This window comes from Amblyomma maculatum, unplaced genomic scaffold, assembly GCF_055883805.1.
Source record: "Amblyomma maculatum isolate TAMU_Amacu unplaced genomic scaffold, ASM5588380v1 scaffold_28, whole genome shotgun sequence".
NCBI lineage: Eukaryota > Metazoa > Arthropoda > Arachnida > Ixodida > Ixodidae > Amblyomma > Amblyomma maculatum.
The window spans coordinates 89,868-234,046 of NW_028146753.1; the positions used below are offsets into that span (position 1 = coordinate 89,868).

At 44.4% G+C, this 144,179-nt stretch overlaps 1 protein-coding gene across 1 annotated transcript; it reads right to left on the reverse strand.

Annotated features, from left to right (window-relative positions):
• Positions 1-46,250: 46,250 nt before the first annotated feature.
• LOC146170897 (uncharacterized) lies at positions 46,251-81,966 on the reverse strand. The gene is made up of 7 exons (XM_084586718.1): positions 81,833-81,966; positions 79,055-79,190; positions 69,255-69,400; positions 65,362-65,388; positions 55,919-56,004; positions 51,931-52,029; positions 46,251-46,492 (listed from the first exon to the last, which is right to left on the reverse strand). The coding sequence occupies exons 2-7, from the start codon at positions 79,181-79,183 to the stop codon at positions 46,251-46,253; spliced, it is 729 nt and encodes a 242-aa protein (XP_084442844.1). The 5' UTR covers positions 79,184-79,190; positions 81,833-81,966.
• Between the last annotated feature and the right edge of the window lie 62,213 nt (positions 81,967-144,179).

The following is a 144,179-nucleotide window of genomic DNA, read 5'->3' on the forward strand; positions in this document are numbered from 1 at the left end:
ACCTCGAAAATGCGAAGCCGTCGAAGTGTGCGCTAGCAAGCATATACGCGCGTCGCGTCGCTTTTGCGCGTACAACTGTCGCTGGAGCTCGTACGATCTTGCGGTACGTCTTCATATCTGCGACTGAAGATCTGCCGCCTACAACACGAAAGTAGAAGCACGAACGTATCGTTTCGCTAGCCATTACAAAAAACTGTTCGCGAAAAAATAAACATCGCTGACCATCGAAAGATGCGCAGATAGCCGCACACCGGGCGACGCGTTCTCGAATGTTTACATATTGAAACCGATCAGTCGGAAGTGTATTCTTTGGCATCGATGCTCCATTGGTAGCACGTGAAGCTAAAACGCCCAGTATTACAAGTATTAGTGCAGCGGATATCTCTATGTAGGAAAACTTACAAGCGTTCGTAGACGATGAAAAACCCATCAGGGGCCGTATTACGGACCGCTCTATAATTGAGAGCGCTCTAAAACGCCCGCTCCTATTGGTCGCCGTCGCCATCTTGAAAAGTTGCGTCACGGGATGCTGCGATTGCGTCGCGGAGACGAAAAAACAGATGACGTCGCGCACCTAATTATGCCCGAGGTTTTAGACTATTTTTGTAGAGCGCGATGAGACGGTCTAAAACGTTTTAGTGCAAAGTTATAGAGCGAAAATGGCGGCGGTGGCAGTGATGTATTGGTGGTTGAGGCGGAGCCAGCGTCGGCGCCAGCAACGACGAAGGACAGTGTACGAGGGTGCGTTCAACTTGCCGGACGAGCTTTTCCGGCAGCTATTTCGACTTGAGAAGGACACAGTAGAGTGGTTGTGTGGTGAACTAGCGGACGAACTGCGAGGCGAGCGGGCGCACGCATTGTCAGTGCAGCGGCAAGTGTTGTGCACGCTCCGTTTTTTTGCTTCCGGGGGTTTTCAAGTGTGCGTAGGGAACGAGCAGACCGGCGGCCTCGCACAGCCTACAGTAAGAAAATGCGTGCGCCGAGTTTCCGAAGCCATCTGCAAAGTCGGCGCGCAGAAAGGGTGGGTGCAGTTCCCAGCGCACCCGGAGGAAAAGGCGGTGGCCAAATCCACCTTTCAACGAGGCAGCATCCCCGGCGTCGTCGGCTGCGTGGACGGTACGCTGATTGCGATTAAGGCGCCGAAGGGTGACGCTGGAAATCGGGCAGCATTTTGGAGCCGCAAGGGTTTCTACGCCATGAACACTATGATCGTGAGTAGCCTACATCTTTGACTTCATATGATCGTTCGTAACCGGTGGCCCCTACGCAGCAAGTTCTCGATTGAAAAGGTGTTTTTTTTTAGATCTGCGATGGCAACATGAGGATCCTTGCGGTTGACCCACGCTGCCCGGGATCCTGTCACGACGCCTTTGCCTGGCGCTTCTCGTGGCTGCGCCTCGAGGTGGAGCAAGGCTTGCTGGAAGACGGGGAGTTTCTTTTGGGTAAGGAGCCATAAAACGCCTTTATTCGTAAGGCTGCCTCAGTGACATATATTAAGCCACAGTGCTGCGCACTGACTCGTACCTAGCTTCAAGATTAAGCCGGGCTAGATGTTACAATATACTAAATAACTGAAAGATATGTGACAACAAACAACATCCTTAACTGCACGTCATATTTTGTCTGTGCAGGAGACAGTGGATACCCCTTAGAGCCTTGGCTCCTGACACCGGTGCCGGGACATCCTGCATCTCACTCAGCAGAGGGGCAGTACAACGCAGCACATGCTTCAATGCGAAATGTCGTCGAACGCTGCATTGGCGTTCTCAAAAGCCGCTTCCGGTGCCTTCATAGGTACCGGGCTCTCCACTACGAACCGGAGAGAGCGGTTTTTATCATTGGAGCATGTGCTGCGTTGCACAACATCTGCCTGAGGGAGTCCGCAGCTGCCGACGACGTAGACGATGCTGAAGATGACAGCAACGGGCCACCTCTGCCTGCCGAGTACCTGACAGGGACAGGGTTTCGAATGACTTACCTGCGTGGTAGAGCCGTACGGGACAACATCATTGGCCTCTTTGGCACAACGCGTCCACAGAGGAAGGCACACCTACGGATGGTGCGACGGCAGTTTCAGCGGCAACAGCGACGTCAACGGCAGTAAGCTGCATACCACCTGAGGGTTCTTCGACAAGCACTGACATCGCACAGTACCTGGCCTTGGTTTTCATCTCCATGAAAAAGCAGCCGTCATAGCCAGGATTCATTCGCGCATCTTTCGTACAGCAGTGGAGCGCCCTAACCACTGTGTCACAGCAGTGGAGGACATCGCCTAGTGTTGGTGTGTGAAGACCTGTGTGATGTGCGCTTGGCACAGAGCAGCTGCATCCTAGTATTCAAATTATGACTTTCCTATGTGTGCTTGAAAGCCAGCGGTAGCAAGGAATGTAATGCACTTAGCAGTTGCCTCTTCATGGAAAATGGTGTTCGCCAGCATGCCTCTCAGTTCGTCACCAAGTTTCCCGCTCCGTCATTGCACTTTGTCCTTCTCAAGTCGAAATAGGTGCTGCAACAGCTCATCCAGCAAGTTGAATGCATTCCCGTACACTGTCCTTCGCCATTTCTGGTGTCGACTAGCCTGTTCATGTTTACAATTGTGTGTGGTAACTGTGTGTGTATGTGTGTGATCGCAAGAAATATGAAAACATTTTTTTGCACCTACTTTATTTGTGCAAAAATAAACTGATTTGGCCGTAGCATTTTATATCACTGTTCGTAATGCAAAACACACCAAGGAAATAAAACAGTAGCATATGCCCTGGGACGTTCTGCAACAAACTCTGACTTAAAATTTTTAGCAGGAACAGCTTAACCCTGAGTGCCATAAATACCAACAGAATAGAAAGCCTGCTATGCAGAGATTACACAAAAACACTCGCATTTTCGACAGAAACCTTGAATGCTAGTAAATTAAGATGTTCAGAATGGTATGCACATACAGAAGCCTCAGTTTTGCACGTAACTGCACTGAAATTAGTTACATAGGCAGTGAATGTATAAAGTATTTCATTGAACATTGCTGTGCATGGATATTACAAAACTAGAAAACCATGTCACTAGTACAAGACATGAATATCACAGATGACGACGCCAACAAGGCTATGTCTGAAGGAATGAACAGTATCAGGTGGTATAGCAGTTCTAAGCTCAATATTGCAGCCTGATTGCGTGCTGCATTCATCACATGTAGAAAGGAGCTGTCAACTCGAGCAGCCCCTTTTGAGATTGGAATGAAACCTTCCGAGGCTCTTGGTTAGTCAAACATGGTACTGCTCGGCCACACAAGTACGTTCATACAACTTGGTTAAAACAAGCTTAAATCAAGCTGTCTTTCACATAAGGCGGTACATTGCAACTGCAGTGCGCGTAAAAATTGGAAGTATTAGAAAAATGACACTGTTTCTCAAACTTCTGCAGTCCCTGAAGACCAATAATGTAAAAAAAGTTTGGAAAAAGATATTCTCCAAAAATCTTGGCCCCTGACACAGCTGAATTGACAAGGAAAACAAAAACCAAAAAGTGTGTGTCTGCACCTGGCAAAGCTAACAATAAATAATTGTATAAAACTATATGCTGCATTTGCACACAGCAGAGCTAACAATAAATAAATGCGAGTGACTATATGCTGCGTCTGCACATTGCAGAGCTATAAATATAACTGTGAGAAAACTGCATGTTGCGTCTGCGCCTGGCAGAGCTAACAATAAGTCATTGCAAAAAACTATATGCTGTGCCTGCACATAGCAAAGCTAAATAAAATTTCACTCAAAAACAAAAAAAACTGTATGCTGTGTCTGCAGCAGAAGAAAACAAAGATAAAAACAAACCTAAAATTTACATTGGTGGTTGAATCTGATTCCTTAAAATTAAAGTTAACAGGCCAACAGTTTGCACAAGCAGTTCCTGTTGCGCCCCGGATGCTTGAACTGCAGCCGTCAGGTTCCGCATGGCCTGCACATAAAAAAAGCTCCAATTAGAAGTTTATACCATTGAATAACTACCCATAGTTTGTTGTGTGAAATGTTAGGTATTCAGGCATCTTGGACAGGATATGGTTGTAGAATACTCATGGCAGTGCTATAAGCCGAGTTGTCACAACCAATTTCAAAGAAGTAGAGGAATTGAAAAATAAGTCCACGTACATTATGCTCAAAGTAATGGTTTCTACTTCCCAAAATGTGGTCGGTACTGTGAGTACACACCTCTAACACGTTGTGCTGGAATGCAGCATCTTGTGCATTCCGGGCCTCCACCAAATCATCCAGGCGCCGAGTTTCTAGCAGCGCCTCCCGCATCAGATCCTCGCCGCTGTCAAGCCTGTTGCGCCTCCTCTTGGGCTGCGGTGCCCTAGGCGTGGGCTGCGGCAAGTCCTGCGGCAAGGACTGCGGGGAAGGCTGTGGGGAAGGCTGCAGGGAAGGCTGCGGCGAGGGCTCTGCTGCAGGAGAAGGCTGCGGCGAGGGCTGTGGTGATGGGTGAGGCGAGTACTGAGGTGACGGGTACGGCGAGTACTGCGGTGTGGCTGTTGGAGAAAGAAATGTCCTCATGATGCAATGCTCTATGCAGTGGAATGTGGAGCAATTTCTTACATTACTGCTGATGCGAATCCACTGAACACCAGCAACAGAAGGCACAATTGGTGGCCAATAGACAATGCTGCTGCAGCATATTTCATATCAACATACGACGGATTGTTATGGCCCATCACAACCTCATTGTATAGTGTGACAATGTCAGAGACAGACAGCTATAATGATGCATTATCACTTCACTTTTACTGCTAGTGCTACAAATACTATTACTCCTCATGCATTTACAACAAAGTGTAGTGTGGAGTATGAATAATTGCAGGCCAACTCACAAGCTGTGGGGCCAGGCAGATCCTCTTCCTCTGCACAGGCTTCCACAGACTGCGCCGCACCCATCGAAGTACTCGCACTGGGGTGCAATAAAGACGTAATTTGTACCAGCAAAAGACGTACTGTCAAAGTTAGGGTGAGATAAGCAGAGTGCACAAGTCGTAACGTATACAAATCACATTATATATTTTATTCACTGCGTATGTATGTAAAAAATAGTATACGGCCCCTTGACGTGCACATAAATTTCTTGCCGTGAAAATAAGCGGCCCGGGGCGGCACCCTGGCGATCATTGGTTGATTCCGATTTTCGTCACGCGTTGACGTCTCGCCGAGACGTCACGGCGTCGTCATTTTGACGTCACGCTCTATAACTTTAGAGCGAGAACGGTAATTCGGCCCCAGCACTAGTAAATTATGATATCTCGAGGTTTGCCTTCAATAAAGCGACGCATTATAAAGATACGCCACATTTGTGAACCCTCGTGATAGCCTGCAAAGATATTCAGCGTGTTCAAAGGGCGATCGGTGAATTACGGCCGCAAATGCTACTGAAATATACAAGTACGAAAGAGCAAAAGTAGCTACATATACTCAATATTAACCTCTGTAACCATAAGCCGCCGTAGAGTAGTGGTTAAGGTCGACATGTTGGCGCCTTTCCACTGTCGATTTTTGCCAGAGCTACTGTATGCAATCTTTTTTTTATCAGCAAACTTTGGTTCGCAATGCAAGTTTTGAGTTGTTCGCGCGTAAACGTACAGAAGTTACACAGGATTTTCGCCGTTTTTGTTTGGGCAGGTAAATGGGAACGCTGCAGCAGGACGAATTTGTTCCGTCGGGTAAAATACGGCGGTTTGGGACTCGGCCATCTGTTTTTACGGCAGGTGGTCAACCGGTTTTTGTTTTTCGGGATGCTTCGCACCCTTTCTTACGCACCGTCTGCCAAGTTAGGCTACGGCGCCTACTGCCGGAGTTTGTTGTCTCCACCGAAGAAGCTACGGGTGGGATTTTTGGTTATTACAGGGAGGTCGTCGCTAGTGTAAGATTTCTTTCAGTGCGTTTTTCTAATGAATATTTGTCCACTGTAAAACGAAAAAAGCTGTATCGCGATTTATGTGACATTGTTTTGCCACAACCCTTGTACAGAACCTTATACAGTGGAGGTCCGGGCAGAGATGTCTTGAAGAGAGTAAAGAAAATGCAGGTGTCGCCAGGAGCTAAGACATTTTTCTTTAAATTACACACCGGAACATTATCAGTGAAGAAGTTTTTGGAGGAAAGGGATTTTTTTTTTACCGTGGGGGGCGCACTGTTTAATCTGCAAGCAGCCGGAAACAATAGACCATGTTTTTTTGCATTGTTGGGAAGGGGTTTATTTCTGGGATGTTTTGCAACGTACGATAAAGAAAGAATTTCCACTAGACTCCCACGGCATCCGGTATTTAAGCATTGATAATGAAGATGGCGTTCCGTATGATTTAATCATGCTCATGGGCCTCCACTCTATATGGCGCTCCAGAATGGCGGGCTATCACTGCGACAGGGATGCTCGACCCGCTAGAATATACTTTCGAGAAAGTGTGAATTGGTTTATCGCCATACAGAAAGTGGCTGCTGAACATCCCGAATGGCTCTCAAGGGTAGAGCCTTTGCTGTCGTTGCGGGAGTTTTAATGTACTGAGACGAAGCCAGCCTGACATTGGCTGATGATGACCTTCCAATATGTACTTTGTTTTGTGTTATTCGTGTTGTGTTCTTGTGAAATGGTATGAACCAAAGCCAGGAAATAAAGAAAAAAAAGTAGAGTAGTGGTTAAGGTGCCCGTCTGAAGACCCTAAGGACAAAGGTTCGATTCCACATTCGCTGCATATTTTTATTTTATATATTATTTTAAATGTCGTTTTATTTTATATTGTTGCATGCTTTTTCCACCCTGGCGACGCGTTTCTTTCCGGAAACGAGGGCCATCAACCATACAGGCCATTCCCGTATCAGAGCTCCGCGCGGTTTCATTCCGGACTTTCCAGGGCAGTACAGGAATTTGCTGAAATAGCCCCCAATCCTGTATCCCAGATCCTGTACAGTACACCTGTATACGATTTCCTGTACGAATTTTATACCGGATTTTTCTGAAGGGTGTGTATATATATATAGATATATATATATATATTGTTTTCTTTGCCTAATTTGGGCAATGAACACAGCCGTTCGCCAAAATGCGCCCGCAACATGATTTCCTGGTGCCTACATGATAACAGCGAATTTATCCTGTTAACGCCACCGAAGTAAGGACAGCACGGGTAAAGGCAATTTTCGATTAAATGACATCGCAAATGGGGAAGCGCATTTGAGTGGATCGCGCAATCTGCTTTAACACTTTGGGGATTTCTCATTAAAACTCCGGCATCAAAAACTACAAAATAATGATGAATTGAAGGAGGGTAATTTATTATTTGCTCTTTAAGACTGCTATACAAGGTATTGGTTTATTAAATGCAGTGCATATGCAAGTCAAATAGCCCTTTAGTTTTGCAGCTCTCTCTTCGTTCTTGATTGCGTGGCTTATAAATGTGCGTGTTGTTGTTGTGGTCCATATAAGTTATGGCACATACCCACCGAGGGGGATCGGCCAAGAATTGGGTAGCAAAGTGGGTTGTTTCAATTTGTTTCAGTTTTCTTCTTCTGTGACAAGTGTGTACTTAATCACACTTTGTCATTGTTATGAGCACTTTGAGATATTAATAATAAAATTATAAATATGCTGATAGCGCGAATCCTGTAGAATAATCCGGATAAGAGGAAAATGACGTTTCTCCTAGCCCGCGAGAGCTGGCTTTGGACGGCTGCTCTTTCTCTCATGACGTCCTCCGGTCACTGCATTTACCGTCGCCTCGCAGTGAATTCGCGTGTGAAGCATGAACTCTACAGATCCCTTAAATTTGCTTGAAGTGCTGCCAGATCCCCTACCTAGAAATTCGGACTAGAACCGTGCCACCGGCGTAGATTGTGTAATTAACCGAGTCCGACTACTTCACTGGCGGCTGTAGTCTTCTGATCTGGTGCTACTCTGCAACGCGATCCCCCTATCTTCGGCAGAAACGCCGTGCAAGACGTTGAGGACTGGATTTCGTTGTACAACCGCGCCAGTCGGTAGAACAACCAGGACGTTACCGTGGAACTTTCGGCCGTCGTCATATAGCTCGAAGATGTTGCCCTGTATTGGCATCGGAACTATGAAGCTGTCCTTGCACTTGGTCGGCATTCCGAGCCGGCTTCGCAGAAGCATCTGACCGGCCAGCAATATAGAAGCCTTGCGCCGAACGACTCCGCTGTCTCACTCAGAAGAACGGTGAGACGTTCACCTGCTATATTGGGGACGTGCTATACCTTTGTCGTAGTGTGAGCTCGTCCATGTCTTAAGCAGAGAAAATAAATCGCATGATAAAGAGTATCGAGGACGATGCCTTCCAGATGCTCCTTGCGATGATTTCCCACACAGTTGCGGAGCTCATCGTTCTATGCCTCAGCTATGACGCGCTGTGTAGCCAATGCACTTTCACACACCGTCTGAAACACTATGGAGCCGCTTTCGGGGTTTTTTGTTAGTATCTTCGACCTGTGTTCATTGGTTTCCAAGCTTAAGGACTGAATTCAGAAACAAGTTGCCAGCCAGTTATCCCTCTTGCCGTCAGCCCATTGGACTTCATTTCCGGTTACTCCACCGATCCGCCGTGCCATCCAGGAGCAGTTCACCGAGGTTATTCCTTGTTCTTTCTGCTGTCATGTAAGTGACCGCCCTTTTCACGTAAGCTGCTGTTCTGCAACAGCCGCGTCAACCTTCAATATGTCCAGCATACAGCTCAGTCGACCTCTTTACTCTCCTTGTCCTACGTTTACTCCATACCCGGCAGCACCTCCGCGACCAGTGCATCGTGCACGCCCACTTTCAGCACGTTGCCGTGCCTCTAATAATTGTCTCATATGCTGCGCCTGTGGGTCACCGGGACATATCGCCCGACTCTGTCGCCAAACGATGTCAACGTCATACTTGCGTTCTCTTGTGCAGCCTTATGGCAACTCTATGCCTCCGCCGCCTTCGCACCCTCCTTTAGCGTTTGATTCCTCGTATCATGGCTCTCATGCACCTCGCCGGACACCTTCGCCTCGCCGCTGATCTGTTTATCTCATCGTCGGTCGCCCCACTCAACATCATGAGGGAAACTAAATGCCGCAGTCTCTGTGGCAAGTACTGCACCTTTGTTGAACTTTCGAAGCCCTACACCTTCTCCTGTCCACGTTTTTCCTGTATATGTGGATGTAATTGCAGTTACCGCGGTCGTCAACTTAAGAGCGGTCAAGTCTGTTATCAGCAAAACACTCTCGGGAATAAAGGTCCCTGCTCTCTCTTCCACGTTTCGTCCGCACCACTAGGTTGCAGTTAATCGACCTCCTCGCCGCGTGCATTGTTCGCGTGACTATACCGGATGTTGTCTATGTCACTGAGTTTCTTCTCCCGCGCTGTTATGATGACGTAATTTTAGGATGGGATTTTCTTTCGACCTACGAAGCTGTAAATTACTCTGCTCATGCCGCTTTTGCAGCTGTCTCAGCTTTCTGACCAACCTTCGTGCGACATTCCTCTTCTCCTCCCCAAGCTGCTCGTCGCGGAAGACGCCGTAATTTCAGCGTTTTCTACGCCTTCTTTTCTTTGCCCTGTCCTAATTCTGAGGGCATCTTTTTTGTCACTCCGATGAAGCCTGACATGCGTCGCAAAATCGTTCTGCTTCCGCTCGGTGCTCTACCAATCTTCAGTGGCCGCGCAGTGATTTACTCTTCGATCCCATCTGTTTGCCTTTGTGCTTTACTCCGGCTCCTGTGCGCTTTACTCCCGTGTGCTTCATAAACGACTCGGCTGCGTTGATCCATTCATCCTCGCCTCTCGTGATAAGAATCAAGGGAAGAGAAAGATGTTTTTGTTCTTATTGCGCGAGACCTGGCTTTTAAACCGCTGCTCTCTCTTTCTCGATTTCATCCGGTCGCTACATTTAGCGTCGCCTCGACGGTGCATTCTCTCGTGAAGTACAAATTCCACAGATCCCTTAAAAGAATATTATCAACTTTATTCACCTTAGCAATACAAGCACAATGATAATCAGCAAAACCACTGTTTTTGAAAATCTCCCAATGGCGCTTATAACAACAAAAAAAGTATCTTAAAACCTGCTTGAGCGTAGGTCGATTGGAGCATTTCAGTTTCATTCTATAAACCTCTTATATCTTCCCTACACTACAATGTACTGCACCGAAGATGGAAATTAACACAATCTAATGAAAATGCGTTTGCAGGTAAATGAAAATTTCTTGACGCGAAACATATGGTGTTACTGCTGCTATAGTCTAATGCAGCGCGCACACGCAAAACAAAAGCAGGAAGATGTTTATAGAGGTGACATTGCCAATTAAAAAACACGCCTTCCTTTTTATTTTCTTTTGCGAGCCAAACATTACAGACGTTCTTTTTTTTCATAAGCCAATAAATGTACGCAACATTCAAACAATAACAAATTCAAGGACTAAAGTATGTCAGTTTCTTCTTCAAAACCACATTTGAAGCCAAGTTAACATAGTTACGCCCCATCATATAAATGACAAAACGCTTGTGCCTCGCTACGCATCGCGCAATAAAACTCTTCCTTTACATACGGATTTTCGCACTGTAACACAGGTGCACAACCATTGGAAATGCCACCGGAGCACTCCGCCTAAAACAGAAAAAAGAGACATGCAATCAGCAATTTGCAAGAATTCGTTCCAGAGTGTCATTAAGTGCCCTCAGTCATTACCCTGAACGCCTCGCCCTCAGAAATCCGAATCGAAAGTCCTGATTTCGCCCGGCTAGTGACAAATACAGGCTCTTTTATAAAGACCGGTTTATTCTGGATTAACGCAAAGGCTTTCAATAAAAGAAATATCAGTCGCTACTTCGCTGAGAACATGCCGTTCATGCGCTCCACAATAGAACACCAAAGAAAAGCGGGAATAATGTCAGGGTTTACCGCTGCGAGACAAACACTGGGGAGCGAATAGGGCGAGCAATAGAGCCCAACGCGCTAACGACGGCACAAGAAACATTGCTCCTCGCGTGGCAGCAACACGCGCAAATACGCCTAGGCCGTTACTGCAGGCATTGCTTCCATCTTCGTGTTGCCGGTCTTTGCGTCGTCCATGCACACTCGGCTGGCCCATGACGCTCGCTGGCTGCCCCGCACTGGCCTCCCCACCGGGGCACAAGGCTCCGCGCCGTGCTTCCAACGCGCTTATCTACCCTCCTCTTCGCGCCGCTAAATCCCGCCTCGAATATTGACTGCTCGCGCATGCGCAATCGTGCTCTCAGCGCTAACACAATAGAAGTAGTAAAACTAACCAGTGGTTTAAAACACTTGAAGGGGCTGCGGAGCCCCACACTCCCCCCTCTCAGGACGGGACACCTCCCGAGATGTGAATGAACGAAAGAAAGAAGGAGACTGGGAGAAGGACGACAAAACATTTATTTTCGCAAGGGTATTCGGGGCCCATTGGCCCCCTGGGTCCCCGCACTACCCACCGCACTCAAACGTTCATGTTCAATCTGTCCAGACGAAGTGCGACCTTTAGCTTCGCCGGGTCCTTGGAGCTTAGTGTGGTCTCCCAGTCTTCCCAAGTCCGGAGTGTCCCCGATCCGCCCGGAGGGAGGAGACGCCGGGCAAGTTAGTAGGATATGGGTCAGTGTCGCTTTAGGGGCTTGGTAGAGGAGGCAGGTTGGCGGGATTGATTAATAGTAATAGGGAGGGAGTGGGGAGGGTTGTCCAAAACCGGATGCCTTCAAGCTGCCCGCTTGAAGTCATCCGCTGGGTTTCAGACATTCATCCGACGATGGGCCAAGTGGCTCACACCTGGTAGGCCGAGTGCCTCTACGTACTTTCTGCCCGCTCGTAGTACTTTCTTAGGTAGGCGACGTTGACTGGCCCGGTCTTCCGGTCACCGAGAGCATGACGAAGCATGTAAGCCAGCCGCGAAAGACGCTTTATTAATACAAAAGGAGCAATCCACCGTGGAGCAAAAGAAGCGGCAAACTCTTTTGCGGCATCACATAGTGGGTGCGAGCGGCGGTGTACTTTATCACCAAACTCGAACTGCAATATACACCTGCCGTTGTACTACTGGCCGCAGTGCTCAAGGCTGGCGAGGTCCAAATTCTCCCTGACCACCTTTAGGGTTCTAGCGAGACGACTGAATAGATCCTGGGTAAACCTGGAATACCTTGGAGCCTGTAATTTAGAGCAATGGCTAAGGGCATGTTCAATAGGAAATCGAAGCTCACTACCAAGAAGTATAGCCGCCGGCGTAAAACCAGTCGATCGGTTTACCGTTGTCCAGGCCATCTCCTGCACACGCGAATCGCAGCCTTTGTGACACTCCGTGAAAGCCACGAGCATAGTTTATTGTGATAACAATACTGCGCCAGGTTTCGAGCCGTCGCGAATCCCCGGCGGACGATACGCTTGACCCTGAACAGCCGAGCCATGCTACCGCTTCAGCCGAGCTCCGCCAGATGGCGGCACCGTCGGCGCGCCGTGCTAAAGCCCCGAGCGCGGCAACGGTGCTATGGCGGAAGTAGAGTCTGGGTCCAAAACGGTTCAGCGGTACCGCAGCATAGCCACAGATCGGGGGCCAGTCACTCAGATTAAGAAATTATACTACTACAAATTAAAAAGTATTATTGAACAAAAAAGTAGACGTTTTGATCACTTCGCTTGTGATTGCGGTAAGATGTTTTACTAAGACATTCTTAAATATTTTTAAATCGTGCAGCACTCTCTTCGCACCCCCGTGATGTTGCATCGATCTTTACAACACTTTTCAGGTCTTGTTAGGCTCTTGCGAAGTGGGCAACAAAAGGTAGCCAAGACGATAACGAAGCTGACGATGCACGAAACTATTTCTTATCGCTGTCTCCTGCTCGTCTGCTGTGGTGCGGACCTCAGTGCGCCCGGGAAAGCGTATAAATTAGTTCGCAGGTCTGAAAATGCCCCTTTTGCAAAGATTATCAGTTATGCTGGTCGCTGCTTTGTCGCCATTTGTTGTGATTTGGTATCCCCCTGCAGCCGTGTTTTTTTAGTTTCGTCCCCTTCGTTGTTCGGGCAGTGCGAAGTCTTTTTCCAGCATTGTAATGCGCTTCGCGTTTTATTGCAAGATTAGCCCACACAAAGTGTAGAAGCGATGCTCTGTGGCACGTTGCGACAGCGTGGTCTCAACCGTCTGTGTCTTATTACACCGTTTTCTGGCTGACTTTCACAGATTAGCAGATCTGGAGCTCGCACAAAGACTCAAAGCATGCTCTAATGCTGCGGTTTTAAGCATATTTGTTGATGCTAAAGCTGTGTGGACTGGTGAAACCTTTAAACTGCCTTGAAAACTGCTGTATACTTTCTGCCGAAGAATTTAAATGTGAAGAGTAATCCAGTGCTCTATGCTTCACGTGTGTTTTGACGCACCTACTTTCACGACATTTTTATTTCAATTGAAACTGTCATAGCTTTGTTTTCTGTACATGCATATTTCTTATCTGGTGATGTGATGTTAGGAAGATAGTGAGAGACCGGAAAGCGTGGCGTGATATGGTCCATAGGGTCACGAAGAGTCGGACACGACTGAACGACTGAACTGAAGTAATGTTTTATGGCAGGCAGTTCAAGCCTTTTCCATGCCTCGGATGCGATCATTGAGATGATTAGCCCACTTAATGACCTGTACTGTTTGTGCTGTCTGCGACATACATTTTTATTGTGCTTTATTGCTGTATTTGCTTGGTTGATGCAATAAACAGTGAATATGAAAATCATAATTGTTTACTTGTTACACTCTATTGCGGACTGGGCACACTGCCCGATTGCACCAGTGTTTCTGAACCACACCTTACTGTTCTGAAGGAGAAAATACATGGCCGATTGCAGCAGTATTTGCATTATGAATTTGCATGCTTGGTCTATGTTTGGAAGTGCTGCTGCCTTTCTACGCCATCACCTTTGACAATCAGTTTTATTTTGCTAGAGCAACTGCTTATAAACAAGGGCGTAAACAACACAAACTACTGTTTGTTTAGATGGCAAAGGTTAGTGCGCGCTGAAAGGCAACAACCTTCAAAAAATGCACGCTAGTCAATGCAACGCGGCGGTTATTTTTTAAAGTTGTTTATAAATCGCGCCAAAGTGAACATTTGCATGACGTCATTTGACGTCATGGCCCCCCAATTTTTATTGGTCGCTGGAGCCCATCAGCTGCCAAGAGACAGTGGATAAACGGGAAGGACGTCGTGCACAAGATGAAGCTCGGCGACTACGTTCTAGCTCTCCTAGTGCTTCCACGTCGTCGGCTACTGATAAACACATGACTGCGGAGGAACGCCGCAATGCCACCAAGCGAAGACAGCGCTGAAGAATCGCCGGAAGAGCAGTCGTTACCATTGTGTGTCGTGTGTTACTCTATAGCCAAACTATCGAACCACACAAGCTACGTCACCAGCGAACAACCAAGATAGCCATGCAGCCATTGCTAACCCAGAGCTAAGCCACTGCCAATGTCTCAGCTTTTAGAGTGCAGCTCTTTGGCGTCCGTTCCTGGGTTTCGCGTCGGCGTCGGCGTCGTCGTCGGCCTCGTAACCAGCTCCGCCCCCCTTTCATCCCCCCAGCGCTAGCAGCGACCGACTGATACCGCTGGATGCCGCTGACGCCGCTAGAGTCAAGATAACGTGACATCATAGAACACCGTCGCCGTCATGCAGAAAAAGGAGGGGAGGGTCCCCCCCCCTGTTCCTGTGTGGCGAATAGGGTGCTCTTCAGTTGCCGACGCGCCGGTTATTTCACGTAGGCCCCGGCACGTCGACGAATACGTGACCACCTTCCCACTGCTAGACCTGGTTCTTGACACTGCGGAAGCGAGGGTATCATATTGTTTGCGTCGGCATCGGCGGCATTGTCCCTGAAACCAACTCCGCAGCTGGGATTGACTCACTATCGGCGTCTGCAGCATCAGTCCGTCGCTGCTATCTCTTCCCTCCTCCCTTTATCGCGTTGTCCGCTTGCTGCGCGCGCTTCTGCCCCCATCGTTTGCCGCTGGGTGTACACGCCGCCCCCCTCCCCCCTCTTCCTGCGAGTCTCCGGTTGTCAAAGCGCCGGCTCGAGCTTAATTCCTTTCTGCGCTCCTTCTCCAATGCAACCCCTGTGCGGTGGCAGCGGCGGATCTGTATATGTGCACCGCCCGAGCCGAAATTGCCGCTGCCGTTCGCCACTGCGAAATTATCTGCCAGTTCTTTCTGAGCCATGAGCGAGACGACCGCCGCTGCTGCTGCTGCTGCTGCTGCCGCCGCCGCCGCCGCCGCCGCCGCCGCCGCCAGAGCAGAGGCCCAGCGCCGTCGCCGCAGAGGCTGAAGCAGAAGCTCATCTCCGCCGTCGAGAAGACCCTGCCGTTCGCACCGCCGAAGCGGAGTCTCATCGCCACCGTCGAGGGCAACCAGCTGTAAGCGAGGCTGAAGCAGAAGCTCATCGCCGCCGCCGAGAAGGGACCCAAGCAGCACGCCGTCAATGGGCCGCCAATGGTCCAATATTGGGATATATTGGTCCCAATATTGGTCAATATTGGCGTCTGATTGGGGCACACAAAGAGCCAAGATATATGCCAACCAATTTGATCGGCTCTCCTATCAAAACCAGTATTGGCATACTACCTTGTTTACTGGCATTCAACGGCACTCATTGGCTACTGAATATCTTCCACCCAAGCTCACTCACTGGTTGTTATATCACGGCCATCCCGCAAAGCTCACTGGCCATCCAATATCTTGTATCCATGCTTATTCGTTGGATATTCACAACTGGCATCCAGCCAGATTTATCGGCTACCCAATATTTCCAATCCAATCTTGCCCAGTGGTTTTGCATTATTGGCATCCAGCCAGAGCAATTGGCAATCCGGCTAGTTGCTTTTTCATGCTATGACTAATATGCACCTGCAAAGCCATCCCCTACTTATGCAGCGCAGATATTTTTCATGCAGCTTTTTATTTAAATAAAGCATGCTGAGGATATCCATGCACAGAAAATAATACAGCTGAAAGGTTCACTGCATGGTGATTTATTAGGTGTGCACATGTTACAGGGCATGGAAACATTTAGGCAGAACTCTTAGACTTCAGTGCTCCTCCTGTCTTTGCGTCCCTTGGCAAGTTGTTCTCAGGTCCCAGGTTGGAGGAAGGCGCTGCGTCCATCGCAGCTTCTTTTGCGGTCGGTTGTAGGGGCAGCAGCTCTATGCAGCCTTTAAAGATATGGACTTGAGCAGCGTGCATAACAATGCATTTCCTTTCGCAGATAGCACCTGGAAATAAAAGCAACATTCATAAATCCCACTAAGACAGAAAACATTTGGAAAGTGGAAGTGCAGCTAGACCGTGGAGTAAAAATGCAAAATAAAGCACTACCTGCTGGCCCTCAGGCAAATTTCTTGTCTGATTTACTCAGGTTGAAATAAGCTGCATGCTCAGTGAGGCCGGCCATATTAACTTGGTTACATTGGTTGCGACATCTGGCAGCGCACGGCTTCCCATGTGGATGTGTTGTTGACGCTGGAAACATAAAACAAAATGATATTGGCCGTTATCTATTCGTTAAACGGTAGTCAATGCTTGCCCCCTTATACTTGTAGTGCCTTTGTGATCGAACACCTGTAGAAGAAAGATGTCGTCATAACTGGAAGCTTCAAATCAATAGCTTTCCTTTGAATAGATTGCCGCAAGAACTAAAAAGAAACTACAAAGGAAAAAACAGACAAAAAATGGCAGTCGCACTCCGACCGCGGCTGCTAAATTTAGTGTGCACCGCATCATTACTGCAAACAGAACGTTTTAAAAGTTGTCAAAGCTGCAGCCAAAACAACGTACGACACAGATGCTTTGGGGTTTGTATGATACACTCGAACTGAAAAAATAAAGAAATCCGTAACTTAGCATCACGTTTGTTGTGGGAACAAGTTTGTACGTGTGGTAAAGTATAAGAACTATGGTAGCAACTGTAAATAACCTATTTTAAGCGGCTATTTTATGACACTTCTACTACTCGGAATTAGCGCAAGAGAAAGATCGAACACGTGAATAAGCTACGCGTCGTTTAGACCATTCCAATAGCGCATTCATAACGGCAAATTACGATATTAAATATTCGCTCGCAACTAATAATCATGTCCCAGAAAGCTAGACTTAACTCTGAGTGTTGAATATAGTTTGTAAAAGAAACTGACCACTTCAGACACACAACACACGCTCGATGAAGTTGTAACCTGAAAATCACACAAAACACGCGTCATGTTTTACAGGACCACGTTTTTCTTTTGCAATACAAATTGGCCACCTCTGCGCCGTAAATTTTGTCATTATAACCAGAGTTTATGCATACAAAATAGTGCGCTGAACATACAGTTCAGAACTGACTGCGGTCGAAATAAATGACTTTCCGTTCTCGCAAGCATATCGGTTATTGACATGATGATCAAGGCTGACAACATACTGCACCAAATAATGCAAAAAAAAAGTATCTTACCATACGGCTAGGGCAGATTTGCAGACCTCAGTTGCAACAATCCAAAGTGAATGCTGCCACGCAAAGTACATCCCAGGGATCTGATGCTTTGTACACCTGGTAAAAAAAAGTAGCGATCTTACAAGGAGACAAAGCAAGAAATAATCTCAGAGAGCTCAGTTATGAACAAACAACTTAAAATGCTGGTGGTACTCACAAATATCCTTTTTTTTAGGCATGGCCATTAAAACGAATCGGAACTTTCACAAGGCTTGGTTTTTCGGTTCTGCTGTCCAAAGCTGCGGGAGCTCGAACAGCTCGAGCGGGTGGGGATTGTGTGGCCGACCAGACGCCTCTGAATCAGCGGCTTGTGTCGAGTTTTGAGGCACGGTTGGAAGGGGGCAGAAGGATGGTTGTGTTTTCTCTCCCTCTTTTTTTTTTTTTCTTGAGATCTGTCGAAAGAGTAGGCATAAAGCTCGAAAGGGGGTGAGAGAAATGAAAGAGGTCCCGCTGGACCACGTGAGCCCAGAAGGCTGCCGGCCAGGAAAGTTGGCGGGAAGGAAGGGAAGAGTGAGGGGGAGTAGAGTGGGGGGCATTGTGAGCAACGCCTGCCTAGCCGGGAGGAAAGAGAGGGCAGTGAAGGTCGCTGCCCTTCCGCGATGACTGCTTTAAGGGGAGAAAGGGCTACAAGACGGGAAGTTGAAAGCGGTTTTGAGAATTGCTTTAGTCAAGGCCCTCGGGCGGAGAGGCGACAAAAGGACGAGAGAATGGAAACCATATGTTCTTTGCGCCAAGCGTGTGAGGAGGAATGCGCAGAGTTTTGCCCTTGGCTTCGCTAAAACAACGAGGAGTGCGTTCGGAGCTCTTTGGTCGCCTCGACTGTTGGCTCGGTAACATTTTCTGTGGAATGATAATTTCGCTATATTTTTTTTTGTTAATGCAAAATACGTTTTACCTCATGGTTTCAAATAATAATCACATACGTAAAACAATCTTCAGTTTTCACGGAATCGTCCTCGGTTCGAACAAATGGACATATTTTTTTTATTAAAGATGGCACACAGGTCGCTGTTCATGACGGAGTGCTCTTGAAACGTCATCACGCGCAACTGAGCGATGCAACAGCCCGTATACTTGCTGTATTCCTATTAAGGAAAAGAAAAGCGAAAACGACCATAACTACGAGTACTTCAAGGTTAAAAATTCCCATGTTATTCATTTTTATTTTTTTTTTTCAAATCAGGTGGACATCTAAGCGAGAAAAAATCCGCGTAGAACTAAGCGTGGGCATATCAAGAAATACAAAATACTCGACGAGCTAAGATCTGAAGAACTAAATTTGCAGTAAAGAAAAAATAGAAAGAAAGCAAGGGTCAACATAGAAACTATATCTACGAACTTGGGACAGGGTTGTCCTCAAAAAGAAGCGCGGTATAATCATCTTTCAGCCCGCGGAAGCAGTGCTTGTGAAAGCGGCAGAATATTTCACAAAGGAACCCTAATTCTCAATCATGTGTTAAATTCTTCGAGAATGGTGTTCTCTAAAAATGCCTCAAAACTGCTAAAGTAACGCACTCGCATTACTTTTAATATATATGAATTGCAATTAGCTACCTGGTTAACATAATGGGATAGAATTATTTAGTTCTCTGAAGGGAAACGCCTTCGGTGTGGTGATTATATGGTTGGATAATAAGGCAATGAATTTTTGAAGAATAGTTTCTGAACAATGCTTAGGAGAGCGCTGTCAAACGCTGTGGTCAAATGCATCATTATGAGCCATATATTACAGCTTTCGAACAAATATATCTTCCGTAAAGAACATCGTTATTATGCAATTTCAATTTTGTTGCCATATATGCTGGCGACACATGTGCGCGCATTCATTACACTGTAGGTAATTGTTTTAAATTTTTATTTTTTTTTCGTTTGCCTTGCCCCATGCAGTGCTGTGGATTTTTTTTATTATCTTTTACATGTACGCTACTTTTTGGCAGTGTGCGATTTACATCGCATTAGAATACGAACCAATCCAGGATAGTTCAGATTTGTTTTCTTGTCAAGTGAATTAGCTAGACATAACGTAGAATATATGTTGCTTGTATTTTTTCTTTGAGCTGAAATATTTTACGCGCTGCTGCACCGATGGCCAAAGTCGTTCAGTCTTTGTCTGTTGCTGAAGCCCACAGCAGAGCGCAAAAGAGTACAGTACAGATTTGTGTTTAGTAGATATTAGAACTCGAAGGCCCTGAAAGCAGCCCAACATATCTGTCTATAAGAATAGCTAGTACTGAGGCGTGGTATAGTCGGTGCTTATGCTGAATGCCGGAAACAGCTAGGGTAATGGCGAATCATGCAGTGCGTGTTTGATTGGCTAGCTCGATCGATCTCTCCCACCTCTGCTTAGCTTGAACATGTTGGGTTTCTTTCCATCACGTAAAAAAAAAGGCGGAAATAATGATGCTACGCGTGCGTGTTTCCAATCATGGACAAACGTTTACATGATGTGGATTCACCGGATATATTCGATCGTTTCTGCGTTTACTATCCAAATGTAACCCCTGGTGTTTCTTCAAGCGACACACACGTTCTGTTGCGTTCTTTGCATTTGAGTACCTTGCGTTTCTTGACTGCGCAGGATTTTTTTCGCGGACACGCATCTATGAAACATTTGCTTGTCAGATCAGATGTGTGCTCGAGCGTGCGCGTATGCTTGTACTCGTATGCGTATAAATAGGCCCATGGAACGAAATCCCGTGCGCGAGAGTTGTGCGCGAGATGTGTTCAAGATCTGTGCATGGATATATCTGTGCATCGGATCTGTACATTGATGTGTCAATCACTTTCAATCATCCTGATTTGACGAGATCAGACAAACAAATCGTCTCCACCGGGAATCGAATTCCTAGCCTAGTTAACGCTTTAACCAACTGCGCTAAACCCTGGATCGCGAAACTAGCACCATACGTAATTCTCATTGTCTACCGTGAGGATAGCGACGAGAATGACGCTGCAATTAGTGATAATGACAATGATGACAGAATCAATGGTAATGACGCTGCGTTTAGTTGATAACGATAATGATACGTAATGCACCGTATGCAGTAGCATTAATCTCTCCTTCGCTAATTTCTGCAGTCGAGATTCCACGTGCTGTGAGAATTTTTTCAACACTTGGCTAAAGTTTGGAACACTATCTGTGTTAGCTACGTCCACGCGTGATCGACATCCGGGCCTCTAGTCTGCAGGAATTGTCTCGAAGATATTATATGCAGAATTTTGCATAACAATTAATCGTGCCTAAAGTCGTAAATAAAAGAGTTCTCTACCAAAATTGTCAAGTATAATCGCAGGTCATCCACAACAATTAGCGAATCACGAAAAATGTATTCCGAAAAATATATTCTACATTTTCCGTGATGGTCACTTCTGTTCATTTTTTCTGGTCAGCTCAGTCAAACAATTTTAGGACAATCTATACATTAATCTCAATAAACATTATATATATATATATATATATATATATATATATATATATATATATGCTGGCCCAAATTACGTATGGCGTATGAATATCTTCTACAGTTGAACGTAAACTGACGTCCGGGCCAGCGAAAAATTTAGTTGCGACAAAATTAGCCCCAACACACTGTCATATTGAGATGCAAGCATTAGAAATGTCTCTGTCAGTCAGAGCTGCTTCTGCTGTTTTTTTAGCGCCGCCGCAGCCTGAAATGTGCAAAGGTGGCCAGCCATCAAAGCTCGTTAGACAATATCGACCACTAGAAACCATGATATATACAATGTTGGGATGCCATCAAAGCTGATGGGACAATATTGACCAATCCATGTCAAGATATATGCAATGTTGACAAGCCATCCATATTGGCAGAACAATATTGCCCAATCTATGCCATTAGGGTGCAATGCTGGCTAGCCATCACAGTCCATCGAACAATATTGAACAATATAATGCATATGTATACATTGTTGGCAGGCCGCCATGACAGGCGGGTCACTATTGACCAATATATGCCATGATTTATTTATTGCTGACAAGACAACCATAATGGCCGGACAATATTAACCTATTTATGCCATTATATGTGCAATGCTGGCCAACCATCAGACCTCATTAGGCAACATTGACCGCTATAATCCAAGATATATACAATGTTAGGATGCCACCAAAGCTGGTGGGGCAATATTGACCAATGTATACCAAGATATATTCAATGTTGACGAGGCAACCATAACGGCCGGACAATATTAGCCAAGCTATGACATGATATGTGCAATGCTGGTCAGCCATCAAGGCTCATTAGACAATATCGACCACTAGAAACCAAGATATTACAATGTTAGGAAGCCGCCAAAGATGGTTGTTATTGACCGGACAATATTTACCAGGTTATACCATGGTGTGGAAGGTATTGGCAAACAATTGCAGCTGGTTGGCCAATAATGACCAGGCTGCCTCATTGTGTATACAATAATGGCAAACTGTTCAATATGAATTGGCATTATTGACCGCTCTTAGCCGGTTGAATGCCAATAACGGATATGGGTGAAGTTCACTGGGCCAATAATGATTATGGTATAGCGTGGCAGCACATTATTGGTAGCTCAATGGCACCATTGGGCCACTTGTGGGCCAGTAATCCCCAATCAATCCCCATTATTGGGCCGATGAAATGTGCTGCCTGGGGAGTCTTTGTTAAAGGAATACGTCTGAAAAATAAAAAATTCTGTGATAGCGCATACATGTGTTGCTCGATTTCTTTGCCTCAATCTATCGAAAAGGTGAAACAGCTTATTTGCTGCGCTCAAATTTCGCATTAGGAAGTAACGTAATGGTCGGTAATTTTTTGTTGACCCGCTCTGTATGTTGGCCTGAGAATGGTAGGGCGTAGCCTTTTTGTGCTGTACTCCAAGAGCTTTGCAGGTGTCAGCAAATATTCTTTTTTTATTTATTTATTTATAGAAATACCTCACAGGTTCCAAACCTCAGACATTGTGTGAGGGGGAGGGGTTACAGTGTATCAAAAGGAACAATGATACATAGTTTAAAATACAAAAGTTAACAGTAATACAGGACTGGAACTGCAAATAAGTATTAGAGTATGCATGGGAAGTAATAAACAGAGGATTATGACATTATACAATAGTTCGCGGCATTGGACGAAATCAACCTGCACACAGTGAACGCAATATAAAAGTTATTCTGACTGCAAAAAGGTACTCAATTCGTTTTTGAATTTTAGTGGGTCAGATATGTTAGCGATGCGTTCGGGAAGACCATTCCAACCCTTTATAGCCCGTGGCAAGGCACAGAAGTTAAATGCATGTGTTCGGCCGAATAGACGTTGAAAACTTATTTTATTATTCAGGCGGTGGGAGGTGCGAGTCGGTCTAGTAAGTGGCACTGTTGATGCATGGTGACTGTAGATTAGTTTATGTAGCAAGCAGATAAGCGCGATATCCCGACGTGATTGTAAACTTGTGAGCGATAAGGACAACTTGATGTTAGTCACGCTGGTATGGCGGCTGTAATCATGGGAAATAAAACGTGCAGCACGGTTTTGAATAGCTTCTAGGGATTTGATTAGGTACTCTTGATGTGGTGACCAGATGGCTGATGCATATTCTAGTTGAATAGCTTCTAGGGATTTGATTAGGTACTCTTGATGTGGTGACCAGATGGCTGATGCATATTCTAGTTGAGGACGAACGAAAGTTAGAAATGAGAGCTTACGAGTAGAAATAGGTGCGCTATGTAGATTTCGCTTTAGATAGCCGAGCGTGCGCGATGCTTTGGCGGTTATATTTTCAATATGCGTCGCCCATGAAAGATTTTTGGTAAGATGAACGCCGAGATATTTATAAGAAGATGTGCGGGTTAGTGAAATCCTGTTGAGTGAATAATCGTAGGTTGAGAGGGAATGCTTCCTACTGACTGTCATTATTTTGCATTTTCTTTTTCCGTGTTAAGTGTCATTTGCCAAGATCTGCACCAGTTAGTTACGTACTTCAAGTCCTGCTGAAGGATGACATGGTCAGTGAGAGAACGGATTTTACGATAAATTATGCAGTCATCGGCGAACAGTCAAACTGATGATCTTATGTGAAATGGGAGGTCATTATAGTATATTAAAAATAATAAAGGACCGAGGACGCTACCTTGAGGAACGCCAGATGTGACGTCGCTAAGGGGAGATGAAAAGTTATTGAAAACAGTGAACTGCTTGCGAAATGATATAAAGTTTCTAATCCAAGAGAGTGTTAGGTTGTCTAAATTAAGCAGTGACAATTTAGCTATGAGGCGACAGTGGGCGACGCGGTCGAATGCACGAGAGAAATCAATGAATATGCAGTCAGTCTGGTAATTTTCGTCCATGTTCTTAAAGAGGTCAGTAGTAAATTCTAATAATTGTGTATCACAGGAAAACCCTTTTCTGAAACCGTGTTGGTGTGCGAAGAAACCGTTTCGCTCCAGGTGGAAGGCAACGTTAGATGCAATGATGTGTTCTAGTAATTTGCATGGAACACTTGTTAGCGATATGGGGCGGTAGTTACTGACAGAGTGTTTGTTACCAGATTTATACACGGGGATTATTTGACCAATCTTCCAGTCATGCGGAATTTCGCCAGTTTCTAATGACTGTTTGAAAATATTACAGAGAATGAGGCTAGAGGCATCTACAGTGTGTTTTAGAATTTTGGTATTTATTCCGTCTAATCCTGAAGAAGTAGATATTTTGAGACTTTTGATTAGAGATGCAATGCCTTCTATAGTGATGTCTATTGCACTCATGAAAGGGAAATCGGTTTCTTGTGGGCTAGGTAGGTTGGAATGGTCTTCGTTAGTGAAAACAGATGTGAAAAAATCATTAAAAACTGTTGCACAGCTGTCCTGAGGAACTCTGTGCGTAAAATACTTCGCATTATCAGTGATCAGCTGCGTCGGGAATCCGAAGCTGGTGAATACGTCAGGAGTTTATCCCAGATTATCTTCATGTCCAGATTATGCAGCGGGAGTAATTCTACCCATTTAGAGAAATGCTCTGTTACACTATAAAGTAGCGGGTCCCTTTCAAAGATTTAGGAAAAAGGCCCATTACGTCACAAGCAACAATTTGCCATGGGTAACGGCTTTCCACAGGTTGCAAGAAGCCCGGAGGTTTACCTCCCCTTGCCATCGCTGTCTGGCATGTAAGACAAGTACGACCGTGCTTCACGATACGAAGGATTGGCCGCTAACGGTATTTGTCTCACTTTCCACCATTTTCTCAAATATGCCTTTGATTCAAGCAGCTGGGACAGTAGGCCAAGTATTCCGCTATCGAAATCCGACGGTTCGCTTTTCCGGTCTCCTAACTGCTCATGCACAGAACCCGTACGGGTGGAAGACGGAAATTCAGTTGTCGACTGGGCACTTGCGCCAGATAAGTTGCGATCATCCATCACAGCTACGCAAGAAAGCATGGAATGTTGTCAGTAAATTTTGCGACACTCGCCGGCAAATCAATGCTCGAGCAAAATTCACGTTGGGTGCCAAGTAAAGAAATCGCCATCAAAAAACGGGTCCGCGAGTCAAGGCCACCCGAAGAGGGGCATATCGAGTCTCATGAAAACACCGGTTTATCACCGATAAACGGAAACGCATTAAATAAAAAGAAACAACATCAGGCGCTACTGCGCTGAGAACATGCTGTTCATGCGCACGACAATAGAACACCAAAGAAAAGCGGAAATAGTGTCAGGGCTTTACCGCTGAGAGACAAACACATTGCGGAGCGAATAGGGCGAGCAATAGGGCTAACGCGCTAACGGCGGCACAAGAAACGTTGCTCCTTGCGTGGCAGCAACACATGCAACAACGCCTAGGCCATTTCTGCAGGCACTCCTTCCATCTTCGTGTCGCCGGTCTTCTTTCCGTCGTTCGTGCGCACCCCGCTGGCCCATGATGCTTGATGGCGGCTCCGCGCTGGCCTCCCAGCCGGGGCAAAAGGCCCCGCGCCGTGCTTCCTACGCGCTTATCTATCCCAGTCTGTTCGCCGCTAACATCCCGCCCCCAGGATTGGCTGCTCGCTCATGCGCACTCCTGCTGCCCGCGAAAACACAACTAGGAAAACGCGCGTGCGGTTTAAAACACTTATAGGGGCTGAGAAGCTGCACAACCTATGTGCATATACGCCTATATTATGTATGTAGCGCGAGCGGTCGTTCCGTTCCATGGCACCATATGCTCACCATCTTCTACCCAGCAGTATTACGGAGGGTCTGATCCGAGACAAAACCTTTTTTGCATGTCCCTTACATAAGACAGCAAAGTGAATCAGTTACCATGTATGCGCCTCAGTTCAGTCATACATGATTTTAGAAAGTTATATATACAACTGTTCAAAAAGCAGAAAAGTCCTTGCTTTCGCGCAGAATAGCATGTTGTAGACATTGTATAGTTTTCAATGTATCTTCATATTCAAACATGAGATACTGTCCTATAAGAATATTTGCAGATAGTGTCGTAGTATTTTTGTACCTGCTACACTAAATTGTCAGCAAGTAACGCGTAGAGACCTTGCAGTCGTACGAAGTAGGCGAGGGGATATTTTTAATGCGACACGTGTTGAATGGTTCAAGCGGTCATGTGTAAATGTTAAGATATTTTCTTGTGGTGGTTAATGAAGATTTCCAGATGTCCTGTGAAACTGCTGCAAAGCGCCGATACAAATTTCACAGAGCCGCTAGGTTCGGTTATTTGTTTTTCACCATTGGCTAATTTCATGACATACATATCTCATGTTGCACTTAACTATCTCCTATAAAATATTATGCAAGTTTATCCTATGTGCCAATTGAACCTTACGTATTTTGCAGAATAAATATTGTGCCCCAAATTACGAGAAACAAGGTAAGTGAACTTGAAATTATAAGAATAAATTTAAATTTTTTATTACAGCTGTAATTACAGTTGATTAAAACCAGCCGAAACCTAGCGGCACTTCCATCCCGTCTATTTTGCCGCACCTTATTGCACACGAGGGAGAAAACGATAGGTCAAACCATGGGAGCACTTCTCTCTGGCGCTTAAATTTTCCGCTCGGACGTACAGCTCCGCTGACTCCGCTGTGTGGCTGCCACCTCGCGCTAACCGGTGAAACCGTTTAGATTTCGCTCGTTTTGAATGCGAATCGACGTCTGCATCAGTCGCCTGTGTAGTCTAGCGTTGAGATTTCTCAGCGTGCTGTCTTGCCGGCCAAAGTTGCGATTGTTGTCTGTGATTTTTGTACGCTGTGTATCTCTCTCTCCGTCCCTTCGTGAGACGACAGACTTGTATGCGTACAGCTACATTTCCATAGAGCCGTCTCTTCTGCTGATTGCTCTTCACATTGCAGTAGACGACAGCCTCTGTGGTCGGTGTTGTTTAACTTGTCACATGTGCTGTGGAGAGGCGTGAGTGCATTTAGAAGACGAAAGTGCTTCAAGGAAGGGTATAATAAATATTTACACATGTATTTTGGCTGTGTATAGCATGGTCACATGCGATTACTTGCATCAAATACCAACCACTAGGTGTTTAGAACGCGTGTATTTACTCTATATTTCTGCAGGCTTTGTTGTTATGGAATGCGTGGAATGAATATGGGTATAATTTATTTAATTTCATATCAACTGGGTCCATGCTGAAACAAGCGGTGTGGCAAACTGGATTATTTTGTATTGATAAAGCAAGCATGTAAGATTGCAATGTTAGCGAAGCAAGCTACTGTAATATTTTGGCCATGTATAGCGTCTGGGTGTGTGAGCGATACTCCGTCGCATCTTTCTATTCTATATTTCTCATGCACTTTATACAAAAAAGAAAACAATATCTGTTCTCTGTGTCATTTCTTCTGGCGGTTGGGCGCGCCTGCTCGCAGGTGCCTGCGCCCTCGGCAGCGCTATGCGTATGGTTTTTCTTTCCTCCATACAGTTCCTGCCGCGAACCGGTCGCGCCACAGCAGGAACGTTAAGGTGCGTTAGAACATGCGCCGGCACAGCGCCCTCCCGGGCGCGAGCCCACGCGATTGCGCGGCCCGCGCCATTTGAAACAACCTTCCGAACCCCCTTTAACACACCGCTGTTTCGAACCGCTCCGTAATATGGCCTCCCCCGTCAAGTCCATCTTTGATGCTCTCCCTCCCGGTTCGGAGAGGAATTTGGAGCTAGCATCTGTAATTCGTGGCTGCTTGGAGATAGAGGAAGTTTCAACCCCCTAATTAAAATGGCAGTAAAAGCGAGTTTTAAGACCTGTCATTTCACCATGAGGTGGTCTAAGTAAGCAACAGTGGATAACAAGGTCAGGGTATTGTTTTCCATTTCTGAAATTTTCTTCGTCATACTCTTTTTAAAGCGAGAAAATGACATCTGAAGCTGAGTGGTCGCAACATTTTTCTTCCTTAACGATTCTTCACCGCATGTCAGGGCACATGGGCATTATTACTGGACGATATTCTGAATAGGGGATTACGCCTCATTCAAGTACGCAAAAGTGGAGTTTTTCAACAGGTATTCATGAGAAGAGACCACTCATGTCGAAAACTTCATGTCAGCTACTCACTCCGCCCGAGTGGGCAGCGCTTGTCGCTAGAGCGGTTCACGTTAGTCGCCGAGGCGGTGCGAGCTTCGCTCCGTCAAGGCCGCTGAATCGCCCTTTACAAACGTTCTGCGGCAGTGGCTTCATCAACTGTTCTGTCAGGAGCGCACTTCTCTTTTCTTTTTTTTATGGCTCAACGTTTCAAAGCGACTGAGACTATTAGAGACGTCGTAGTGAAGAGATCCGGATATTTCGTTCAAATGGACACCTTAACCCATCATAAGCGTGCCTTGCGTTTCACCTCCATGGACAAGCGACTACAGTGGCCGATATTCAATCCCACATTTCTTCGCACAATAGTCTAGTGCCATAATCACTCCACCTCCACGGCGGGGAACGCACGCTTCTCTCCGCAAGATTATTCGGTCAAATTTTCTGTCAAACGTTTAAACTAGCTTAACCTAAGTACCCAAAACCAAAGCTGCCCGTTTCGCTTAGCCAGCCTCCCTTGGCCTATGTGCGGCAGCTTCGGCAAGGTAGGTTTACAGGTTGACAACAGTACTGTTAACAGGGCCACAAAGTTGAGAGTTGTTGCAATGGGGCGGTAGAGGTAGAGAGGAGGCGGCTGCGGCGTCGGTTATGCTGAGTCGAGTCATGACAATCTCATCACTATGCAAAGGCGAGTGTGTGCCTAAGACGGCGACGGAGCGGCCTCGTCTATTGTGCTGCTGAGTGACTTCATGGCTCTCACGTCCCTATGCACAGGCGAATGTCTGCTTAAGACTGAGACAGCGCCGCCTTCTTACAGCTGCGGCTCAGTAATGTCATGGTTATTACGTCATTAGGCCGGGGAGAATATCCGCTTACTACGGCGACGGTGAGGCTACGGTGCAGATGCGGCTGTGTGACGTTATGGCTATCACGTCACTATTCAGAGGCGAGTATCTGCTTATTATGCCGACGGTGCTTTGCCTCGGTGCAGCTGTGACTGACTGACGTCAGCGCTATCACGTCATTATGCAGAAGCGAATGTCCGCTTTCGAAGGCGACGGCGCGGCGTTGGCGCAGCTGCGGCTGAGTAACTTCGTGGTTATCTATCACATCATTATGCAGAGGCGAATGTCCGCTTATGACGGAGACGGCGCGGCCTCGGATAAGCTGCTGGTGAGGACGTCATGATTGTTGTACGGTTTCTCCCTGGTTCCGGGTCAACATTACCTGGTCCGGAAAAATCAACGAATGTTCGCAGCAAAGCTTATGCTTGAAAAACATTTGTGTTGCGCCCGCCATTCCGTTCTGGCCCATGGCGACTTCGCAAGCGAAAACAATCTAGCTTATAGCGGATTTCCACATTCTCGGTAGCATGGAATGCCAAGCAGCTTTGCATGTAGCTTTTGTTAGGGAGTCACCCAAGATGGAACGGCAGGAACAGGCAGACGCGCAAGTGCAAGCGTCGCTTCGTCGTAGTTCTACATTCAGTCATGCGTCACTTGCTAATGTTAGATGGTCGTATGACGCCATTCAAAATAGCCAATGAGTGGGAGGATGTCTGGATTAGTTATCAGCTGTTCCGTGAGCTCGGATGCATTTAGGGTACCTAGAAAGTTGCTGCCGTACCCAGCTGCAGTCGGCACCCTCATGTTTGCGACCTTACTTATAAATAATAGTTATGGCAAACTACTGAAAGCGTGGACTTCAGCCTGCGAGACGTTCATATGGGTCATGCCAACCTGCAAGAACAATAATGGTTCCTGACGAATTTCAATGATCTACCGTAAAGTTAGGGCCAATCCTTCATGGTGGCACACACGAGCGCTGGTCATTCCATTTCCGATATGGAGTAATTTATTTGACACAAGGCTGAGGCTAGTATATGCTGTCACTCTTTCAATATCATTTTGATATTAGACGAGCACCATGCCATGACCTATACTATTAGGTGTCGGTGTCAACTACTTCGTCCAAGTGCGTCAGAACCTGTGAGGTTTGAACGCGCTGGCGAAGCAAAGAAAAAGCTCTCTGCTGCTCTAATGACTGCACATTGGAGGTGCCCTTCTTTGTAAGGCGCGTGACAGGTTTCAGGATCGGAAAATTCATAAATGAACCTCCAGTAGTACGCACAGGGATCCAGAAAGCGGTGAAAAATGACCTCAATATTTAGAACAGGAAACCTTCCGACTCCGACAATGGCAGTCTTATCGCGGTTCAGGCATTCTCCTTCACCACTCACAAAATGGCCAAGAAGCTAGAGCTCAGTATAGCTGAAGTGGCATTTTTAAAGTTTAAGTGTGAGTTGAGTCGAACGCAGGGTTCAAGGATTGCTCAAAGGCGTTAAAGATATTGTTTGAAATTTTCTGAAAACGAACTACAATGTCAGACGGGCACACATGAATACTTTGCAACTTGTGGCCCATAAAAACAACGTTCATCATCTGTTGGAATGCAGAGGGGGGCAAAGAGCAAGTCAAATGAGAGGAACCTAAATTCATATAGATAACGTGGAGTAACAAAGGCGGTATTTTTGAGGTCCTTTTCAGCCACGTCAATTTGCCAATATCCACTTAAGTCAAAAGATGAAAAGTACTTAGCACGCTGCAATCTGTTCAATACGTCACCGATGCGCGGCAACGGGTATACGTCTTTTTTATTATTCAGTTACCAATAGCCGACACAGAAACGAAAGATGTCGTCCTCCTTCTTTTGGACAAGGACGACTGGCCAAGACCGCGGACTTTTAGAAGGCTGCACAACACCGTCATCAAGCATCTCATGAACTTGCGTTTGGATCAATTCCCACACTTTGTCGGACACATGACAAGGCTGCTATCTTATAGTGCAATCGCCTTCATAAGTAATTATGCGGTGTTGCCTGATGGGCGTTTGACAAATCGTCGAAGAAGATTCAAAGCATTGCTTAAAATTAAGAAACAATTGCTCCAAGTCTCACTGCTTCTCCTTGGAATAGTGACAGTTAGTGTCAACGCTACTAAAGCAGTTTTTTATGCCCATGTGTGAGAAAGAGAGCGATTCGCTAATTTCAGAGCATATAACGAAACTAGCCACTAATTCATTTCAGTGGACGTTAGACAGCACTTATCAGTGAACAATGCCTTTCAGCCTGCGGTGGCCATTGCAATAAGGATGGAAGCGCGCGCACATCCAAAATTTTATGCTAGGGATGTTTGCAAGTCATGACGGTGTGCAGAGTCATAAAGTTAGTATCTACGTACGAAACGTGTTATATTGATGCAGTATTATAAGCAGTGCTTACCTAGATAAGAAAACGTTTCCATAGAATGGTTCGAATAATACGTTTCTTGGGCTAGTTGGTTCATACTAGTACTGTGAAAAAACTGCGCCGAACTAAACACACCACAAGAAAGAAGTTGTGAGTAGCGCCTTTGTCTCGTCTTCTTTCTTGTGGTGTGTTTAGTTTGGCGCAGTTTTTTCACAGTACAAGAATGATTCGACTTTCACGAATACAACTACTTTCACAGTAACCACCTCAAAGTCACATGAACGGGCCTTAAAAAAATCTAAGGAGGCCAAGACACAGATTTACACCGTAAATTACATCAAAATCTTTGTCCTTCAAGGATCTGCATGCTGCCATTGGAGTGGTGCACGACCAACGACGTCTTAATCGTGCCCCAGGGCCTAGGCTGGCAGTCCGGAGAAGGGCCGTGTAATGTTATCTCCCGTTGTTAACAGGTACACATACTGATGTCCCTCAGAGGAGGATCGGAGAGTGGTATATGCCATGTCAGATTCTTTGCATGTTGGGGTTTTGGCACTGTTCTCTCCGATTCATAATAGAAAGGGAGTATAGTGGTTGGGTAAGAATTAGGACTGGAGTCGCCACTAGGTGATATGGTGCTCTTTAAATATATTTGTATCTAGATTTGAGTATACGATTCTTTTTTTCCTTGGAACGAAGTATGAGGTCGTGAAAAATTGTTATGCATGCGCAAACCGAATCGGATTGAAGTTAGCCATTCCAGTATCTTTGATCTTCGGCCGTGCTTGCAGGTTGACGTATTCTCTGCATTCACCGGGATGCTAGAACTCAAATAAGATAAATATGTCTATCCGAGGTAAGTCATGAAGATTGGGGGATGGCAAAAAGTAACTTAGTGATTTCTTCATTGGAAGAATTTTCCATGAAAGTTTTTGAATCGTAGTAAATGTGCAGCACGGCATTGTGAGTAATGGCAAATACTGCAGCGGCTCCTCTGCAGCATGAGAGGTGAAAATGGACACAGGCGGTGTCATCGAGTTTAGATGGATTTCATACTGGCAGTGTGAGTGCTAAGTCGACAAGCAATAGAGACCAAACACATTAAACGCTTTGACTTCTCATCTGATCGATAGCTTATTGAGATGAGGATGAGGGGTAGGTTTTTGTTATCTGGGCGAGGTAAGAATATGAGCATTGCGTAATATTTGCAAAATGAGGTTAATAATGCTTTCTGCATCCTCGTGCACTGTGATAGCCGCACGTTTTTGAGTCATTTAAATTTTGCCTTCATCGATATTTTTATTTAAGTGCAATGTCGTCGGCATAGATACCATGGCATATTTTAGCCGAAAGGAAGGTTGAAACCTCGGCCAAAGTATCGACAAGGGCATTGTCTTGATCTCGGACGCGCGGTGATCGTTCGCAGGTTTGTTATATATCTTAGCTTCTGAAGAAGAAAAATGAAAAGTACACGACAGATGTAGATGGATGTAAGGTAGGAATGGATGGAAGTTCTCTTAGGTGTGATATATAATTATAGTATTAGGGCTCCCTTTTCTGAAAAACATATATTTTTCTAGGCTTTCAGCTTCGGAAGAAAAATCGTACATTACCGCTGGCAGTGGGTATTGCGCTGAAAGGCCGAAGAGGGGACCCTGCCTAAACGCTTCTTGAACTGCGAATTGGTGCTGACCATGAACTTTTTGTTTTTCCTTTATACTGTTTATTCATTTTATTCCTCTCGGTCCACTAAATTTTATTTTATGAGGTAGGCAGAGTAATGATAGAAAGGTAGATTAACAACAAAGCTTAGATGGAGTGCCTTTTCTTCTTTTCTGAAAAAGGGTTAGATTGTTTTGGTACTATGAATAACTGGGTTATTCTGTCGAAGGAAAATATAGTGAAGTACTGCACTGCATGAGGGGGAGTCCTACTCACAGTTTGGATAGGAATTGTGTTTTGAATCTTAATAGTTTTCAATGTCAAACGCGCATTCGCTAGGTCCAGTGTCAGGTATGGTATTTGATAGCAGAATTATGTTTTCACCTACAATTGAAGGAATTACGTTTTATGTGGACAATTCAGGCCAAAAACGAATTATGGCGTGGAGGTATAGGCTAAGCTCGTCTATTTAGTTCTGAAGGCCGCTCAGGACGATGTGTTTCATCCCCGTTACAGAATGCTTTAGATATCGGTCTGATGTGCGAAAATGAAACAGCTTTATTATGAACGGTTATGAAGATGACTTCAGAATCTCACAGCTGATGAATAATGCCACCTCATTACAAGTATCTGTGCATGCATTATGTAAGATTGCTGACAGCATGCTGTTTTAACTTCGCCTATTGCGGGCACGAATGGGGTTTGTAACTTTTTCTCAGTGCTTTGAATGCGTAACTATGGTCGTTATAATTTTCTTAAATTTACTACCTATAGAGGAGTGTTCTGCTTTCACTTTATTTAGCTTTCCCACAGCCCTTAAAGCAACTATTGTCCTTTCAAAATTTGTCATATTTTCAGCTGTATGCGTTCGCCAACGAAATTTGTATCAGAGAAGAAAATGACATACAGCCAAGCGGCAAATATCCTGCATTAGATCAAACTGCATGGAACATGTTTATCAGTATATCACTCCTGTGCTTTAAAACATCATCATCATCAGCCGGAATATACCCACTGTAGGGCGAAGGCGTCAATTAACTCGGTTTGGTACTCTGTGCATATACTGACACATGCGAACTTCTTCACCTCACCACTCACCTAATGTTTGCCGCCCCTGTATGCGTTTCTTCCCTTGGAATCCAACTGGTTAGTCTTAGCGACGATCGCTTGTCCTGCCTTCGCTCTACATGTCCTGCCTATGCCCTCTCTTGGTTCCGACAAAATGTCAGAACATCAGCACATTAAAAACGTATTGAAATATACCAGTGACAACCTGCTGCAACTCAGAGCCATCACAGTGCGGTTATGGTACGGCTCGTACCTTCAGAAAAAGTTTGAATTTAAGTCATTTTCGTCTTCTGAGGTGTGCCGTACAATAGCGTACCAGATACATGTCGCCGTCGAAGGGCGGTTACAGCACAGCTATAACCTTAAGATTTTTCCGCACAGTGTGAAATAGCTAACAAGTAAGGGGTAATGTAAAGGGTGAATTTCGCAAAGAGGTGGCTGAAAGTTGTGCATAAAGGATATATGTATTAATATTTAACCCTTGAGAACAATGACTAAGCAGCATCAGTTGTACAGTGGGAGTCTATGTGCGGTGATATATTCAAGGACGGTGGTTTTACTGAATATTTGGCGGGCGATTTCTCTCCGAGAATAAACTTGGTAACAACCAGAAAATTCAGAACATTTCTGACAAGAAATTACAATAGAAATTACAAAGTGTGGAAGTGAACCGTAAGACCAGGCTAAAATTGTAAATATGTATTTGAGTGAAAGACAAAATATGCGCGATGCAGTGTATTATTATGGAGGATTTCAAGTTGGCATTCAATAGCATCGGAATGGTGCAGCAGCTGTAGCGCTGGACGTAGTAGGTGAATATTCCTAGTTAGGGACTGTAATAACCGCAGTTACCTACCATGACAAAGAAATAACTGAGAGGCAGATATTGTAATTTACCGCTTTTGGCAAGCAACCGCAAATCAACATCAGCAGCTTGTCGGTATCGTACAAAAGGAAAGTGTATAACTGTTACGTCTTACCTGTCCTACCTGTAGAGTTCAAATGACGCGGTTAACTTAAAGGGTTTTCGTCAAGTTGATGCCAACGCAGTAGAGTATGGAACAGAAGCTGGTAAGTGTAGGGTTAAAGAAAGGAAGCGTGCAGAGTGTGCGAGAGAAATTAATCGAAAATAGAACCCCCCCCACCCTCCCATTCTAGTCTAAATCAGAACTAAATCGGCATGGGCATGGCATGTAGTACGAAGAGAGGATGACAAATAGTGGCCAAGGGTAACAAATTGAATTTCAAGTAAAGGAAAGGACAGCAGGTGGCGGCAGAAGGTTAGTTGGACAGATGAGGTTACGCAGGGATCATGAAAATGATTGGACGGATGAAGTACGTATAGATCAAGAAAATGCAGCTGGTGTAGGACTGTGTTAGCAGGGCCGCGTTAGTTAATATGAGAGATGGTTGCGCCCAGCAGTGGGTATAGTCCTACTGATTATGCTGACGGGGGAAAAGTTCTGTAACTACGCTGAAAAACCCACGTGGAATGAAAAACAAAATACTCTGTGATGCAACACATCTAGAGCCTTGTATTTCTACCCCCGGTTTTCTCAGCGGACTCGGCATGTAGCTGTGGCAGAGTACTGACAACATTCTGGAAAATTCTGCGACAAATGGGCAAACTTTGGAGTACTACGCTCAATGAATATGGACGTCTCCAAGTGGCATGCATTATCTTATTGAGATGAGAAGTGCCTTTTCACAGCCGGATTGTTTATTTGGAACTTCAATATTCCTATGTTATTGTCATTGAACATTGGTAGTCGAGTGTTTTGAATCTGAATTATCCTTGCCATTTGTATAACATTTTCCGATCTCGTATGTACAAATAAAGCATAAATTTTAGAGATATTTATCTCCTGAGAAACCTTCTGCTATATTTCAACCTCAGATTACATATCTAGTACTGTTTTTCAAACAGAACACCATGTTTTCTCTTTTTCATGTTCAGTTCAGTTCAGTCATTCAGTCGTGTCCAACTCTTCGTGACCCTATTGACCATATCACGCCACGCTTTCCGGTCTCTCACTATCTTCCTAACGTCACATAACGTCATCTGCAGCGCCCCGAAAATGCCATCTAACCATCGCTTTCGCTGCCTACCCCTTCTCCAGTGACCCTCAACCTTTCCCAACATCAAATCTTTCTCCAGCGACTCATCTATTCTCATCAGATGACCAAAGTAGGTGAGCTTTAACTTTAGAATTTGACTTTTGTATTTAAAATAGCTTATTTCTAATATTACAGTACCGGGTAAGGCGCCCAACTGTCAGCCTAAAACAAACCTCTAAAAAGTACAAGTTGGTGAAATCTCCGCCAAGTTATGCTGCTTTTTCTGATAATCTACAGTGACTGTGCAGGTAATCGGCCTAGCCATTGGCCGGAGTGCCTAATGCTGACCCAATTGTTTGATTATCTTACTGAAGTTTGAGTTTATTTCATTTCAAAAAGAAATGAGGGACCCGAGACAAAAAGTGGGCGCTAATTCGCTTGATGTCGCTCGGGCCCCATTACATAATAGCGAGGTGTTAGTGAAAAAATGCCGAAGATGATCTCACATAAGAGTTACTAGAACGGCATTTCTTAACGGTCATGCAATCAGTGGAAAAATTCAATATAATTACTGAACGCGGAAAATCAACAGAATGAGCGAGTAACATTAAAATATGAGCAACATTAAATTCAGAGGTTACAAAAGAACATTCGTAGGCGGTTATGAAATAGCACACAGCAGCAGCACACTTGCAGAGCCCTGAATCCCTGCCTTTGAGGTGCACTTGGCACGGTAAACAGCAAGCTAATGGTTTTCAGGGTATGGCCATGCGAGCTGCAAAGAAATATGTCACATTACAGAGACGGGCCGGTTGGCTAATTTCGAACCAATGACGTAAGGAGAAAAACTAACAAAAGAGAACAAAGATGTTGCCTGGCAACACATGGTCAGAAGCAGATGCATTATTATAATTAGAAAGCAGACACTACCTTCGAGGAAGACTATATAAAATGTCATGGGTAAATAAGGATGCAAGTGAGTGATCATGTTCGTTGAGTTTTGTAGTGTTTAAGTACTCCTCAACGCGACATGGTTATGGATGACGCTGTTGAGGAGGCCTGTTAAAATTCAACCCCCTCTCTCCGCCCCCTCCCGTAGATATTTATCGGGCAGTTATATTTTTATTTTTAGTACATGATCGCTTTGCAGTTCACATCCATCAAAATGCGGCAGCGGAGGCCGAAATAAAACCCGCGTCGTCATGACCAGTAATCTAGATGTCTAAGTTCTGAGCCACCATGGCAGGGCGACTCAACAAATAAAACATTTATATACCAATATATGTCCTATAGGAACAATCAAATATTAACTACTGAGCGAAAATTTATTTTTCTTCATATTGTCCAGAACTTTCTCTTTTACTTTGTGGGATTGAATTACTCGGTAAATTTCGTATTTTTCTCCAGTCTATTTTAAATAAGATAGGCCCAACAAATACACGAGTTACTGTCCTTGATGCGGTGCAAGCCACACACACTATCACATCTCTTGGGAATGCCAGGACAAACCTGACCCAACGTTACTAGTGCCATGCCCGACACACGAGCAGTGGGAGGCGGCCCTGACCAGCGACAACCTCGACCAGCAAGCCTGGATTATCCAGCTAGTCCGCAAGTCAGCTGCTGCCAGCGGAGCCTTAGACTAGGGGCACAGACCACCTAGCTCCTGCGAATTTTTACTGATTATTATGCTCATTTAAAGTTTTGTCTCTCTCTCTCTCTCGATAAATTTTGGAACGAGTATTAGAAGCTGGATGCAATTCACGAATATTAAAACGCGAAAGAAAGGTGGAGCTTTCTTGGTATACATGTGAATGCACATTGTATTGCGGTGGACGCTACGTGTAAATTGTTCTGAGTATGCAATTGCCCAACAGCATAGTCATCAAAATTGACATTTCGGCATATATGGAAAGGCGGGCCTACGACTCAAAGGAACCCCTCATTTTTATTTTAAGTTCACAATCAAACAGCGCATCGAATGGTTTCATGCGCCTTACAAATCTGGGCCTTAGTCAAATGGGTAGAGTAACAATGAAACACTTGGCTCAAATCTCACGTCGTCCATGATGTGGTCGTTGACCTCTGATTAACTTCTCACCCTCTTTTGTACTTGGAGTGCAAAAATGGCCACTGCTGTCGCCTATTTTCTAATAACGCATCGACATTTGTACACTGCTGCGCACTTCAAGCACCACTTCGTCCAAGCGCTAGTTCAAGATCAGGAATGTGCGCGAGCGCAAGGCAGTTTTTTTGTTCAGGACGGACATCGAAGAGCAAGCGCCAAAAGCGCGCGTTAAGCGAGTAGTTTTCAATAAAGCGAGCGTGAAAGAACGCGAGCGCTCTTAAAGCGAGCTGCTTCCTCGTCCAGACGGTGCTAATACACGAAAGTCTACAGGCGAGCCATTCGGTCGGCCCGGCCAAATATATGGCGTTGCCCGGGGAAGGCGCTGTTGGATGGATGGATGGATGGATGGATGGATGGATGGATGGATGGATGGATGGATGGATGGGTGGGTGGATGGATGGATGGATGGATGGATGGAGGGACGGACGGACGGACGGGTGGGTAAGTGGGTAGATGGGTAGGTGGCTGGGTGGGTAGGTGGATGGATGGATGGATGGATCATCCCCTTCGGAACGGAGTGGTAGCAGTAACTATCCTTTTCATGTTTCTCCCCATATCTTAATTATTGTTTTTTTAACTATACCATCATTCTATTTGCTGAATTTTTGTTTCTACATTATTAACATTATGACACTTTTCTGGTTTTAAGCCACGAATCTTCCAGTCTTTTTTTGCTAGCTTCCACCGCCGGTTTTTTCACCCGGCCACTGGTATCTCTACACACCACAACTTAAGGAAGAGTCACTGCGCCTGTATCGATTTCCGGATGGATGCCGTACATTCGAGTATAGCATGGTCAATTGTTTCACTTGAGTTACCACATACAGGATATGCGTCATCTTCATTGTTGAATTTCTTTTGGTAGCTGCGTGTTCTCTGGCACCCTAATCTAGCTTCAAAAAGTAGGGCACTGCCTCTTGAGTTATCAAAGAAAGCTTCCTAACTGATCTGCCTTTTCCACTTTCGGTATAATTCCACACTCTCTTTCTTTTCCATCGAATTTATCCAATTTTTACCTTCTGTGTTTTTCACCTGTTGCTTAACGCTCCTTATTTCTTCGTCCTTGTGACCGGCATACTAAATGGCTAATTTCCTAGTTCTTTTCCTTCATTGTGAGTTACCGCTGGTTAGGTATAGATATGTAAATACTTTAGCTGTTCATTGGCGCCCGCACCGCCACGCTACAATACTTGGGTCCCCTATAGAGCTTGCGTAGTTAGGCGTGGCGTCGGTGCAGTTTAATTGATGCGTCATCTTAAAGTGAAAGCCGTTAATGGCTCATTCTCCCATCATTCCTATGTTACATCAGCGCCTGGGTGACTCATCGGGGATCGCAACTGCCAAAAGGTGAGTCACCTTTGTCAACAGGTAGAGCTGTCGATGCGGCGGTGTCGAGCACTACTCCGTCAGGCTCCGTCGTCAGTCCTAGTGCGGCAGCTAATGGAGGAGGGTGGCTCCCAACTAGTGCAGCCGTTCCGTGTCACGTGGTTCGGCTCAGCAGACGAAGAGCGACTCTCTGAACACGAAACGGTGAAATATTAATGTACGTATGGGCCAGCGGCGGCTGAAAGCGCCACCGGTTAGGAAAGCATGAGAGGCTGAACGAAGGCGTAAATGGCGTCAAGCCCCTTCGCCTAGTGCTAAAGCTCAGTCCAATAAATAAAACATTCACAAAGAAACACAATGGTGTGGTCTGAGTAGTAACAAACATATGCAGTCATTAGAAGTCGAAGCAGCGCGACAAAGGCTTTCGCCTAGCGTACTTTAGGCTGCCAATGTTCCCCCTTAGGTTTTTAACATGCTAAAAATTTGCTTAGGATCTGCATGCGACTATACTAGAAGCATTATTTCATCTTCAGGTGGTCTTACATTCTCTCCATTCTTAAATGTTGGAGAAAAATTACGGGCTTATATTTTGCAGGCGTTGCTTGGGAGGTGCCACAGCGACATAGAGGCGGGTTGTGCGACGTCATGAAACCACATGGCATTGCCGCTATAGTAGAAGCTGTTGGCCGCGTTATACTATTTGATATCAGAACATAGGATGAGCATTGAATTCGTCGGAGTCCTTTGATGGCCAGTCAGACAGACATGCAAGTCCTGCGCAGTGTAGGACACGTTAGAAACATTTATTTATTTATTTATTTGTACCCTCAGGGCTTACAAGAAGCGTTATAGAGGGGAGGGGCTTTTGCACATCATTATATAAATTAAATACAAACAAGATGAAGAACATAATTGCATCGGCAAAATAGAGACAAATGAGTAATATGGCAACTGAACAAAATAGATAAACAAAAACAGATAGCTTACAGTATGCGAAAGAAAAGGAATTAAGGAACAAAACCTAAAAAAAAACGTTTTCATATAGGAATAAAATCACTTTCTGAAATATTTGTTAGTGCTTTGCGAAAATGATCGCTGCCGGTGATAGCAACTAAAGACGCAGGCAGGTGGTTCCAGTCGTGACAGGTCCTTGGCAGGAATGAATATGAGTAGGTGACTGTGCTCTGCGAAGGTACATGAATTTTGAAACCGCGATCCACACGTGGGGAGATATAGGACGCTGGTGTAATGAAACGTGACTTAAGTATCTGGTTATGATAGTAGATTTTGTGAAAAAGGGAAAGACGTGATAGTTTTCTACGGGAAGAAAGAAGGGGAAGGTTAAGCGCAATCTTCATATCAGTAACGCTAGCAGTACGATTATAATTGTTAAGTATAAAACGGACAGAACGATTTTGTACGCTTTCAAGGACTTTTATTAGAGTGGCATATCCTGGGTCCCATATTGAACATGCATATTCGAGGATAGGCCTGACATTTGTGATGTAGAGTTGTTTTTTTAGAGGTGCTGGGGCTAGAGAAAAGTTACGTTTGAGATAGCCAAGAACGCGGTTAGCTTTCGATGTAATATATTCAATGTGTTGATTCCATGCGAGATTGTTAGTAATAGGCACGCCAAAATATTTGAATGAATTAACCTGGTCAAGTGGAGTATTATTAAGTACGTAAGTGGAGCAAGTTGACTGATTTCGAGAGATTCTCATTGTTTTACATTTTGAAGTGTTTAATTCCATTAGCGAGATCGCGCACCAGTTTACAATGTTATTCAGATCATGCTGGAGTGTTATGGTATCGTCACTGCTTTCGATCTTGTGGTATATGACACAATCGTCAGCAAATAAACAGATGGAACTTGAGATTTGATTAGGAAGGTCATTGATGTAAATTAAGAAAAGCAACGGTGCTAAAACGGATCCTTGAGGTACCCCTGAACCGACTGGTACCTCAGAAGAGTCACTGTCATTAGTGGTAACATACTGCGTGCGGTTAGAAAGAAACTCACGAATCCAGTTTAAAACCAAAGGATCAATGTTTAGTCTGCCGAGTTTTAATAAGAGTAGGTGGTGGTTAATTCTGTCAAATGCTTTCGAAAAATCCAGAAATATACAGTCGGTAATAAAGCCAGTGTCCAGAAATGTATTAAGATCATTGCAGAATGTTAATAATTGAGTTTCGCAAGAAAAGGACTTTCGGAACCCATGCTGACTGCTATGAAAAAAATTATTTGATTCCAAGAAGTTAGCGAGATGTGAGAAAATGACGTGTTCAAAGATTTTACATGGAACTGATGTCAATGAAATAGGTCTATAGTTGGAGGGGTTATGTTTGTCACCGGACTTGTGAAGAGGAACCACCTTGCCTGTTTTCCAGTCCTTCGGTAAATAGCTATTGTTAAGGGAGTTCGTGAAAATTATGCTTAGGATAATGGAACTATATTCTGCAGTGCCCTGCAAGAGTTTGGACGTAATGCCATCAATGCCGCACGAAGAAGATCTTTTTAGATTGTTAATAATCGAGTGTATACCAGATGAATCAAATATGAACGGGTCCATTGTAAATAAATTAGTTGAATTGAATGGGGGAAAGCTGCTAGAGGATGCGGAGCTAAATGAATGGGTGAAAGCAAGGTTAAGTACAGAAGCACAATGACTGCTTGGTATTACATCACCTGATTCGTTAGTGAGGGTTATAGTTTGATTATCGTGGCTTTTCACGACATTCCAAAAGCGCTTTGGGTTTGTTTTAAGTAACGATGGGAGGGTGGTGTTAAAGAAATTAAATTTTGCTTCCTTCAAAGCTCTGGTGTATTCTTTTGCTGCAATGGCGTAAGCGGACCATTTGTCAGCAGTCGGCGATTTTTTCGCTGCTCGGAAACGCCTACCTTTGGTGTTTGATAAACGGTTAAGGTGTCTTGTGTACCATGGCGCGTTAGATGATTGATAGACTTCCTTAGGGGAATGTATGCTTTTATTAGGTGTAACGCTTTACTTTTAAAAGATGCCCATAGGTCATGGACTGATGCATTAGGATTTAATAAGATGCTGTCGAGAAAAGAAGAAAGATCGGCATTGATAGCGGCAAAGTCAGCTCTATTATAATCTCTGATAAGTTTCAGGCGCTTGTTCCTTTTAGAGGCTGGTACGAAAACAGAAAAATGCAACACGTCATGATCACTGAGTCCGGGCAAGTGGATCACTGGGGATGTAATATCAGGTGATGACGTTAGTATCAAATCAAGTAAAGAAGATGTGGTAGAAGAAACACGTGTAGGATGATGAACCAGTCGAGATAGATTGAAATCTAAGCAAGTGTTAAGAAAGCTAGTAGTTTCAGCGGAAGCCGGCTTTGCAAGCGGACAAAAATGAGTCCATTGAATTGAAGGGAAGTTGAAATCGCCCAGAAGGAAAACTGGTGTACCGAGTAATCGTACCAGTACTTGGTTTAAGATGTCATGAAGATCTTCGCAAAAAGAGCTGTTTGAGTCAGGCGGGCGGTAACAAATTCCAAAAACGATCTTTCTAAAACTAATGGTTAAGCAGCACCACAACATTTCTAAATTGGTTGATATATTCAGTAACTGATTACTTTTACCCAGAGTCTATCTGACAGAACTGATTACAGCTGTCAATCGTAGCTCTAAGAGCGCGACTGAGAAAGTATTAAACCATTCTTCAGATATTATCACGTTTTATCGAGCTTTCTACATAACATAAACTCATTCAAATTACTTTACCAAGCGCAGCTTGCGTGAAAACATTTTACTACCTAATTTAAACACAGCGGTTTTCCGAACTTGTCGTCGCTGATTTCTCATCGTACTCGAGGAAGCATCAGCGATTACAGGCAACCTTTTTTCAATGTAAACAGTGAAATATTGGTCATTCGTACACCATAGAAAACCCTCGGGCGTACGATTTCAGTTGCGACATGATATATATGATGCGAGCTCTTACATTCTCCAAGACACGCCCCGCTTTGTTCTTGGCGCTGTCAAAGTTCGCAAAAATCTTAAAATGTATTTTAGACGTTTGGAACCTTCATACGCAGTTTGTGGCGTGTAATGGAACTGACGCCGCTCTACTTCTGCAGAATACTAGCGGAGCGCATGACGTCCGTTGAAGATGCACATATTGAAACCGCCATGAATATTCTCGTGCTGCTGAACATTTCTACACAGTCGCAGTCAGTGAAGATTTTCTTTGAGCTCTTTGGAAAATAGTAATTTCTTACCGCTAATGAACTAAATAATAACCAGACTAATTACCTGAAATATTACTGTAAGGAAAAACCGTTCATAAAAACAAACGTATGCAATTATTGAATAATTATTCACCAGCAATAGCGCACATATTTACTATTAAACCACTCGGGCGCTTTCTCGTGGCTGGGCAGGGGTACTAATATGTATTGTTGTCGCTACTCGGAGGTGTGTAGAATGTAGTCACTTGATAATCTTAAATGAAGCATCAAGCCAAGACTTTTTGCCAGTTCTTTCCATAGCGCTTTTTACGTGATAGAGTTGAGGTAAAATTAGAACATCGAGTAAGGTTATGTTTCGATGTATACCTGATCATGAACCCTGTATCTTGACAACACAGAACAAGACAATTAGAGTGAAGTAGGTAGGTAGGATATCAAAGGAAGCTTCTGTGCTAAGATGGGCGTGATAAAGGACAAACGAGGCAGGGACCTCACTGAAGCCTCAAAGATAAAGAAGAGGTGGCAGGAATACACAGAAGAACTGTACAAGGACCCGGATGTGCAAACCCAACTTAACAAGGTTTTGACTACTGATCTAGAGCCGTGCATCCTGAAGAGTGATGTTGAATGGGCCCTAGCCAGCCTTGCTAAGAACAAAGCTAGCGGAATTGATGGCATTCCAGCTGAGTTGCTTCAAAACCTCAACCATGACGACGCTGTTAACGCTCTGTATACATTTTGTCAGAAAATTTGGAATACCCTGCTGTGGCCACAGGATTGGAGGAGGTCAGTTTACATCCCCATTCCAAAGAAAGGCAGCGCTAAATATTGTTCCAACTACCGCACGCCGCGCTTATTTCGTATGCTGGCAAGGTAATGTTGAAAATCCTCCAAGGTAGGCTGCAGCAGTATATGGATCGGGAGCTTCCGAACGAGCAAGCTGGGTTTCGCAAGGGCAGAGGAACTAGAGACCAGATTGCCAACCTTCGCTGGATCATGGAAAAAGGAAGAGAGTTCCAGAAACCCATCGACTTCTGCTTTATTGATTATGCGAAAGCGTTTGACTGCGTAGGTCACAGCAGACTGTGGCAAGCTCTCCAAGAGATGGGAGTTCCAATTCACCTCATCTGTCTCGTCAGGAACCTGTATGAAGGACAAGGGGCCACAGTCAATACTAGGCATGGTCTTACTGATTGGTTTCCGATTGAGAAAGGAGTGAGACAAGGCTGCATACTGTCGCCCTGCCAATTTAACCTATATGCTGAGTACATCATGAGGAAGGCCGGTCTGGACGAGTCTTCAGCTGGAGTGAAGATTGCTGGGAAACGTGTCAACAACCTTAGATATGCGGATGATACCACTTAGTGGCAGAAAGTGAAGTGCAACTCAAGAGACTTCTGATGCGCGTACAAGAAGAGAGTGAGAAGTTTGGGCTTAAACTGAACAATAAAAAGACAATGATTATGGCGTCTTGCCCTATCAAGTCCTGGAGCATCAATGGACAAGAAGTGGAAACTGTGGCAGATTTTCTCTTCTGGGGCTCCAAGATTACCCCGGAAGGAGACTGCAGCCATGCAATTAGGAGACGCCTGCTTCTGGGAAAGAGAGCAATGGTTAGCCTTGACCGCCTAGTAAAGAGCAGCGACATTAGTCTGCCAACCAAGATCCGTATAACTCGTGCTATGGTCTTTCCAGTTGTGATGTTTGAATTAGAGAGTTGGACTGTGAAAAAGGCTGACCGCCGAAGAATTGACGCATGTGAATTGTGGTACTGGCGGAGACTCTTGAGAGTTCCTTGGACTGCCAGAAGATCATATCAGTCGATATTGTCGACCATAAACCCTGACTGCTCATTGGAGGGTCAAATTCTAAAGTTAAAGCTCAGCTACTTTGGTCATGTGATGAGAAGATAGGAGTAGCTGGAGAAATTTGATGTTGGGAAAGGTTGAGGGTCACCGCAGAAGGGGTAGGCAGTGAACGCGATGGTTAGATGGCATCCTCGAGGCGCTGCAGATGAAGTTATGTGATGTTAGGAAGAAAGTGAGAGACCGGAAAGCGTGGCGTGACGTGTACCATAGGGTCACGAAGAGTCGGCGACGACTAAACGACTGAACTGAACTAGGTAATTTTGGCAATTGGAAACAACCATAAGAGAGGGTGTGCTGACATAAGCTACAGGTTCGTGTAGCATTGAAGATAATATACAAAAATGTATTCCTCTGTATGCTCAGGCTTTGGTTACTGTGATAAGCTTTTCAGTATTTTGAAACGCTCAAGTTCTTCCTGTATACTTATGTGGTGAAGTGCATATCATGTGTATAGCTGATATAACACGCTCCGCTCTGCTACCGGTTTCTTGTCGTGAAAAGGTAGAAAAGACACAATTATTTATTTCCCTATTTATTTATCTCACTAACTTGCTACAGCAACGGCCAAAAATGAGGCCGTTCGATGATGTTTAAATACGATAAACTTTCTCTTAATTAAGTAAACTGACCCTTGGAAGTCAACGCGGCGGCACAGTCGCAATAGGACCGGCGCCACCCCTGAACGGATAATAATGTCTGCGTTCCCTCCTTACTGGTGTTGGGAAGCGTGGTTGAGTGCGTAGAATATTGCATAGCTTCTCCTCGGTCTGAAATGCGTTGTATATGGGGCCTGTACACAATGCAAGCATTATAAACTCGCAGCACTTTGGCGGTTTTTGCACGTCTTCCTTCTTTATCCAGAGTAAGCAAAATGTCCTCCCTGTAAACGAAATACTTCTTTTAATATTTATTTATGATTATTGGTCGAACCTAGTCGCGTCGAAGCAGCAAACAACACTGTAATTGTCTACTGGAAACTACATGGCTTGGTTTACTGAGCTTTATTTTGTTCCAACTTACTAAGCTACGGGGTACTCAATGTATAGCTTCAAACAATCTGGTAATGTGTGGCTATTTAACATTTTGTCATAACTAACAGTAAACCGAAATGTTTTTTCAATTAAGAACAATATCTAAACCCTTAAAAAGGCAGAAAGTAACAACTAAAAAAATATTAGGAAATATATTTAGGCGCATATATTTTGACTATTGCTGCTGCTACTGTTCTAAACTATCTGAGTAGTAATGAAGGACGAACTTCTGCTCGCAAAGAACAATCCAGTGGTATGTATGAAAAAAAAATAAAACATTTGCTTTATTCCCTGTTTAACTGCCTAGTGGACGTTCCCACCCAAGAGAAGCTTTCTTCGTATTTTTTACATTTCTTAATTGCATGGCAATGGAAAGAAAGTCTGCCTTTTTAATCGTTGTCCATGTTTAGCTTCTTATATAAGCTACAGGATGCATGCATGACATGAACATTTTTTTCTTTAGCGCCTTTTCTAACAAAGCTGAAGTGCAGTACCGAAACGCATGAGGTTACTAAACTCTCGCAGCTATTACTAGAGAAACGCATTTAATGGGCCCGCTGACTACTGGTTTGAAATAATTATTTCCATGTAGAGCAACAACCAGCAACTACTTTCATTCCTAATGCCTCCCGAAATAGACGTCCTAAGAGAAAACAAGAATATCTATTACACACTTGATTCCCTTTCCAGCATATCCTTCAGGATATGCGTTCCTAAAAATAGCGTCGTACAAAGAGCCTAAAAATTGAATAGCAACAAGGAGCGGTCACCTAAAAACAACACCTCATTAGCGGAGAAAAACTTCAAGTTGGAAGCAAGACTTACATTTCACTGCAGTCGTTAGCGAAAGCCATTCAAACATCAATTTTGACACTTTATAACGGAATAAAAATATTCATCGGCCATGCTTTGAAGGAGTAAGACTACTTTGGAAGAACTCATTAGGCAGAAGTATGTTGCCTATAGTCATTGCTTACATAGACGTTTGTCCTTAAAAGTTGTGGCCTTTCAAATAAAAATTTATACGCTCCTCATAGATGTCTGTTTCGGAGAAATCAAATTTCAGAATGAGGGTATAATTATAGTTATTACACTTTTGTAGCATTTCATGCAGGTCTCTATATTAGTGCTGTGACTATTTTCAAGCAAACAAAATCACATTTGCCCTGCATGTTTTTTTTATAGTCTCGCAACTATAAGTTAAACATTACACAGCTGCTGGAAATTTTCAACAGAAACGGCAGCAATTACAATTTCTGTCAAGATATTGTTACTAAATTAGCCATCAATCAACTCTCCGTTTTAACCAGTATACAGCAACGGTAATTTTTCTCTAACTACTCTCGATGCTGCAAAAAAATGACCTTATTTACCAACGAGCACACAGCGAAAAGAAATGTAGCTTTTGATATCTAGTGCCGCGAATGTAAATCTCATGCATGTCATACCTGATTTCTTAAAATTGTAGCGCTAAAATATTCTGATTTTTACTACTATAATATACAAGCTAGGTTGCCACTAATATGTTTCATCATTCTATCACAGCAAAGGTTCTTGTATTTAAAAAGAACATGTGTTTTAAAATGTTTAATTTTCCAGGTCATAACGTCGTTTCAGAATTCAAGTCATATATAAACTTGAAAAACAATCCACAGCGACCTAATGTTTTGCGGCTACACTAATGCAAACCATGATCGTTTTCATGACTTCTTAAACAAACTTGTCTTTCTCAAAAGACTTTATTTTATTTTTTGGGTTGAGAAATATATTGGTTTAATGCTTACGTGGAGAATTCCGCGTATCTCTTGCCGTATATAGAAGTACTATTTTGGGATCTGACTTAGAGCTCTATGGATGTTGCCTAAAGAATTCTTGCTTACTTGAAGAAGGGCATATTCACATTTAGTATTAGTGTCCCTGAAGAAAATATTTTTTGGAATTACCCTAACGTTCTTAGAATAATATTGGCAAGCGGAGCGTAGCGGCTTCCTTAGGAGTTGGGGGAAGAAGGGAATGACGCGCATGGAGTGCTCTGAGCCGCTTTTTATAAGCACTCTCTCCTGAAGTTTTCACCTGCATTAAAACCTTTCCATTCGCTAAAGTATATTGTCACGTCGTTGCGACAAGGCCTATGATAACAAATAAAGAGCCTGGGAGTGTACTATATATATCTTTATTGGGCTGACTTGCGCAGGCAAAAGAACTAAGCGATTCGAAGGCGGTGATAACTGCAAATGTGGCCACTGATCGTCGAACAGAGAATGCCTGTTTCACTCGCAGGCGCTCAATATATAGGAGGTGTAAGGCCGCAGTGAAAAGCGACTCGCACGCGGAGTCAAGCTGGCGGTCGGACCCCCCACGCGCCGAGGCCAAGGAGCGAGCGCTGTTGTTTTTTTTTCCTTTTCTCCCATCTTCTTGGGAGGGCGCGCGCGAGGCTTCGTTTGTTTCGTCCCTTCGCCCCGAGGCGTCGCCAAGAAGCGAACGGCAGACGCATCTAATTATCAGCCGGGAACAACAGTGGCACGCTTCTGCGAACCACTTTAAGGCCAGCTCGTCCAGCGATCTCCCGTCGTGGCGCCAAGCATGGGTGCAGGGAGACGCCATTAATGAAGCCTTTTGCACTGCCACAAGCGCTCAATAAATGTCCTGCAGAAGGCGACAATAGGCGCGACCCTTGGCCCTCCCAAGTAGGGAATCAGCCCAGCGGCCTCCCGCTGTGTCGCCAGACATCGGATGCGAGCAACGGCGACTGTACACTGCTCTGGGACGGTGCCCCCCACCCCCCCTTTTTGCTCGAACGGGACGGCTGGGTGGCCTAGTCTCCAGATCCCCCGCGGCGTTTCTTTCACAAAGGCGTCAGCTGCAAGGTCGCGTCGCAAAGACACCGGGGAGAGGAAGGAAAGACAGGCGCCGTGTGAGAAGGTTTGGGGACCGGCGAGTGGAGAGAGTGTGTGTTTTGAATGTTGTATTTTTATTTGGCGTAACTAAGCACCTGGGTCCAAGATTATTCCCAATACACGGGGGTTGTGGCATATTTTTCAATAATTTTATTGGCTGGGTTATTTTCGGGGCGGATCACCTAAGGTGACCGCCCTCGGGTATTTGTTGATGTGTGTCATCAAAAAGCGGTCTTCGGACCATGTTTGGCAGTCAAGACTGAAGCTCCGTGCTTTGCACGTATTTACAGTCCCTAGGCTTTAACCGAAATGCTCGGTAGAAAAGTAGAGGCTTGTAGAGTGGCTTCTCTGTGTGAGTCTATTTTGTTTTAAGTTGCAGTTGTCTGTGTGACTTTTGTTGCTCTAACTTAGTTTGCCAATGTATACTATTTTTTTCTTCTGTAAATATAATTATCCTTCTGACCATCATCTGATCATCGTCTACTGCTTCTTCAGTGCCGAATGACCACGTTTGGAGAGGCTTCAGCCGCTCCGAAGATTGGCAACGAACGAGCTAAAATTACTGGCGCACTACGACAGGATTCGGCACCCTACCACATAGCAGCAAGCAGCAAGGCCTCGGGCAGCAGCAGAGGCAGCCAAAGGACGACTTTGCAAGCTACCTGCCGAGGACGACCAGCCAAGGCGTGACTCCTGGGCTTGGTGCTACTACCCGCAGCGACGCTGGTGACAGGTGAGTGGGATTTCTCGCGTCTGGTCGAGGTTGGCTTGGCTTGTGCTAGGGAAAGTGAGGTGCTAAGCAGTAAGGACGCCAGATATGATTGAAAGCAAGGCTTACGCGTATCCCCTGACGGAGGAAGAACGCGTGGTAATTCGGCAACTTGAATTGGATTTTGAGCGAAAAAAACGGGAAATTCTGAGAGAGGAAGAGAGATTGATTAGAGCGCTGATGCGTGAGCATGCCGGCGGCGGAAAGGCTAAAACTGCGTCCGAAGCAACGGAGCAGCGACAGTTAGACCTTGGCCCCGTGGCAGAAAGCACTAGTGCAGTTGAGGGCCGCCTCTCCCGGTATTCGACGAATACAGATAGCCTGGACGAGCGAAGCGTTGCTAGCTCAGGGCAGGGAGCGGCGGAAACTGCTATTGCAGCCTCACAGGCGCAGCTAAAGGAGCTAGCGTTAGGGGGCGAGACGAACTGCACGAGCAGTGTCGTGGCGCGATTGGAAATTCGCGAAAAAACGGACGAGCCGTTAGCCGGTGGCGGAAAGGCTAAAACTGCGTCCGAAGCAACGGAGCAGCGACAGTTAGACGTTAGCCCCGTGGAAGAAAGCATTAGTTCAGTTGAGAGCTGCCCCTCCCGGCATTCGACGAATGCGGATAGCCAGGACGAGCAAAGAGTTGCTAGTTCAGGGCATTGAGCGGCGGCAATTGATAGTGCAGCCCCGCAGGCTCAGCTAGAGGACCTTGCGTTAGGGGGCGAGACGAACTGCACGAGCAGTGTCGTGGCGCGGATAGAAATTCGCGAAGAAGCTGACGACTCCTTGGCAGTATCAGCTATGGCTGAGTCTGGTGAGTCCGTTCGAAAAGACCTTGACACGGAGCTAATCCAAATGAACGGGGACCAGCAGAAGTTACCAGGCTTAGCATATCGCTCGGTGCGGAATAGCGACAATCAGCCGTCGGAGCCCGACAGCAGCGGCGCGGATCCCGCGCACAAAAATTTCGCTTCCGAAGTGCGAGCTGATTAGCCGACGGAGACGGAGTGCGCCCCGTGTGTGGATCCACGAGCAACAGGTGTCGAGGCTGAGCTTAGGGTGAGGGCGCCCGCTCCATTTGATACAGAAGGCGCAGTAACGAATTCTGGCCAGTTTGATATCTCTGGTCAAGAGAGCGAACGCTCTAAACTACCGCACAGTAGTAGCAAGGAGTACGCAGGTGGGCCTCTCAAAATTCGTGTAGGCATGACAGCAGTACGCGGCCTCAGATATTCGAGGCCGTCTACTGCTTCTTCAGTGCCGAATGACCACGTTTGGAGAGGCTTCAGCCGCTCCGAAGATTGGCAACGAACGAGCATAAAATTACTGGAGGCGAAGAAACAAATAGATAAACAGCCAAAAATGACTAGCATAACCTGAAATATTGTAGAAATACAAGCACGTGGCTGGAATTCGTTGAACTGTATCTCGAAGCATCTTCCGCAACAATCGAAATGACAAACCCGCGTCTTGCGACAATGAGCTTGAACAAACAAAGAATACAAAACCGATTCGCGCACTATAGTCCCGGGGATAAGGCCACACTTCGGCGATTGTTAAATAAGCAACAAATAAAGATAGAAATGGTTCTCAGCATGAAGTTCAATACTTGTAAACAAAGAAGATTGGTCCTTACCTCCTTCAGCGAAGTAGGTTCCCAGTACAATGCACTCTTTATTTGCAAAAAGAACTGCTTGATCAAGAGCACTTTTGTAGGCCAGCCAGGTGCGCGCGTCTGCGCAGAGAATTAGAAAATAGGCTAAGCTTAACTTTACATTTAGCCTAACATCTAATACGGGGAACATTTCGCTCAAATTGATAGCAGTTAACTATTAAAACATCGCGAACTGACCTCTTAGACACTACACTGACCTTGAGGCATGCTATAAAAAGATGTCTTGTTTACAGATTATTTTAAAATTTCGTGCAATGCTTCTGTTGTATATTGTGAGTTTTAGCAATAGATTGTCACTATGCATGACCAACTGATGTTAAATAATTGAACTTAGTACAGAAAACTGAGAATTCAGAACACTCCCTTGGTCGTGTGAATTCCGCAATATTGAAATTAAAAATACACTATTTAGACATTTGTTCTAAAGGTTTAGAAAATGTCAGGAACATCAAACGTAGAAAAATAGCCTGTAAAATGATATATTTATAGAAGAAATTCGCATGTGCATGAAATATATCCATGCAAATCTCCCGTAAGCAATAGCCACGCTCAGCACTGACCTTAAAAAGTCTTCACCACTAGATCAATAGGTCAGGAAAGATGGATTTTTATTCATAGTTAATCTGCAGTTTTAGCGTAGGAGCTGAAAAATTCTAGAAACTCTGAAAACTAAATGCTCAATGATTTTTTTTAGAGCTCGTCAAAATTCAGTCGATAGGAGTAAACGCTTTTGACCCCTACGAAAATTTGCTCTATGATACTTCAAATAAGTGTACGGCCAAATGGCGATAGCGCGCTGGGTCTTCCGCAGCATGAAATGCTCCGTATTATGAGATGCTTGAACTTGTCTCTAACCGTGAGAATTGAGCTACATAGTAGCTAGGAGGCACGTCGCAATATTGTTTGTCTTATTAAAGTGATTCCTAACCACTTTAATAACTTAGAATAATTTCCTTAGGGGACACATTAAAGGTACATAGTGAGAGGCACTTATGAAGTTCCTGATTTTCGCACTTGCTGACTGCAAGAACTTTGCTACTTGTTCTCTCAGTTGGCAATTTTCTTTAATATTTCAGTGAATTGAAAACACAATGATAACGTCGAATAAAGGAGCATATCTTGAAGAGTGCGCGGATTCACCAACATCGGACTTCACGGTAGGCAAACTGTTGTTCTGTTTTTCTTTATTACTGCTGCGCGATTTGGTCTACCCTAACTAGGTGTAGTGAGTGCGCTTCCCGACGTGGAAACTCATATTCTACAATCATCATGCTTTTTGAAGCAATTTTTATTGTACCCACAAATTTTATCTAACCCCAGACGTCCCAAATTTCGGCATCACGTAATACCACAAAATTGTCTACGTTATCATTGGGATGAGGTCTAGCCCACTTTATGTCATTGTCCGGCGATGTCGGAGATCGTCTAGGAGAATGTGGATTACTATCTTCAGACTGAAGGGGGATTAATATCAAAGGGAAATTTTAAAGTATTTTGCGGGATAAAAAACTTGGAAGTTTCGGTGCTTTCACAAACATGTCTTATCAAGTGGCACATCGGCAAAGCTTTCTTCTTGTCTATGCAGTTCTTCTTTCCTACATTAACCAGCGCATAAGACAGCGAAGAGGAAGAAGGCAGGACAATGACGTTTCACTTCATTACCTATATTACGTTCTTTAGGCGTGAACTTCGCAGTGCGGCATCGGGTCGGCGGGTGCTGTATTTAGCTGTCTGAAAATTTCATCCCCAAACGGATGAGATAGTCGGCTATCTTTATTCCCATTGTTTACATGTACAGGCATTTCAAAGTACATGGTCGGTTTGCCCGGCGTCGTATTTAAATGCGTATCTATTGCGACAAAGATTCAATGCTGTTCTGTTACTAAGTCTAAAGCCATATTAAGCTATGCTGTGTCCTCTGTCTCGCCGGGTATGACGTCATGAGCCGGTGCCATCAGCATTTATGAAGGAACTTAGTTATGAGTATTCGTGTTAACACATTGAATTACTATCAGGTCATTATTAATTAATGACGATAATCAGGTTCACAAATATAAGAAAATCTTATCATTACTGATGTAAGGCCAATTATAACAGCAGATAAGAAAATATTACAGTTAAGGATAACAATGATTACTATTTGCTGCTTAAGAAAAGATTCTCAAATTTCCAAAGCATATAAAGATAACAAGCATATAACTACAAAATAAATCATAAAACTGAAAAATAAGCAAAAATATTGTCGACACTTAAGATCCGATTTTACGGATATGACTAGATATCTAGGCTACCAACATACATATATGGCCTGCCGCCATCCAAACACTATAAACGAGTTTGCGTGGCCTACGAGTAATGTGAGTTGAACAGTCCTGGCAAGCTGATTTTGATAACGTTCTTTGTTATCAAAGGAGAGGTCTACGTTCGCAGCTCCTGCCATATGTAATGTCAGGGAACTTTACGTCCAGTCGTATCGCGGCCACGATAGCTGTCAGTTAACAGCTGCCGGCGCCAAGCTCGTCCATTTTCGCTCGCAACGCCAACGCCGCCGCCAGATGTTCAATGGACGAGGCTTCTAACGCTACCTCGTTAATCAACAGTATAACTCAAAAATAATAAAAATATAAAAGAAGTAAAAATAGCACGAGAATATTGAAATGGGCAATAAAAGGGGACAAAAGGAGCTATCTGGACGAGGTAATGCTTTCCCCTATTCAGAATGCACTTCCTTTAAAGTGACCTGATTCCCTCACCGCATACACATTCTTTTGAACTCCCGGTGTACAAAATTATACAAACGTAGAGTAATGCGTCCAACATTTTTTTCGCCAACATTTACGCCTGGGGATATGTAGCCAAACCCAATTTCTCTTTGTATGAACCACTTTTCCCGGTGTACAAAATTATACAAACGTAGAGTAATGCGCCAGACATTTTTTTCGCCAACATTTACGCCTGGGGATATGTAGCCAAACCCAATTTCTCTTTGAATGAACCACTTTTCGTCAACTGCAGGGTCTTTAAATTTAACTCTGTAAAAGCGCTACGAAAGCGAAGACACCTCCCCCCCCCAACCCCCATACCCCATCCTTCCCTCTAAAAGGCAGCGGGTGAACTATACGCATCAGTCTTTTACCGGCTTTCAAGAGCTTATTACAGCTATATTGCACCAAGAACTAGTAAACATTCTTGTTCAACTCAATTATTATTGAAATCCAACCAATATGACTAGATGCAAAACATTGCTAACACAGCTTCCTAGACCGATCGGAGGAGATAGCGCGAATAGTTTGATAGCTCAACTTGGTACAAGCACGAGGCAAAGCTTTATTTTTCAGAGCCTTCTGAAGGAATATCTGTGGTGAACAGATAAGATTAAAAAGAGCTGTTCTTCAGTGAACTATTACCTCCAAAGTAATACGAAAGGAAGTAAATATCATCTAACTTATATGCAGTTCTGGGATATAGTACAGGTATTGATACCAGTTTTATCTGATATTAGTCAGAACACTGTGGGGCTTCACCTCAAAAGAGCTGAATTAAAATACCGCCCAGACCATTGACCCAATGAACATCTTCAGAATATTCTGCATATTAAAGCGTAAAGAGTGCAAACATAATAAAGCGGCATACTTTAACAATAAGAAAATTTTCTTTCAGCTGCTTTTTGGAACCCAGATATGGGCTGGACTCTTACTGCGCTGCCTTCTTTATTCTTCAGGTGATTCTTTCATGATTGATTAGGCAGGTGACAACAGCCGAGATCGCCGAAGCACTTCGTTTGTGATGCTTTAATTTCGAAAGACCAGCTCGAAGCCTATCTAATAGTTCTAAGAGGAAATTAAATACATTTGAAAAAAAAATCCAAGTTGGAATCATGATGACTCACAAATATCGATTTCCAAATCAGAGCAAGGCATTATACATGGTATAAGAAAATTAGCCTTGCCTGCTGGAAGATCCCCAATAGGTTCAAGGTGAATAAAGGGTTGTGAGTCCTTTGTAGCATTTGGTGTCATCCTAAATGTTATATTGCTGAAAAATAAATCGTGAAAGTTGAATGTCAAAATTAGTACAAGCTGTCAACAGCAAACCATAAAGAGCAGTTTGAAGGCACAAAATTGATATTTAAATGTTTATTCTAATAACTCACCCGCTCTTTTACGCAGGTGTATAGTTTGTGTGGGACATGCAAATGAAGTGTCAGAATTTAAGAGCAAATACCATAAAATAAACAGAAACGTTACGCACTGATTACCAAAATGTACTGAACACAACACCTAAAGCAAAAAGCAAGCATATTTTCTGCATCCTTCCATGCACCTATGACGTTCGTAGAGCTGCAATTCCGTCATTCTTACTAAGGCTGTTCCACAGCCGAAACGTCAATACATTCTTTTCAATGTTGGTATTTGTTTTTGCAACAATTGACCATGCCCAACGATGACTATTCCCGTACATACATACATATATATATATATATATATATATATATATATATATATATATATATATATATGAAGGAAAGACGCCAGCAGTCTGCGAGGCAAAGGAAACAATTGAGCATTGTACTTTGTCTCTTTTTTATTTTTACATTGGTAATCACATAAATTAGTAATGTAATCCGTTTGTAATGTAATCCCTAGACCACGTAGGCACGCTCATACGGCTTGGTTAAAGCGCGGCTTTATATTTTGGCAGGTAGCTTACGATATTTCTTCAGCCTTTTTCTCCTTGTTCTCCTTCTTTGTTTTACTCCCTGGTTGCCTTTTACCGGCTTTATATGCCTTTTGATACACCTCTGTCTTGTTGCTGCACCCAACAAGCACTAAGGCGCCACAAATCCCTGCGCTCAACGCAAATGTGAACTGCTGACAACCCACCCTGGATGTTGTTCGCTCGTCCCCCCCCCCCCCCCCCCCCCCCCCTTTTCGTGCGCATCCGCTTCTGCGTTGTGTTTGCCTCCCCCCCCTCTTTTTTGTGTGTGCGTGTGTGCGCATAGCGACGAAGTTCTTAACGTTTTCTTGTTTACTTTTCCATACCTCTCGTCAATTTTCCCCGTCATCTCTCCTTTCTTTGCCTTCTGTCACTGTGATTTTAAAACCTTTGAAAGGGCGCCTAAGCGCACTGTGAAACCGTTCTTGAGAAAATTCCTGCTACTACCGAAAGGTCGAAATAAATGTGTTTTAGGTTTTCCAAAGTGGCTCTTTGAACGTACAGCAATTATAAAAAGTTTACAGCCCAGGCGGTCTACTTCTGAGAGATACTGTGTGGCTCGTAAGGCATTTCCAGGTTTCCATACTTCTGAAAACAAGAAGATTTTTCGTCCTACCCTATCCAGTGGCTAGGACTTCGACAATTATTACAGAAGTCATAATATACGGCTTAAAAGCAAACCCTCTGAGCTGTAAGCGTTTGATAAAGGTTGTACTATACGTACATATATATTAATCCAAACCCACCATTTTTGAGGCGAAAGCCTTTAATGGCTCATACGGTCGTTCGCAGAAGGTGTCACACTTTGCGTTCACGCTAGATCACGTCATGCCATCCAAGATGACCGCTACTATAGGTCAAGATGGGCCACTCTGGCCCCATGCCATTCAAATGGGGAAGAATTAAGGCGTAAGTCTGAGTTTGATTTCGTTACGTGGGAGGCGGTAGCTGGATGCTGACATGGCCGAGCACTAACTACATAAGGCTTCCTGACATTACGTTCGGCAGGCGCGTCCTACTGGGGCCTCTCCTTTCATATGGAAGGGTGACATCAGAATCCGCCTGCCGAGACCCTTGCATTCACGTTATCCATAGGCCACGCAGGCACGTTCATACGGCTCGGTTAAAGCGAAGCTTTATATGTTGGCTGGTAGCTTAAGCTATCGCGTCGTACCGATCCAGGCGTCCGTGTACCCTTTCATTTGGTGCTTCATCGAACGCCGCACTACACAGCCTACAGAACTTGACGCAGAAAAACCGGGAATCCGCGAAGCTTCGAAGACTTTCGCTTTATCGCAATTTAGTGGTCCAAAGTACCACACAATTTTCTTAAATCTGATAATGAACAGCAGATTACCCATTTCTGCTGGATTTATGTGTGACCATTTTTCGTCGTCGGCATATGCCAATATCTAAGAGCACAAAGACAAGAACATCGGACATCGCAAACGGCCCGACGGGCAATATGTGGGCTGCGCTGATGCCGGCTGCTACAAGCACTATAAAAACACTCTCTTAGTTGCTTTCTCTATGACTCTCCGAAACCACAGTATTCGTTCCCGTTTTAGTTTTGTGAAAAATTGGGGGACACAGGAAGGCCTACAAGTGTAAGCCTAAAGCTGCCGCACGGGTTACTTTGTGCAAGAGTTAGTCCGCCCTATTCAAACCACTAAGTGTTATCATCCAAGAAGAATAAGCGATGCGACCGATAGCAATTGTTCTTCTGTAGCCGCTGCTAAACTAGCAGCACATAAATCCCGCGTTAGGGAGCATGTAATCGTCCAAAGAATATTTCCACCATAACGCTACCCTCCACTTTCCCTCTTTTCCTCGCTACCCTCTTTTGGTTCGCCCTTACTCTCTGCCGCTTTCTCTTTCTTGCCTCTACCGCAGCTCAGATGTCTCCGAACGCGATGCAGATTCCGCGATTGGTACGATGTGTACGAGATACGATTGGTACGAGAATGATGTTATATTTATATGTAACCATAGTGCCTGCTTAGACTTTGATATGCACTCAAGAGCGTCGATTCCATACTCCTTTTTGCAGCTATAAAGGATTTTTAGAAGAGTTTTATTTATTGGAAGCTCGCAATATAAGCGTAAGCGACAGGTGATTTAAATCCTCTGAACGCAATTTCAAGACCAATAATCTGCAATTTCAAACGAGAAAAAAGGCGCACTATTCTACCTTTAGTATTATTGCTGAATTAGGAAAGCGTTTAAGAGTGCTTGCTAGTCAGAGAGCACAAATTTCTTTTAAGGGTTATAATTGAAAGATCTTTTATAGTTTATTACTTCATTTCCATAATCACTGCGTAGAGGAGACACAGGATATTACAAAGAGTAGAGTACAAATGCAATCCGTCTGAAAAAATGAACCACGCAAAGAGTTCACCAATTTCATTCCAAAATACTCTTATTCAAATTCAAGATGCAAGTGATGATAAATGCTACCACCCAAATAATTATATTTCACCTGGAACAAGCAGTTAAAAACCATTTCAAATGGTAGTCTTCAGGAGCAACACGGCACGTGACCTGCTCTCGTATGGAGCTGGCAATTCTGTTAAGCATTTACATGTTGATGCTTCCGGGAGGCTACCGTTCTGTTGTCCATATCGTTCCCTTAAGTAGATTCGACTGTGCAAGCGTGTTTTTTCTGATATTCCTCAAGAATTATCCAGCGAAGAGAAATGAAATTTTATAGGAGCCAAAACATCTATTTGCATTCTATTTACTGCCAGGGAAATTTATTGTTCCACCATTTATTTGCACCGAAGGAGAAAGTTCGGGCCTTTGTCGTTCTCGAACTAAAGATTACGCCGCACAATTTAAGATCACAAACTCTATAACCGAGAAAAGTATAGTGTGACCCAGCAAAGATCGCTAGATAAAGAGGAATAAAACACCATAACCGGAAGCAGTGCTACAGTGCTGGGCTGTGGCGCCAGGCGGTCACAGTTCGAATGAGTCCCAGCCTCTGCTCGCAGTTTTCTTCTATAGTTTGAAGGCCTCGCCTTCAAAAAACGGGTCCGCGAGCCATGGTCTCGCCCGACGAGTGACAAATCCAGTCTCTTAATAAACACCGGTTTATTCCGGATAAACAAAAAAAGGCAAAACAGAGAAACATAAGGCGCTACTGCGCTGAGAACAGGCTGCTCATGCGCGCGACAATAGAACAACGGAAAGCGGCAAGAATGTCAGGGCCTTACCGCGGCGAAACAACAGACTCTGCGGAGCGAATAAAACGAGCAATGGGGCCAAAGCGCTAACGGCGACACGAGAAAGATTGCCCCTCGCGGCACAGCAACTCACAGAAATACGGCTAGGCTGTTCCTGCAGGCACTGCTTCAATCTTCGCGTCGGCGATCTTCTTTCGGTCGTCCGTGCACACCCTGCTGGCCCATGACGCTCCCGGTTGCCCCGCGCCGGCCTTTCCCCCGGCGCAAAAAGCCCCCGCGCCTCGCTTCTGCACGCGCTTATCTACCCTCGTCTGTCGCCGCTAACATCACGCCCCCCAAGATTATCTGCTTGCTCATGCGCACTCGCGCTGCCCGTGCAAACACAATACAAATAGAAAGACGCGCGCGCGGTTTAAAACACCTAAAGGGGCTGCGGAGCCCCACACTCCCCCCCTCTCAAGACGGGACACCTCCCGATGTTTCTAAGAACGAAACAAAGGGCACTGGGAGGAGTACAAAAACAATGCTGGTTCTGACGAGCTGCCCGCTTGAAGCAATCCGCTGGATTGGTGGCATTCATCAGACGATGGTCCAGGTGGTTCACATCTGGTAGACCCGAGTGCCGTTACGTACTTTCTGGCTGCTCGTAGTACTTTCTCAGGTCGGCGACGTTGACTGGTCCGATCTCCCGGCCGCCCTGCACATGACGAAGCATGTAAGCCAGACGCGAAAGACGCTTTATTACTACAAAAGGACCAGTCCATCGAGGAGCGAGAGTGGCGGCAAATCCTTTTGTAGCATCACTTAGCGGGTGCGAGCGGCGGAGTACTTTATCCCCAACGTCGAACTGCAAAGGACGCCTGCCCTTGTTGTACTGGCCGCAGTGCTCCAGGCGGGCGAGGTCCAAGTTCTCCCTGGCCTCCTTTAGAGTTCCGGCGAGACGACTGGAGAGATCCTGGGTGAACCTGGAATAACTGGGAGCCTGTAAATCAGAGTCATGGGTAAGAGCATGTTCAATGGGAAATCGAAGCTCACGGCCAAGAATAGCTGCCGGCGTAAAACCAGTCGACCGGTTTACTGTGGTTCTTGTGGAGAAAGCCATCTCCTGCACTCGCAAATCCCAGTCTTTGTGACGTTCCGTGAAAGCCACGAGCATGTTTTTCAGGTTTCTGTTTACCCGCTCTGTGATGTTGGCCTGAGGATGGTAGGGCGTAGTCTTTTTGTGCTGCACGCCAAGAGCTTTGCAGGTGTCAGCAAATATTCTGCCCGTGAAATACGTCGCATTATCAGTGATTAGCTGCGCCCGGAAGCTGAACCGAGTGAATGCGTCTAGGAGTTTATCCCAGACTACTTTTGAGTCCAGTTTACGCAGCGGGTATAATTCAACCCATTTAGAAAAATGATCAGTGACCACTAGCAAGTAGCGATTTCCTTTCACAGATCTAGGATAAGGCCCCATTACGTCGCAGGCAACAATTTCTCACGGGTAACGGCTCTCCACAGGTTGCAAGAAGCCCGGTGGTTTACCTCCCCTTGCCTTCGCTGTCTGGCATGTAAGACAAGTACGGACGTATGCTACGACATCCTTTCTCATGCGGGGCCAAGTCACGATGCGACCCAACTTTTCATATGTTTTCTTGCCATCGCTGTGGCCTGCAAGGCGTGTGTCGTGAAAATACTCTAAAAAGAGCTTGCGGAGGCTGTTAGGTACGACAACACGAAATGGGGACTCACCACCATTTGTGTCGGCAGCGGGTATATATCTCAGGAGAAGTCCATCCTCTGCTTCCAGGTAGCAGTCATAGCTGCCGGTAGGCGCTGTGCTTCCTGCAGGGTTGGCGCTGTCCAGGTCCTTTCGTATTTGGATGCACTGAGGATCACTTAGCTGAGCATTGAGCAGCTGTTGACGAGAAACCAGCTTTCCCCAGGCATCAGCGGCTTCTGCGATCACCAGGACTTGCGGTGCTAGCTCGCCATCTGCAGGTAACGGAGCTCGGGACAGGGTGTCGGCTGCCTTGTTGAAGGTGCCTTTCTTGTACTCCACCCTGTAATTATATTTCTGAAGAGCGAGCGCCCAGCGGGCTAGACTCAATTCTCTAGGCTAGACTCAAGACTCAGATTCACGTTCCAAGGGGCCGCCAATCACCTCTGGTGCCGGGGCTGTCTGGGCCAGAGGAGACGACTTCTTTCCTCGTCCCTTACGTCGCTTAGGCTGACGTCTGCAGCAGCCCCATACCCTGGCCGCCGGGTGATGAGATTACCAAAACACCAGGCTCTGTGTTGGCCACGCTCCTTCGCCCGCATTGTAGCAGGCGGCAGCCAGGAGAGGCCCGGTCCGGCCTGTCACAGCCGGCAGTCTGCCAGTCACCGGAGGAGGCCCGGTCCGGCCTGCCACCCCTGGCGCTCGGTCACTCACCGGAGGAGGCCCAGTCCGGCCTGCCACCCCTTGCGCTCGGCCACTCATCAGAGGAGGCCCAGTCCGGCCTGCCACCCCTTGCGCTCGGCCACTCATCGGAGGAGGCCCAGTCCGGTCTGCCACCCCTTGCGCTCGGCCACTCATCGGAGGAGGCCCAGTCCGGTCTGCCACCCCTTGCACTCGCTCATTCATCGGAGGAGGCCCAGTCCGGCCTGCCACCCCTTGCGCTTGGTCACTCATCGGAGGAGGCCCAGTCCGGCCTGCCACCCCTTGCGCTCGGTCACTCATCGGAGGAGGCCCAGTCCGGCCTGCCACCCCTTGCGCTCGGTCACTCATCGGAGGAGGCCCAGTCCGGCCTACCACCCCTTGCGCTCGGTCACTCATCGGAGGAGGCCCAGTCCGGCCTGCCACCCCTTGCGCTCGGTCACTCATCAGAGGAGGCCCAGTCCGGCCTGCCACCCCTTGCGCTCGGTCAATCACCGGAGGAGGCCCAGTCCGGCCTGCCACCCCTCGCTCTCGGTCAGTCACCGGAGGAGGCCCGGTCCGGCCTGCCACCCCTCGCTCTCGGTCAGTCACCGGAGGAGGCCCGGTCCGGCCTGCCACCCCTCGCTCTCGGCCAGTCATCGGAGGAGACCCGGTCCGGCCTGCCACCCCTTTCTCTTGATCAGTCACTGGAGGAGGCCTGGCTCGGCCTGCCACCCCCTGCAGGCGGCCAGTCGCTAGAGGAGGCCCACCAGGGATTGTGACCTCGTGGAAGTCACCTGCCCCCATACGGCAGCTCGGGGTCATCACGCTGCGGGCTGCCAATGATCCGAGCCAAGCGCAGGACGGCTCGAGGCAGGTCTCCGCTGGGGGAGGTGGCTTGTAGTTGAGCTCCGCCAGAAAAGATGCCTCGATGCGGGAGGCCTCCCTGGCCATGTCCTCAAAGTCCATGAACTGGCGGCGCCGGAGGTATGGCTGGTACCTCGGATGGCACCGATGTATGGCATGAGCCACCTTCTCTGGTTCCGGAGCTCCAGGATCTGCCCGCTCGTGCAGCTCTTGAAAACTGCGCAAAAACTCGAGCAAACCCTCGTGTTCGCCTTGCGTCCTGGTACAAAGGTAATCTTTCATGCGGATGACGTAGTCAGGCGGCAAAAACTCTTCCCGAAAACGCTGTACAAAGTTCTGTTTTGTTGTGAATGGCCGCTGTCTACGCCTCCAGGTTGCTGCGGAACCTACTAAAGCTACAGTAATCACACGTGTGATCAGAGCACTGTCCGAAATTGCCATTGCCATCTGATAGTCATCGAGTTCATGAAGAAAATCGCAAACAGATTTCGTGTCGGCGTATCCTTCAAACCTTGGCACGGGCAAATTTAGCGGCAGATGGTTATCGCGATACAAGGGAGTGGGCGTTAACGAAACTGGCTCGTTTCCTATCACTTCTCTAAACTGTGCCTTTGACGCAAGTAGCTGAGACAGTAGGGCAATAATTCCGCTTTGAAAATCTGATGGTTCACTTTTTGGTCTCCTAATTGCTCATGCATAGAACCCGCATGGGTGGGAGGTGGAACTTCAGCTTTCAACTGGGCGCTTGCGCCAGGTAAGTTGAGATTATCCGCCATAGCCACGCATGAAAACATGGAAAGTTCTCACTGAAGTTGCAACACTCGCGGGGCGAACCAAACTCGAGCAAAAATCACGTTGGGCGCCAGATGAAGGCCTCGCCTTCAAAAAACGGGTCCGCGAGCCATGGTCTCGCCCGACAAGTGACAAATCCAGTCTCTTAATAAACACCGGTTTATTCCGGATAAACAAAAAAAGGCAAAACAGAGAAACATAAGGCGCTACTGCGCTGTGAACAGGCTGTTCATGCGCGCAACAATAGAACAACGGAAAGCGGCAAGAATGTCAGGGCCTTACCGCGGCGAAACAACACGCACTGCGGAGCGAATAAAACGAGCAATGGGGCCAAAGCGCTAACGGCGACACGAGAAAGATTGCCCCTCGCGGCACAGCAACTCACAGAAATACGGCTAGGCTGTTCCTGCAGGCACTGCTTCAATCTTCGCGTCGGCGATCTTCTTTCGGTAGTCCGTTCACACCCTGCTGGCCCATGACGCTCCCGGTTGCCCCGCGCCGGCCTTTCCCCCGGCGCAAAAAGCCCCCGCGCCTCGCTTCTGCACGCGCTTATCTACCCTCGTCTGTCGCCGCTAACATCACGCCCCCCAAGATTATCTGCTTGCTCATGCGCACTCGCGCTGCCCGTGCAAACACAATACAAATAGAAAGACGCGCGCGCGGTTTAAAACACCTAAAGGGGCTGCGGAGCCCCACAAGTTTTACATTTGTACGCTTTGATAATGTGGACGCGTATTTTATACCTCTGCATGCCTTTTCAAGGTCAGCGCCGCTTATTCCTCCGGAAGGGAGGACCGCCGGCAACTCAGGATATTCCGTAATCAGAGCAATACAATTTTGCCCTGTTTTGTAGACATTGTTCTGAAACCCTGTTTGGCTCTTGTTCTGGATTTTTATAACAGAAATTGAATCAAGGCACCTAAGTGTCTGTTATGATGCAACCAGACGGTGCAAGATGGGATAATTGTACCAATTTTACTGCCGTTTCGTCAGAGGTGTGATTGATTCGAAATAGCGAGCAGAATGTTGGAAATCACTGCACAGGTCTAGAAGCCTGCTTTTTTCTATAATCATTCAAGGGTTGTGTAGCTCAAACGTGCGTTAATATCTTCGAATGTTTTTACTTACTAGCTTACTAACGACGGCTAGGTCCAATGTGAAATTGTTTAGATTCGGTTGGAGCCCCGAATTCAGCGAATAGTCATATTAATAGATGCATTTTCTTGCATGCATTCTTGTAAAATCAGTTGAGAATCATTTCAATCATTTTGCGGTACAGCAAATAAATGTACAGTATAAAAGGCACCGCAAACGTATTAGCCTAATTTATCAGTTGCTGCCAAAACTTGCATTAAAAAATGGCGTGCTATCTTCAATATTTCCACTTCTACTAATATATGGAGCAAGCGCTGCGGATATTATTCATTAGATAGGAAGAAAGTGATTACGCACTTGTAGTCAACCATGCGCCCTGGTACCCTGAAAAGAAGAAAACCGCACAGTATGTTACTTTATTTTATTAACATATCCTAAAGGCCTTTTACCGGCATTAAATATAGCTTTTAAAAGTGCATAAATTCGTTTTATTACATAACAGTGAAATGTAAAATATTAAACCATAAAGACACATGCGCTGAGAGAAGCAAAAAGCATAACTGAACTAAAAAAAGTATATGATACATACACACCTGTAACACAATGCTGGGTGTAAAGTATAAAAGAATACGATTCTGACAACAATCTTTTATATATCGGCTTGGAGTAAGCAGTTCAGTTCGCTAACAAATGCGTCGTAGTGTTTTTCACAAACAATACCTGCTGGTAGTTTATTCCAATGGTAAATTGAAAAGAACATCGGTGAATGCCGCGTAAGTTGGGTGGGAACAACCTTGGGTTGCACTTTAAAGCAGTGGTCTAAACGGGGGAAAATGCGATGTGCAATAAATTTTGCAATACATCGCAAATACTAGATCTTTAATTCCAGATGTATTTCCTTTAAAAAAGCAATAGAGGGCTCACAGTTACAATGTGAGGAGCCGTGGTTCATATCAAACCTTAAAGAAAAAAAATCCCTCTGAATTTTCGCACGGTTTTCGCGGTTCTAAGCTTTTCCTTTCCGGCAATTTTGGTGATATGGTTAAAGAAATTATTTTATCACTTTACTGAGCATACGCGTGGCGGAAGTTTGCATCTGTATGCAGAAAAACAGATGGTTGCCGATGTGAAATGTTAAACGCCCTGCGTGCGGGGAGCAATATAATTCGTGATATAGAGGGTAATAATGGTAGAAGAGGTAGTAGTTATGCAAGGTGGGCTATATATAGAGACCTGAAAACTAGCGGCTTTATATACTACTGGAAATTTTGCCGTGCAGAAGAGGTGGCACTTATGTTTATGTGCAAGTCCTATCGTACACATAGGTGGAAGTGATTTGAGATAAAAGCGATTTCGCTTGCGTAAACACTAAATATCAAGCTGCTATTGCCGAAAAGATTCCTTTCACTTAAAGTGGGACGACCCACAATGTTTTGAGCTACGGTTAACAAAAATGTATGTTGTCCTGGAACCTGAATTACATCATTGTATAAGCGATATAATTTTAGAACAGCATATATATGACCAGTATATATAAGGCTCTAAACAAGCCTACCAATTGATGCACTTTACTTACAGAAGACTGCAGGTTCAAGTGCAATATTCGCAACGTTTACAAGCGCTTATTGCTTCTGAAAACTGAGATGAATTTCGATTGTATAATAGGTTCTATGTCGTCTGTCCCTTATTAACAGTTTTTTTTTTTTTTTACCGCACCACCAAGATTCGACCGAATCACAGTGACGTTCTGCCGGCAGATTTGCGAAGATCTTATTTGTTGCACAGTTGCCTGTGAAACAAGTAATTTGCAAGTAGCTTAGCACTACCTGAGTATGCTCATTCCAGTTCTCGTTCGTGGTTTAAGATTGATATTACGTACTATACCGGCCAGAGTGATGAATCAATAGCTGTTTCGCGTGGTGTATACATATTCTTCGACTGTGCTAAGGGGAGTGATCAACTATAAGTTCACAGCAAGACAGATATCCTCGTCCGGAATGCTACACCTCACTGCCGGGATTATATGCAAGGCTTCAGAGTGTACTCAGATTATTAATCTCAATCGTATCACTTTCGAATGAAAGCTTGGGGTAACTAGTAATTCATACTGAGTGGCTGCAAAAAATTAGATTCGAGTGGCGAAATTTAATTCTGGAAATGGATTTAGTCACATGGTGTCAACACCGAGAATAGTCTAAACATTATGCCCGTAATTAAAACTCATGGAAGTGTTATTTTAATGCGTATATTATTGCGGAGCCATTCGATTTGACCCACTGTAATTTCAGACACACTGAGGATATGACGCAGACACTCTTCTGCGGCATAATTACTTATTCGAAATGCCCCAGCCGATTCACATTCGCTGAGGAAATCGGAAATGGACACCGTAAAAAATAACAAAGGAGGATTGATTGCGCTTTTTGAACTTGTTTCCTTATGCTGTTACACTACTGGTTACAATTTTGCTGAAACACCATGGAGTAACATTAATCCCACATTCCATATATTCCGGTTAGCTTGTATTTCCGGTGCCAAATAAAAACAAAATCAGTTTTAAGAATGGGAAACTTTTCACTTGGACAACAGTGAAGTCAACATCGGAGGCAGCATCCTGCTTCACTCACCTACGTATACTTCCTCGTGTTGGTGTTACAATGGAGGAATCCTTACTGCATGATATGCTCATTGCAATCATAATATACTAAACTCCTAATGTTATGGACGGTAATTAGCGTTTGAAACACAGGTGCAATAACGAAGCTAATATAAACTATATGGAGAAATCTGGAGCCGATATTTACTGCCTCACAGAAAGCCGCTGCGTACAAATGTTGAGCAGTACGATAGTAGTTAACATACAGGTTTCTGTTACATTGTATATAGATTTTCTCTTATATGAAAAAAGTATGAGGTGATTCCTTGATAGTTGTATATATATTATCTTTTTGAGGAATTTTTTTCCCAGCTAATTTTATCCAGTCTTGTTTTTCTTGCGATTTGTTTTATTGCGTTTTTATTATTTGAATTTAAGAAGGAGAAGAAAACGAATACCAATCAGTTGCTGGTAAGCTCTGTAATCGCTTCTGTTTCGAGCGCTTGTATGTGCGCTGTTTCTCACAAGCTGAAGGAAATATTTGTACGTTTCCTCTATATATAGTTAACAGTTTTGGCTCATTGTAACAATCGGACCATCTAAACTTAGTATTCTTTGTAGCGTAGACAAAGGACTGGCCTGAGGAAGAGAGAGATACCCAGAAACATCACAAACAGCTCCGGACATCACAAGAAGTGTCGTAGCATTACACTCGGAAACAAATGCCTTCTTATTCTATTAGACGAACAGAAGTCATATGGAGCAGGAAACATCAGTGGCACTGAACTTGATAGCGAATAAAGAATGAAGGCAAACTTTAGTTGTCAATAAGAGCTCTGCCAATGCGCGAGGCTAGATATTTTTTTTTGGCTAAATGGCTCGGCCAAAAAGCATTGTTTTGACCACACTGGGAGAAAGCCTTGCACCAACTAGGCATACTGGTATAATTTATGTACATAAGTACCATTGACTACTTTTGTGGCGCATGTTCTAATTAAATTTCTTTCTCCACCTTCGCGTTTTATATGTCTATATTGGTATACGCAGAACATTTTTCCGAAAGAAGTAACATGAGTTAGTATAGAGTTATTGTGACTCGTGAGCATCGTTTGAAGGCACCACTCAAGTCCTTAAAAAGTTTGCTCTTGATACATTCCTCTTTTTCAGTGCATTTTTTGAAGCAAACTTTCAACCTAAGTGTTAAAGGGTATAATAGCTTCTTTAGGTATGAGTTTAGAGGTCTTTATTATTAATGTGCAAAAAGTATAGCTTAGCCACCACCTCCTTTACTGCACGCAGTTTTGAAAGCCCTCCGGTTGGGTAAAAATTTCTATAGCTGAAGTCGAAATGCAGACGCTATTTTAAACTGGAGCGTACAAAGTAAATTATTTTCAGCCAAAAAATGTCACCGTGTATGTGCTGCGGCGTCTTTTATGAAGTGTACCGTAGCGTCATTTTCATCGTAACTAGTTCAGTGTCATCATTTTCACTTCCTGATGGAAAGCGGCTGCAGCTTTATAAAGTGATTTAAGTGCAGCAAAGGTGATAGGTGTTCGGCCAAGTCTGAAAAAAATATATTTTCGGCTTCATTGAAAGGAACTGTTAGCGTTGTAATTTGACCTTTCTGACTGCTTAGATAAGATATGTCACTTACAGCACATTTACTGTATAATACGTGACGCTTCTTATATAGCAAGTGTCCTCCTTCGTGAGAAATGTCGATGTCATGCACAAATATGGCGGTCGGTATCCATTTGTTGATATTTGGTAGAGGACAAGTTCATTCTCACTGGCAAGCACCTGCAAGTATTGGATAATATCAATGCGTATTATTCTGTGGACAACGCAGCAAAATAAATAAACACGAACAGAGGCTACTTGTGGCATGCACTCTGAATGAATGTAAGGGGCGCTCACGGTCCAATAGAAACACTGCCGTCCACTGGATGACATCGAATACACCACTATGGCGTGCTTAATAATTCCTGAGAAAACCGCCAGCGATTAAACTAACAGACTATTATTTCCTTTCGCTCTAAACTTCATATCCGTTTCATGAAAACTTGAAGCAGAGAAGGCCCCAACGTTGGCCACCGACTGCACCAGTAATTGTAGATTCCTCTTTGACCGCTGCTGACGATCGAGCATTCACCACCTAAAAACAAACTGCGGAGACATAACGACCGATACAGATATAAAGGGGGATGGAGCAGGCGCAAGCTGCTAGCCCAAGTTGATGACCTTGTACAAAACCTTACATGGGTCACGATAATAGCTTATAGCATTTTTTCTAATACAATTGCCACGCCCTGATGGCGCAGTGGTAACGGCGCTCGACTACTGTTCCCAAGGACACGGGAGCGATTCCCGGGCTCGGCGGCCTCATTTTCATGCAGGCGAAAAGCTAGGCGCCCGTGCGCTGTTCAATGTGAGTGCACGTAAAGACCCCCAGGAGGTCGAAATTTTCGGAGTCTTCCACTACTGCGTCTGTCATAGCCTGAGCTTTTTTTGGGACCTAACACCCCCAAACTAAACCAAACAAGTAAATAAGTGAAGCCTGTGTGCATGCCATGTATATATACGGCGGAAAGTTTTATTTTACAAATATGCAGAAAAACCGAGGTATCGCTAACACAAGCATTATGACGCTCGTGATGTGGCAAGCTTCCTACAGTTCACTTGGTACTGTGCTCTGTTCCTGCGTAGTAGCTCCCAACATCGGCCTGGAATCCATTGAGCGGGCCAGTTCACTTGTTCCATATTTTTATTTATTGTAAAGCGATCATTGACAAAGTGGTCATGTGTCTTTCCACACGCTTCCTCAGTTCAGCGTTACAATGTGAGCAACATCCGTCAAAGCCACAGAAATTTTCTGCAGGTTTTTTACAGCATCCGTATAGGCATTCTTTGTCAGCAATAATGCTTCGACATTGCCCAGTGGTCTTTCAGTTCAGTTCAGGCGTTCAGTCGTGTCTGACTCTTCGTGACCCTATGGACCATGTCACGCCACGCTTTCCGGTCTCTCACTATCTTCTTAACATCACATAGCTTCATCTGCAATGCCGCGAGAATGCCATCTAACCATCGCGGTCGCTGCCTACCCCTTCTCCGGCGACCCTCAACCTTTCCCAACATCAAATCTTTCTCCAGCGACTCCTCTCTTCTAATCAGATGACCAAAGTAGCTGAGCTTTAACTTTAGAATTTGACCCTCCAATGAGCAGTCAGGGTTTATGGTCGACAATATCGGCTGATTTGACCTTCTGGCAGTCCAAGGAACTCTTAAGAGTCTTCGCCAGCACCACAATTAAACGCGTCAATTCTTCGGCGGTCAGCCTTTTTCACAGTCCAACTCTCGCATCCATACTTCACAACTGGAAAGACCATAGCACGGGTTATACGGATCTTGGTTGGCAGACTAATGTCTCTGCTCTTAGCTAGGCGGTCAAGGCTAACTATAGCTCTCTTTCCCAGAAGCAGGCGTCTCCTAATTTCATGGCTGCAGTCTCCTTCCGAGGTAATCTTGGCGCCCAAGAACAGAAAATCTGTCACAGCTTCCACTTCTTGTCCATTGATGCTTCAGGACTTGATAGGGCAAGACGCCATGATCTTCGTCTTTTTAATGTTCAGTTTAAGCCCAAACTTTTCACTCTCTTTTTGTACGTGCATCAGAAGTCTCTTGAGTTCCACTTCACTTTCTGCCATTAAAGTGGTATCATCCGCATATCTAAGGTTGTTGATACGTTTTCCAGCAATCTTCACTCCAGCTGAAGACTCGTCCAGACCGGCCTTCCTCATGATGCACTCTGCATATAGGTTAAATAGGCAGGGCGACAGTATGCAGCCTTGCCTCACCCCCTTCTCAATCGGAAACCAGTCAGTAAGACCATGCCCAGTTCTGACTGTGGCCTCTTGCCCTTCATAAAGGTTCCTGAGGAGACAGATGAGGTGAATTGGAACTCCCATCTCTTGGAGAGCTTGCCACAATCTGCTGCGATCTACGCAGTCAAACGCTTTCGCATAATCAATAAAGCAGAAGTAAATGGGTTTCTGGAACTCTCTTGCTTTTTCCATGATCCAGCGAAGGTTGGCAATTTGGTCTCTAGTTCCTCTTCCCTTGCGAAACCGAGCTTGCACGTCCGGAAGCCCCCGATCCACATACTGCTGCAGCCTACCTTGCAGGATTTTTAACATCACCTTGCTAGTGGTCTTTAGTGGAACTGAAAGTTTCGTAGGTATACCACACTTCTTCGCCACCTTGCTTATGGTTTGGTATTAGTACGCATATGACAAAAGAGCGAGGCATGGTCTTTTTAGATGACCGCATATTCATATTACTTCATTTTAATTTTCTTTATTCAACCTGTACTCAGACTCTTTTCACAGAGAGGGCTTCATGTAGCCTTTGCGGCCGCTTGTGATGTCTGTGCTGCGCTGCATGCCCACAGGGCCTAATCACAGCCTAATAGAGGGACGAGCTCTCTGTAGCTTGATTACCTATCTGAATGTTCCGAGTAGCTCAGAGACAAGTTCTGCACGGCTGAGTGTGAATAGTGCCCGAATTTAAGTGTTTAAAATCTGAATTGAGCCATACGTCTACAGGTATTCTCTAAAACCCACTTGTCTCATAGCTATATAAACCCAATAAAATCTTCTTCAAAAAAGAAATATGGTGAAAAAGGTCCGATAGCGCTGCAGGATTTGCGCTGGAGAAATGCGAAAGTATGAATGTTGCTGCTTTCGGCGGTACACCGCACTCCCATTTCAAACGTTTACTACCAACGCCAGGGCTCGTGCCGCACAGTCGAAATTTCATTTCCTTTGAGCGCGTACGCGGCATTTCTTCGGCAATAGTGGGATTCGATGGTACACCATTGCTTCTGTCGATGGCGTTCCTTGGTCCGAATTTTTACAGTGGCCTTGCAAGTTTCAGATTGGACATAGGGTGTCGCACCGGTGACGTGGCATTTTCAAGTTTATTTTCATTTATTTTTTTATTGCTCACGTTAACTTCAGCCTTCCATTACTGCTGGCGTGAATGCCTCAGCATACGTGGCAGCCCTAAAAAATGGGCAGATAAAAAGAGTAGAGAAATGAAGGGGATACAAAGCTTGCCTGTTATAGGAAGGTAGCTTCTGCCAAAAAGCAGCACTTATTGCGGAGGTCGATACGCCTAAGGGCAAGCCGCAGAGAGAAGCATCAGAAATGTTTTGCTGCCATATGCTGAGGCATTTTCAAAGAGTTCCCGGAGCTGTTCCACAGAATTGAATTTTCGGCACCCAAACACACAGTACGGGTCGTGCTAAACGCAACTGCCTACGCAGAGTAAACCTCGCGCAGTATTCTCATTTAGATTAAGGAAGCGGTTAAGGATTCTTTTGACAGGCTTGAGAGGGCAGGAATAGTAATTTCGAAAATAAATATTGGACAGAATGGCCTGCGCCAATTCTACCGGTTATGAAGCCTTCCTGCATATCGAGGATTTGTGCCCACCTCATTGAATCATTGAACTTAACCGGTCAGTGACAACAGAGCACCTCTAGCTGCTGGCCTTAAAGCAGCTCGTGGGAACGATCCAGGGGGCCTTAGTGTTCTCAAACTTAGACGCGAGTTGAGGATTTTCCAAATTCAAATTGCAGGGTTGTGCAAAAACTTCACCGCTTCAATAACGCCATATGAAAGTACTTCCACTGGCGACTACATTTTTTTAGATACGTTCGCGTGAGTTTTGGAAGCATTAAGTGACGTTTTGAACTATTTCCATAATATTGTTACGTGGAAGATTTGCAGTCCCAAAGCTGTCCGCACAACTAACGTTGATGAGGGCACCGATTTCACAACACTCAGCGTCGTCGTCTTCTCCGAGTCCGTTGCACTTCTTCATCCTCATCACGAACAGCGAATACAGCTAAGTAACACTACCCCCCTCCCCCCCCCCCCCCCCCCCCGCGGGAAAAGCACAGTCCCGGTGCGGTCTATGTTAGCGAAATAAAACGTTGATGATAGGGCTTTAGACGGGACACATGCACTATTTCCGAGGTTGGAGCTGTGGGCGGGGACTTCGGAACCACAGATTCCACTTCGTAGGTGACGTCGGTCACGGGGCGCAAAACACGGTAAGGGCCAGTGTAACGGTGCAAAAGTTTTTCACACAAGCCCACTCGACGGCACGGGAGCCACAGCAAAAGATCCAGGAGTGTAGTGGACATCACGGTGGCGGCTCTCGTACCGGATCTTTTGAGAGTCTTGGGATGCAGAGAGCCTGGCATGAGCTATCCGGCGGGCATCATGAGCGCGGGTGACGGCATCACTGGTGTAAGTACTGGGGGTGTCTGCCGCGGGAAGATAGGTGTCGAAGGGTAGTAACGGGTGTCGGCCAAATAATAAATAAAATGGGGAGTATCCAGCGGTAGAATGGACAGATGAGTTGTAGGCGAATGTGACAAAGGGGAGATGAACGTCCCAATCTCGATGGTCGTCAGACACATACATGGCCAGCATGTCTGTGAGGGTACGGTTTTGACGTTCCGTGAGGCCGTTGGTCTGGGAGTGATATGCAGGTGGTGAATTTGTGGCGGACGGAGCACGAACGGAGAATTTCGTCAACCACTCGCGACAGGAAACAGCGGCCACGGTCAGTTAGTAGTTCGCGAAGAGCACCATGATGAAGAATTACGTTTTCTAGAAGGAAGTCAGCGACGTCTGTGACGCAGCTGGTCGGGATGGCTCGGGTAATAGCGTACCGTGTAGCGTAATCGGTGGCTACGGCGATCCATTTGTTCCCCGAGGTGGAAACTGGAAAGGGGCCAAGGAGGTCAACGCCTATACGGGAAAACGGGTCAGTTGGTATGGGTATCGGCTGCATATGACCTGAAGGCGAAGTTGTGGGCTTCTTCCGACGCTGACACAGTTCACATGCGGCAATGTAATGCTGTACAGAGCAGTAGAGCCCCGGCCAGTAGAAACGTCGGCGCAGGCTGTCGTATGTGCGAGAAACACCCAAGTGGCCAGCCGTGGGAGCATCATGGAACTGTTCAAGGATGATGGAACGCAGGTGTTGGGGAACGAACGACGAGCAAAAGGTCTGTGCCATCTGGTCGCATATTACGTCGGTGTAGGGTGTTCTCGTGGAGCACAAATAAGGCGAGAGATGGGTCAGAGCGGTCGGAGGTAAGACGGAGGATAATGGGATGCAGAGAAGGATCGAAGTGCTGTTCCTTGGCAATGTTGGCAAAGGCGGAGACAGACAAGACATATGCATCATCGTCAGAGTCTGTAGGACTAGGGTAGTCGACGGGATGACGTGACAAACAATCTGCATCTTGGTGAAGCCGGCCGGACTTGTAGACGACGGAGAAGATGTATTCTTGTAATCGTAGCGCCCAGCGCCCCAAAAGGCCAGTAGGATCTTTGAGAGAGGAAAGCCAGCACAAGGCATGATGGTCTGTAAAATAGCGGCCAAACAAATAAGGGCGGAATTTCGTAATAGCCCAGCCAAGCGCCAGGCACTCTTGCTCTGTAATAGAATAATTTTGTTCCGGTGTTGAGAGGAGGCGGCTGGCATACGCAATAACCCTTGTACGGCCCTGTTGTCGCTGAGCGAGTATAGCTCCTATTCCATGGCCACTTGCGTCGGTACAGAGTTCAGTATTGGCGGAAGGGTTGAAGTGGGCCAAGACTGGTGGCATAGTTAGTGCAGCAATAAGCTCTAAGAAAGCTGCAACTTGTTCAAGCCCCAATAGAATGAAACATCTTTCTTGAGCAGTTGGGTGAGGGGCGAGCTAGGACTGCGAAGTTCGGGGCGAATCGTTGGAAATAAGAACATAGGCCAATAAAGCTTCGGACATCGCTGGATTAAGGCGGAGTGGGAAAATCTCTGACGGCACGTATCTTCTCAGTGTCAGGCTGAACACCGGAAGCATTAACCTAGCGACCAAGCACTTTGATTTCCCGATGGCGGAAACTGCATTTCTTTAAGTTAAGTTGAAGGCCGGCGCGGCGGAATAGCTCGAGAATGGTAGAAAGGCGAGAGAGGTGGTTGTCAAAAGTGGACGAGGAAACAATGACGTCGTCTAAGTAACAAAGACAAGTCGTCCACTTGAAGCCGCGCAGCAATGAGTCCATCATCCGTTCGAAAGTTGCAGGGGCGTTACATAGGCCAAAAGTCATGACTTTGAATTGATAAAGGCCGTCACGGGTGATGAACGCTGTTTTTTCATGGTCTCTCTCGTCGACAGAAATCTTCCAGTGTCCGGAACGAAGGTCGATGGATGAAAAGTAGCTAGCTCCGTGCAAACTATCAAGCGCGTCGTCGATGCGCGGAAGAGGATATACATCTTTTTTGGTTATCTTATTCAAATGACGGTAGTCAACGCAGAATTTCCAGCTGTTATCCTTCTTCTTGACCAACACGACAGGGGATGCCCAGGGGCTACTGGAAGGCTCGATTATGTCGTTGTACGGGACAATGAGGCAGAACACGACTTTCGCCATTCATAAGGAGCTCGAGAGAATACAGCGAGAATCGGTGAGGCTAAACAAGTAAAATACTCTTGTTCGGTCCAAGAAATATTATTTCTAGATATATTTTTGGTACTGGTGCCCTGTGGCGACACCCTAAAAGCGTGCGCGCCAACTAGGAAATTCCGAAACGGCAGAAAATATCAGATGTGCTTTCGCTTCTGGTAGTGATAAACCATTTTGCTATTTCTTCAGAATGCAGCTTCGATTGGCGCACCTCTGAGACGTCCTGTGTTCAATGACAGTGGCTAGTCTTGGGGACCGAACAAGATAAAGCATTCTGGAAGAAAAAGAGTGCCACAAGCTAGACAGGTGCCTCTAGGTACTGCCCCTTTTTACGATAGTCTCAGCAGAAGCTCCGTCATATGATATATGGCTAAAAGATGCTGTAATTCATATTGCGTGAAGTCTTCAGAAAGAAAATGATTCATACCAATACGCGAAAGTTGCCTATTGTAGAGCAAAATAGCAAAATTCAAGGAATATGTTTTTGTTTTTGTACACGCCCTCCAGGATTCCGAAAGCGCAGAAAATATCAGATCTGCTTTCTCTTCTGGTAGAGATAAACCATTTTGCTTTGCTAGGTTGTTGCTGATGAAGGCGACCGAAGATGTGCAGTTTGCGCAACCATTTATGCCCTTTAAATGACTGCACCGCTACGTCAAAAAGTCGGCGCTGATTTGTTCGCCATAAAACGTGTGGTGTATATTTCTGTTTGCAGTTTTTGTTCCAGATATCCAGAGCTGGGCTTTAGCGAAGGAAGGCAAGTCAGCAGAAGCGGTCATCAACCATCTGAAAATCATGTCCACAAGACCGGGCATTTCAAATACTATGGTATCGGATATCGTACCACAGCTTCTTGTTACCATATAATAATTTTTCAAACTTGATTGGTTTAGGCACGTATTACCTTCCCCTCGCTTCTCGCAAGCCAAGGGCGAAGCTCACCACATGGCGAGAACGATAAAGCTACTTTAAATAAAGCAAACAGCCCCTCTATTTTCTATCTTAATTAACGTAACTTGCCAGGTGCCACAGGCTAGAGTCTTTCACAACTTCTGATAAGCGGCCAAATGCGCTCAAGAATATCTTGCGTTGAGACTGAGCTAAATGTGTTGAGCCATTACATTGTGTCGTGAGTTAAGGTATGAACACCACCATGCATACATGATCTATACACTGCGTTTAAACGCTGCATTCACGCGCAAATAGTTGAATTTATTAGGACAGGCGAACTCGCTTCTAACGATGACATTACGGATAATGGGGCGTATGTTTAGGAGGTGTGTCCTTTGTATGCGCACGAAAGAATAATCCTAGCCACTTGAACGCTTGAAGAGTTTAGACAGCAGACCTCTCATGAAGGAATTCCTACTCGGCACTTGTGCGGACAAACGAAAAATTAACGGGTCTGTGCGGACATTTTACCCCTTCTTGAGCGACACAGTACTTTGTATGCGCTGGTGAAGAAATTTATCATGCTTACGTCGTTGCTTCATACCTCTTCTGCTCATATCGTCACTCCTCACGACCTACATTCTTCTCATTATCGCCTTACAGAGGACAAAGCACCGGGACAGATGCTAAACTTTCTGTCCGACCTCAATGCATTTCTATTTAATAAACTCATATATCTATTATCGCATTGCTACATGTCGTATGGAGCATTTGAACCCAGATTGTACGAGCTTAGCCGTCATTTTTGCAGCGGAATCTCAATCGTACGGCCAAACAATGCACGCATCTGGAAACCCTGCATAACATAAAAACAGCATGTTTTAAAGGTAAAATAAGGGCATTAGGTGTCACATGTTTGCCCAAAAGCCAGCATAGTAACTACTGTCTACTATGATGCGTCTGACCATGGACCCCAAAATGTAGCATGTGTCACCCAAACCTTTATGCCGGCCAAATCGTCCGAAGCCTATTGGGCTTTGACCGCTTCTAGCTCCACTGCTACGGATAATATACCTAAAAAATTGCCTAGATCCTACACAAATAGACCTCCGCTAATTGATCCATAATTTATACCAAAGTACACCGGGCTGCACTAAGGCATCGGATGAATCCGCACTTGGCCTGGACCATCCTAAACATTATTACAGGTCACCCGAAAAGTGACATTGACAAAATAGTACTAATATTGATAAAGAAGTACCGCAAACCACGGACACCTCGATAGCAGGACCCACATTTTGGCGAAGCTATCAACAAAATTTGAATGCATTCTTTCGAAAATTGAATTATAGCATTTGAAACCAAAAAGGGCTTGAAAGTGAAAATTATAGAGCAGAGGTTAATAGTAGCACCAAAGTTCTGCGCGAGACTAAAAATTTGTCTGTGGCCACCGAAAATTCACGAACTCGAACAGAGCGGATTAGAATGCTATGGGCTCCTCATTATTTTTTTATAGTAGCGTCATCGAAGCGTAATGTATCGGTCATCTTCGATGCTAGGCATAGGTTTTAACTGCTTTGTTTTCTTATTTATTCTTCTGGGATTAATTTAGACACTGTCTTGGCTTGCTCCTTAATGGCAAGTAAACTTAAGTTATGTGTACGGCAAGTATTATCACAAATGCCAAATATAAGGCTATGCAGCTGCCAAAGTTTTGCGTTCGCGTGACTGTCACTTCATGTGTCAAAACGTTTTGACAGTGAAATATTCCTTTCAGTGGGCGCAATATATACGTGTCCTAATATTTTGAGGTCTCAGCAATAAGTTATAATTTTCCTTAGCTTAGGAATGACAAAAAATCAATTTGGTATGACAGCTAAATCTAAATTATATATTTTAGCGACCGATTCATGTAGCAAAAATATTAATGTAATGTTTTTAAACCACCTAATTTTAGCACCACGGAAATTAGGGTTTTGAGTACATTACTGGAGCCGCTAAAACTAAAACAAAACAGTATCATTTTCGAAAGCCTTACTTCTGTTGGGTCCTGATAGTTGTATATATCCACTTGTCTTGAATACATTGGCCCCGGGTTAATTGTAGGAAAGGCTAAAACAGCACATCCGATGACCACTGAGTATTGCAGATAGAATTCCAGTGCCATATCACATCTGCAAAGTTGACATTGTAGAATTGAAATGTTCAATTGAATTGTACTTTATTTCATACAAAAACGTGTTTGCGTGCCGGTCAGGTCAAAAGTTGTAAAAGCAGCTTAAGAAGCACTGAACTATTTGCCACAGAGCAGCACAGTAGAGTGTGACGAGGCGGTACACATACCGACGTACAAGTAGGGCAACCACACCATGTTTGAAAGCAACTAAAAAGGAGAAAACATATGTGAGGAAAACGACAAAATACATTGTGAATCCAACATACCTCCAAATTTCTTTGATAAAAATGTAGGCATGTTAACACTAGTGCAAGAAGTAACAACACGCTCTTTACCACCGACAACTATCTTGCCCGATCTTGATTTAGCTATCAATCTGGTAGCCTACGCTTTTTCCTGAGGTTAAAGGAACGTGGCATAGCGCGGTAAATTCAAATTCACTTCTATCTAGTGCTTCGAATGCGCAAGTATTTGAAGCACGCGCAATATTCCCAGCCAACAGAGAGCGGTATGGAGTCTAAGACTATATTGTCTTACCCTGTCCTCTTCTAGTGATTTGATAGGTTATCGGATATAACGTCCTACAGCATCTCAGGCACTGAGAAATATTTGAATGTTTCAAAACTGAAAAAAAAAGTGTTGAACTGGATTTGGAGTTTTCAGACCAGCGTTTGAACCACTGAGCCATAGCGGCTGCTTCGGTCTGTTTTAACCGGACCTATTTTTCCGTCATTTAACTGCGCATCCATTATAGTTAGGCTCCCGGACTCCAAGATCTAGCCTGCGGTTGGATCGCAGCTGATCACGTAGGACACGATAAAATCCCCGATGTTTGACGCGAAGGCTTCCAGATGGCACCACATCTACAGGTGAAAGTGCAGATTCATGCTTTGATATCGCCTGCCGAGTTTTTCACGTCGTAAACGTCTGCTTAAAAGCTGTTGAAATTTTTATATATGAAATTAGGCAACGTGAAGGCCTGTACTGCAACAGCTAGGTTTATGTATTTGTGACTACGGAAATAATCATTGGGCCACCAGCGCACGCTCCCGCCTCTACAGACTCTCCTTCTTCCGATTCTTCAGGGCCGATCTTTCTAAACCATCACGAAACAAGCACCTTAATGTGCTTGACCAATTCCGCTCCTCCTTCGACTCGCATGATGCTCCCTCCCTCAAGCTTCTGATGTTTTCCATCACATCTACTCCAAAAGTCTCGTGCCGCCCCGGCAGTTTCGTATCGCGTGTCCAAAACGGAGTGCACAGCTAATAAGGAGCCGGTAGACGAATTGTTTTAGACTGAGCCCTTAAGCTGTCCTTGGGCGTCCCCTGTTGTCTTGTCGAATTGAAATATGGCTCTATCCGATTCAGTGTGAAGAGCGCCACTGTAATAAGTTTCCTGTGAAAAACGTCTATCTTCGTCTTCGCATGGACAATACTTTCGAATGTTTGCAAGGGCTACCAAATGAATAGATTTGGTAGCCTCAAAATGAAGAACGTTGTTCATGTTATTGAGGGTTGCGTTTAGGTGGCATTTGCGGATGTTAAGGTATCATGTAGTTGGGCCACAAAACGAGATAATCACGTTAATATTATGCACGCACTTAAGTTAGCATAAAATATGCCACCTTATGGCGCCAAGGGGAGGATGGTTGGTGTCTAGGCATGAGATTTATACTTCTAACTCAAAAGGAAGTATAATGACATGTTTTGTGTATCCATAGGTAAAAAGCAGAATATCATTTCCTGCGACTATCATGTTACTTTTAAAATGCATTGTATATAGGTCGTGCCATGTTTGAGCACGTTATGAAAACTTTAGCTGGCCGCCAAAGAAGTGAGCATGGCTGAAGAATATACATGCATATTGGCGAAAAACAAAATACCACAAATACCACAATGTATGGGCAATAAAATGCGTCTTGCTAAGTTCTTTTACACATTGTTGCACATCAATAACGCTATACCCAATACGGTAAAATCACGACCTTTACACCTAGTACTGAGCGCACAAACTTTAGCACGCACAGCACCGTAATTACGCTGGGAAGATTGGCCACGCACATAACTCTTACGAACAAGAAGAAATCGCGAAGAATTGATGCAAACTAGATACACTTGCATGCATATTTGCAAATTTCCTGTGCCCTAACGCTTGATATGTATTTTGTTCACATAACAAAGCAGGAAACGAAAATAATTTCCTACCTGTATCAATACTTTACATGCTTAAATATTGAACACGCAGAGCAGGGTCACTAAACTATCCTTACTCCCCAGACCCAGAAAGCCAGCTCGCTAACTAAACCGTATTGCAGTCATCGGACATTAGTTTTTTTTTTTTTTTAACTGAGAGTCATTGTGGCTTAATATCAATTTGCTGTCCTCTCTGTAGAAATATATAGGCGCATCGGAATTTCTGACGGTACTTACTGTTTACTGTACTTCGTGGACCCCAATAAGCATCGGCGGACATGTAAGTAATCTTGGTGCTGCCGGTAAGGCACCTTGCTGCGCAGTATGCTCCCCAATCTCACACCCACGTAATTTCCTTCCTCGCGTTTGACTGGGGGCACTTAGCATTAGCATCGCGGAAAGCTCGAATCGACAAAATACAGTTTGAAAAGGAAAGCCTACTTGCCTTCGGGTATCATAATGTAGCTCAGTACAGCATCATGTAAACGGTCGTTGAGCTGTTTGGCGAGAAGGCAGCGAGTTAACTGCGAGATAGATGAATGCAAGAGTTGCTTTTGAAGAGTTGAATGCAAGTTGATTTTATTTTCCCCGAAGCGCCGTCTGCGGCGTCTTGACTGCAGGCTGTTGCTTCTTCGTGTAGGAAGGATACGTTAAGGTCGTGTTACTTCGAGTTTATTGTCCTCGACGTCATGACTAGAGGGAGGTGTGAACCTGAAATAGAATTATCGCTTTCATTGGTCCGCGTAGGCAAACGCCTTGCCGACGCACGGCAAACTTCCATGACAGAGCTGCTTTAAATGCCATTCATTTTATACAATGCATTGTAGAAGCCTAACAAGGCCCTATCGACAGTGTTTTCAGTACAGTAAAATCACCTCGCGTGAAAATTCTTAAAGGTTTGTTGAAATGATAGTATGGACGCGTATAAGAACTGGATGTATAGCGTCACGGAATAGCTCCTTATAGCATATACCGCACAAAACACGTCTGTCGCACTCAATAATTCTATCCATTATTTGTTATTTTAACGTTACTCAGCTTGCGAAAATAAAAATAATTTTGCTACCCATTTTCATTTCTCATTCGTTGCTGCATAGATTAAAACATTTGTTCTGCGCATACGCACATACATCCTCCTTTCTATATATTGTGAATTAAAAAGCATAAAAATACGAGGAGTTCTCAAGCGAGACTGATCACCTGGGAATTTTAGTGTGCATTGAGAACCCCTTTCTGATTAACCCTGTTCTTGTGAGCATAGAATAAATGTTAGCTCTTTATTAAAACACCACCCGATCTTCAAAAAAGCTCTATGTACTGTACTCCTGTTTAAAAGTTAACTGAGTGCTTGCAATGCACCGAAATGAATCGTGTTATGAACTTGCCTGCAGTACTATTATAATAATATTATGGCTGCTTTATTCATAACCATTTGCCTTTTTCAAGCATTTTTGATTCTAGCTCGTGAATCTACATACTCAATAATAATGTCAAAATTCTTATATCCTCGCCGAAAAAAATATTGCTTCTTTTGAGCGTATTTGCAACGTTTCTATTTCCGAATATTCAACCAAGACTTCAAAACACACATCAGAGTAGATTTAGAGTAAAAGGGAAAGCCGAACGGGATGTGGCTAAAGCTGCGACAACCAGATTGAAAGCTATAATATTTTCATTGCTGGAATCCTAAACAGTTCCTTCTTCTGCTTCTACATGACGGTATAAGTTTATTCTGCTAGTAATCATAAGAGAGACTTTCTAGTGGTTTTTATGGCAGAGTGTTAGAAGTGCAAATCGGTGTGCTCTAGGCACAATGCATCTGGCTGTCTCCTGTTTTTACTTTCTGTGTTTTGCAGAAGACAAGATCTCAAAATGTAACATTTTATCATTTCAATATTTTGTATAGGGGTACCATACGCATACCGAAATGGATCATTCAGAACGATGGCCACGTTCGAAGCAGGTCATACCAAGCACACAAAAACAAGTACTATAGGACGATAAAGCTACTGCTCATGAGTAGACATGATGGTGCCATAAAACAGCGTAATCAACCCGCGTTTTTGTCGTCACCTAAATTATAATCTTTCTTTCAAAATATTTCTGTGACACAAGTATAAATTCCATACACACGTCAGTACGTCGTACGTGGCACAATGTGTTCATTAGATTACCCTCCAACACAATTGGCAGCAACACCCTTTCGTGGCTTATGCGTTGCCTGCCCAGTTGCAATACCGCAGGTAACCATATTGTTCGAGGGACTTGTTTAAATTTTGGATTACGCTGGCAGAGACGCCTTTTCAAGTCAGCGGGATGTAGCGTTATGGCGTAATAATTATGCACAAAGTAGGGAGTCCATACAGTCAGATTATTTGTTTTCTCTACTTTCTGTAGGCTGATATTTTCATTTTTATAGCCATCTTTCATGGCAAAGGCAGGAAAACGTGACTAAGCGATGGTGAGGTGAGGTGGGGATATCTTGAGAGAAGAGCAGAAGGTACAATTCAAACAAAGATGTGTAGATGTTACTGAAGGTAGAGTCTGCTGCCAAGAAGCAAACAAGGGAATGACGTGATGAGAGCATACCTGAAGCATAGTGACCCTGACTCGAGTATAGTGAAAAACAATGGTAAATATTTCTACACACATGTAAATTACAATAGGGCGACCGCACCACTACATCAACGCGAAACAACACATTCTCAAGCGCAATGTCACCGCTATTGCACACACATGGCAAATTGTGAGACATTGTAACAGTACTACCACCATATGTCATAGCATGTCTTCACATTCAGCGACATACACAGGGGATTATTTTTCTCTACCACGCAGCTAGGTCACCAGCTACATGATGGTGTGCGGACCATAATGCTACACGGCAGCCTATTACAGTATCTTTAACAAAATTTGGCGTTGTGAGGCTTCTTTATAATTTTTTGCTTCCAGTGACTACTGCTTTCTAGAGAAAATATATACTGACAATTGTTGTTCGTTAAGTAAAATTTATTTTTGATTTCTTGATATAATTTAGTGCGAACTTGCATAAGGTAATGTTTTTGCCTTCGAAGAAAGCACACAAAAAGGAACTTTACCAATTTTTTGCACAGAGCTTTGCGCCTGTTGGCAGCACCTACAGTACCATTACTCCTACTGTAACAGCATTTTTAATACTTCACAGAGCTGCCTAAAATCATCTCAAGTAGCCTATCCACAAAATACCATAAAGAACAAACTTCAACCCGGGACAAATATTATGTAACGTAGGCTCCATAACATCTATACATTGCAACTCCTGAAACTGTAACCTTCTTAGAAATAATATTGGTTGCAAATTTCTGGCTCTATCGTTTCTTTTTTATTTTAGATACATCTGTACCATATCGGGCAGGAAAGCATAATGTGCTACAACCAAGTACGTCACCCGAGCCTTAGTTGTCGATGAAAACCGCTGATTTAGCGCTGCGCTTGTCTGCAATGCTTGCTTTTAGCTGTGTTTTGCAGGTGTCCGCTTTACTTACTCGAGCTTCTGATCGAAAAAAAAAGAGTCTAAGCAGCATCATTAGCAGACGTGCAGAGGAAGATTCCAACGAAGAGGACAGTGGCATCAATGACGTCCGCTATGACAAGATGCATTCCTACACATGATTGTATTTCCGTTTGCGTCGTGATCATGTCCACATTGTTTCTCGTGCTGAGAGTATAGGTAGCGTGCTATATGTCTGCAGCTACCAAACGAAAGTGGAAATTCGAAATCACTTGAGCTTAAAATAAATCCTAATAAGGCGTAGGGTCCTCTACGTGGCACTGTACAGGTATGGGCATTACTTTTATTTTTATGGTCCCGTGAGGGCGAAAAAAAGGGAGGCAGAAAGTTAGGTGGGCGGATGAGGTTCAGAAGTTCACAGGGGTCAAGTGGAGATGCAACTAGCACAGGATTGAGTTAGAATAATGACAAAAGTATTCACCCTGAAGAGGGTATAAACATGCTGCTGCTGCTGCTGGTGCTGATGCGGTTTTGATGAAGACAAAGAAGGGACAAAACAGCACCCTTTTACAAAACCGAGGAAAGGTAAGTGCACCGAAGGTGTTGTAGTAGCATCACTGAAGCGCAACCGAAGAAGAGGGCCAGGTTCGATAAAATCTTAGTTTTATTTTCACCGCTTCATTGATCATTTTCATACACAATATTAGCCTGCGACTCACTTTCTAGTGCTGTAATAGGAATGTATGGCATATTAAGCGAGCCATCGTCACACGTTGGGTCGAAAAGCCAGTAGTGTAGTAATAGGCGCCAAAGTGTGTTGCTGATTTTCTTGCGTAAAGATACTAATTGATCTCCTGAGTTATGACGCCACAACCACACGAACTTGAGTAGAAATTTCAAACATCCCGCTTTCAAAACAAAGCTATATAAGGAATTAGGAAAGTGTCCAAATAAATAACAACTAGCGTGGAGGTACCTGCAATCTACGTTTTCATAAATTAGGTTTACGTTCTCATAAATTAAGTTTACTTCAGTCAAATAAATCTGTCCCCATTCGAGTTCAAGCTCAGGTCCTCTACATGCCTGTCGGGCATGCACCAAAAAGCCGAAGAAAATTCATTTGTACCGATCGTGTTACATTTGCATCTAGTTACCCGTAGTCGCATGTATAACTTTCTAACGTGTGTTTTGATGTGTATGGATATTACAATAATAATATTAATTTTAAAATACAAACTAATTTCAACTAAAAGCAATATAAAATAACCGCAATGAAAAGTCGTGGTAAAAAGCGCTTTGCAGCTACTCTTGAAGCAAAGCTTAAGGGTTTTCCAATTTTTTACTTCAATTAGAAATACACGTTACATATGTTGAAAACGAACACATTTTTCTGGACATACGATAGTGTGATTCTGCTTTGAAAGGTATTGGCACACTTCCAATAAATTGCTAGTCGGGAAAAAAAAGTGCAGTAATGTTCTTAAATATTAGTGCATACCTAAACAGCGCCTGTAAAGATAGCAAGAAACAGGGGTTAGAAGATTACAGAGGAAAAGGTACACTCTGTAGGAGGATGTCGAAATAATAAGACTGCTTGAAGACATTTTTTGCGTTTTCAGGTCGTACATCAATTCCCCGCCTCTTTGCTTTCAGCGTCCATTCTAAATGGTCCCTCTAGTCGAGGTCGCTCCTGGATGCTTCAATGAACTGAAACACATTACAAAAAAAAAAATAGCACGGAAGCAACCCAAAAATTGTTGTCGGCAGAAGAGACAAATATTTCTATATTGTCTCCTTGAATGCACACATTTTACTCTGATCAAGCACTAAGTCTAAGAACGTGATTATGTGGCCTCCTAACGTTAATCCTCCCCACTTAAATTCTGCAGACCTGCCATATTTATGTCCATTACAGCTGCTGCGGGACTCTCCAAAAATTACCAATGCTCCGTGTGATTTCGAAGCTGTTGTGATTTTTATCAGCGTCATTCTAACCCAAACTGAAGCAAACAGACAAGCTTCGCTACAGAATACGGTGCATTGTTTTCGCAATTAGTAGGTAGGCAGTTTCTTCGCCTGGTAAAGTTCCTAATTGTCGTGCTGTGCTTCGAACGTCAGTGTTTGTCTCATATGAAAATGTTCCGTCGGAGATAGGAACTGATGTTTTCTTTTTGAATTGGGGGCAGGATTCGCACGACGCCTTCATGTGGCGCAGATACATCCACAAGATATGAAAATGCCATGCGCACAGCAATAAAATATTATCATGTGCAGTAGACATCTCTGAGATACGATCCCGGTATATTCGTCGTACAGCTAGAACACTGCACTGAAAAACCTACATATCCTCGGTAATTGCTCAGTAACATAAATATTTGGTGTACGGTGCAACTCATATCTGCGCCAGAAGAAACTTAACTCCTTGTTGAGCGCTCCTTCTCATCCAGACATGTCGCGACGGCTTTTCAGCGCAATGAGCCCTGTATATTGCACATAAAATGCGCGCGAAAACAATGTATATATAGCGCCTGATTGCCTATACCGTACTATAGTTCGCCTATACAACAAAGTAGTCGGATAAACGGATTACAGCTGACGCTTCAGCCGAAGAGAGAGCGCCAGCTGGCGCCGCCTCAATAAAGAGCCTTAAAAACAAGCGCCGCGAAGCAGCTGTTATCCTCCCGATAGCATGTCACGTGATAGCGCAGCATGACGTCACACGCGTGCCAGACTCGCGCTCCGTGTGAGCTGAAAACCACACGACTGAGATTAATGGCCTTGGAAGACATAGGGAAGTTGAGTCGATGCTCTTAAAGGGATAACAAATATAGAAGCCATTTGAGCTCGTTACTGCTACGGAGGTGGAATACAAAGATGATTGTTGTGCTGTGGCCAGGCGTGACCGCGGGTTCAGACTCATGTCATAGTCGCAAAGACAGAGACAAATGACTTTGGGAACACAGGCTCTGAAAAAAAAAAGTTTCCCGATCCCTCACCATATATTCTACTCTAAAGGCAAGAATCGCATTCTGATCAAGATACTTTTACACATTTACCTCTATTTTACGGTCTTTCTTACAGTATGGGAGTTAAGCCTAAGGGTGTGCAAGAGCGCCTAATTTGAAACATTTAGACACAGTTTGCGTCTCTCAACTTGTCGATGCAAAACCTCTAAATGAACCTTTGCTCTAATGCAACAGGATCACGCTAAAATGCTTATACGTCATAAAAATGTAGTTTCTACCAATAGTTATATGCTATAGCATATTTATATAGTGAACTTCCGGAACGCTGTTGCAAATTATTACGCAATCTACTAGATATTTATTCCTCAACTTCGCAGAAAAATGCAACTATATAGGACTACTGGATAGGGTTCCTAATTTGCCGAGACGAGCTTCATTCCACTCTGGTAGAGTTCAACTTTTTTTGTGCGACTTAATTTCAAACTGCGTTCAAAGACAGCAAACTATGTACGAAGAATTATTGTAGTAGACAAACGAGTAAATCGAGTAATACGGCCTCAATGTTCTCCTGATTGCCTTGCCAAAATATGCAATTTTATATGAGTGCATAGAAGGCTAACTTTAAAATTAGTGCAGTCTATAGATCACTTCAGTATATTAACAGCTCTAAACTCCATAAATCCAGTTGCGCCCTCATTAGGAGGTTTTACACATACCGGGATTCTGGGTACTGCCGAACACCTACCGTTTTTCAACGAGTCCAAGATTTCCCCCGGCCTGGTGCTCAGCTCTTCTGGGGTGAAATGCTTGAGAAAGAGGCCATGGATCCAAAAGTTTCGGAATGTAAGAGACTGAGATCAAGGAACTCGTACGGGTTACGAAACGTCTTTTTTGCATGTTCACTTCGTGAGTGACTGTTTTCTTTTCACCATAGTACTACTGCTGCTGGAACACAAGGATCTGCTGGATACCAACACGCAAAGGAACTAACGGAAATGAGAGCGCGTGCATGCTGTATGTATGTGATGCATGTGCTACAGCTGCCAAATAAAGCAAAATTTTAAAAAGCAAATATGCCCAACAAGGATATAATGAAATTCTTACTAATAAAACTAATCGTAAAATGGCAAGCATCATAGGTAAATCAAGTAAATTCGAACTAAACATTGGAAAACATTGACTGAGGAATGGCAATCACGTAAACATCAGGAATATTTTTCTTGAGTAATGTTTGAAGTGACCTTCGTAAGCACAATTGGACCCATACCGAAGTATCAATGGTCTGAAATGAGGGTATTATACTGTACACCTTATTTGGAAGCAGAACACTCCAGAAACTAACAAACTTTACACATTCCTACATTAACGTTTATTCTATCCCATCAGCTCCTAGCAGACGATGCACTAATTTCCTTCTTCTCTAGCATATGGAAGGATGCAGTGCTCCTAAACAAGATGTATTGTCTGAAATTCTTCTAATATGTATGCATATAATAAGCACTAAATTCATCAGTTTTCGTCATGGTTGTTTTAGTCACTAATTCATCATAATGCAAGAAAAGACCACTACCTTTCTTCACCTGCTTACCGGGTAGTGTAAGAAATAGCTCTCGGCTTTATATCCCGATACATCGGACAGAGGGGCCTTTGCTAAACAAGCTTTAAAAAAGCAAAACCCGATTTAGCAAACAGCTATAACCAGTTATTCTGGCAACACACTATGAAAGGTAATAAGAATTATTAAGAACAAAACGAAGCCGCATTGTTGCGTCACTCAAATGTGTTGATTAATGATAATGTCCAGAACTCCCACGCAGTGGCTGAATCATATTTTATCGCAGAAAAACGCAGATGTTTAGTAGATATTAAATACTCTCTTATATATATATATATATATATATATATATATATATATATATATATATATATATATATATATATATATATATATATACATATATACATTTGTCTTGATTCTTGCAGCGTACTACATCTTAACTTATATTTCTTGTATTTCTAATTATAATAATATATTTGCTTATATTTCTATCCTGCGGGGTTGGCGCAGTGGTTATGGAGCTCGGCTACTGTGCCCAAGGATGCGGGATCTAATTCCGGCTTCGGCGGCCGCTTTTCGATGGAGGCGATAAGCAAGGCACCCGTGGGCTGTGCGATGTCAGTGCACGTTAAAGAATCCCAGGTGGTCGAAATTTGCGGAGTCCTCCACTTTGGCATCTCTCATAACCTGAGTCGCTTTAGGACGTTAAACCCCACAAACTACAACCACTTATATTTCTCTTTTATGGTAAACGGCTGAGATATACATTTACGGCTACATTTTCAGCTTCTGTTGTCTGCCAACATTATGTCCACTTATGGCAGATACATATTCCGATGTGACCCGATGATTATCGCAGCAGTTTCAGAAATTCTGGCGCGTGTATGTTGCAGTACGTGTAACATAAAAAAAAACGTCAGGTAAACAATGATCAGCGTGAACATCCAACAACGCATTGCGAAGGCCCGACATTGTTTATGGGAGACTCTGAAACACTTTCTACGAGCTGCTGACATCAGCGACCCGTCAGGCATCGAAAAGTAGAATGATTGTTCACCTTTAGTAATTGGCTCGGTCATCTTCACGCGCTAAGAAAATTGCCACCTGGAAAGAAAAAAAGAGAGTAGAGCCGAAATAGTATTCAAGCTGTGAAGAAAACAGGCAGGGTGAGCTGTGGTACAAATAAATAGTCTTCAGGATATCAGGAAGACAAGACAAGAGCAAGCGATAGCCGCACAGACCCCTCCTATTGCTGTGAACCGGTCCCTAGTTCCCGACAAGTGTAGCACGCGCACTCACGTGCAATTATCTGGCACTGTCAGTGAGCAGATTCGCCCCATGCTCGGTTGATTTGGTGCTCGTGCTTCGATGACCTTTCCGTTTTGGATATCCCACTCGTCAGCTACCACCTGTGTTATTAAGACGCTGTGACTTTACATAATGGCATCGTCTTCGGCGCAATCATCCAAGGGGGCTGCTCGCCTTCAGAAGCGGCAGGCGAGAACGCTAACTAGAGGGCGCGGCAGACCAAGGAAGTGTCAGGCGCAGAGGACCAGAAGTTCACCAGAATGTCCTATGCGTTTTACGTCACTTACCATGGACTTCTACTAGCTGTCCTGCTCACTGCACAGCTGCAGACTGGTGATTAAAACTAAACTTCCTCACAATCCCTATTTTATTTATGCCTGCACAGCATTGGCAAGCACGTGTACATTCTAGGAGTGTAATAATCTAGGCATACCACGGATTAGGCCGCCAAGGCTGCCAATATTTTATTCGTTTAAATTCCTATTTATTTTATTTCTTTAATGTATTGTGAATGAACCTTTGTTCTGAATCGCAGCTTGACTTATTTTCCATTTTCTTTTAATGCTTATATTCTGCGTCCTGCTTTTCTATTATTGCGAGCTGAAATTTGGCCGCGCGACTTCAGTATTAAACCGCACGATATCAGCCTAATGGTGAGGTCATTGTTTCCCATGACGTGTGACTCAAAAATAATTTTGTATCCTCACATCGCTTCAATATACTCTTTGTATAGCTGCGCCACGGCTAGTCGTCCTCCAATCTTCTACTGAATACTGAAGAAGAGCTTGGTAGTGTCACAGCCGAGGCAGAAAGTAAGATTCCAACAACAAAAGACTTATCACACTGGAAAAATGTCTTAAATTTTGTTTTGTTTGTTTAATAATTTTTCCCACCCCTGGTTTTAGCTAAGCAGAGAACCTACAAAATGGTAGTAGCTGTACATAAATTATGCTGGTAAACTAATTATTTATCGGGTCACTAAAAAACAGCTCCTTCTCTGCAGATATTCACATTCTTACAATCAAAAGCCGCCTTCAGACCAGTCCCATTAAGCAAAACTGCATTCTTAGTAGGCAACACGACCTTGGTAAGGTTACAACATAAAGAAAAGGTCGATGAGTTTAGCTACGCGAAATTCGGTCTTGTCGTAACTTAACTTCATGCGCTAAAATTAGTCGGCACACATACGTTGCAAATATATTCGCTTGCCGCCTTTTCCAAAAATGCTTCCGCGGACAACTGTATATTTGCAAGAATAAAAATGTCAGAGTGATTTTGCTGCTGAAAGATTAAAAAGCATTGCCGTTGTAACTGAACCACATACATTATCAGCTTTTCGCTTAACCGCCCGCTCTAAGTCACTTGTATTATCGGCTGGTGAGGGAAGGTTGTCAGAAGGATGCCCTAGGCTCCATCAAATATGTCTCAACGGCTACAACGCGCATTAGTGTCAAACATGAAATTTAACATATATTTGTCACAGTGTCATACAGTGAACAGGTATAAGGCTTAAAGATGAAAGTTCTATGCTTAAGGCTACCTCCGAGAGAAGGTAACCCTCGCTGGCCGAAAGGCCGAAACAGCTAATGGCAGTCGTTACAAAGTTCAATTCGGCTGCGGAGTCCATTGTCTAGCATTCGCTAAATAATTTATATTACACTTTTCTAGAACTGTGGGCCTTTGAAACAAGAACAAAATCTTGGAATCGCAATTCTCGAATGCATGTTAGAACAACAAGGTATGAAGGCAGCGCAAGAGCAATCTGCTATACTTTCAATAATATGGAGGGGTATTTTGGCAGTTATTCTGCAAAGACGCCGCATGTCAACTTGTTCATCATAATCGTAAAACGCATGGTAATCATATTGTCACGTCTCGATAGAACGCCAAGGAGGACCCAAAGATAGGACGGGTTTAATAATCAACCTGGACGAGTCTTGCGCTCCAACTTCCTTCTCTTCCAGGCTCGCGCTTGTGGGGCCAGTCATCATCTTTGGCGTCGTCTTCTATGCGGCATTTGCCCCCCTCCTCAAGAAGCATCGTCCCAATGAGCATAAAAGGGAGTAGGAGGTCAAGGTCAGTCCGAATTGTACGGCTTCATGCGTACAACGTGGACGACGTAGGCTTGTTGCTGGCGTCGCATTGAGGTCGACACCCCGTCTGGCACCACCTCGTAAGTGACGTCGGTTAAACGTCGCTGAACAACATATGGCCCGAAATATCGCCGCAATAGTTTTTCGGAGAGTCCACAGCGGCGAATTGGCGTCCAGACCCACACTTTGTCGCAAGGTTCGTACATGACATGTCGGTGTCTATGATTGTAGCGTCGTGCATCATGCTCTTTTTGATTCTTGATCCGCACACGCGCTAGTTGGCGGGCTTCCTCTGCACGCTGAGCGATTTCCTCGGCGTCCTGATCGAGATCGTCGGTGTCGGAATTCGGGAGCAACATTGCATCCAGCATAGTTGTTACTGGTCGCCCGTGAAGGAGGCTGAATGGTGTCATACGAGTGGTGTCTTGGCGTGCCGTATTGCAGGCGAACGTGACGTAGGGAAGAATTTCGTACCAATTCTTGTGGTTCACGTCAACGTACATGCAAAGCATGTCTGCGATGGTTTTATTGAGGCGTTCTGTCAACCCATTGGTTTGGGGGTGATAGGCTGTAGTTTTATGGTGACTGGTACCACTGAGGCGGAGAACGGTCTCCAAAAGTTCGGCCGAAATGCTTACAGACGACGTTATCCAGCGTTATCCATCTTTGTCGTCGTCTTCTATGCGGCAATATTATTTAGGAGATATATGTCTGCATGTAAACAATTCTGCATAATATAAACCTTCTGATCTCTCAATTTTGTTCTAAATTCTTGCAGAAGATAATTGATGCATTTTTGACCCCTTAGGAGTGTTATTCTTGATAGTGCATTGCCATTAGAGCTCAGCCTTTTCACAGCCGTTTAAAAGACTGATGTCGTGGCTGCTAAAACAATGTCGTGAAACATTCCTGTAGCATTTGCGGATAAAATGACGAAATATTATCGGTCCCCATGTTACAAATATGCTTTGGTCAAAATATTTGGGAGGTATATGCGCTACCAGATATGTATTTTTAGACATGGAAACATTCGACTCTTATATTTTGGGGTTTTGATAATACTGAGCAAGCAACGCTGAAGCGTATCGAGAGGAAAAGATACGTGTTCCTTTTATAAAAAACAATTTCCAGGTATTAAACCAGCGATAATTGCGATAACGTCTACAGTATTACCCGAAATTGTCTAAGAAGAAGTTTAGTTTAACGTGTTATAGAAGCCTTCATGATAGAAGGCGTATAAAATGAATTTTTCGACTGAGAAAATATTCTTATTTCATTGAAAACCTTCTAGGAGTTCCTAACTTTTCCCGCTTGGCATTTAATTATAGCAATAGTTTGACGTCAATAGAGAGACGTAAAATGTGCATTCCCTACATATCTAGGGCACCCTTATATATGTTATAAAAGTATAATCCTCTTAAAAGGAATAAAAGCACAGTGAATTTGTAACAGACACCGAACCTCTATGAAGGCTCCAAAAGGAGAGACTTTGTGTACCTCTCTGCACATCAGCACTGTCTTTTCATAATATGTCGACGCTTTCGGTTGGTCAACGAAATCTCGACTTCTTTGAGATATACGTTAACGTATATTATAAAAAATAACTTATCAGCGAAATGCAACGACGTCCAATATACATTTCTTAAAAGGATGTCTATCGAAGCAGCGGGACTCATAACACATCAACGAAAATCATTTGTCGGTAACCAATAGTTATTCTTGCAGTCAGCGCTATAATGAAAGAGGCGCTGTGGTAAAAAAAGTGTCACTGTAGTAGAAGTGCTGCCGCAGCTAACTACAGGAACAAAATAAGGCCTGCACGTTATGGATACCTTGACAACAGGCGATGGACTTCGGTAGGGCGTGTAGTGTAAATAAAAGGTAATCGATTATCTTTTTGGTTAGGAAACAATTTGAAGTAAAATTGGCCGGGCCTATGAGACAACAGCGTAGATACGTTGGCTCATCTATGGTGGCGACAAAAACTTGGGCGTGAACCTTCGGGGCTTTACCGTGCAGTGAGCGTAGACGGGAATATTTATGATGAGGCCACAGGGATGTGAGGCTCGCGTACCGCGCTAACGCGATCAGTGTTTGGTTGTGCTTCGATATTGTGCTCACTCTTTCGCTTTTTCATTCATAAACATGTTTGACCAACGAATAAAAACATTATAAGGTGTTTATTGGAGCACCAAGACCGTAAGCAACGTCCGCAAACCAAAGCGACGATGTAGCGCTCGAACCAACAGTGCAGTGCCAACAAGGCTCCGGCTCCACTTCGTCTACCTCTTCGGGTTGGCGCGCGAGCTGATGGCGATCGGGATTACTACAATACCCTCCGGCGGAAAAGGAGCCATCCTGGCGACTAATGGTGAGGAAAGGTAGGGGGATCATAATACGGCTTGAGGCGGTCGACATGTACAGTTTCTCGGCCGCGGCGGCGATGATCTGGAGATGGGTTCAAGGGATCTACTACGTAATTGGCGGGAGAAGATTGTTCGAGAATGCGGTAAGGTCCATGATAGCGCGATAAGAGTTTGGATGAGAGGCCGGTGCAGAGGAAGGCACCCAGAGCCAAACGAGGGCACCTGAGAGATATGAAGGCGCTGGATTTGTAGGGTCCCGGTTATGCTTTTGTCGAGCCTGGTTCTCCATTGTGAAGGAGCGCGCCAATTGTCGGCATTCTTCTGCAAATGTGTGCGCTTCAGACAGTAGAGTGGTCTCTGAAGCGTCGGGTTGGTAGGGCAGGATAGTATCCATGGTGGACGTGGGTTCACGACCATATAAAAGAAAGAAGGGGGATAACCCAGTCGTAGTCCGCGTAGCCATATTGTAGGCGTACGTTACGAAAGGCAGTACTTGGTCCCAATTAGAGTGAGCGCTATCAACGTACATGGCTAGCATGTCACTAAGAGTGCGATTAAATCTCAAAGTCATGCCGTTTGTTTGGGGGTGATACGCTGTGGTGCATCGGTGAATGATCTGGCACTGTTTTAGGAGAGCTTCGATAGTGTCGGAAAGAAACGCAAATCCGCGGTCACTGATCAATTCTTTCGGTGCGCCGTGACGAAGAACGAGGAGATGCAGAATGAACCAAGCAGCATCACGTGCGGTGGCAGACTGCAAGGCTGATGTTTCCACGTAATGGGTTAGGTGGTCAACGGCTACGATGACCTAGCGGTTGTTAGCCGAAGTGGTCGGAAACGGGTCATACAGACCGATACCGACACGGTCAAAAGGGCGGCGGGGCAAGGCAATGGCTGCAACGGAGCGGCTGGCTGAGGGGGTGGATTCTTGCGATGTTGGCAGGCGGTACAGGATCGGATGTATTGACGAATGAAGCGGAAGATGCCGTGCCAGTAATATCTCATACGCAGTCTAGAATAGGTTTTCATGACACCTACGTGTCAGCATTGGGGATGGGCGTGGAAAGAGGTGCAGATTTATGCACGGAGATGTCGCGGAATCACGAGAAGCCCCTTTCGCCCTGTAGGATGGTAATTGCGGCGGTATAAAAGCCCATCACGAGTGGCGATGTGGTGGGCCTGACGTCGAAGTGCACGTGACGAAAACAGCTCAGCGGGCGTAGACAGGAATGTTAAGAGGGAGGATATCCATGGATCCTACTGCTGCTCAGATTTCATGTTGGTAATGTTGAGCGGCGACATATCGTAGGCACAAACGAAGCCAGCCGTCGAGTCGTTATTAAGCGGTGGACGGGAAGGGGCATCAGCGTCAGTGTGCTTGCGTCCAGATCGATAGATGGCGTGGATATCGTACTCTTGAAGACGTAAAGCCCAACGGGCGAGGCGGCCGCAGGGTCTTTGAGGGAGGATAGCCAACAGAGCGCGTGGTGGTCGGTAACAACGTAGAATGGGCGACCGTAAATATGAGGGCGAAACCTGGTAATGGCCCATATGATGGCCAGACATTCCTTTGCGGTCACAGAATTGTTCGATTCCGCTTTCTAGAGGGTACGACTAGCGTACGCGACGACATACTCGGAATATCCAGGTTTCCGTTGAGCAAGAACAGCGCCCAGACCCACGCCGCTTGTATCAGTGTGTATTTCGGTCGAGCAGGCAGGGTCAAAATGGCGGAGTATAGGGGGAGAGACCAGTAGATGGCGTAGTGTACTGAACGCAGCATCACAGGCTGAGGACCAAGAGGAGAGGCTCGGGCCTCCGGCGAGAAGTTGCGTTAAAGGGGCGATGATACTGGCGATGTTGCGAATAAAACGGCGGAAATAGGAACATAGACCGACAAAACTGCGAAGTTCTTTCAAGGTTGTGGGCTTGGGGAAGTCTGCGACGGCACGAAGTTTGGTAGGATCCGGTAGAACGCCATCCTCGGATATGACATGACCAAGTATTGTGAGCTTGGTAGCGGCATATTGACATTTCTTCAAGTTGAGCTGTAGACCAGCTTAGTAAGGCACGTAAGGACACGCTGAAGGCGCAGAAGGCGGGAAGGGAAATTTTTCGAGAAAACGCCAATGTCATCTAGATAACAAATACATCTTTCCCATTTGAGCCCACTGAGAATGTTATCCATAATTCTCTCGAAGGTGGCGGGGGCGTTGCACAGTCCGAACGGCATCACATTGAATTCATACAAGCCATCGGGAGTGATGAAGGCTGTTTTCGGGCAGTCAGCGGAAGCCATCGGTTCTTGCGAATAGCCAGAGCGCAAATCTAGCGACAAAAAAAAAACTCCGCTCCTTGCAAACAATCTAGCGCGTCGTAAATTCGTGGTAGTGGGTAAACCTCTCTGCGGGTTATCTTATTCAGACGCCGGGAGTCTACACAGAAGCGGATCGTGCCATCTTTCTTCGTCACCAACACTACGGGTGACGAAGATGGTCGTATGATGCCCCGTTGAAGCATATCGGCGACATTGTCACGAATGACGCGGAGCTCAGTGGGCGACACGCGATATGGTCGTTGCCGCAGGGGAGCATGAGGACCAGTGTCGATTGCATGAGAAACGGTCAGTGCGCGGCCCAAGGAAGGCTGGGACACGTCAAAAGAAGCACTGAAGCGCTGAAGGAGGGCGACTATTGGTCCCGTTGGGCGGACGGAAGGTCGGTCGCGATAGCTCGATGAAGGACGTCGACAAGGAGCTCATCACTCGTAGCAGCATAAGACGTCAGGTCAGCGACGTGAGGAAAAACATCAGGCTCGGAGAAGATGTAATTGCGATCAGGGTCCAGCTCCTCAATGTAGCTGAGGCACTCCCCTCGAAGAACAACCTTTGGGCAGGGAAAAGGGTTGGAAGCATAAATGACACAGCTGCCATCAGAAATTGTTAGAACGGCGAAAGGAAGAAGGAGGTGGTTATGACGGGCGGGGGCGAGTTTGGGTGTAAAGAGAACAGTACTAGGGATGGCAGATGTCGAAATAAGGGGAACGAGAACAGAAGAAAAGGGAGGAATGTCGGTGTCTGCAGCTACAAGTAGTTTAGCAGGGCGCCCAGGCGGGTCACACAGGGAAACATTACACACAAGGGAAAGCTCAACTTCAGCACGGGCACAATCAATCACAGAACTGTGAGTCGACAGAAAGTCGTAGTCGAGGATGATGTCGTGGGAGCAGGCGTAAAGCATCACCAGCTCGACGAGATACGTAATGTATTTGATGCAAACTCGTACCGTACACGCTGCCACAGGGGTGATGCGCTCTGAACTGGCCGTACGAAGCGAAAAGGCAGCAAGCGGCGTCGTGACCTTGCGAATTTTGCGCCGAAGGGCATCACTAATTACGGAAACGGCAGCACCTGTATCCACCAGCGCAAGAACGGGAAAACCTTCTACGAACACTTCAATAACACTTCAGAGAAGGCTGAGGACTTATCGAGTTCGTCAAACGCGAAGTTCTTGCCTCCGGAACTGCGGCATTTAGTTTTCCCCTTGCTTAGGGCCCTGTCGCCGGAGCATCGGCGAAATGGAACGTCGGCGAGGCGAAGGCGAACGGCGTGTCGAGTACTGAGCCCGAGGTGGAGAGGATCCAGAAGAGACGTCGCTCAAGGGCGGCTCGGGATCGTAGTGGCACTGGCGGACTGCATTCTCAGGATGAAGCGGGCGCTGACGGCAAAGGCGAGCGACGTGACCCGGGAGCCCGCAAGCATAGCAAATTGGGCGATTGTCGGCGGTTTGCCATGGGTTCGTAATGCGGCATCGCGGTCGAGGGATCGGAGATTGAGGGGCCATGAAACGAGGTGGAGCATAAAATGTAGGGCCGTTCTGGTAAGAAGATGTAGGAAGCGGACCGTGCGTTCAAGCGGTTACTTGAGCGTAAGTGAGTGGGGCTTGCACAGGAGTGATGGGAACACTATAAGGCAGCGCTTTGGCGACTTTCTCCTCGATAACTTGGCGGATAGCCGGCGAGATGAATGGCTCTTTGGCCGGCGCTAATTACGAAGTGCAGACGGTTGGCTGAACTGGATGGAGGAGGGACAGCTGGCGTGCAACTTCTTCGCGGATGAAGTCTTGGATATTCTGCATAAATTAGGAATGTTCCGCAGACGACGTAGCCAGTGCCAAGCCAGCAATGCCGGCAGGTGCCGCAGCCCGCCGCGTAGAAGCGCGTTGCTTTCGTAGCTCGTCAAACCTCTGGCACAGGGTTATAATGTCGGATACGGAAGTAGGGTCCCTGGCCGACATCATATAGTACGCATTGTCAGTGAGACCTTTTAGAACATGTGTGACTCTTTCGGGCTAAGGCATGGACGGATTGACCCGCTTGCAGAGGTCATCCACGTCCTCAATGTAGCTGGTAAACGTTTCCTCGGGAAGTTGAAGCCGTACATGTAGGCGCTGTTGGGCGCGGAGTCTGCGTACCGCAGGACGGCCGAAGACATTCGCGAAGTTCTTCTTGAAGACAGACCACGTCGAAGGATCGGCTTCTTGGTTTCGAAACCACAGATTTGCCACGTCCGTGAGGTAGAAGAGGACGTTGCTCAGTTTTATGGAATCTTCCAGCGGTTATATGTGCTGAAGTGCTCGAAAGAGGCCAGCCAGTCGTCAACGTCATCGTCGTCGGTACCACTGAAGAAAGGTGGGTCACGGGGGCGTTGTGCCCCGGGACAGAAGATGGTGGCAGGAATGGCAGGGATGGGCGCCGATGGTTGGCTGCGAACGTCCTGCATGGTTATGACCGAAGGCGGTAGCGTGCGGTTCCGAAGTTCCATGGTGAAATTTGCGTGGAGGACTGGGGCGACGACCAAGACACCTCCACCAAGTGTAAGGTGTTTATTGGAGCACCAAGACCGTATGCAACGTCCGAAAACCAAAGCGATGGGGGTAGCGTTCGAACCAACAATGCAGTGCCAACAAGTCTCCGGCTCCACATCGTGTACCTCTTCGTGTTGGCGCGCGAGCTGATGGCGATCGGGATCACTACAACATATATGTAGTGTTAACAGCCAAGTTTTCATTATGACATAAATCATGCTTTCAGTTCAGTCAGAAAAAACGTCTGCCAACGTTACATCCTTATTCGGCTCTTTAGTTTGGCTCTGTATACTGTGAAAAGGTTTGGGAAAAAGAAGGATAAAAAGATTTACCACTAAAACTGCAGAGTAATGCGGGGTCTCGAATGTCTAGTTTGGTGTTTCGCTTTGTTAGTTTGCTGTTTGATGCGGCACATTTTTTTTGCAATTTGTTTGCAAAATTCGCGTCACATCTAGCCATTGGAGCATGAACGTTCAGAGAAAGATGTTTATGCTTCCAAAATGGTAAACATTATATCTAAATTGCATTTAATGGTGTTTGATTTTGTTGAAAATTTTTCTCAAGGAAACTAAGACTGTGATTATGTAGGCATGGTTATATGTGAATCCTAGCTTTAAAAATGTGGTTTCTCAGTTTCTCACATATACAACCCCTAAACGTTTGTACGAATAATTACCTTCATTCCGCCTATAAAAGAGAACATAGATATGTCATCGGTTTGGACAAATTCACAGCGAACTTTGGAACGAAAGTTTATTTCACATAAATTTTCAAATATAGGCTAATTACACATTCAAGGATTTACCCATCTGCAGGTTAGCATTTTGCTGGTATTTATGAACCAAAGGCGTTCAAATAGTTTTATAATGCAACCTCAGTCATTTACGGCAGGCACAGGAAACATTCATAAGCGAAAATTTGTAATGGATCAACATTTTATACTATTTTCATCAGTATTTTTAACAATATGCCTTTTATATTGTAGATTTGTTACCAATTATTGCAAAGCCACCGCCGATTATGGTTTCGTGGCAATGCAAAGTGTTCACTGCAAGAAAAGATTTTAAATAGGTGATTTTTAGGGCACTTAGAAAATATTTATGATTCAGATGCGTCTTTAACACTGTCTTGAAATTGTATCCATATTTACTCACAGGTCATTCAAAAATGTTTAACTGAAGCAATGATACCTGCGATATAAAATACCTACTTCCAATCTTGGTATATTAATGAGCACTTCTAAGAGGAAGCCTACAACGAAACCAAAACTGAAACTCAGATGGTGCTGTTAATAATTGTTGAAAATATTATGCACATATGCATGTTTTTCCAGCGAGGTTCGCACTGAGTAGAAAGTAAAATAAAATTGTCGTTTATCGGTGCTTTTATTTTCCAGTCGAGAGAAGCACTAATAAATACCAGAAAAAACAATCCATTTTGCTGGCACTTGAGCGCCCAATTTCTTACGTCTGAACTATACACCCCCTAGATCAGGTGCGCCGGAAGTTCATACTCAAACTCTAGAGAAAGCTTGTGGCAGCCGCTTGGGAAATTCCTATCTAATTTCTGTTCCGCTGTAAGTTTTGCACGAATTTTTGGATTAAGCCAATTAGATTTGAAGCCGAATTTTCTGGGTGTACAGCCATAGATAATCGCAAGTTGTATCATTGTTGACGTCATGCTCGACTGCCACTGCATTGTCAATATATTGCCATTGGCCGTAACCTGCGTGGCCCGAATGGGTTGCCAACTATTTGCAATTATGCACTCGCAGTTAGCCATGCATGAATACAGAGCCGAGCACAAATACCGCTGTCCAAAATGGCATTCGGTGAAGGGAGGAGTAAAGAGTGGAGGGTCAGTTTGGTGGACAATTGTGTAAATACCAATGTACAAATATATTGAGAGCCGCACTATCTCTAAAAAGGGAGCTCTCCTGCACTTACTATCTGCGAGTGAAAAAAGGCTTAATGTCAGTATCAGACCATTTATTTGAATGATTGCAAAGATGTCTTCAGATTAGGAGTGATGTTTTCTCTGCATAGAAAACGAAGCAGTAAGTTTTAGAAATGATTACGCAACAATAAACTTCATTCCAGAAGTAGTATTTTTTAAACCAAGAAAGGTCTGCATGGCTGCCATGCACTACTCTTGGTTCGCGCGAGGCGAGCGCTCGACCTCAATGCACGTCAGCAAAATATTAAGAAACAAGTCTAAATTATGTCTCACCGAGTATATATGCAAAGCACTATTTTATAACGCATAAGATTGTTTTCCATAAAAAAATGAAAAACAATGTTTTTCATTTGAAATATCAATATTAGTTAAAATTCCCTTATATATATGTATCATGAAGGACTACATTTGCCAAGAAGACGCCAAATTTGTGCTGCGATTTTGAGTATATTTCGAGCTCGTTAGGTGTTTCAGCGGGTCTTAGTACTTTTTATTTGTTCATGGGCGCTCGCATTCTATATCTGACCAGCTTTCCATAAGGAGCCATTAACAAGAGACATACAAGAACTGAAATAAGAACCATTGTTTACAGACGACGTCAGAGGCGAAACAGCCAAGCCCCTTTGGGCTCAGTGAGCGTCGCCTCTTCAAGTGAACATGCTGTTTGTTCCCAGTGACTATGCCGCGTTTGCTTGCTGCGCGGCTTGAGAACTGTTTGAGATCTACACAGATCAAGTATGAGTAGTTTAACCGGCAGCAGTTGTAATCATACATGGCAAAACACTTTTGAATCGCAAAATAGTAATTAAATTACATTACTCATTACTGCTTCCAAAAAGTAATGAAATTAGGTAACAATTACTTCTGCTGAGTGATTCAATTAATTTTAAATTACTTTTTATTTTCCATCCTTGCAAAAACTAAGTAAAGCTAGTAAACTAAAACTACCTTGTTTCCAGACGCGAAACAAGCAGATTCTTTCATCTTCTCGTGAAATCCCGTCTAGGAAAGCTATTCCTTCCCTATTTTCTAAAGTGCTTGCCATTGCAAAAATAAGACAACTGCAAAAAAAAAAAGAGCAGCAACAAAAGCTGAAATATGATCTAACTGTCGTGAAATAAGCGGTGAACCCAGCGTCTTGCTGGCCCGTAGCTGTCTTCGCCATTTGAAAGGCCCGAAGAAGCTAGGTTATCTATTGCTTCCGCAGTGCTAAGAATCGACATCGGCACGCGGCTCACGTCATGGACCCTACCGTCTGTCACCCCCCCCCCCCCCCCTATACTCTCCCTCACTCCCTGGTAACCTACGTTTTGGAGAATGGCTGCCATAGGAAAACCGCACTAAGTGTTTCTGCTGCAAAGAAAGTCTCAGATGCACTTTTCTGCTCAATTTGTCGCCTTTTACCGATCCGTTACGTAGGCTTCGGTTTGCCGCACAACATTTCTGCTTTCGTGCCACACTACTTTGTTGTTTATTGAAGGAGCAGTGGCGCACTTTAGTAAAAGTAATTTCGAAAGGAACTGATTAATTTTGCTGCGAAAGTACAGTCAAAAAGTAACTCATTACATTACTAAATTACCAACCCTAAATCATAATTCAATACATTAAAAATTATCGGAAAAATAATTAAATTACAGTAATGTCATTGCTGTAATTCAATTACTATCATGTCTGGTTGTAATGTGTAGCCCACGTGGCTGCGTATTTGATGCTATGACAAAATAGCTCAAATAACGAAACGCCTAGTTTAAAGCTGCAATTCCGAGGTATTTTAGGTTTCACAACTTAGCTATTTTTTAAACGGATACTTTCAACATAACCTACTTTACTTCATAAAGTTTGCTTCAAATTCCTCGCATAGTTGTTTCCCAAATTTGAGTTATACATGTTTCTTTTTTTATGTGTATGTTCACTTGCGCAGTGGGGTTTGGTATTTCAGTGCTTTGTGATGTGTTCACCCTTTGTTTGTGTTCGTTTTTCAAGCTGTGCACTTCAGGAATGTCGGCCTACGTGGGCGGCTCGTGAAATCTGGAACTGCTTCATTTATCTACCGACTAGTTGCCTAAGTGCCTGATATATTCCCTTAAGGTCAACAATTCAGATTAGGTTCATATAAGGTGGCGGGACAAAAGTAAATTGATATTTGAATTACTAATTTGCGATATCTATTACATTGATGCTCATTATTAAATAGAAAAATTTAAACAAAATGTACAGGCAATATAAGAGCAACCAATAACCTATGAAGCACAAAAGCTAGTAACTGCATTCTTTACATGCAGCCCGTCGGAGAAAAACTGAAACGAACATTGGTTAATAGCGCGCATAACATAATTTAAATAGAAAACGTGTATTACAAGTGGCTTAAAAGAGAAGCGTGAACAGATTTCGGGGGAAATAAATCAGGATGTCAGTTATTACACTAGCATTTAAGCTTTGTAGGCGACAAAGAAGCTGCGGAATCTGCCCATCGTTTGAGTGTTGATGTAATAAATATACAATTAACTAAGAGATATTTCTGTGCCATTATCCAAAAGATTGATTTGGAAATTATTATTTTTGAAACTAGGCTGTTTGTTGCTACACTTGTGCATAATATTCTTGCGGAAAAATGGCTACATAGGTTCAAATGAATTTAAACCTTCAAATAAGCACAGTGCGCTTTTTGCAGCACCTTGAGACTGTGCTTTTCTCTTTAATAGTGCCTCAAGTTAAAATGCAGTAAAACAAATAAAACGAAATATTTAAAGTGTATTTGACATTTAAGGCAGCTGTGCCCCAAATCTCATGTATACAAAACTACGAAAGATGTAGGTATAATCGTGGCTTTCAATTTGTACTTTCCTAGTACACCTACCAATTTGTAAACAGAAACGGATTAAAGCGAATATTATGGCAGCTGATCTAGAATGAAAAATTATCCATCTCACTACAATGTGGAAACACAACATAAAGAGTCTATTGCAAGTTTATTTTCAGCTTAGAGAGTCGCGGTCAGCCCGAATGAGCAATTAACCATGTATTCACGTAGTTTTCGAGAATATATAACTGTTGCTCCGAAGAAACAAGACTGAACAGAGTAACAATCTAAAGTCGAGAGTGTTCTGTATATAAACGATATTAATATAGGCAGTTATTATCATAAAGCACCTGTTCATAAAAATATATGTTACAAATTATTGATGAAAAATTTGCAATCAGTTCTAATTAATTGCAATTTTTTTGAGGGCTCATAAAGTGAAATCATTTTGTAAAAACTATTTGAATATTTATTTTGTAATATTTAGGACCTAATAAATGCCTTTTAAAGTTCGTGACATTATCCAGAGTACGTATTTCATTGCACCGCCTAGTCAGCCTTATATATACTTTGCCACATGTAAATTGAATCTCGTACAGCGATTCCACTTCACAGCCTACACAACGCTTGCTATGTCTCTTCACACACTGTACTTTCATATTATTACCTATTCTTGTACACAATATGCTTAGTTTTGGGGGTGCAGAAAGCACTACCAGTACATTCTACCTGCCTGCCATCTTCTTCAGGCAATGCGCCACTCTGTTTGTAAGAGACTTTTTGTGGGCGCTCATTTACCAACTTTGCTATACAACCCTTCTCTTGCCCTTCATTTTTTGAAGATAAGTCTTTGCAACCCTAAACATAACAGCACCGGGGAAATCAGTCCCTTGCAGCACTTGCAACTGATTACCAAGGTTAGCCTCAGCCATATGATAATGGGATTTTAACAGTGCTAAAAACAGGCAAAGAGAAGGAATAGCCATTTAGCATTTTGTTTGGGCGGACCCATACGGAAGAAGCTTTTTTAGGACAGGGGGTGGGGGGAGGGGGAGGCAGGATACTTTTGACACGCTTTCTCATCCAAAATTTGGATATTTAAATCTAAGAACTACAGTCTGTCAGTCACTGGTAGTCCTTCAGTTGGGAAAGCGATTTCTGGTTCCCTTAATGGTCAAGGCATAAACATTTTAGGTATATTGATGACTTTTTAGTGATCATGAATAATGGCTTTGCAATGGTGTATGCCATGGGAGGTTGAGGCGCTGGATTCGCCTGCGCTGTTATTCGGGGGGGGGGGGGGGCAGAGATGCTTCAAAAAATGCAAGGCGAAAGAAGGCATATATAGCAAAGTTGGCAAATAAGTGCCGTAAAGAAGTCCCTCACAAACATAGAGTGGCGCATTGCCTAAAGGATGTGGCAGGCAGGTATGATGACCCGCTAGTGTTTTGTGCGCCCAAAGAATTGAGTGCGGATTGCGTGCAAGAATATGTAATAAGAAAATGCAGTATGAGAAGAGGCATTGCAAGCGTTTCGTAGGGTGTAAATTAGTGGGAAGGGTGGATGGGTTTCAATAACGTGTGGAGAAATATATCCGGCGGACTGGGCGGTGTATCAATTATACGCCATGAGAAGTCTTTAGGGAATGAAGACAGGTCGAATGCTTCTCCCCATTGTCGAAAATACAAATATGAGCCATTGCTTGGTAGGCTTAGGTCTTAGCCAGATTGCCCGCTAAGTTGTAGAAGTGTATTGGACAAAAAAGAAAGGCCGCGTTTTGTCAGTGATTCATCTCTTACTTTACACAAAAATGAAATTTCATTTCATTTTCATGGTTTTTCAGTTTCCTAGAGTCCTTCTTTCGACGATGTGAATGATGGACTAGGGTTTGAGTCCGTTGGTTGAACACTACCTTGTATTTCTGGGTTACCAACATTTATTGTTGGCCAGAAATATCTGTTTTAGAAAGAAGAGTTTTGCGAGTTTGATGTGCTTGGGCGTAGTGGATGATGTTGTGCTTAGCTATGAAAGAGGAAGTTCGTGTTCCGTTGTTTGTATTACAGTTGGTAGTGTGCGCCTGTGTTGTGTTTATCTCTTCGAGTTTTCCTCGTTGCGCCGCTATTCTAGGTATTTGGACAGTCCATGGCAATATATATAATGTAACGGATGAAAGGGTTCTAATACAGGTGAACGTCGAATGAAGGACGGACGCAGACTGCTCAGAAACCCGGATCAGTCTGCGAGCGCCTCGCTTCCTCTGCTTCTTCTTCTTCTGCTGCTTCTCACAAAGCCGGTACGCGGCGTAACAATTCCCCCCGGGCGAACGATTCTCGTCCTCGAGAAAATTAGGCAGATCGAAGATGGCAGCGCTTCAGGCGAGCCACGTGAACAACTTGTGTCTTGCGGGATCGGCGATGACGTAATTCAAGTCATTCAGCCGGTCCAACACGACGAAGGGGCCATCGTACTTGCCGAGAAACTTCTCATATAATCCTCGCTTGGGAATAGGCGACCAAAGCCAGACGTAGTCTCCAGAGGAGTAAGCAACTGCACGATGATGCAGATCGTAGTGTTCTTTCGAGCGGCGTTGAGAAGCCAGTGTGTGTAAGCGGGCTATATGACGGGCTTCTTCGGCACGGCATAGTATCTGGGAAACAGATGCATCGTATTTGGGGGAAAAGGGTAATATGGTAGCTAGGAAAATGTGGGAGTTCTTGCAAAGAGTAAATAGAAAGGCGAATAGCCGGTAACTTCATGATTTGCAGTGCTATAAGCGTACGTCACATACGGTAGCACTGCATCCCAGTTGCGACAGTCAGACAGCATGGTTGTCAAGGCGCGGTTGGAGCGCTCGGTGAGACCGTTGGTACGAGGATGATACGGTGTCGAGTGTCGGTAGTGTGAACCACAAAGTCGGAGAATTTCTTCCACGACATCAACAGTGAATTGCAGACCACGATAACTTATAGTAACAAGGGGTGCATCATGGCGAAGAATAACGGAATGCAAAAGAAACGACGAAACATCAGCAGCCTTTGCGGTAGCGAGAGCAGCGGTCTCTGGTAAGATAGTCAACGCAGACGATAACCCAGCGGCAGCCCTCTATTGTTTTTGGAAAAGAACCGAGCAGGCTAATTGCAGTCTTTTCAAAAGGTGAGGTAGGTGGCTTGATGAGTTGTAAAGGTCCGACCAGTGTGGTGGTGCGTGCCGTAAGTCGTTGGCATTGCTCACATGTCGCAACGTATTGCTTGGTTGTCTTATAAATTTGTGGCCAATAAAAACACTGGCGAATTCGGTGCAGGGTACGACAGAAGCGTAGATGTCCAGAGGTAATGTCATCGTGCATGGCATGCAAAACTTGTGTACGGAGACTTTCTAGGAAGATGAAAAGGAGGGCAGCACCGTCAACTGAGTAGTTCTTGAACAAAACACCGTCTTCGATAGTAAACTGCGTTGACTGTGCTCTTCCTTCTGCCTCTTGTATAAGAGGCTGTAGTAACTGGTCGTTGCGTTGCTCTCGCCTAAAAGACGCCATACTAGAAAACGTCGACGCAATTCAGGCTAAACACCCGTCGAAGACGTCTTCATCGTTAACAGAAGTCGGCAATGGGGGCTGTGACAAGCAGTCAGCATCATTGTGAAATCATCCACTCTTGTACCAAAGTTGTATTCATGTAGGCGTACTGCCCTGCGCACCAGACAACCTGATTCAATTCAATTAAATTCAATTTATTCAACACCGTGGGTGCGCCGAAAAAAAGCCAGAAAAAGACTTGACAGAGGTCGACGCACCCTACAAAGAGTTGGCAGCAGTATGCACAGACAAGCATTAGTTACATAATAAGTAAAATCTCTACAATACAATAATAGCAGCTAGGTGTATATGAATAGTGTATAAAACAGAACGTGAAAGACTTACATTACCAATAATACAAAAAAAAAACAAGTAGAAATCACAGTGATGCAACATTGTTGATAGTGTTTTGTATACATTAGTTTACTTGTACATTGTTTAGCAAATAAGGAAGAGTATAGCGCAACATTTGGCGACCATAACTGGTTCTAGTTTTGGCACAGTCCATGTGAAACGAGCGCGAGTAGAATAATTCTGGTCTTTTACTTTTAAAAGAGACAGCTGCGCCATGAATGAGCTTTGTTTTAAAATATTAGTCTTGTACCTCCTAAAAAGTATGGTGTCATACAGCTGGTGAATGGAGATAATGCCAAATGCCCCAAATATCGGTTTAGTGTGATCAAATCGCGAAGAATTGGTAATACTACGAACGATTTTCTTCTGAATGAGATCCATCCGTTTAATATTGGTAAATGACGTGGTGCCCCACACCAAAAAACAATAATTAAGAACAGAAGAAAATAGTGCATTGTACAACATCTGTTTAATACGCTGCAGCAATAAAAATCGCATTCTGGATACAACACCAGCAACCTTCGACAATTAGTCCCCAACCATTTCGACGTGCTCATCCCATGACATGTTTTCATGAAAAATAACGGCTAAGCTTTTGACCGAATGGACTATTTGAATCAGCGATGAATCAGTGTTTAAGTGGAGTGTGAGACACTGCGGACAAGAAATCAGTTTATTTCGAGGCCTAAAGTGTACAGCCTTGTTTTTTTCGGTGTTTATAATTAGCGAATTGCATTCAGACCATTCATAAAGAAGGTGCAGACAAGCTATGGCTTGCTGTTCAAGGTCTTGTATGTGTGCGGCTTTAAAGAATAGAGTTGTGTCATCAGCATAAATTACAAAGCTTGGAATCTTATGCATAGGATGTCATTGACATTAATGAGGAAAAGCAACGGTCCTAAAACGCTACCCTGCGGAACGCCACAAGAGACGCGTTTGAAAGTTGATAATTCATTGTTTATGGTCACTTGCTGCGCACGGGAACTAAGGTAGGAAGTAATCATTTCAAGAAATTTCCCGCGAAAACCATAATGTTCAAGTTTGGCTAACATTGTTTTGTAATTGATTCTATCAAACGCTTTTGAAAAGTCAACAAAACTGCCGAGTGTAAGAAGTTGCTGTTCAAATGACTCTAAAATTAATTCTTTTTGGGTTAAAGTGCGGTCTCGGTCGAAAAGTTTTTCCTAAAGCCATGTTGAAAAGGTGTTAGTATGTTATATTTATCACAAAAAGTGGACATTCGCCTATACAGAATTTTCTCAAAACACTTCGAAAATATGGGCAGAGTAGATATTGGACGATAATTTGACAATTGATTTTGGTCTCCACCTTTGAAGAGAATGGTTACCTTGGCAATCTTCATTCCTTCGGGAAAGACTGCATATTCGAGGCAGCAATTAAAGATGTATTCCAATACTGGACTAATTATATCGACTACATATTTTACAGGCAGAATTTTAAGGTCATCTATGTCCCGTGATCTGCTGTTGCGCAGAGCCAACAGGCAGTTCTTAATTTCAGTGGCATCTGTTGGCATCAAGTATGCTGTGGAAGGAACCCGCGAGTCAAGGCACTTCACATTCTGCGGGCAAGGATTATCATCTACCAGGGACACAAAGTATTCATTAAATTTATCTGCTAGTTTTTTTCCGCTCAGTCGTTCCTTGTCTACTAAGATATCCAGCATGCCGTCAGCTTGTCGACCACGGTTTAAAACTTCATTTATAGTTTTCCACACAAGGTCACTCCTTTCTAGTACAGCTGGATTAAATAATTTTTCCATATATTCTTGCTTTGCTTGACGAAGAAAGGACGTTACTCGGTTTCGATACGTCTTAAAGCTCGCTAGATCATCCAGATTTCTGCTTTGGATGAAACCATTATAAAGATCTGTTTTTCGTTTTATCATCCGAAGACATTCAGTTGTTATCCAGGGCTTACGTGCTTTGGAAAGTCCTTTGAAAGTGACAAGTGGAAAGCTGCGTTCATAAATAGACCTAACTGTAGTAATAAGTGTATTATAAGCATTTACTGGGTCATCTTCGCTGAGCACAACACTCCAATTCACGGCCGCGAGTGTTTCCCTAAAGGAGTATAATGTGTCATCGTTTATACGCCGATATTGTACAGCAGGAACCGTGCGCTGTTTTTGAGGGGATAAGCGGTCTACAAACATGAATGTGGGCAGGTGATCACTTAACTGGGTATTAATGACTCCTGAGTGAACACAGTCAACTGGAGAATTACTAATGAAGACATCAATTGCCGTCGCTGTCTGAAGCCGTGTTGGTTTATTTATGGCATTGGTAAATCCATTGCTCCGCAATATGTAGTCAACCTCACGTTTACTTGCACAAGAAGATAAAAAATCTATGTTAAGGGTCCCACCTAGAACTAGGTTGAGCTTGTTTACTGTTATCCATTGCAGGTAGTCATTAAGGAAGACAGCGAAATTCGAGACGTTTCCTCTGGGAGGCCGGTAAATAACAGAGGAAACGTTTCGGCCACTTTGTAGCGAAAGCACTTCGTAATCTTCCTGTGTTACAGTAAAGTCATCCAGAATGCTGCATTTGAAAGATTTTGCCAACGCTATCATAACACCGCCTCCTCGTTTATCTGTGCGGTTCTGCAGGTATGTGTTGTGATCAGACAGGTGCATAGCTTCGCTACCATTTCGATACGAAGTCTCTGTTATCATTATAACGTCAAAACGGAAATTCAGTGTGCAGGAAAACGCTTACAACTCATCACCTTTGCTTCGCAGGGATTGCGCGTTAAGGTGAAAGAAATAGACAGCTTTCTTTTTCTGAGCAGATTTGGCACATAGGTCGGAAGGCAGCAAGAATTTGCACATCTTTTCGACAGCGGCTTGTGGCTATGTATTAGAAGCGCAGCACTTAAGCTATCTTATCCAGGTCTTGGATAAAGCAGATACGCACAATCGTCGATGTTTCAGTTTTTCTGGCCAGAATTTGCCCATTCTTTGTCCAAACAATGGATTGCGAAGTCCGATGAGCCAGCATAGCGAATGGTAGTCAGTAACTATGGTGACGTAGCGTGAATATAGGTATAGTCGGAACTTGTGCACAGCGAATACACCTGCGAGGCACTCCAATTCGGTAACTTTGTAGTTCAGTTCACATTTTGTCATGGTGCGGCTGGCATATGCAACAACGTGTTCAGCCCCACTATTCAGCTGCACAAGCACGACCCGAAGACCGACGCCACTGGCGTCAGTGTGTACCCCGTCACAGCGGAAGGGTCGAAGTGGCGCAGCAGTGGTGCTAAAGTTAGAGAAGACTTGAGCAGATTGAAAGAAGATTCGCACTCTCGGGTCCACACAAATTGCGAATCGTTGTGCAGTAGAGAAGTAAGAGGGTGGGCAAGTTGCGCAAAACCACCAACGAAGCGACGAAAATAGGGAGAGGCCAAGAAAGCTCCGAAGACTTTTCAGGGTGCGTGGAGTCTCGAAGTCGCGCACTGCAGCAATCTTCTGTGGATCCGGCCTGATACCATCCTTGTCGACGAGGAATCCAAGAACTAAAGTTTGTCTCTCTCCACAATGGCACTTCTTCGAATTCAAAATGAGGCCCGCTTTGCCAATGCATTCAAGAACAGGATGGAGCCTCTCATTGTGCTCTTGGGAAGTCTTTCCAAAAATGATACCACCATCAAGGTAACATATGCATATTTCCCATTTGAGGCCACGAAGGATAGTGTCCATAGATCACTCGAACATCGCGGGACAGTTGCATAATCCAAAGGGCATGACATTAAATTCGTGTAAATCATGTGAAGTTGCAAAAGCAGTCTTCTCACGGTCGGATGGATGTAGAGGAATTTTTTAATGGCCAGATCGCAAATCAACATAGGAAAAATATGACGCCAAAAGCAGATAATCGACAGCGTCATCAATGCGAGGTAACAGATAATCACATTTCTTTGTTACCGCATTCAAACGACGGTAGTCTAACAAAATCACCAAGAATTGTCGTTTTTCGCACTAGGGTCACAGGTGCGGCCCATGGACTGGTCGATTCTGGGATGATTCCTTTGTGCAGCATTTCGTCCACCTGTTCTTGAATTATCTTGCGCTCTGCCGGGGAGACTCTGTAAGGTTTTTGGCGACTAGGTGGTGCGTTTCCTGTGTTAATTTTGTGCTGTAGCCGAGAAGCTGGGAAATGGCTACCCGATCCGTTTGAGGCAAAGTCGAACACCTGGGCATGAGTTGTTAAAATGTCTTGCAGCATACGACGTTCACTAGATGGAAGCTATTTGTTGACCATGCATGCCCTCAAACTCAGCCCAATATACAGACTTGTCTTTCGCGGCTCTTCTGCAATAGGAAATAATTCCAACTGTATGATGCACATAATTCTCAAACCTCGCGAGTGTCAAACCAGAAGGAAGACGAACAGGCTCGTCTTTCAAGTTCACAGCCTAGAGGTATGCGCCACCATCCTCGGCCTCCACGAAGGAGCGTGGCACCAAAATATTTTTTTTTCGCTCCATTCGAGACATCTGGCTCGACGACTATTGAATGTTAACCTATGAAGGATTCAGATGTCTTCACGGGGAGAAACGTCGCCATCGTCGCAGGCAGCAGTACATCTTCCTTCAGGGCGAGAACTCCTTGATGACTCTGAGGCATGTTATCTACTAATGCGGGGACAATGTTCGGCTGCTAAAAAATTTTACCGGCACAAAAGTCTAAAGTCGCACCACACCCGTGCAAAACGTCAAAACCCAAGATCACATCATGTGTGGCACGTCTCAATACAACGAATTCTGTCCTATAGCACTCGTCACCAATTACAACTGAAACTGAGCACAGGTCAACCGGAAATAAAGTTTCACCCCCAACTTCACAAAGCGTAGTTTTTTTTTTGTCCCCCACAAACATAACGCTCAGTGGAAGGCGCTTCTTAAACGAAAGGCTCATAACTGACACAGCCGTACCAGTGTCCACCAAAACATCCGTTTTAACATTGTCTACATACACTCACACTTTGTTCTTTAGCATGACGATAGGTAGAGGTATGCGTGAAATTGACCGTCCGGTGACCTTGCCTCCATCGGTCGCACCACCTAGTTTCCCAACGGTGGAGAAACAAAGCGGCGACGTGGGGATGGCAAACGGGGTTGTCGCTGCGGCGGGGGAGTGATGCTGCGATCGGACACAGGGGAGTCATTCCGTGCATAGTGTTGAGGCGAAGAGGGCCGATAGAAGGTAGCGGGTGGTTGCTGCTCCCACTGGGCACCATTCGTGAAGCGCGGTGCACGTTGGACCGGGGGTCGGGTAATTTGACGACGCGGGCAAAAGCGGAAGATATGTCCGGTGTCCCCAGAGCCGTAACATGCGGGTTGCTGGCGGCATTGGTAGTTCATTTCGGGATCCCTTGGAGGCCGATATGGGGCGACAGAAGCGCGACGAGGAGCACCACGAGGCACTTAATCCGGATGGGATGGACGCTGCTAGAAATGAGTGCACGATGTTGGTTGCAGGGTCCGCTCCACGCCGTTGTTGTAAGATGGTTTGCTGCTATTTTGTGCAGCCCATGGCGTGTGCTGTTTCCATGATGATACGGACTTCAATGTCGGGTGGTAAGGTACATCGAAATTTATACGTCGCCGATGAATATTCCCGCGAAACCTTCAAAACGTTATTTGTTGTTTTTTAAACAGCTTTTTAAACGGCCGCCGGCATGCGGGCTTATCACTGTGATCCTGGCACGCGTATCAATTGTGTATCCCGTGTTTGTTCATGTTCTTTGTCGTCATACGACGCGTTATGATTTTCTTGGTCACAAAAAACGCGCCGAGATCTGTCTCGAAGATTGCGCAGGTTGTGCTAGTAGCAGTTTGCTACTTATCTAGATTGTTGTGAGCAGCCTTTAAATTGAGCGTTCACGAGTGTGACGGGGATTCTTTGTTCGAAGATCGACGTGCACGTTTGTTGCTATCGCCGCCGCCTAGTTGCTTAGTTCTTTTGCGGGCGCAAGTCAGCCTATTAAAGAGTTTCTTCAATGCAAACGCCGACTCTTCATTTGTGTCACCGACCTACACCACCACATGACAGTACCCATCTCCTCGCGTATAATCCTCCTGACCCCCATAGAAGCGATGTCTTCAGTCTCCGAAATGCCGATACCAGCAACAGTTGTCACATTAGAAAGCCGGCCAAATTTGGGCGCTATCCGACGTGCCTTTGTCTCAAATGCTCGGCACTGCTTGATGACATCTGCTACTGTGGCAAGGGTGTCCTGCGAAATAAGGAAGTTGTACACATCCTCAGCAATATCCTGGAAAAGGTGCCCTACCTTGTCTTCTTCTGACTTCTGCCAGTTTACAATGCGACCGTTTCAATATTTCCTCGATGTAACATGTGGATGTCTCACCGGCCAGCTGGGCTCTCTGAGAAAGGTGATGCTCAGCGCGTTCCTTCTTTGCAAGGGTATCCCCCAACCGACTCCGTAATTTCTTCAACGAATCGGTCCCAGGTCGTCAGGATTCCCTCGTGGTTGTCAAACCAAGTCAGAGCCATGCCAGCGAGGAAGAAAACAACATTGTACAGACGTGCGATTGAGTTCCAGCGGCTGTACTTGCTGCATCTTTCGTAATGTCGCAGCGATTCTTCAACGTCATCTTCGGGCTCACCATGGAACATACGCGGCTCTCGCTGGTGGGGAAAGGTCGTCGTCTCTTCAGATCACTGTTTACGAGTCTGCGTCGGGCGGGTGGAATCCACTGAAAGGTACTGTTGAGGAGATAAAGGTGGCAAACCTGGTACACGACGGCTGCGACGAGGTACTGGCGGATTCAGAACGCTTTTGTAGCGGACGAAATTATTTTAATAGCGGTGAATGTCGAATGAAGGACGGACGCACACAGCTCAGAAACCCGGATCAGTCTGCGCACGCCTCGCTTCCTCTGCTTATTCTTCTTCCGCTTCGGCTGCTTCTCAATAAGCAGCTATGCGGCGTAACAATACATGTGTGTGTGTGTGTGTGTGTGTGTGTGTGTGTGTGTGTGTGTGTGTGTGTGTGTGTGTGTGTGTGTGTGTGTGTGTGTGTGTGTGTGTGTGTGTGTGTGTGTGTGTGTGTGTGTGTGTGTGTGTGTGTGTGTGTGTGTGTGTGTGTGTGTGTGTGCGTGCGCGCGCGCGTGCGTGCGTGCGTGTGTGTGTGTGAGTGTGTACCTGTGTTCGGGAATAAGACGTAGTTGACGGCTTAAACAATCAAAAGTATAAAGTGGGCCTGCGCTTTATTAGCGGCAACCTTTAACTGACTAGACGTCCAATTATATGCGAATTAAACAAGCGAAACAATATAGCAGGGCAATTAAGAGCAAAATAAAGTGTCGCCAAAAATATATAGTGCGGGGTGAACCGAATCGGAAGTTTTCAAAAAATGCAGACTATGGAGAACATGAGCCCTAGATATAAAAAATATCCAGGAGACACCTCCCTTTTGCTTGCTACTGGGTTGTTGATTAACAGGCGTTTGAAGTTGGCCATAGGCGGTCAGCAGCGTGCCCGTCCACGCAGCTGCTAGAGGTTAGAGAATTTAAAAGCGTTGTCACTTTAAAACGATCACGAAATACAGGGGGAAGAAAGCTTAATATAAGTTTAGAAATAAAAAAAATATTTAAACTGACGCCTTCTTGATATGTAGAACAAAACAGAGATATTTTATTTGCTTGTTTAAATGAGCGTGCCCCAAAACACCGGTTTTGCGGGCATCCTAGTAAACTGTCCAGCATAGCACAATAAACGGCATTGCCGTAAAACGTGATTTGTAATTTTTTCAAGGAGTATATCTTGTAAAGTATTATTCGGTAAAACCTTGAAAGAGATAAGAGATGCATTTGATTTTGAAATCGGCTTTAAGTAACACAAACCGAAAAAAGTGGGTGTTTTTGTATCAAGCTGGAATTGCGCTTCGTTGTCAGGAAACATTTCGCGATAGATACACTGATTTCACATGGAGGTTTCAAACCTACATGCACAATATATTATTTGATAAATGTATTATAGAGAACAGCTCGCTACTTGTATACACAGCATCATTTGAAATCTATGCACAATTTCTGTAGAAATTGAAGCTGTTTTTTATTCCCTTTCCTCCTGTGGCATTTATAGAAGTCTGTATTTATTCTCTCAAGGTTTTGATGGTACGTCATGTGCACAAAAGCATCACAGCGATACTGTGCTCAAGAGAATTAGCATCCTTATAAACATTAATTTTGTTTCCGCGCCCCCTTAACCCACACGACTACAAGATTAAAAAAAAATTATTTCTTACATTAGTAGACATCGCGTAAAATATTAAGAAGTGAACTCTTTCGCCTCGTGTATTTGCGCAAGTATACCGCAAATGTTATACATATAACGGAATTACTAAACCCGACAGCTAGGGTTATTTTATCCACGCTCATTAGCTTGGTGGCCGTCACAACATATGGTGTCGTGAATGTTTGTTATACATAAATTTGGTATTGACTATGGGCCTACCATTTTTTGCCACTGCCAGACTGAGCGAGTTTCAATTCACACACTTCTCAACCTTTGGGCCTTCGTCTTCCGATCGAATGCGTCGGATTCTCCTGCAATACTCGGGAATATCTCCACATTTATAGGCTTCGGGTGTGCAACTGCAAAAAGTCTTGCGTTGCTTGTCATGGGAAATTGCAGTTTTCTTCGCCACAGAAGAGCGATTGGCATTCTCACCTTGCGCATCATATGTCTTGGCCACAACGACGACATGAGACGTAGTTTTGCGCTTGTCGTTCCTGCGGCTCACCACGTAGAAGGTGCAAAGGCCTTCCCGCCCCTCTCTTCCCCTCCGTTGCAATGAACAGCACATGAAGATGATACGACGAAGCTGGGAACAACCAGCTGAAAAGTGAAGGACACCAGGCCTCTCACTTCCCCGTCAACGCATCTTTCGTGGACGGAATTCGGAACAGCATTATGTGCACATCCGCACAAGACAAACGGCAGGTTGGGAGCGACAAACTAGGTTCCCTTCGTCCTGCCAAAGGGCGAAGGCACAAGCTCTGGCTGACTTGCTGCCTTAATGTTGACGACGTTCGAATCACGCGCCTTTATTCTTGTTTCCATCTAAACCATTTTTATTCTTTCTTACTCTTCAAAAATTGAGCAGTCTAGACAAAGGGACAACATGGATAGAATATTTACGCAGGAATCACCCAGTGCATCCAGAAGAAATATTTTGACATAGACCAGGACTAAAACGATAGCAAGGACATGCATTGCTCTAGCATCTGAAGCCAATCAGACAAAACCTCACTTCCCTCTGAAGCACTGTTTAAGTGGGGCAACTTTAAGCTTCTAATATTTCAGGGTAGTATGGAGCTCTGTTCCCCCTACACTCGGGCGTCTGATCTAAGGTACACTTTGAAGTGACGGTCTCGACATTTCCGTCATCACAACATGCAAGCTGCAGATCTTGACACCTTTTTCTGCTGCTATCACTCTCATTTCGAATTCGTAATCATTCTGTCCCCCTGGTTAAACTGCCCGCAAGGCCTACTTTTTTCCTGGCTCGAGCAGCCTCAGACTATTCAACTATGTATTGGTACTTCATTGTGTTACAAAACGAAGTACCTCCTAGAGGATAGTAATATTTTCCCTCTATAATATATATTGGAAAATTATTATGCTACCAATGTTGACTGTAACGGCTTGAAAACAAGGCTGTTGATGGCCGTCAAACCACCAAAAATTCCCCACCTGAGAGGCCGCTTTTTTCAATGCGCCGTCTGCACCTGTGTCACTTGCATCTCTTGAACCCCGGGGAAAACCTCAGGATCGTAGGCTACCACGTGATGGTAGTGATTTTAGTAAGGCAATTCCTCACACACTGGTGAAAATACCTCTGTAAAGAGCGCTAACGAGGACTGAATTCGGCTGCAGCTAACCATGAATAAATCTCAATGAACGCCTCACTGGGTGCTCGAGGATGGTTATACGCCTAAATTATGTCTGTACTCTCGACAAGCAGTCGGCTCATACCACTGCCTTCCTCGTTTTAAGGCCTTGAGATTCGTCATTCATATGATTTGTGTTACACAAAGATATTATAGAGGGACAATAAAGACTAGGCATAGTTCGGTATGTCAACGGCCTCCCTAAACTTCGTTTAGTAACATGTACTACGATTTACTTTTTATCGTCCAAAAAACACGAACTCGCATTATTGCACTTTGCCAACATAAATATTCCGATTCATACTGCAAAGCGCCATTTCGCCCTAACAGCAGATTTCAAATAATTATCCTGTCTGTTGTAACGTTATTCCGAATCTAGGAACCTGTTAGTCATGCCAGAAGGAAGATATCTTGAAAAACAATTTTCTTATTTTGGTGCTCTAATTATTTCATCATCAACCTACCACTAAAGTAGGATGTTGGCAGCCACAAAATGCACTGGCAGCCACAAAATTAGTAAAGATCCGAGTCTTATCGCGAGAGCCAGAGCTACTGGAAAGCGAACAAGGAATGTAGGTCCATTATACATTCCTATTTTCTCTTCAATTACGGCAGAGGCTATCGAGGTCTTCGAAAATTCAGGCTTTAGACCACATATGGCTAATTAATTAAGGCCCGTTCACACTTGCGCGGGTCGCTGAGGTCGTGCGACTGTTTTGGTCGAAGAGCAGCTGCCGCAAATGGTTGCATCGGTCGAAAGGCGACAGTCGCGGGCCGTTCAGGCAGTGCTGGATTTTCCAGCCGTGCGACTGCTCGTCGCACACCGTTAAATCAATCAGCGGCTCAGCTGACGTGAACGTAAGTTGTGGTGAACATGCAGTCAAGGTAGGCACGGTTTGAAAAGCAATCGTTAGGAAGCATTCGCAAATGTGAACATCGGTCGCTCTGCGCGGCTCTCTGGTCGCATGCGACAGACAGTCGCGCGTCCTTCGCGACTCGCAAGTGTGAAAATCTACAGTCTTCCCAATCTCCTGTGCTGTAGCTGTGTGGAAAATGTATTTCGTATACGCCATGAGGATTTGCTGCAGGAGTTCTTCATCGCAAATGCAAATAAGCCTGGTCATCTTTTAGGGCAATTGCAACCGAAACGACAACTTCCAGAGCGTGGTTTTTCCGTTTCAGAAAACTCTTTTGAGTGTCTCGTGCCAAAAAGGCTCTATCTTGTCGAGGACTTAACTGCTCTTTCCCACTACTAATATTGGAATGAAAAATGTTTGGTGGACATTAAGGACGTTTCAAGCTACGCACAATGAAAACTGTATTGCAACTCATAAATTATTACAAAGATCTTGGAAAATTGAAGTCGTAGTAGCTCGCGATCCCTTGGGAATATTTTCTTCATGTTTCGTAGTTACATCTGAATTCAGCTATTTTAGAAGGGGATTAGGACTGCGATGTAAAAGCCCATGCATCAATATTGTTTTTTCTGCACCTTTTGTGGGTAACATAATTTTAGCAAAGGTAGATTTCAATCTACAAGGCTAACTTCAAGATGCACCTCTCGAGGGTTTTATATATGGCGCCAAAATATTGCACCTCCAAATTTTATAGCCACTTACAAACTTCCTTTATGGTATGAAAAATTTGAAATGGTTAAGCACCTGTTTGCCGTTACAGAATTTTGACTTTTATCTTAGGTTTAATTAGGCAAACGGGGCTTTTACCTAATAGTTATTATGTAGCAAGAGCATTAGGTTGCAAAATGTAGACATCTCTCTTACTTGTCAGTTAGACTGGAAACATGCAATTAGGTTTTATTAGAGTATTGCACTATGAAACGGTATTTTCGAAGTTGGGGAAGTAAATTATTTTTAATTTTAGATTTACCTGTGTGTTAAAAAGAAACTGTTCGTATGTCATCCAGCAGACTATGTCGAAGGAGTTAGTTTCATCAAATGAAGTGTTCACCACTTAAGTAATGCTGATTTTGCTGCATTCTTAGAGAAAAAAATACGTTCCCTACAAATTTGAAACCTTCTGAACAGGACTGAAAAAATATACATTAATGCTCCCTGATTATCACAAGGATTTTCTCGGGCTAAACCAAAACAGGATGAAACATTTGTGTCTCTATCGTAATTTCTGAAGCTTGAAACTTGAGTCGGTGTGTCCATCTAAATCAATGGTAAACTGCCGCAAACTTCCTCAGACACAGTCGAACACAAGACGACGTTCACCACATATACAGTGGCTGTGCTTTATTGCATCTCATGGCCTCGAAGAAAAATCAGTACTCACCAAACTGTGCTGGCCTAAACTAATTTTTAAGCAGTACAATTGCATTTTGGGTACGCCCTTAGAAACAAACTCAGCGTTCCATCTCAAAGACTTGCACTGTTTCTCCGTGGTTTTCGACGCTATTATTTTTGGTCGGTAAGGGGAAATAAAAATGTGAGGAAGAGCTGTGAAAAGTGGTTGAAGTACTGACATACGTCAGTACTTCATACAGCTTTCGAAAATATGTTTTTCTTTTATCATCAGCCTTTCATCATGTAGTAATTTTATTCAGAGCGTGCGCATGCGCAAGAAAGCATATATTTGCAATATATTGTAATAAAACAGCATTGGTTCTACCCCGCCGGGGTGGCGCAGTGGTTACGACGCTCGACTACTGTTCCCAAGGACGCGGGATCGAATCCCGGCCTCGGCGGCAGCTTTTCGGTGGAGGCGAAAAGCAAGGCGTCCGTGTGCTGTGCGATGTCAGTGCACGTTAAAGAACCCCAGGTGGTCGAAATTTCCGGAGTCTTCCACTACGGCGTCTCTCATAGCCTGAGTTGCTTTGGGACGTTAAACCCCACAAACCAACCAACCAACCAGCATTGGTTCTGTGCATTTTATACCTTGTCCTGATTTTGATTGATAGTCGTGCGTTCTGGAATTATTAGCCAAATAGCCAAGCAATTGCGAAGGGGCACGACATCTCCCCAAGGACGATGTGCTCATTTTGTTTAAGGTTGCAGGCTACTATCACTTGGACGGCTTATTCACGGCTCTTCGAACCTGGCGAGATACCACCTTTGTATCTTGCACTGTCCTCGCTCAGTTCGACCATCCCTTCACCGGTTTTGGATGAAGCTTATCCGTTTGTATGGCTACCAGAAGCTACGACACCAGCGTTCGAGGCGGCCGGCAAGGAGCATAAAAACCATCGAGCAAGCTAGGAATTCTGGCACCACTTCGCACCAAGGAAGATGCGCTCATTCTGCTTAATGTGGCAGGTTAGCTACCTTAACAATGCGATGTGCGTTAAAAGTTTACAACTACTGTCTTGTCGCGGTGTCGTGCCTACCCGCTCTCGAACACTTGTTTAAGCGTTTGATGGCGTTTTCGTCTGCGAGTTGTTCTATCTTGTGCAACATTTACTTATGCTGTAGGGTGATATCGAATCTAACCCTGGTCCGATGTCGAAATGTGAATCTGATGCATTTGCCACGGCTCTCAGAACTATCCGTATACTTGAAGAGGTGATGCGTCCTTACTGCAGGAGATAAAAGACGACAAAGAAAAGCTGGCAGCAAGTGAAAATGAAGTTCGTCTGCCTAGTGCTAAAGTCGCGAATATAGATTAACTCACATAGTACAACGGAGTAAGGAAATAATACTGAAGTTGTGTGCCTTTCGACACAGCTGACTGCCATGGTATCATGGTGTGACAATGCGGAAAATAGGATGAGGCGCTCTAAACTTCTTTTTTTTTCTTGGAATGTGGTATGTGGCTGTTGAAGACTGGGCAAAACCTGAGGAAGCGATTATAACCTTCTGCACAGAAAGTTTGGGTATTACCACCACTACCCAACAATTTGAGCGGGTTCATTGACTGCAGAAATATAGCGCTTACAAGCAGAGACTAATAATCGTAAAGCTGACCTATTTCAAGGACAAAGCGCTCATCCTATCTGCTGGGCCAAAACTTAAGGACAGATATTTTGCTTTCCGCGAAGATTTTTTCCTTGCCGCGTGGAAAGCGAGGGCAAAGCTGATAGAATTATCAAAACCGATTTATCAAAAAGTATAAGCTATCAGTTGGCAAACTGCGCATGGACTCAAAAACGTATGTCTACAATGTCACTACTAATTCGATCGAGCAGTTAGATCAATAGCTGGTAAGAGGCAATTGCGCGCGCATACACAAAAAACCGAAATCGTCTACCTCTACACAGTTATCACTATCATTTACTAATATTCATAGTATGCTATCAAAGTGCGCCCTAATTTCATCTTTTCTTAAAGACAGTGATTCCGGTGTAATAACTTTTACACAAACATGGTTACATTCTGATATCGGCGACTGCGAAGTTCTTTCTGGCTCCAATCTTTTCAATATATACAGGCGTTCGCACCGATAGGCGAGGGGGAGGTGTCCTCTCAGGCCTTAAAATATAGGTCACATCATTTGCTATCAATGCCACTTTAGAAATTGAAATAATCTAGACGGCATGCATTGCATCTTCGAAAAAACCATTGATAGGCAATTGTTACCGCGCACCAAACTCCGACCGCTCTTTTTTAGATGAACTGCGTGAAAGCATTGCTAGGGCATTTGATCTCTTCCAGCCTCACGCCACTTATTTACACGGCTATTTTAATTTTCCACAAATTACCTGGCAAGGGCTTCATCCCCTTGTTCTCCTTCAACAAGCTTGATAATCTTAACTTTAGACTTCAACCTATTTCAAGTAGTTACCGAACCCACCCGTGGTCCTAATATATTAGATCTCATCGTTACTACCACTCCTGATATAGTTTATAACAGTGCTTATTTCAATGGGCTTAGCGATCATAAGTTACTCCAAGGAACACTTAATATTCCGCTTCAATTCACTGGCGTTGCGCGAAAACAGATACGGGGTTATAACAGTGCTAACTACGCTCTCATTAATGCCGAACTTGAAAAGCTTTCAGATAACGTCCAATCATATTTGTTTCACCACCGGTCAGTTCGAAATAATTGGGTTCTTTATCGAGACAAGCTTCATTAACTTAGAGAAAAACACGTCCCACGTATCTCAATATCAAATAATAATTCAAACCCTTGGTTTACAGGACAGCACCACCGTCTGTAAAATACGAAAAAAATACTTTATCGAATCGCAAAACGCCAGTGTACGCTATGTGCTTGGGATAAGTATAAAAACTACCTAAAACTGTATTGCTCTGCTCTGTGTGAAGAAAAAAATAAATATTTCTGAGAACTCCTTCCTATAGTACTGAAAAATAATCCAAGCAAATTGTGGAAAACAATAGGTAATCCTAGCCTGTGTAACGATATTTCAATAGACGGCGTAAACAACACCCCCTACTCCAACACTTACTGTCCTAAAGTCTTTAACTCGTTTTTCACCTCTCTTTTCACCAAAGAAGATATTTCTAACATCCCGCACGCACCAGTTTTTGATTACCCTCATATGGCATCAGTTGACATTACACTTGATGACATAGTACACCTGATTAATAAACATAAGGTTTCCTACTCCTCTGGTGCCTGTAACTGTAATTCAAAAATACTCAAATTACCATTTCAGCCTCCAGCACCACCTTACTTCATATATTTAGGCAGTCTTTGTCAACAAGTGAGCTCCACTCCGAATGGAAAATAGGAAAGGTACTACCGGTATTCAAAAGTGGCAATAAACATTCATGCGAAAATTATCGCCCAATCTCAATACTGCAAGATGATTGAGTACATTAACGCATCGAATATCTACAATCACTTAGAATCTAATAAATTCTTTTTCCCCGGGCAGCATGGATTTAGGAAGGGTTTTTTCTGTAAGTGGCAGATATTTGAATTCACCACTGACCTACATTTGAACATGAACAGTAACTTACAGAGAGACTGCATCTTTTCGAACTTTTCTATGGTGTTTGATCGTGTAGCGCACTGCGATTTATAGCTAAACTTTCTGCCGTCAAACTAGATTCACTAAATTGATCATAACTCCGTAATTTTCTTGCCAGTCGCCAGCAGTTCACCATTGTTAATAATTGTTCCTATCCTCCCTCCTACGTCAAATCAGGTGTGCCGCAAGGAAGCGTCCTTGGCCCATTACTCTTCATGATTTTTCTTAATGACCTGCTTAATAACATCTCCTCTTGCACACGCCTATTTGCTGATGTCTGCATCATCTATCGTGCAATAAAAACACTAAAGAACACATTTTAATTTAAAATGATCAGAACCATGTTAACGACTGGTGTGAAACGTGGCTTATGACCTTAAACACTCCCAAATGTAATACAATTTCTTTGTCACAAAAATCAGCAATTTGAATTAGTATACCACATTAATAACGTTACAGTGGCTCGGACTACACGGTACAAGTATCTAGGCGTCCCCCTCACTCCAAATCTTTGTTGGGCAGATCATATAACGAATATTTCTGTTCACGCTTCCAGGCTATTAGGATTTCTTCGCCGCAACCTACAAAACACATTTCACGTTCGTAATTTCCCTACATAACTTTTGTTTGTTCGCTCTTAGAGTACAGCTCCTCCATCTGGTCAACTCATCAGAAATATTTTCTATAGAAGTTGGAAGCAATACAAAAAGGAGCTTGTCGTTTCATCTCGCGTAATTATAATTTCCAGGTAAGCGTAACCGAACTCAAGCTTGAACTTTCACTTCCTCCGTTAAAAGTCCGTCGAGATATCGTCCTTCTATCTCTTTTTCATAAATACGCCCATTGCACTCGATCATCCCTAAGTCATCTACAACATCCCTCCTACCTATCGCATAGATTGCATAAAGACTACAGCTATGCTCGCATTTACGGCAGTTCTAACGCTTTTAAATACTCATCATTCCCACGCGCCATCCGTCTGTGAAACGATCTTCCGAACAGCATCGCATCGCTCCACAATCACGATGCATCTCGTGAAGATCTACTGAAGCACTTAATTTCTAACGCTTAGCATATCATGTATGTTTCCGTCATTTAAGTAATATTCGTTGAAGGGGCTTTGGTGGTGCGCAGTAGTTCTGTGGTATAGTTAAATCTACAAAATATTTTTTTTAGAGCGCAGCTCTTTGGCGCCCATTCTTGGGTTTCGAGTCGTCGTCGTCGACCACTTCGGCCTCGTAATTCCAGCTCCGTCGTCTTTGCATCCCTCCAGTTCGAGCCGGCGCTTCGGCAACCGGAGCCTCGCAGGAAGAGGGGAGGGGGGTACACTCAGCGGCGAACCATGTGGGCATGAGCGCGCGCAGCAACCGGAGAACACAAGAAATGGGGGGGGGGAAGTCGCCGGAGGCAGCGCTAGGAGCGACTGACTGATACTGACTGATGCCGCTGCCGCCGCTAGCGAGTCAAGACAACCTGACTGCGCCGAACACCGTCGCCGCCATGCAGAAAGTGATGGATGGGGTCCCATCTCTCCCTGCGTGGCGGTGAGGGTGCTCTCCGGTTCCCGAAACGCCAGCTGGCTGTCAGCGGATCACGGAGCGTGCATCCTATTTTTACTCGCTTCACTCGGTAGAGGCGTCATCGCCGCTATCTGTTCGTCGCGCAACTTTCCTATGGGCTCACGCGCTGCTTCCTGTAACCTTCCAATAACTCAATTGCTCTCTTCCTTTCTCCGACCACAAATCTTCTTTCATGACAGCCAACAACTGTTTGTGGAGCGTTTCTTGATCGAATACGCATGAAAAATTAAAAAGTTGTCTGTAATTATACATACGTGTCTTGCTCGAAATCTTTGCCTCAATATATCGAAAAGGTGAAGAAGCTAGGCTGCGCTCAAATTTCGCATTAGGAAGTAACGTAATCGTGGGCATTTTTTTGCATCTGTAATACTTTGCAATCGTCTCGATTGCGTTATATGATTTGTTGCCTAATACTTCTTACAACTCTCTGCATGGCAATATATTGCTTATTATGTTCACAGATCTATATAATTACCACTGTTTTCCTGTACTTGCGATGCTTTTGTTGTTTAACCCCCTTTGCAAATATCTTTGTATTTGTTCCCCCTTGCACAATGCTTCTCTGGAGGCTTGTAAGGTATAAGCAAATAAATAAACACGCTTTTTTTCAAAGAAATCGCTCCTTATCTCTGACCTGAAGATCATAGACCCTAGAGTTTTGTAGCTCCGGACTGAGTGAGTGATGTTATGTTCGTTGTTTGGCAGGTATAGAAGCAGAAGACGAGAACAGTAGACGATGATCTGATGATGGTCAGGAGAAGATATATATTTACAGATGAAAAATATAATTTACATTGGCAAACAGTTACAGTAACAAGTCACACAGACAACTGCAACTTAAGACAAAATAGACTCTCTCACAGAGAAGTCACTACAAGCCCTTTTCTACCGAGAATCTCGGTTAAAGCCTAGGGACTGTAAATACGTGCTAAGCACGGAGCCTCAATCTTGACTGACAAACATGGTCCGAGGATCGCTTTTTGATGACAAACATCAACAAAGGCCCGAGGGCGGTCACCTTCGGTGATCCGCCCCGAAAATAAAGCAGCCAATCAAATTATTCAAAAACATGCCACAACCCCCCTGGGTTGGGAATAATCTCGGACAAAGGTCCTTAATTACTTCAAATAAAAATACAACATTCAAAACACACACTCTTTCCACTCGCCGGTCCCCAAACCCTCTCACACGGCGCCTGTCTTTGCCTCCACTCCTCAGCGTGTTTACGACGCGACCTTGCAGCTGCGCCTTTGTGAAAGAAACGCCGCGGGGGATCACGAGACGAGGTCACTCAGCCGTCCCGTTCGAGGAAAAGGGGTGGGGGACAGAGCAGTGTACAGTCGCCGTCGCTCGGAATGTCCCGGGCACAGCGGGAGAACGCTGGGCTGATTGCCTACTTCGGGGGGAGGGGGGGGGCAAGTGTCGCGCCTATTGTCGCCCTCTGCTGACCGTAAGCTGGTTCGCAGAAGCGTGCCACTGTTGATCCCGGCTGCGTTCGCGTCTTAGCGATGCCTTGGGGGAAAAGGAGGAGAAAAAAAAAAACAACGCATCAACCGCCAGCGCGACTCCACGTGCGAGTCGCTTTTTAATGCGGCCTTACACCCTGTGAGGAGGAAATCCGCCCCTCTGCCTTAACTAAGAGCTCAATAGCCTCTCCTACACATTCTCACTTGTCTCATCTCCTCGACGAAAACACAAATCACATTTCTCTTTGTAAACTACCTAATCCAAAAAAAACGTACTATCACCCTGCCCCCAACCCGAACAAGAGAGTTGGCATTGAATTGGAAGTCCCTTCTGATTAACGTCAGTAAAAACTTAAAAACTGCAATTAACCTTGAAAGTATAACACCATTACAGCCACCACGGCCGAAATGAAGCTGCGATAAAGCGAAGTATGGTATGTACTTCAGATGACGATGGACATACTTTAGGCAAGCACAACAGATCTCCTTGATCGAGCTTGCTACGATTTCCCATCGGATAAATCAAATGCCTGTAGGAAAAGCCTTTATCTGCATCTTTCAAAACTTACGGGCTCGCTCCAAAGCCTCAGTCCCATGGCGGCCGGCTTGCCAGTTTAAACTTCGTGCACTTCATTTTCGTGTTTTGATCGTACGAGCGCGAACATCCATTATCCAGTACAGATTATTTGTTTACCTCTCGCCACCACTGGGTCGGTTCTGCGCTATTCCCTTGCACGTATTAGCCGTCTGTAAGGGCTACTACATAGCGCTTGACTGCCACGTCGGTTTTGCCTTTGTGTGTGGGCGTGTGTGATTGTGGCCACTCAAACATCAGGGACCAGCACCAAAAAATGCTTGGCAAATCAAAAATAGATTCAACGTACATTGAAGTACCTAGTGGTTGTTTAGAGCGTATAATAGGCATGCCCGAATCATTTTTCGAATAAAGGTTGGATGTTTGCGCCCTATGTGTGTACGGGTTTTCTGTCTCTGTCCGTGTTTCTTCGCGCAGATTATTCCTAAACGACAAGCACCAAGTTGCCCGCCAGAAAACCCTTCTTGAAAATCATCACTTCTTGCACTTCCTCAAAAAAGAAAAAAATGAAACAACGTTGTGAGTTATGAGTGTAATTCGCTTCATTTGTACATACCACCTTGCAGCGAGGTGCTTCTATCTCTGTGTGCTATCTGCAGGGTGTCACAGCTAAGCATAAACCGATTTTTAAAACATGCAATGAGTCTTTGGCCACGAAATGCCACTAAGAGTTGTGCTGATCCGGCTGACCTGTAGGGCACTTTCGTTCTCTTTTTGTTCGAGGAAAATTATTATAGAGCAAATAGTAATTAGCTCACATATTAATAGAACAATGCTTGAGAGAGAGTGCTGTAGATCTCGGTCAAACAATATAATCTCCGTTCATTCTGTCAAGCTAGCTTTAACGTAAAGAGCTATTTTCTTTCATACAGTGTAAGAATGATACCTTGCGGAACTTCGCGCGATGAAAAAAGCTTCCTGGAAGACAGAAACGCCACATTATAGTGCAGACGCGCGTCCTGACAAAATCTGCTTTTCTTCACGATCCTCCATTCGATAAAGCTTTGTGTGCGCAGTAGACTATTGTACATATGCAGTTGCCGTTGAATGTTAGCTTTTATTTGAATGCTTTAAAATAAAACTATGGAGTAGAAGACTGATTGAAAAGCAACGTAGCTGTTCGAAAAAAAAAGAGATCTGTTGTTTTCGCAGCGACCGTTTATCAGAAAAATAATTTTATTATTGGCTGACTAGCTTTGCTGATAAATACCTTCGAACAAAACACTTACGACAATTTAGAAAAACACTATATGAACAGCTCTTTTGTCGGCTCGGCGGCTAGGGCTCAACGTAGTTAATATACAGGAGACCAATCTAGGGACAATGGCAAGCTAGTTGTGACCAATATCTAGTCGAATCTGATTGAATGTTGCCATTACATGCTAGGATTTCATAAATGTAATTTATTCATGATTTCTTCCCATTTAACGTTGTCGACGGATATGGGTCCTTGAAGAGATCTCCATATCCTCTGCACGTGTCCAGCTCGTGCAAGTAGGCGTTGTATGCCACCTTCCCACATAATGCTAACATTGCAAAAAGGCACTCGTTTGGAGGATTGTGCACATTCTCTGCGGTAATCCAAAGTGTGCACTCTCCATCTCCTGCAATAAGAGAAAAATCGCGCGTAATATTAAACACATTTATCTGGAACTTGCTTCATGCTAGAACTGTGCTTGAACGCTATTCGGACACTTTTCTAGCATAACAAGAGCAAAATAGATTTTTTAGCTACCGAAGTCTTGTATTTTGCCCTTTTGTCGCACAGAGCCCCCCCCCCCCCCATTTTGTTATATATATTATATACTAGCTTGTGCAATGAACATGCGCAAAATATTAAGGCGCGTGACAAAAATAAATGTCTACTCCCAAATTTAAAATTTATACTTTTTTTGAAATCTAATTTTTAAGATCTCAACTCTTTCCTGAAATAGAAAACAGTAATGATCCTTGAAAAAATCTCAAGTTTGCTACTTGTGTGTAAAACCCAAAACTAGTAATTACACCCATTTCACTAAGCTTGAAATCTGGATATGTGTTACTAAATATGAGTTAGCTACCAGACTAGAGAATTTTAGCCTTTTGGTTCCTATGAATGGATGCGCTTTAGTGCAGAGTCTAAGACATTCATTTAGTATATGCTTAGGCCAGTTCCAGCTACTTGGGAACAAGGAAGTTTTAATATGTTATCACGTCTGAATAAATAAACATTTAAGCATTTGTGTGTAGTTCTAACCATATAGAGATAGAGAACACAATATTCGACTTCACCCGTAATTATTTCCTTGCGCATAAACAGAAATATAAGGCAACGTTCTAGTACATTTATTATACAATACCAAATTGGTTAAGTCTAACTTTGAAGGACAATGTGGATGCTGAAGCGAAGCCTTCAAGGATGATCGCAAACATATTAGAGGCGTGCGGTCCGCTATAATTACACGCATAGATCGCACTGATTGGCATACAGCGGCGAGATACAACATTGCTTGAAGCATGAAACCTGGCATAATTTTCCTTAATATTCTTGGTTTGTTCCCTGAAAGTGTATGCTTCCTTCCATACTTAGGTAAGTAATGTGTCTGACATACGAAGTAAGGGTAGTGTGCTGCAATTTTTTTTTTCGAAACATTTGCCACAAGGCGTCTGAAATTGCACCTGAAACATTAAAATATTGATATCTTCTATGGTGATGTGAAATAGACCAAATGGGGCACGGAGGCGTTGGTTAGTCTTATCAATTTATCGGGCCTTTTACACGACAGCTACTGTTTTAAATCAGAAACCATTCCCATGAGCAAAAAAACTCGTCTTTGGTTAAAGTGTTCATGCACATATAATATATTTAAAAGAGTCAAATGATATGGACTTCTTGCAACAATTACCTTAAATTTGACGACCTCACTTTCCCAGTGTTCATTAGAGGTGTAATTTTTATTTGAGATTTATGCTTTGCTGGTCACTGCCGAGATGCCGCCCTATCTGACTGTAGCACGAATTTAATGTCGACGAATGCCCCATTCCTATTTGCACAGCAATGCAACTATCAGCCTCCTCGAATCGCATCCATGTATATCTTTGGAGGCTATAACATCGGTGTGACATCCGTTACTCCTTCACACCCTCGCTTATCAAACTCCCTGAATACTCTATGCCAGTGGCCTCAGTTACCTTTACTACAAAACTAAATAGTAGCGCTACCTATTGCAGCTACCACAAAAGAAATCTTTGAGTCAAACCTCAAGTAGTCTTCCAGCCATGTGAATCTCTTTCGGTATTACTGTCAACACTGCATTGAGCTTATAGTAACTTTATTCGTCCCATGTTATCCGCAAAAACAAAGTCGCGCGTTCATTGTTATTGTTACCGTTATAAAGGTGGTTCATACAGCCATGTATTGTATTAAACAATTGTGGGCAGCCTGCCATTTTACCGGGCACCTTGAAGCGGTGCTTTTGAGTGCACACCCCTCCAATGCACAATTAAATAAATCCCGTGCAATCCCGAGACCCATTGTCTCAGTGCGTATTATGCTGACTGCATTGAAACCTCTGACCAGGCTTAAACTGAGACCCAATGTAGGGGTACCAGGACGCATAAGAGCCTAAATAGAAGACATATTCTCAGTGCCAGAATTTATTTACTACCTCGCAACTGTCAAAGAACATCCGCGCGTCCTTGTCCCATATTCTGTTGTACAATTGCCAATATACGTGATATCTTCCAAAATCATTGCCAGTGGCCGACAGCAGTGAATAAAGTACCCTGCTATTGGAAATCGCCAGTCTAACAAATCTCAAGGCCTTTTCAACAAAGCACCGGATATGTTATACAAGACTTTTGTAAACATGGAGGTTCGCACAAGCAATCACTACGCAGCGCTGCCTTTGAGAAAAATACATTTAGCATACGTTTTAGGCAGCACCTGGTACGCTGCCTAATGTAGGTATGTCTACAGAGCCATTTCTATGCGCTCAAGCTGCTCAACTTTGAGGAAATAAAAGACACAGAACCACGTGACTGTATGCATCTCAAGCTTAACACACATATGCCGCCCCCACTCCTCACAATGCAACCACAGCAGCCTGTTCCCATTCTGAAGAAGTCATTACGTAACAGGAAACCTATTCCCTTTCCTCTCTCCAACAATCATATCATGATAAATAGAAAAAAACGTTCCTCAAAGCACTGAGGCGGAGCCAGGCGCCGAGATCTGTAGCGGTATTCTACATCCTTCCTTTTATCATCTCAATATCTAAAATGTGTCGCACGCACACGGCGTTGGTGGTATTTGCCTGAATAGTCTTGAAGCTATAACCGGGGTAATTGTAATAGAATACTGAGCTGAATTGTTAAGGGCTAATATCTGCTGAGCTTTATTCTCATTATAACTAAAGTTTTGGAACACTGGCGGTGACCTACGCTTGATGCCATGGGACTCCGTATGTTCCAGCCCCCCCGACATATGAGCGGTCCGGGCCTAGTGCCCCAAGAGAGTGCGACGCCTGGAATGCTTTGAGCTACTGACTGCTGTGCCTCCACTGCGATTGGGACGTACAGTCTTCATTACAGCCCGTACATACAAATTGGCCTCCGCAGGCTCGTCATCTGTGCCCTAAACACCAGTCCTGATGGGCGTCCGCAGGAAAGCGACGGCTTCCTGAGCAGGGGAGACCACGCTTCGCCGAGATGCCTGTCCCAATCCCCACCATTATTCAGGGACAGATTTTTGTCGCAGAGTCAAATCCATGTGCGAAGAAGCATCCTAGCCCTCAAAGCGGAGAAATAAACAGAGCCTCATTAAGAGGTGAGACTGTTTAACAGAGAAAAACGTAGATATTCCGCCGACTGCGACGAGTGCCGACGTATCACGACATTCCACCGACGTTCCATAACAAGCCCTCGAAGATGACACATCTACTCTTCAAAGTTACACTGCGTCCAAGTCAAACGTCAATTGCATGCCTCAGATGCTAATTGAATACATGACCACGTGAAGATAGGACACGAAGGGCGCCATGCAATGGAAGGAGGCAAAAAGGGACCTGGTAGTAACGGCGGAAAGTCGCACGATTACTGTATTAGACAACACGGCAGCTGAGTACTGATTTATAGGAAGATGGTTATTCGCCGAGCTCAACGCGCTGAAGACCTCTTAGGATTTCCCCGCTGATCCACACTGCCGATGGAAAACGTATTCAGCACCTCTATCAAGTGTCATTGTATATTTACACATGTACTCGAGATATCTAATCCGGTCAGATGATGTCGTCGAGAAAGACCGAATTGGTTCAGCAGCAGGACTCTGTTTCAGGAGTGGTGTGACCCATTTTCTCAATGGACAAGCTCAACTGCTTCGAACGAGTATTGACATGTTAACAAATGCAAGAGGATTGTGTCCCTCAACAAGCTAGGATGCATCTGATAGGTTTTCATCCTCCCTCACCTAGCAGCATATAATGCAGCTATCGAGATATATCTGTCCACAGTTGACTTCACTCAGCACTGTAGCCAAACACCTCAACATCCTCCTTTAAAGCTACACCCGGTACGGTTTTCAGCATTAAGAAGCAGCGACTTACACCGGACAAAGACGCCCGTCCTCTACGCCAAAGCCCCTACCGTGTGTGGCCCCAAGAAAACCAGGGCATTCGCGATGAACTGGACAAAGTGATTCATGATGACAGGATCCGGCAATCTAATAGATCCTGGGTCATACCAGTCGTTCTGCTGAAGGAATCGGCCCACTTCGCTCTTTTTCTAGCGAAATCTACACTGCGGTAAGGGTTTCAAGGCCTCGGGCGGCCGCAGCTATATTGTGAAAAGGAGTAGCTACGGTCTCCTCAATTAAAAATCAGCCTGCCAGGACATTTCAATTTACGTTACCCCTATGCCACGGGCAGGAGCTGCCAACTCAGTCGCTCCTTTCAAATGGGTAGGTGATATCAAAATCAGCTTGCCAGACCCGTTTGCATTCTCGTTATCACTACGACATGCAACCAAGTTTAATACGGCTTGATTGTAGTATGACTTTATACTTGGGCTGGTAGCTTAGGCTTTCGCGTCATACCTTTAACAGATTAGCTAAAGTGTCTCCAATAACGTAGCCCCTCACGCTGATAGGGCGTGATAGAGGAATTATGTAGCAGGCAAAGGAAGCTTACGCCGTTGCTTTCGTAATTGATCTATTGTTAACAAGATCTAAACCACAAATAATATTTTAAATTACCGCCGCTTGAACACTATACAGAAGGATGCATAGCCCTCCGCCGCATCGAGGAAAAACTAGACTGGCCTTGTAAGGTAAACTATTTTTGTAATGAGCGGCTTCTGGTGAATAGAGATCGGCGAAGTAGAGGGCGAGAAGAACGCGTTTGTAGAGTCACCAAGCCCAAGGTTGTCACGTTTCGGCGAAATATGTTGTCTTGTCGGCCAGCGCCTCATGTGTGCATGTAAGCATATTTATAACAGAGGAAATATATCACTATGAAAACTTGAACTCGCTCCTGTCACAGTGCATGCTCCTTGTTTCAACAGAGTTTTCGCGAGAACTGTCTCGTGCCTGCGCCGTACCCCTCCCCCCCCCCCCTTCTCCTGCACTCGCCGAAAACGTACATTACTGGCCGGTTGAGTGTACGAACCCAAAGAAGGAATCGCATTGGAAACGGCACCCCTGGCACGCACGAGCGAAGACATAAACAGGGGACCCCTTGAGTGTAAACGTTACGCTTCCTGAGCGACCGTCCCTTTTCGCGTTTTGTTTTGCCAGCTTACGGTTGCATCCGTGCCGTCCCATTGGTAATGCGGTGAGCAAGAAAGTTAAAACAAAAACCGTTCGCCTGTTATTGGTCAGAGCACACATGTTAAATGGCAACGCAGAGATGGTTTCGCTCTCTTAAGACATTTGAAAAAACGGCCGGACAGCGCAATTCGGGAGAAACGGAAGGAAGAGGACCGTTTTGTTTTTGGGTTCACAGGGGGATCACTAGTTCACAGGCAGAGTGAAAATATACCAAAAGGCACTTCGGCGACTCCTCTGCGAAGCTCAGGATCAAGAGCCCAAAGAGAAATATTTCGGCTGGCCGAACATGCTACCAGGATTGAAGAACTACCAGCCAACAACTAAGGCGATAGTCTCCCCTCGGGGTCTAATCCCCTAAGGACGGGATGGTAGCCGTGTTAAACACATAAATGTCCTCTTTCTAGTTTCTCAATGAAGAGCTTTACCATGTGTAACCATGTTGCAGCTATTGCTTCACACTAGGTTTAGTCGAATATAAACTATAGCAATTGTTTTACAGTTGCTTTGAACACGAGGCGACAGCAGGACTGTTAGGGTGTGTTACACCATCCGCGCCTTATTTTCGATCCAGCTAGAGCTGCGAAAAGCTAGGCTTAGTTTAATGCTCTCATATTTTCCTGTTGTTTCTACTATTGCCTTATTCCAGAAAAGATGACGAGAAAATCTTTTGATTGATGTGTGATGACACAACGATCTTCTGACGCAGGAAGTACATTTAGGCGGGCCTGGCAAAGTTCGGTGTGGACGACTCAGAGCGGCGATTTTTTATACGCGTCAATCATGGGGGCCAGACGGGAATGACCGGTGGTTGCTTGGGGCCGCAGATTAGACGCAGGTTATCTAAAGTTGGTCAGACATGCTTGGTAGTGGCTGATTGAATTCTCGGCAATGTATGAGTTGAAGCCAGTGATATGTTTATTAGATACTTCATGTTTAACATAGAAAAAGTATTCAGCATTTGATGAAACAATGAATGGAGTTTACTAATCAATGCATGACATGTGCTCAGGCCTGCAACCGACATCGGAAAAGCAAGTATTCCAAGGTTCATCATAAGACACAGCTGCTCCCTTACATTATCATGAAGTGAGCAAAATCTTTTCTGCCGACTGTTTTCTTTGCTAATGATGCCGCAGTCTATATCAGCGTTTGAATGACTAAAATATTTTATTGTCTAAGGGACGAATCTGTAGGAGCAATGGTTTACTTCATGCCATGATGGAAGCACACGAAGCTGTTGCTGTTGCCATCAGATCAGATGAGCTCGATGCCTACACGCGGAGTACCTTTTTTTTGTACTTCACGCTTGTACCTGCTGTCACCACCTAATTAGAAGCTAAATTACTAATACTGTGCACGAAGCCGTCACTCTGTGGACTTTCTGTTTATCGTCCTTGTATGTCAGTTGGATATAGTATTTAACACACATGGCAATAACTGCAGTAATACAACACTCCTGGTAGAACTGTAATGAATCATCGCCTGATTTGACATAGAAAGGGTCATATTAGTAAAAATAAACAAAACTGTTATATCGAAGACCACAAGCGTCAAAGGCAATTTCTTAAATAGTGCTTTCACAAAAATGTATCTGAAATTAAGCATGGCCAGCAGTGGTAATGTGCTGATTCTTTTAGGCATGATACTTTTTTCTTGAAGTAACCTACTCTAAACAGCAGAGATAGCCTTTTCAGGTTTATAATCCTATAAGAAATCTAAAATATCAGCATTTTGGTGCTTCAGAAAAAACTCAAAACTGCAACGGGCCAGCTGATTCTCCACACGTGAACGTGTCGCATGATACCATCTTGGCGGGCCTTGAGGTCACATTACGTGAGGGCTTTCCTCATGGATTGAACTGCTACCCTGTATATCGGAGACGTACGCTCTGAACCGATACGTCTCACTGATAGAGGCCTCTCACAGGGTTCGGTGTTGTTGCCCATGTTGTTCAAAGTGGTGATTGCTGGTCTTCCTCCGCTGCTGTCAACAATTCCTGATCTGCATCATGCGCTCTATGCAGACGACATCACGTTATGGGTCACCAACTGCTCTGACGGCCAAATCCAAGACAACGTTCAAGAATAAATTGAAATAACACAACGCTACGCAACTGAGAGCGGGCTTACAAGCATGAGTGAGAAACCAGAACTCGACGCATCACCTGCTTAAGCTTGGCGACCACAACACCGCGTAAGACCTGACAGATACCCAAAGGGCCGGCCAGCTCACGCGCCTTCGAGACACTAGAGTGGGCCGGATTGTTCTGCGTAGACTAGGCTACCCGTAGCTGACAACACCGCTGCAACAGAGGTACCCCGCCATCTCGTCCAAACTGGCAGCAAATATCAGGATCGCGCCAGTCCTGAAGAATATCCGCAACGAACTCCACGCTGGTCGTAGGATTGCTAGAGTCAAGACATTCCTGTGCCAGTACAGAAGTGTCCCAACTGTTTTATTTGTCGACGCGGCAAAATATCCATTGTGCACAGACGCTATGGGTTTAGCTATTGCGGACGCCAGTGGCTCAATTAAGATTACGGGCTCCGTTCGTGGTAGAACCTCGAGCACGACGGCTAAGGAGACCGCCATAGTGGTAGCAGTCGCCTTCATACACCACGTGAGCACACATGACAAACATCACACCAGTCCGACATATACAATAATCACAAATTCACAAGCTGCCTGTCGTGCTTTCGCGAAGAATACAGTATGTCTGGAGGCTTGAGGCATGCTCTCACCTATACACTATAATACCTTTCCAATTGTTAAAGTCGTTTGGACCCCTGATCCCTCCTTGCCTTACAAGCAACGAGAGTGCGCACGCGCTCGCCCGAGCAGCAACCTTCCGGGCGCTGTAGACGGAAGCGGAGCGGGAAGTAGACAGAGAGGACGCCAGCACAGTTCTAAAGTCTTCCACCCATCTTGCAGTAAATAACCGTACACAAAGAAGAAGACTGCCACCACCGCACCCAACACTCACCAAGGCCGAAACTGTGGCATGCCGAAAACTGCAGACTTACACGTATACAAATCTGTATCGCAAACATTTGGTCTTCCCCAACTGCTACCAAGAAAAATGCCACACATGCCAGCACAGACTTACACAACATCACTCTGTTTGGGCCTGCCCAAAACCACCAGGCGGCATTCCTCCTCTACCTCACCCCACCCTCTCCTCTTGGGATGATTCATTGTCCCGTACGGAGCTGACCGAACAACGCCGGCTAATCGAGCGGGCCGAGGTAATTGCAGTGGCTAATGAACTTATGGACTGGCATGCATTTATTCCTTCCTGAGACCGTTATAAGCCCCAACCCGCATGATCAGCGACAGCTGTTCTGGCGGCGTGCAGGATTGAGGCCCTGGAGTGAGGGCTCCACTCAGGAAGATAAGGAAATATAAAAGGCTTTCCTCCTCCTCCAGCGCACGACTGCCTAGCTTGCGACGTGTCGTCTGCTATCTAAGGCTCAGTGAATGCAGCAGTGACTACGCGATGCCGCTTCACGACAATCGATGGAGGCGGCACCTGCAAAAGCAGGGTGCCGCCTATTTACACCCATAATAATCCAAAGATGTGTAAGAAAAAAGCTGTAGCCGAACGCCATCCCAATTTTGTTCCCATACGGGACGCCGTCAAAGTAGTTAATAATTCATTGTACTTGTATTCATAGTATATTTCCTGAGGGAATCATATCCATATGGCAATTGCTTCAATTCAACCATTATTATGTAAGGCACAAAGCGCCGTTTGAACCACCATTTTCCTGCATTGCCGATAGGCATGGCATAAGGGATATCACTTTCTTCAAGTTCCAGAATCCAAAATACTGTGCTTGGAGGCACAGTATGCATTAAAGTACAAGGATGACTAGTGCTTGAGGAAAAAAAAAACAATATTTTTTGATGGCAAGATCTCTTGAACACTGGCTGGAAGGACGACTAGGCTGAGGCTGGAGCTGTTGTGTGTTTGTGCACTGGTGTCTCTGTCGCCCTCCTGACATTTAAGGGACTCTTTGCTCAGGAGTGCCCCGTAACATTTTGGTGGAGTGTGTGGGCTCATATTATCCCAGACCCACAACCTGGAGCTTCGAAGTGGCTGCCAGCTTCGGTCTTTAACTACGCCTCTCGACACATCCCCATCCACAGCGGAAATAACAGCTCAAACGGCTGTCATGACACAGCCTCGGGAACCGGCACTTTTTGTGGCACCGGCAAATTCGATGTTGACCACAGGCTCTCAATGTATGAACGACTAGGCACGCTCAATAGCTGGGAAGCTCCTGTGATGCTTTCCAATGCTACGGTCTACCTGGCGGGAACGGCACACGTCTGGTACGAGACTACTAGTAAGACATAACGTCATGGGACATTTTCAAACAGAAGCCGAAGTATTTTTTTCGGAAAATCAATTGGACGCAAGCTAAGCTTAAAAAGAGATCTTGCTTGTCGAGCGCAGTCAACTACCGAGTCGTACGTGCAATAGATTCAAGATGTCCTAGCACTGTACCGTAAAGTAGACAGCCATATCTGAGAGTAACAAGGCGGGCTATATCCTGAAGGGAATTGCGGACGACGCATTTACTCTCTTGCTGTGCAAAGATTGCACCACCGGTGAGCCTGTCCTTCAGCTTTGCTGGCAGTTTGATCAAACCAAACACCGTCGAATTACTCCCCATTTTGACCGGCTTCCCAACACGTCTGGTACGTCTTCGGGCGAACACGTACTTACTCTGCACCAGCCTTTGAATCCAGCAGATGCTATCCGGGCAGTATGCTGGGCACTGGAGGGCTAATGACAATATTGTTAATTGTGTACTGCAAAATCCGGGAGCGACACTTTTATTATGCTGGGCACCGTATTGATTGAAAGAAGTACAATTCAAGCTGTTTTGGGGCCTTTTAATGCGTGTTAGTATTGCTCATATGACAGGAGCAATTAAATTATCTTCGATATAGTGTATGGCTCCACAGCTAAGAACCACACATATTGATGTGTGGTAGAAACAAACCTTCAAGGCAAAACGCTACTAGTGGGAGAGTTTACATTAGGGTTTACAAATTTCTCCTGAGTTAATATGCGATCTAGACATCGATATTTTGCAGCATTCCTTGCAGTGTCGGTAATATGGACAATTTGTTTCAATATTTTTTTGCAAAATTGAAAGAATCTTGGTAACGTCTCCTTTCAGTATACAGCCGTGCATATTGAAAATACTTAAACCTGCCTTGATGCAATGCCCGCTTCGCGCACTTACAATAAACGAGCGTTAATGAAAGCGGTAGTTTTAGGAGAACTAAGAACGGAGTAGCTTTTAGCATAATAATGAGAATTTTCGTGTTTTATTGTAAAACAAGAGCATTGAAAAGAGGTCCTTACCCAGTAGCACGCATCTCCCGGTAGCGTATGTAACAGGAAACCATTCCACTTGGTTTACGTAGAGTTTGGCTTGATCAGTGGAACGCAGAAAAAGAAAGAAAATGCGCCATATGGGAGACTGAAGATCCTAAACATGAAATCTGCAGAGATCTCTTCCCTCCTATAGACAGTTTCATATCTAAATTTATTTCAACATCTCAACCTATCCTTGAAACTAGAAAGTCGTTGCACCCACCAATTTTTCAATTCGTAACTTTACTTAGCTCCACATGAATGACTCAAAGTGTGGTTTAACTTCAATGCATGAATAGAGTTGATAACGGTTTAGACTCTCAATACAGTAACTGTTAGAAATGCGTACTAGCGGCTGCACCTAACATAAGTCGACTAAAATAAATGCACGTTTCTCAAACCCGCATCAGACTAAATAATATTTCTTTTAAGGCATACTTTATATCAGTTTTCCTTTTCACAGTTTTCTCCCCTAGCTGGGTTCATGAAAAATAATTGTACGGCTGGCCCGATAACTCTAAGGAAGGATTGACACCTACATTTTTAAAATTCTGGTTGCACCATTACTGTTTGCTGAAAACATTATTATAAAAATGTTTCCCGAAAATTCAACCTACAAAATGTAGACCGCAAATTACCACGCCGGCTTGCAAGATATTGAAACGGACAAAACCCTACTCAGACCAATTATTGAATATGCCAAAGTAGTATGGGATCCTCACACAGCCACTAACATTCACAAGCTAGATAGGATTCAGTGGCTCGCTGCAAGGTTTATATATAATAAATACCGCCGTAACCATTCTTCAACAGACCTCTGCCAACAAGCCCAACTACCAATGTTAGAAAGCAGAACCAGGTATGAAAGATTAAAAACTCTTTACCTCATTATCAATAATTATCTAAAAATTAATAAATCGGACTACTTTGAGATCAAAACTAATGAGACATCAAGGCATCGTCATAGTAGGTTCATTCCATTGCCGGCTATAAAAAATAATTGCTTCAAGTTTAGTTATTTCCCGCGAACTTGTAAGGACTGGAACTCTCTTCCAGATTCTGCTGTTCGATCATCATCATTATCTGAATTTGTACGCCATTTAGAAAATTTCATCTATGGCACAACCACAGGATGATGAGGTTCTATTGCTGTTGTGTAGGATGGCTGTTGTTCCGATTTCTGTGTAATTCATTTTAGTTTTGTTTGTGTGTGCATTCAGAGACAATTTTTGATTGACTATTGATTTTCATCGTGTTCTATATTGCTCATTTTTCGTTTTGTATTTTCCACTCCTGTTACAGCCACTTATGGTGGCTGACAGTATTAATAAATGAAATGAAATGAATGAAAACATTTTCCACGTGTTTTAAAATAACAGCTTGAGGGGCTAGTTGGTGCTGCATAATACCCAGAAATGTGGCGCAACACAACCACATGCGAAGAGACACAACACACGCGCACACTACTAACTGCAATATGGATCTGAACACATTTCCTCTTCACCACTCCTCTTCTACACCCAAGTGCATCTTCTCATCATCCTCTTTTTTGCCAAGGAGATAGTAGTAGAAGAGGAGTGGTGAAGAGGAAGTGTGTTCAGATCCATATTACAGTTGGTAGTGTGCGCGTGTGTTGTGCCTCTTCGCATGTGTTTGTGTTGTTGCGCCACATTTCCGGGTATTTCACGTTTTTGTTTTTAATTTTGGTAAATGAAAGAAAGAAAGAAATAAAGAATGAAAGAAAGAAAGAAAGAGAGAGAGACGCTTATTTTCAATTTTACCGTAGCCAAACTTTCACGCTATCCCGCCACAATATTCTTGAGAGATGACTTCTAAAACGAAAGTTGCGAGTCACAAATTCATATCCTCGTCATTCTTGGCAGTGCTTTAGCCACTTGAGAAAAAAAAGTATATATAAGCTTGAAAGTTCGAGTAAAAATATTCCAGAATGCAGATAAAAGTCATTGTTTTCATTAGATAACAGTACCTCTTGTAACCATTTTATAGCGGAAGCTTTTTTGACGTAGGACATTAAACCCATTCCAAGCCCATGTCATCAACGCATGCATTGCACTGGAGCACCTAACAAGTTACAGATAATTATTATTCAGTGTACAGGTTTTCTAGCCTGCACAGCTTACGAGGTCAATGGAATGTCCCTGGGTGATTATAAACGTCTAGGGTTTCACAGTTGGGCTATTTGTACTTATTCAGAGAGCCTTTATTGGTGAAAGGTTATGTGGTTCTTTTTGATGAGCGACCTAAAGCAAATACGAACATGGAAAACGTTCATGTCGTGTAATAAATATTACTGCTGTATGATTTTTTAGTTAGATAATGCAGAAAATTATTCGCAACAGAATAATTACACAGGTCCAGAATTCTTTCATGCACATGTTTTCCTGAATGCCTTAAGCTTCCAATCTGAGGTAAAAATTTCGATCTAAATTTTTCTAGCTGTCGCTTCCTGTTGTTATACCACCTTCTTGTTGAGCCCCTTTTTGCGTTCGCGTCAACTATGCGCTCCAAAAACTACTAACACAAAATTCCTAATTTCTCATACCATATGATTTTTTCCAGCCAACTAAAGGCCGACACATCTCACGCAATGTTACCTGTATTTACATTTTAGCATGTTTAGAGAGATTTAGCACTCGCTGACATTGTAATGTCTCGTCAAATTGTTCAGGGCAACGAACGTAATATTTAATTTACATGAATTTATTATTTTCGGCAGAACATTTCATGACGTATCTTGCTTTTGTATAGAATTTAAGAACCTTGATTGTTACAAATTGTTAAAATATTGTATATTTGTAGTAGCGGTCATGATGCAACACCTTGCTTCTACACGAGTGTTACCAGCCAAAAACAGAACGCAGAGTAGAGTCTTCATACATACTATCGTCGTCTAGTGAACGTGGCTCTCTAATTATAGGAGTTGTTCTGGGAGATTTTTCTTCGCTTTCTTCACTATCTTCTACAGGCGTAAAGGGAAACGGGTCACCTGAAAAAGAAAATTTCGTGTACCCTGCAATGCTGCCACACCTTTAAAGAGAAGAAAACAGGTAAGCAAAGCAGAGCGTTGAAAATTGAACAAGGCTGCAGTAGCACGCATGTCTTTTCGTGTTATCACGAAAGGAATTTGGAAATGCAAATCTCTCTGGATGTGCGCTTCTTTCTGCTGTTTTATTAAGGCCACTTGACATAGACTATGCCGTCCACCTGAAAAACTGCTCAACGCATCGACTGAGGTTACAGTAAATTTTTGAATGAATATTCCCCACTATACCACGTTTATGCCTCTATTCGCCTGCAGGATCTTCAAGCCTTGTTTATTGAGAAATTAGGCACATGTGTTGAAATTTAATATCTGATTCAACAAAAATATTGGTCAGATTACGCTGCAGCATTCTGTCCAGAATATGATGTACTGGCAGTTCCATAGCATTTGCAACAGCTATGAATTTGTATTGACAAGGTAACGATTATTTCAAGAGCACGATTCGTTTATAGAAAATGTCCCACACTGCGCTTGCTACATATTTTCATGTGTACACAAAAAATATAAAATCGCATAATTGTGACTACAACGCTCGTGATATTCAATATGCTATGAATCCTAAAAACAATGCGACCAAATGCGACATTATCATCTATGTTATGGAAGCGACTACAAAGACTAGGCACTCGCAGGTTGCACGCGAGGTAACCCTGTAATGTCTGGCATCAAAATTCGTCAATGCGAGGCTGTGTAGTTTATAAATGATTGACAGCAAA

What these genes read in the sequence shown, in the direction of transcription:
- LOC146170897 (XM_084586718.1), bottom strand. Translation starts at nt 79,183, where the DNA reads ATGGCACTGGAATTCTATCTGCAATACTCAGTGGTCATCGGATGTGCT. An exon ending in TATTGGGGATCTTCCAGCAG is followed by an intron (nt 52,030 to 55,918) that starts GCAAGGCTAATT and finishes TTCTCTGCGCAG; the next exon opens with ACGCGCGCACCTGGCTGGCC. An exon ending in AACCTACTTCGCTGAAGGAG is followed by an intron (nt 46,493 to 51,930) that starts GTAAGGACCAAT and finishes TTTCGTTTACAG; the next exon opens with GGAGGACATTTTGCTTACTC.